Source organism: Anolis sagrei, chromosome 2 (assembly GCF_037176765.1).
Source record: "Anolis sagrei isolate rAnoSag1 chromosome 2, rAnoSag1.mat, whole genome shotgun sequence".
Lineage (NCBI taxonomy): Eukaryota > Metazoa > Chordata > Lepidosauria > Squamata > Dactyloidae > Anolis > Anolis sagrei.
This window is the reverse complement of record NC_090022.1, coordinates 127,307,785-127,451,963: the sequence shown is the minus strand read 5'-3', so window position 1 is coordinate 127,451,963 and position 144,179 is coordinate 127,307,785. Positions and strand designations below refer to the sequence as shown.

Genomic DNA, 144,179 nt, shown 5'->3' with positions numbered 1-144,179 from the left:
TTATTATATACAATGCTGTAGTGAAATGGCAACCATTATATAAAATGGTGAACAACTCAAAACAAGTGCTGGAGAGGATTTGTGCAACAGTGGGAAGCTACAGAAGGGTATGTCTACACATAAGCATAGTGCTCAGCACAGACATGATCCAAATGGTTTGTCTGCATTATATCATGCAAAATAGTCTGTTTAGCCACACTGGCTCTTTTACAAAGTCAGTGGGTCTTAATTGCACACTCCAGACCAAAAATAGAGCAAAACTGGGAAGCATCTACCAAAGAATCAAATAAAAGTGGTAAGAAAGATCTGAGAAATCAGGTTTGCCATTTTTAATTACTTTAGTTTTTTCCCCTCGGTCATTAGTTATCTGTCTTGGTAACATTTAAGAAACCATAGCGAACGAATGTATCACAAATAAATGTACATAAGCATTACAGCAATGGTGTAAAACCTTACAACTGTATATATGGTGGCTCAGGGGCAAAATTATAAGATAGAACACCCACATACATAGGGAAGATAGCTAAATCTAAATGTTGTTGTGGTGCGCCCTCAAGACATATCTGACTTACAGTGACCCCATCACATACATGTGTGGAATCCAGTTTTAGGTCAGCTGAAACCCATTGGGCAATGTAAGTAAATATATAATTGGCCATTCAGGAACAAGCCACCTCAAACATTTAGCATAATGATTATCACTTATAAGAATATTTAGTTGCTGGGAAATTCATTCCTCGCATCCACCCACAACTACTGTAAGTATTGTAGTTAAGCTAACAGGAAACAGAGTAAAGATTGAGGGTGGCTCTTATTATTCAAAAGTCTTCACCAGGTAGTTTCTTCTCCACTGCACTACTGATGTAGCCAGGTTCAAATGTTCACACAAACAAACAAATCGTATTTTGGAGCTTGCTACTCATCCGCCATGTATTGCCCAGCTAAAACCCATGATGTTGGAAAGATAGATGCATATGCATTGTGCTTATATACTATTTCCCTTTAATAAACTTCAATGGAAAATGTGTAGGAGAGACGGAGGAAACAGCTTTGCTACATTTTGCATGAATTATAGTAAAAGGTGAGTAGGCAACACAAGCAGAAAAGGGCCCCAGCTGTCAAGGAAGAGTATTGGGCAACAGCCAGATGGAAGAAGCGTGTCCTGTTGAATTGCTGGAGGAACTGTTCCTCTTTAATGTCAAACCTCTCCCACAAACCAGGAAGTGGTTCACATACAGAGAGAGATCACTGAATGCATTTCAGAGGGAACCCTCTCCTTGCGAAAGAGATCACTCTCTTGTACACGCACATACACATGGATTAGTCTGAAAAGTCATCGGCTGCAAGCTACAAATGTATACACGCTCACACAACAAGTGACTATTAAATAGGCATGCATTGTGCTGCAAGTGAAAACTCTGTGCATATTGACATCAGGTGCTTTTACACTTTAGAATTAATGCAGTTTAATTGCCATAGCCAATGCTATAGGATCATGGGAATTGTGATATAGCATCATGGGAGTTGCTGTAGCTCAATGCTATAGGATCATGGGAGTTGTAATACAGCTCAACTATGCTACATTGAAAATTTGCAATAAAATCACCTAAAGTACATTAATACGACTGGTCTTATTAGAAACAAAGGTCTTTAGCATTTTCAGCCAACGAGGGCTGGTGCCCCACCAAACTACAATTCCAAGATTCCTTAGCATTGAGCCATGGCAGTTAAAGTGGTATCATTAATTCTACAATGTAGATGCATCCAAAGAATGAGAACTTTTGTTTTCTCTGGTCAGGTAGTCTGTTTAATTCAAGTGCAGGCATTTTAACTTACATTTCAATACAATACGATCATATCTTATCAAACTTCACATGAATATGTGAAACCACAAATAATAACGAACCCTACCAAAATTAAGGACTTCTTACCAAATAATACTATGGAGTTGTACTGGAGGGTCTAGAAAATTATCATACAGATATAGACACTGTACTGTACAATGTTTAACAGCTTCATTTATATGGATTTCAGATTTTCTAACCCAACTTTTGCTTTGTTGATATTTTGTGACCCAACATACATCAGTCCAGGAATCTGTCATTTTCTAGTGATACTGACATTTTCCTAACCTTCAGAACATACCCATGTCACAAGAAGGCTTGGAAACATCTGGTGTAAGGCATGTACCTTTAACACTGATTTTAAATTGTTACAGAAGAACGTCTCAACATCAGGAAAGTAGCTGTTAGCTCAAGAAGATATGGATCAGGAATCGGGAAAGTGTACTTCACCAGATGTCAGGTTGCAATTTTCATCATCCTGCAACAGTGAATATTTTAAAGAGGTTAGGATGCTTCTGGCCCCTTAATATATTGCTGGACTGCAGCTCCCATCATAATTTAACCATTGGGTATGCTGGCAAGGACATATTCTCCATCCTTGGTGTCTAGTGCTGCAGTTGTCATGCAGGCTCTTTCCTGATTACCTTGTAGGCAAGGCTCACAATGTTTGATCCCCCTGTTTTTGCTCTCCTCCAGCAACTTAACACAACAGAAATTGCCTTTCATTACCACTAGACTGGGAATCATAGAATTGTTTGATCTACAAGCAGCAATAATCCCAAGGTCCAATTCACGTGTAGTACTTTAAACAAAAGATTTGACACCCTGCCTCCAACACATCTGGACTAGATTTTCCATCATTCAGCCTGACCTGATACAACCTGTACAGTAAAGGATGTCGTGGGTTAATTGCTGATACTGGAAATAATAGTGGCAACCCTCTGTATTGTGCAAGACTGTTTTGTTTTTTTGTGGTTGCTTCACAAGCCTTCTTCCCTGCATGCCCAGATGTAAGCCTACGAACCACCCTTTTTGCTTTTATCTTCTTGCCCCAGGCCCAGGGCAAGAATGAACATTGTCAGTTAAACAAGTTGTTGTTTTGATTTACATTTGGGAACATCTCAGAATTGCTTTTTACTGAGGGTAGTCCATATGGCCCAATATTGTTGACATTGACTAGCAGCAGCTCTCAAGCAAGGCTCTTTTCCAAGACTTACCTGGAGATGCCAGCCAGGGAGCAAATCATATGCTCTTCCACTGTCCTCAGGCATGGAGTCCTAAATACAATATATGAAAAGTAGGAATTACTGCCATAACCTTCTAAGTTCCCTTAAGGAATGCTAAAGTTGTTTCTTCCTTAGGAGAGAAGGGGGCAGGGGAGAAAAAATTATACAAAAAGGTTCCTTGTCCTTGAAAAGTTACTTCCAGATAATGTAAAATGTCTCTTAAAATGCATCTGCCTTACAAAGTGATAGCAGACTCATGCCATTTCAATTGCTCTGGCTCCTGGGATTTATGTTTTCATTCGAGACCCCAGTAGTGCAGTGGGTTAAACCACTGAGCTGCTGAACTTGCTCACCAAAAGGTTGGCAGTTCAGATCTGGGGAGCGGATGAGCTCCCGCTGTTAGGCCTGGCTTCTGCCAACCTAGCAGTTCGAAAACATGCAAATATGAGTAGATCAATAGGTACCGCTTCAGCGGGAAGGTAACCGTGCTCCATGCAGTCATGCTGGTCACATGACCTCCGAGGTGTCTACAAACAACGCCAGCTCTTTGGCTTAGAAATGGAGATGAGCACCACCACCCAGAGTCGGGCACGACTAGACTTAATGTCAGGGGAAACCTTTACTTTTGAGACTGCAGTTTTGTGCTGTATTTCTGGGGAATTCACTAGAGCGCTCCAGAATGGAAAATCTAAGGGTTTTATCACATCATGCTGTTATACCATCATAGTGATGCGTTAGTTCTGTGTTTGCCTCAGCCATATCGCATGAACTTGTTGGTTTCCAGGCATTATTGCATTGCAGGGATGTTAAAAATGAGGGTTCTTCACCCTGGAAAGAATTGATTAATGCCTTCCCCCTTTCTTACAGCAATTCATGAACCAGTCAGGATGCTTCACAGAGTTTTCTTCCATAAGTTAGCTACATGTGTATATGTGTGTGGCCAGGTAATCCCGCACTCAAGGATTTCCAAGGAAATCTCTGGCAGAGAATCCAAGATCCCTTCTGATTCTCAGGCAGGGAAGGTGACTTTTCTTAGTATGTTTAAACCCCTTTAATCTCTTCCTTTGATTTCTGTTTTGTTTTCTTCTGGGGGTGCTATGTCATCATATGGTCTTACCATTGTACTGGTTTGCCACTGCAGCATTATTACAGTTATTTTTTAAAAAAGTAAGCTGAATCAATCATAAAGCAAAGGTTTAGGATATGGAAGTTGGTAATGATGCTGTTACTGTGGTAAAAAAGTGGAAATGATGCTGTTAGAGGTAGGCTGTGATAGAGAGCATCAACATTTAGCTAACCTCACAAAACTGACTGGAGTAGATTTCAAATAAAATAACATGGTTTAAATGAATGGAATAGTAAGGCAAGAAGTCCCTCACCAAACCATAAATCCTAGGATTTCATAGGATGGAGCCACGACAGTTGTTAAATTACTGCAACGATAATTTTCAGTAAAGCCAATTTAGACATTTATTGCACCTTCCTATTGGATTTTTGTTATAACATTGCACTCTACAAACTTGAAAAGAGCAAGGTGGCCCCTAGCCATATACTTATATTCTACTAGAAGTATTTGCCTTGGCATTGTGCTAAAACAATTGAACAAACACGGATTACATCTACCAGAACAATTCAAAAGGAACGTGGAGAAGAGATGTGAGAAGAAAATAGACATTAGATACCATCACATGCAATAATTAGGGGGCGGGGGGGGGGGGGGGACAAACAAATTGACTCATAATAACATGAAGCGTCTATTATGCACCCATTTAATGCTCTGGGTTCCACATATCCCTTAAACAGGCATAAGCGAATGCCTTCTTGTTTTCTCCTGTTAGCATATTGATCCCAATAAGTTTATATAGTCATCTGATTTTATTCCCTGTGTTTTATAGAGCCATTGGGCACCAAGAACCTTGTTTCCTAAACCAATGGCCATAAATGGCAAGGACGGCAAGAAAGCAAATGAAGACTACATCCATAGCTTAATTGCCAAAATAAAGGATCACATTCAGATGGACTAACTCGAAATATAGACTGTGTGATGTACACATTGCACAAAAATAACTTTTAATCACCATGGAAAGACAAAGGGAAAACAGCAGGCTTTTCCCCAAATTTGGAGGCTGTGTTTGTGATGGTCTGACTTAAAATACAGACAATGTAGTATCTGCAAAATTAAGTTTGGTGGGAGGAAACTAATTTTAATTGACTTTTAGTAAGTATAAAGGTAAGTTTCAGATGGTCTAGTTTGAAGCTATGGAGCCAGTGTGATGCAGAGGTTTGGGTACTGGATTATAATTTTAGAAACTTGAAGAATTTGAATCCCTGCTGGTCCTGGAAATCCACTGGGTGACCTTGGGCAAGTCACACTATCTCAGCCTCAGCCTTTAGAAAGTAAACCCTATGATAGGTTAACTTGAGGGTTGTCATAAGTTGGAAATGACCTGAAGTCACACTACGAACATGATATACATGAAATTCAATTTGGGTGTCCATGGCTGGCACCCCATTGGCATGTTTTCCATGCACAGAAAATATTGTGACAAATCTCTTGATACATTTCAGCAAAGCATGTTAAAATGTATTTTTGTTGCTGCATCAGACATACACAGCTAGATGGTTTTTAACCAGTTTTGGGAAATAAAGTTTTGGGATGCTCAGCCAGTCCATGTATCTTACATGGAATTAACTTGGAGGGGCCCTGAGAGGCAACCCAATTGTAAATAATACGGTGTATTTTGTGGCCAATCAGGAGAAGCCGGCTCTCCCAAGGGCAACTGAGCCTGATATGCTCCCTGAAGAGCACTTTTGAGTACCAAAACAGAAAGGCAGTTTTCCTCCTCCAGAGGAGCTGAAACTAAACAATAATTAACAATGGTTAATGATTCTCCCAAGCAACACTGGCACTAGAACCTGTTCAGAAATAAAAGGAAAGCTTAATAATCTGACCAAGCTTTGTTCATTAAATCCAGATGTGTTAACAAATAATTGTAGTTGCTGCATCCTATCCCTCCTGTGTAAATAGTTGAGCAGGTAACTTTATGAACATTAAAGATACTAATTATAATACTTGCATTCTTAGTGGGGAAAATCTTCCTCTTATTATAAATCCTAACACTGTCATGCTGTGATTATAAAGCAAGAAGGGAAAATTGTCTTTCCAGCTCTTTTGAATTACAACTACTTTGGTCTGTTCCCACAGGTAATGTTGATGGGGTTGCTGGAAGCTGAAGTCCAAAACAGCTGGAAGATTAAAGGTCCAGCAACAGAAGAAAATGGATTAAGTAACTTTGATTTTTTTTAATGGTTCAGTTTGGTTTGCTATCTTCATATAGCTCAGCTTACAAACTAGATGGTGTGGAGATACACATCACAGGACTTTCAAAAGTTCCTTTTTACTGTAACTCCTGTAATCCTCCATCCAGTACAGCCAGACTTCCTAGCTAGACAATTCTGTAAGATGTAGTTAATATTTTTTTTGTCCAGACCATGATGTTTCTGGGCATAAGGGATGTGGCTTGAACCAGGCTCCTTGCCAGGAAATTAGTCTGGAATTCACTGGAATGACCTAAGTAAGACCTTGACTTATATGTAGTTTGTTTCCAAATGTCCACATTCAGAGCCAAGGTATTCAAACGCTGTATTTATGATTTCTACATATCAAAAATAGGTTTGCACAGTCATTTTATGGTCATAAGTGTTTATTTTGATTGCAACACTTAGGATGCTACAGAACGTAGATGTTATTTTCAAGGTCTTGTGGAGGGAGTTTGGGCACATGGCAGAGGAAAAAGTCCATATAGGGCATTGCTTAAAGCTGCAACGATTTTGGAAATGCCCAAAGTCTCTTGTTTCAGAGTTTTCTTACAGGGATTTCTTCTCTTTCACATCCTCCACCTCCTCATCTGCTACCACTACCACACCTTAGAATGTCTCATGGCTTTTAATCACTATTATGAAGGCCAAAAACTTTTGTTTTAGTTGAAAGTTGATTTGCTGAAATCCCACTCCTGCATCTGAGCCAGTTTCTAAATTCTAAATTTGCACAGGACACACATAAAGCTCAGAAGAGCAAATGTGCACAGCCTGGTGAGAAAATATCCTTTTTGGAGTCCAATGTCCACAATCCTTAAACAACATGGCCACTACCACTGCCCTTGTTGGCTGTGGACTCTGAAGCTGTAGTCCAAGCTACGAGTCAAAAGTATTTACCAGCCATAGGGACACCTTTCTCTGATTAGGAATATCTCTAGATAGAGCTTTCCAGGCTTTCAAGACAAGAGTGGATTAGGACATTTTTCTGCTTGAAGTGGCACAAAAATGGTGACACCTACTGATCCTGTGCCAAAGTCAACGTCTGGTCAAGTTGTTTTGTTTCCTGAAGACAGAAACTTCCACCAGTAGATAGCTCCTCCTTACCATTAAAGTCAGAACTGAAAAGAGAAGTAAGTAACAACATACTCTTCCTAACAACAGGACTGGTTCTGTCTCAGTGGTTCCATTTGCAGTACATGATAGAATTAATGTAGTTTAAGATCACTTTATCACTTTCACCATGGCAGTTGTAATTTGAGAAGCACCAGCACTCACTGGCAGGGAGCCATTTTTCTCAATATTGGAACCATTTTTGAAAGGGTTAACCTGGCCTCTTCCTCCTCAAGGAAAGCATCACCGACTTCTGGGATGATCTGTGAAGACTAGCTGAAATTAGAAGGACTGAGATATTATGCCTGCAATATCTGTATTACACAAATGTTTTTAAATATGTTTATTTATTTCTTATTGTTAATTTGTTTTTATAGGTTATTGTTTTATGTATGTATGTTTTGTATTGTCTTTTATATAATGTTGTAAGCCTCTTTGGGTCCCATTTAGGGAGAAAAGTGGGATATAAATACAGATTATTATTATTATTATTATTATTATTATTTTACTGACACAAAAGCACAGTATGTCACAGCAAACAAGATCTATATGCTGGATTTCATATCAAAAAATCAATCAATCAATCCAGAAACAAAGAATTCCTAGTCGAACACTTCCCAAGCGTCTAGGACTGTGTGACTTATTATTATTATTATTATTATTATTATTATTATTATTATTGGCCTCCAATAATAATAATACAACTCCAATAATTCTATAACACTGAGCCATGGCAGTTAAAGTGAACTTAAACTACATGAATTCTCTATTACAGATAGATCTTCCTTAAATCTCCCATCTTCCCAGCTCTCCTGAACCAACTAGTCATTGAACCACAGTCATCATAAAAAATAGTAAGAATAGTCTACTAGTAGATAACAACAATTATGTAGTGGAAGTGATAGTGAACAGGGTAACCAGGGAGCAATAATAAAATCTGATGGAGTCCTCTAGCCAGCAGTTTCATCCAAAATTATCCCTGAACTTAGAGCATCAGAATAAAGTTCTGGGAGTTCTGGAGAAATGCCACCAACTTGCACCATTGCCTTGTACAACCCAGTTCCTCCGAAACCAGTCTACGGCTGCCCTCAGCCCTGGGAGGCTTCCAGCCTCAAACTGTTTGTTTGTTTGTTTGTCATTGTATTGCAGTGGTTCTCAACCTGTGGGTCCCTAGGTGTTTTGGCCTACAACTCCCAGAAATTCTAGCCAGTTTACCAGCTCTTAGGATTTCTGGGAGTTTTAGGCTAAAACATCTGGGGACCCACAATTTGAGAACCATTGTTGTATTGAATCTAGTTTGGAAAAAGGCTCAGATGGCAAGAGGGAGACCTGCAATCATCTTCTGCCAGCAGTGGTGTAGCGTGATTTGCCAGGGGCCAGGCAAGGTAGAACAGCCTGCATAAGGAAAGTAGTAAAGTTTTGGAGGCTCCAGTCGAGCTTTCCTCATGCCTGGTATTATGTCTAACACCCTCTCCCCACATGCTAGTCTCTGGCGCAGCAGGGCTTTGGCTGGAGCTACTGCAGCTGTTTCCCATTTAGACATGGATGAAAAAAAGACTAGCTTTCAACTTTTAATGCACTCCCCTCCCTACCAGACCTGGCTTCTGGCCCATCCAAAGCCAGAAACCTTCCCTCTCTTCCCCTCCTGGCTTCCAACCTGTGTACTTGTGAGGTCATTCTCTCCAAATTAATGGCAGTTTAGAGGTGCGAGAACTCACCAAAGATTTGCCAGAGGTTATGGGGACAGACCCCTCTATACTCACAATCAGTCAAACAGAGCAGGAGTTGTCTTAAATTTCTGTTCCTGAAATTCACTATTCAATCAATTCGCTATTAAACTGCTTTTATATTTTGGAGTCAGAATGGAATCCAGCTCTCCTTACAAATGTATGGAGATACAACTCCAACCATTAACAACAATGCATGCTCTATTGCTATGCCAGCTGGGGTTGATGAGAGTTTGCTGTCCAACACATTTGGAAAAGGACAGAGGGTGGAGTGAGATATCTTGTAAAACAGGAGCTCCCAAGCATGTGTTTGCCAAAAAGATGAGGTGAGAGAATTGAAGAGGAAAGGAAACTGTCCTTTCCAGAAACAAAGAGTTCCTAATGATTCTGCAATCTTGTGGGTTTGGGTCACATAGTACTAATTTTTAGTTGTGAGTTGGCTTACTAAGATAGATAGGCAGTGCAAGACTGCTGTCTTTATTTTTTAAAGGGAGAGGAGGAGCTATCACTTTGTTTATCCTTTCCTTTGGGCCATTGTCTTTGCGTTGAGGAATGCCACTTGGCTGGAGTTCCTTCCAGTTGCTAGAAGTTGCATTGAAACAAAAAACAACCATGCAGGCTACTTTTCTTTATCATATCAGAGAACCTTCCTCTTTCCCATTTTCTTACTATTTTGTCCAGCACCAAACATCACAGAATCACAACTCTCTTTTGAGGGATACGTAAAACTGTATATGAGAAATTACTCAATCATGAATTTCAGACTCTCAGATAGAGCTTTTTATTTCCAAGATGTGTAGTTTTAAGGATCTACAATAACTGTTGAGAGAGAGGTGGCCTCTGCACACAGGACATATTAGTTCCATTTTGCCATGGCTTGAATGGGGCCTGCCATGCGCCACCACACAACGCATGGGAGGCCCCACCCACATTCCTCTCAAAGTGGAGGGGAAACGCCGAAAGGCACTTCCTCTACCACTAAGGAGAGAAAAGTATATTTTCCTCCGCCTTTTCTCCGTATGATGGGGAAAGGACGGTGGTGCAACACATGTTGCCGCCCTTTCTCCCATCTGATGGGGACAGGTTGCCAATGCACCCTGTCTCGTCCCCACCATATGATGGGGGAAGGAGGGAGGGTGCACAGGGTGCCACGAGTTGCTGCATGGGCCTTCCCTTTTGCTGACAACTGCTGGCGAAACTGCACTGCCCAAAAGGGCCATATGAAGAGGGCCAGGGTGTTGGGTTAATAGAGTGTCATACAGGGACTTGAAGGTTACAAGATTAAGAAGCATTTTTCACTAGGGATCTCTTCACACTTACTTATTTTTCAGCAATGGCAGTGTGTGCTCTGTAGTTCAGCCATGGAGCCAAAGGCTCCCATCACACTGGCTCCCACAATTTCAGGGACGGAAAAATTTGCTGGCAGCGGACAATGGGGGGCTCCCAGTCTTTCTATTAGGAAAAATGGGTCGAGCTGGATTTAGGAGGCTTCCCCTGAATGATGAGATGGGGAGAAGCTAGGGTGGGGCAGGGCGCAGGGCAACAGGTCTTTTTGCCACCTGGATGGGTGCCAGCAACATCCCCGCAATTTGTGATGATACCCGATGATTCTGGCAGTGTGTATGACAAGGATCTCAGTGAATTTGGAAGAGTTTTTCAGCCCAATCTACCTTTCAGGGTTACTGTGATGATAAAGTGAAGAAGAGGAGAACCATGTATACCAGGTCTGCATAACTAGTACCCCTCCAGGTGTTTTGGACTTCAGCCCCCAGAATTCCTGACCACTAGTCAAGCTGGCTCGGGCTTCTGAGAGTTGGAGGCTCAAACACCTGGAGGGCCACAGGTTATGCAGGACTGATGTGCACCATCCTAGGCTCACTATAGGAAAGGAATACAGTGAATTCAGCAAATCAACAATAAATAAAACAAATATTCTGTTGTCAGATAGAGGATCTTTTGTAATACTTTGTAGGAAATGCTATCCACTACTTCTAAGGTACTGACCCCTCTTCTGGTTCATTTCTGAACCTCATGACACGGAAGGTGCCCTCCATTTCCACACACTTCAAATCCCAAATCCCATGGATCCCATCAAATGACGCACAACTCGTTTGGTGGGCTGCCCACTGGACTCTGTCCCCACAGTGTATAGAAATGGGTGGATTTCAAGGACAGCAGTAATTAACTCCACTTGTCTCCCTGCACTTATAAACACGTAGAAATTGCTATTTTTCCATGGGATGGGCAATGATGTGTTTCCCATTTTAGTTCATTTTGTAAGTTTCAGTGTGGGTGAGTATGTGGGCGGTCTTTTCATTAACCTCGATGCTCCTTCCACCATTACTCTTCAGACACAAGGAGGACTGGTAAATAAGTATTTTAATTTTTTTTGCAATTCTGAATTTTTGAAATTGCACAATTAAAAAAAAACCTATGATGTGGTCACTCTGCAGATGATGAAATGGGAGGAAATAACAGTTGCATGTGTGCTGAAGAATGACGCTCATGGTTTAACTAGAAACAGGCTGAGGATATCTCAAATTATCCTGTTGTCTTTGTGTTTCCCACTTGCATGCCTAGTAGAATCCAGTTGTCAGACCTCATGAGGAAGTCTGGTTTTGCCTTCTAGGGAAGAAATGTTTATAGGCAGCCTGTACTTCTGCTAGGTGAGCACAGTGTACCTAACTGAGATGTAAGTTCTTACACTCAAAAGCAGAAAAAGAGAGGAGAAAAGATCAGCATCACTGTTGGCACAGCTGTAAAATGTTGTGTCTTTGGCTTTTCCATAGATTATGCATTATCAGTGCGGGAGAACCAAGGAACAGCTTGGATCCACTATTCCTTATACCTCCTCTATTTTAGGTCTCCCTTATGTGTGAGAATGGCCCCCTGGTGGTGCAGCAGTTTAAACTGCTGAGCTGCTGAACTTGCTGACCAAAAGGTTGGTGGTTCAAATCCAGGGAGTGGGGTGAGCTCCTGCTATTAGGCCCAACTTCTGCCAGCCTAGCAGTTCGACACCATGTAAATGTGAGTAGATCAATAAGTACTGCTTCTGCAGGAAGGTAATGGCACTCCATGCAGTCATGCTGGCCGCATGACCTTGGAGGTGTCCACAGACAATGCTGGCTCTTCAGCTTAGAAATGGAGATGAGCACACACACACCCCAGAGTTGGACATGACTAGACTTAATGTCAGGGGAAACCTTTACCTTTACTATGTGTGAGAGAAGACTGCATCTACTAATATAGATACATAACAAAGCCAGGATTATTATTTGAAAAAAAATGAACTAATATGAACTCAGGATTTTGCCAAGCTTAACAGAAGCAGAGAAGGACTTTTTTATTACTCAAATAATCCTCATGCCCTTTCTAGACAGCATTTACATTTGTGCCTTGGTATTTGTGATACCCACAACCCACCATTGCACTAGTACATAAGTGCTTCTCCTACCCACTCTTCTTGGTATCAAATTCCCATGCCCTTTGAGGGCCTCTGCTATAAGCACCCCAACTCCCACAGGCAGAACAGAATAGAAGCACCAAGCCCTGTACCATGACATTGACTTTTCTACATAAAAGGTCTTACTAGGAGACAACATACAGCCGCTGGCTATCTGAGGCGGTGGAACCAGGGCATGTAAAAAAGAGTGGGAAAGCGAATAATTCTGCTGCTTTTACAATATTTTTGAAAGATACTGGTGAGGCAAGACTGTGAGTGTTGGTGGCATGAGAGCAAGAGAGAGAACAAGAACTGCAAATCGCAGGGAAAGGACACAATGGAAATCAGTTTCCAAGAAATCTTAACATTGAGCCATTTTGTCCAATTTGTGGACAACGGCCGAAGGAACCTGCAGGCAATGCCTACTCTTGGAGCAGTATTAAAGCACTTCTCAGTTGCCAAAGGAAGAGGTGGTTTAAGGGCAGAAAAGAACAATAATTAAGTAAGCCTCAAGCTGGTACCCCAAAATCCATATTCATGAGAGGTAAAACACAACCATTTCAGTTTTTTAAAACACAAAACCTTATTTGGGAGTATTCATATTAATGTGTTTAGTTACACATGGAAAACTATTTAGAGCTGAATGACCACACAGCCTGGAGAAAAGATCCTGAGAGAGCTGCCTCACTTGTAACTTTATTGAAGTGCATTAGAAACTTGGGTCCTTGTTCCTTCTTTCTGGTACCAACTTGTAATTACTCACCTCTTCCTTTTCTGTGGAGGTGAAAGAGAAGGCCATCTGACAGGCGAGAAGGGCGGTTTGAGACAAAAATTTGCCTATGCCTTGGAGGCAGTAAAAACATGGCACCCGCCTCTACTTTTCTGAGGCAATATTGCCCTTAGATTGTTGACCAGAGATGCCCCCCTCATTCTCCTATTAGATCAGACTTCTGAGCAAGAGAAACCGTATATCTTGAGCAGTCCTGTTGTCCGCATATCTAGATGCACAAAACAGAAGGAAACTGACTAGCGCAGGCATAGGTACTACCTACCAGCTTTGTGTGTGTGTGTGTAAGGAGCAACTTGAGAAACTGCAAGTTGTTTCTGGTGTTAGAGAATTGGCCATCTGCAAGGACGTTGCCCAGGGGATGCCTGGGTGTTTTGCCATCCTTGTGTGAGACTTCTCTCATGTCCCCTCATGAGGAGCTGGAGCTGACAGAGGGAGCTCATCCACGATCTCCCCAGATTCAAAACTCCGACCTGTCAGTCTTCAGTCCTGCCGGCACAAGGGTTTAACCCACTGTGCCACCATGGGCTCCTACCAACTGAGGAAATGTGAATAATGTCTCTAGTGGGAATATATGTTAATGAGGATATGACTTCAGATATTGTTGGTTCATGCATAAAACCACCAGCACACAATTCTTTAAATTAAAAACATTCCATTGCTTTGTTTTTAACTCTAAGAGCTCCAATGTCCTGAAACAGGAAATACCATTTCTGCTTTATGTATTATGTAAAACTGTATTATAAAACTGTAGCGCATGTGCCTCTGTTTGAACCATAGCTCCAAGACCATGGGGTCAAGACATGGGAAATTTATATGCATGTTAGTGGGATTCAAACAGCATGCACCAGACATTATTCTTTGTGCATGAATTAGTTTTAAATCATGTAAATATATATCTGTTTTAATCCTGCAATAACACCTTCAGTCTCTAGGTGGCAGACTCTGAGAACAAGCATATAATTTTGCAAGTATTATTATTTATTTACGTAGTTATTTATTTACTATTCACAGTATTTATATACTTTTCCACTTTTCTCACTCCTGGGGGGACTCAGTGGTTTACACAGAAATAATGGCAAAATTCAGTGCCAATATCAGCTGAAGCCAGAGGAGCAGCCTGATAAGCCTGAGAGTGGTCTTCTTTTTTCTTTTGAAGGGCAATCCACTTATAAGCATATGTAGAGATGTCCTACAGGCCCTAAGGAGAATGTCATGGCAAAGGGAATTACGGTATCTGTGGTTTTACTCATACAGCTCAGGCACAATGTCCCCCCCTCCCCCCCCCCCCATGACAATTACATAATTTCATGAACTATGTAGTTTTGGTTTATAAACTAAGGCATACTGCAGTGCATGCAAAGCTGAGCACAAGTAAAAAATACACTGACCATGGGCTCCATTGATCTGCTTACTCTCTTAGGTTCTGCGGATGCTATTTCAAACATCTGCTGGATGTTTTGCTGTATCATCATTTTTAGCACTCAAACATAGCATTTATATAGTACTATTTATAGGTTGGGGTGGACAAAGTATGGCTTTAGAAATATTGCTGGACTGCAATTCCAGCACCTCTCGCCATGGCCTATGATGATCAAGCTGATTTGAAGTTTTTCTGATTTCTGAAGAGCCATAATTCTCCGTCTTTGTTCTAGATCAGTGATAGTGAAACTTTTACGCTTGGGGGGGAGGAGAGTGGGGGGGGGCAAGCAAGTGATTGGGGGCGGGGGCAGGCAAGCAGGTGAGTGAGCGGGCAGGTGAGCAAGCAGACAAACTGGGGGGGGGGGGCATGGCATGCGTGCCAGAAGAGAGACACCACTGTCCTATGTACTTTAGAAGAGTCCAAATGTTATTTATTTATTTATATTTTACTATGTTTTTTTATTGCCGACACAAGCAATATCACAATCCATCCCCATTTGAGAATACATATCAAATATTATTTTCTTTGTTCTTATCCTTGCCTATTCAACCTTTATCCTCCACTTGTATCGATGTTACACCCCTCCACCCACCCTCTGGGAACAGTACTTGCCTTCATTCAAATATTATTTTAATTGAAGAGTCCAAATGTTAGGAAAAAGTAATCATACATCTCAGCTCTACTTCTTTTTCTTTCATTCATTTTCCTGACCTGTATACTTTGTGGCAGGAAAGCAGTAATTCCCAATACACTTGTGTTGCAGTTCAAGAAGAAGCACCCAGCACCTTATATATGATTTCTTCCACTCTAAGATGCCATTGATTGTAAGATGCACACTAATTTCAGTGCCACTAACAGAAAAAAAGCTTTTTATCTAGACGAAAGAGCAGGCAGGATTCGAAGATGCACCCTTTTCAAGAGATGTTTATTTGGGGGAAATGTGTGTTAGAATGGAAGAAATGCAGTATACCATAAATATATTAATGGATTGGCAAAATTCACAAGATGCTCAAAATTAGACCAAATGGGCTGACCATTCTGAAAAACATTTCCCATCCTGAGAGCAGTGGGATCTTGTGGCTGAAGTCCATCTCCTTAGATTAAACACTAGAGGCCATGATTAAGCTGCAGCTATTTAGCCTTGCTTTTTAAAAAGCTTTCATCTATATCAAACTTTAAAGATATGTTTTTTAAATATCTGAACAGGAAACCTGATGTAACTTGCCTGCCTAAAAATCCCATTCCCGTAGCTCTGAATGTGTGGCCGTTTCCCATAGCTTGGGAAATCACAGTGGCCAATGAGGGATTGTGAGAGTTGTAATTAAAAGATTTTTTCCAAGCTCTGTTCTTCCCAAGCTCACCCTCATGCAAAAGGTATTTAGCACTGTTAAGGCGGTGCTCTCTAGTAACCAGCAGGGAGTAAGTCAAGCACTATGTTGAGTATATGCAGCACTTAATAAAACACAGCATTAGACAATGACTCTGATCAACAGGGTTTCAATCCCTGTTTGGCCGTGGAAGCCCACTATGTGACCTTGGGCAAGTCACATTTTCTCAGCTTCAGAGGAAGGCAAATACAAGCCCTTCTTCACAAATCTTGCACACAAAAAAAAGCATTATAATAGGCTTGCCTTGGGAGTCACCATGAGTAGGAAACAAAAGCTCACAACAACAATATTCCCCATTGCTATTTCTCAATATCTGTTTCTAAGGTAAAAGCAAAAGTGGGCAATATGATACTATAGGACAAAAGAAATGTAACCATTCACTCTTTATCTTAATTTGTTATCATGTTGTCGTTGCCCCAGAAGCAGCATAGAGCCCAAATGTATCATGTGCAAGTCAGGTAAATGGCTTGCAAATTCTAGTGCAGTGATAGTTCTCACCCTGTGGGTCCCTAGGTGTTTTGGTCTCCAACTCTCAGAAATCCCAGCCAGTTTACCAGCTGCTAGGATTTCTGGGAATTGAAGGCCAAAACACCTGGGGACCCACAGATTAAGAACCACTGTCCTAGTGAGAATGGCAAAATTGTTATAGCGAGTGGATGCCTGCCCAGTGACCACCACCACAAAATGTTGCGATTTCTAATCTGTAGTCCTGGATAAATATGCTCCTTGGTTAGCCAACTTCTGTCCCAATTTATATCTGTTTAAATAAATGACCCTCATGCCAATTTCCACAATCTGCAGACTCAGCAACAGTTTTCATCTGATTTTCAGCAGGTGTTATTTTTTTACCTGGTTGTGTGACCAACAACACCTATTGAAATGTGCTTTTCCGCATCACCATCTCCAGCTTGAACTTTAGCAACCATAGACCTGTATTTCAATCCTTGCCTACCTTGGCTCTGTAACATCACAAAACTTGCCCATGTGACATCACTAAGAGCCATCTTTTGGTCTTGGTTTTTTGCACTGTTGTGATGATAATGTTAAAACCCAATAAGGTCATAGTGAATGGCTTTCATTTTATTCTGAAAGCAATGTGATTTTCAAACTACTGTGTGTATATGTGTGGGATTTTTTTTATTGGCCGTTTCCCAGTTCTACCTGAAGATGCCAGGGACACAACCTACTTCCTCTGACATATAAATCATGGGCTTCACTGCTGTGCTACAAACCAAACGCATGCTATGATAAGGGCCATAAGAAATACGGAATTTCCTCAATTCTAAGACTCACTTTTTCCTATATAAGCATCTCTAAAAATGGGGTGCATCTTGGGATCGCAGGTGCCTCTTGTATGTTTTTGTTGGTGGTGGTGTTACTGAAATTGGAGTGTGTCTTACAATCAGTGGCATCTTGCATTTGAGGAAATACAATTGGAAACATCATAATAGATAAGTTAAATAAATGTTGAACAACTGAATGGGGATTTGAACTCAGGTGTTCTCAGTTCAGCTCCACAGCAATACAATTCCAGCTCTCAGTTTTCTAGGGGTTCACAGTCTCAACTGGCTCCAGCACCAATGCCTTAGTGGAGGAGGAAGAAACTGCTGCAAAAGATTAGACAAGTTGTCATAGGACAAGGATCAATCAACTCATAGCTTGGAAAAGTTCCTTTTTTCATACTACAGTTCCGAAAAGGAGCCACTAACCATGTTTGGAGTTCTCCAGAGGTAAAGTTCCCAAGCTCTGAATCTTACAGCAACAAAATTCAGGCCTGGGATTGTACAACTGGATGGGAGTAAGCAGAAAGAGTGGCTTGGCAAGTATGCTAAATGCTTCTCTGTTGCTCAGATGCTGCTGTCCATCATTTCCACACTGAATTTTCAGTGATCTGTCCCTATATCTTTGTGATGCCCTCCAGGTTTAGAAGGACAATACTGGGGAACACCTTGGCTATCTCTTGTCCTTACACCCCCCCCCCCCCCAAAATCTGTATAGAAATGGTTGCTGCTTCCCTCAAAGAGATCTGGAGAAAAAGAGAGAGCTGTTCAGCCCCTGTTGTAGGCCCCCCAGCATCAAGCCAAGGACCACTCCACACTCCCTTCTGGGCAACCAGCTGTTCCCATCAAACTGCCAGCTGTGTCAAAATACTCAGAACAGCAGTCCATTGTAATGTGGGACTGGAGCATTGCCAGTACATGGACGAGGGGCAGCTTGTGTGAGAGAAAAAGAGAGGGAGCGCCATTATTTCTTCTAAGCCCCCTGGTTTCTGTACCTCAGACCCCCACATTCACCCTTGGCCTGCAGCACAGCTTTCTCCCTCTGAGACACAGCTTACTTGTGCTCATAGTAAATGTCTCTGGATGACAAGTCAAGAACCCCGCTAACTCTTGAGTAATGGATCAGACTTTTTGGATTTTGGAGGACCTGTATTTGAATATACAGTCGTTCCCTCCACATCTGTGTTTTTCACTTTTGCAGATTTGATTATTCATGTATTTTGTTTAAAATATTCTCTCTAGGTCTTCCGATGTGACTTTATAGTCAACTTTCAGGAGAAGTTGATCAGAAGTCATACTAGTGGTTCTCAACCTGTGGGTCCCCAGATGTTTTGGCCTTCAATTCCCAGAAATCCTAACAGCTGGTAAACTGGTTAGGATTTCTGGGAGTTGTAGGCCAAAACACCTGGGGACCCAAAGGTTGAGAACTACTGGCTTAACGGATTGGCTGCTTCAACTTGCAAAGAGTCACTAGAGTATCTATGTGTTTACTAGTCTTCGTTGTGACACTAGGGCTCCCCCTCCACTCTATACCCGCCTTCTCACTAGAAACAATTAGCTAGATTAGATGTTCAACATCCTTTCTTCCCTACTAAATAAGAAGGAATCATCTTCTCATTGCACCTTGATCTGGGAACTGCCCCCTTAAATAAGATTGCTCCTTAATTTCCAAACAGGAAATGTATGTGTTTGAATAACAAGTTGTGGTCAATATTTAATGCATAACGCTTAATGACAGCACCTGGGACTGTCCTTAGGCTTTGACCTGGACACCTCTGGGCCTGGGATGATCCTGAGCTGTATCATTAAACAAGACAACTAACCTTTAGCTAACCATCTTATACTGCTATGCTTAAGAAGATTCCTTGTTAGTGCATGACAAAGTGGAGAGGTTTGATAGCTGCAGTGAGAGAGTAACAATCCCCCTGAGTTTTCCATACAGTAAGGAACGCCACTTCCCTCTCAATAACTTGAGCTTATATCTGTGGTTTCACTTTCCCATGCCTGGAGGAAAAATGTTCTGTCTAGGAATTTGGTATTCTATGTTATAGAATTTGGTATTCTATGGGGCCCCCACTGACCAAAAGGTCGCATGTTCGAATGTGGGGAGCAGTGGGAGCTCCCGCTGTTAGCCCCAGCTTCTGCCAATCTAGCATTTCAAAAACATGCAAATGTGAGTAGATCAATAGGTACCGCTCCAGCAGAAAGATCACGGCGCTCTATGCAGTCATGCCAGCCACATGACTTTGGAGGTGTCTACGGGCAATGCTGGCTCTTCAGCTTAAAAATGGAGGTGAGCACCAACCCCCAGCGTCAGACACGACTGGACTTAATATCAGGGGAAAACCTTTACCTATGCTATAGTACCCCAGACGTTATCCTAGTGTATCTACATTGTAGAATGAACACAGTATGACAGGACTTTAACTATTCTAGTTCAATGCTGTTTGAATCATGGACGTGGTAGTTTTACATGGTATTTAGCCTTCTGTGTCAAAGACAACTGATGCATCACCAAATCCCAGGATTCCATAACACTGAGCTCTGGTAGATAAAGTGGTGCTCTGGTAAATAAGTGTAGGTGTACTCATAGAGTTGTATTGAGAGACCTAGCAAATTCTTAGAGATGATATTGTTTTAGGAATCTCTGAGTCCCCCAAGACAACTGTATGGTAGGCTGGGACAGGAAGTGAGCACATTCAATGGGTCTTGGCCATATCAACAATGGTTTGGACAGAAATGTATCCCCCATGGCTACAGAAGTCTTGTTGTATTTTACTTTAGGCTATGTGGGTGGAAGAGAGCAGGCTGGAGGGATGCTTTTCCAGCGGTGCCTCAGAGCTGCAAAAAATGATGAATCTTTTAAAGCAGCATAAATAAATCCACAAGGAATATTTCAGAACTGGGAGAGTGGGAAAGAGGGACTTGAAGAAATGAGGCAAGAATCATAGAACGATTTGGAATCAGCTGTTGAATATTTCACACTGCAAAATCCATTTTAAGCGCATTTCTTGTGCATAGAATTCTCTCCTCCTAACAGTAAAAAAGCCGTGTGGTTGCAGCATCATGAGAGTGTGCATATTTGGCTTGAAAAGGTCCCAGGTTCAATCCCTGTTATCTCTAGTTAAAAAGGATTGGATGGGAGGTGATGGGAAAGACCTCTGCTTGAGATCTGGGAGAACTGCTGTCAGTCATGCCCGATGGACAAATAGTCTGACCTAGCATGAGGCAACTTCCTGCTAAAAGAAAATTAGATGGGGCCTAGAAAAACAGATTGGGCAATTGCTCTAAACAGCACCCGCATCAAGAGAGCCGGTTGTTTGCACCTTCTGTCCCAATGGACACTCTTTCCATCCAGTATGTGTGTGTGTGTGTGGGCGAGGGGAACGGGAACAAATCCCGTGTTCCTGGTTCCCACTCCCCCTCCCCCTCCCATCCTCATGGGAGCCACCCAGTTCAAGGAAAAGAGGAGGTTAAAAATAAAGGAGAATGGAAGAAAAGGTCAAAAGAGAGCAATGCCCCAAGTCGTGGGACACAAATAGCTGAGAGGACCAGTAAGGGAACAACACAGCCTGGTATAAATAGCCCTGGAGAGCAGACTGTTCCCAGCATTTCGGCCCTTTCCTGTACCCAGCTACTGGAGCCTCCTGTTAAGCGCACTCCAGTGAGTGCACCTCGCAAGGCCAAGTTCATGGCACAGCCCCAGTAACAGCATTCCTTGTGCTAATGGCAAGAGAGCCTGGCCCAGCGTAGAGAAGGTCTCTCTGGCAGGTCATGTGCTGAGACAAACAAACATATATGTAGCAACGTCTTGTGGTGCTCTGCCACAAATTTTGCATGGGAACCTTTGCATTGGAGATTTTATTCAGCCAGGGTTGATTCCAGTGCATTTTAAAAAATCTACATTGTTTACATTCTCTTAGAAGTAGTGGATGTCCACAAAACTCAAGAAAAGCACATACGCTATTTTCCTACTCTTCATTCATTCATTCAATGGGGACAAATGCAAGATACTCCACTTAGGCAGAAAAAATGAAATGCAAAGATACAGAATGGGGGTCTCCTGGCTTGACAGCAGTACATGTGAAAACGATCTTAGAGTCCTCATGGACAACAAGTTAAACAAGAGCCAACAATGTGATGCCTCAGATAAAAAAGCCGATGGGATTTTGGGCTTCATCAAAAGTAGTACAGTGCCTAGATCCAGGGAAGTCATGCTACATCTCTATTCTGCCTTGGTCAGACCACACCTGGAATACTGTGTCCAATTTTGGGCACCACAATTGAAGGGAGATGTTGACAAGCTGGAATGTGTCCTGAGGAGGGCAACGTAAATGATCAAGAGTCTGGAGAACAAGCCCTATGAGGAGTGGCTTAAAGAGCTGGGCATGTTTAGCCTGCAGAAGAGAAGACTGAGAGGAGACATGATAGCCATGTATAAATATGTGAGGGGAAGTCATAGGGAGCAAGCTTCTTTTCTGCTGCCCTGGAAACTACGTCACAAAGCAATAGTTTCAAACTACAGGAAAGGAGATTCCACCTGAACATTAGGAAGAACTTCCCAACTGTGAGAGCTGTTCAGCAGTGGAACTCTCTACCCCAAAGTGTGGTGGAGGCTCCTTCTATGGAGGCTTTTAAACAGAGGCTGGATGGCCATCTGTTGGGGGTGCTTTGAACATAATTGTCCTGCTTCCTGGCGGGAGGTTGAACTGGATGGCCCACGAGGTCTCTTCCAACTCTATGATTCGATGATTTTTAAAACAAATTATTTAAAATTTCTTACAGTATATGTGAGGACTTCTGTGGAGAACCAAGTACTAGTTGCAGTATCCTAATATATTTTCCCTCAAATTATTTTACAAAGTATGATATTAAACAAAATTAGGCATGATGCTGAGTTACACCATGTCTCATGTGAGATGCAGTGCGGATGTACTCTCTTTCTGTGACACTCACAACCTACTGGTATTAACTTATTTTTTCAATGGTATATCCTAAAAATTCAAGTACATATACAAGTTGGAAAAAGAAAAGAAAGATGAAGGAAACAGGATTTCAAAAAGGAAACGTGGAGTGGGGAAGACAGTGATGTCACCAAGGCCTAGGCGTCAACTTTTATATAAGCTGACCATATGTTCAAAAAGATATCTAATCAACCCGCCAGCTGTAATATAATCTTTCATAAGTAGATAAATCTGTTCTTCAAACTGTTGAACAATGGATGCTGAGTATTTGTCTTTCCAAACTTAAAACACAATTATCTTGCTCACAAGCACATGCATTATCCAGACACACTACTAGCTAGCAATGAAACTCCCAGATCACAGGGACTCAGCAATACGTAAGCCTTCACAAAGATTTTTCCAACACAAAACTAATGTGTTACAAAATATCCACACCCTTCTTACATATCCTCCTCAGCCCCTCTCATGGGGAGGAACACAGCTCCAAGCAAAACTCAAAGCAGAGTTCCCTATTATTGTTTGTGGTGGAGGCTCCCCCTACTGGAACCCCAATGCCATTGTCCAGCAAGGCACTGTTATCAGGAAATATGTAGTCCAAAATATAAAATAAATAGTGGGAAGACTGCCATTAAACTGCAGAAAATGATGCTATTGAAGAATGAGCATTCCTCTTACCTACTTCACCAAGATCACTGCCCCAAATCAAATGCAATACAGTAGTTTTCCAGCCAAGTTGACTAATATGATGTTTTTTACTTGATCTTGACTTCCCGGGAGTTCTCCTGGATTCATCGCTGAGCCTGGAACCCCAGGTCTCAGCGGTGGTCAGGGGAGCATTCGCACAATTAAAACTTGTGCGCCAGCTACGTCCGTACCTTGGGAGGGCTGACTTGTCCACGGTAGTACACGCTTTGGTTACATCCCGCTTAGACTACTGCAACGCTCTCTACGTGGGGTTACCTTTGAAGACTGCCCGGAAGCTGCAGCAAGTCCAACGCGTGGCAGCCAGATTACTAATGGGGGCTGGGTACAGGGAACACACCACTCCGCTGTTACGCCAGCTCCACTGGCTGCCAATTAGCTTCCGAGTACAATTCAAAGTGCTGGTGTTGATCTATAAAGCCCTAAACGACTCCGGCCCTGTTTACCTCTCCGAACGTATTCTCCCCTACGAACCATCAAGATTATTAAGATCATCTGGAGAGGCCCTGCTCTCGGTCCCACCGGCCTCGCAAGCGCGCCTGGTGGGGACGAGGGACAGGGCCTTCTCGGTGGTGGCCCCGCGACTCTGGAACTCTCTCCCTCTGGAGGCCAGAACCGCCCCATCCATCCTAACATTTAGGAAACGGGTGAAGATGTGGCTGTGGAGTCAGGCCTTCGATGAATGAGACAACACCATAGGACCCTGGATGGAAGTTGAGGTAGATCCATCTTAATAGGATGACTGACCACTGTAGTTTTATATATAGTGTATTTAAAGTTGTTTTTGTAATTGTGATATATGATATTTTAATGAGTGTATATGTTTTTTACGGCTGGAAACCGGGGAGTCCCTCAATGAGGTTGAGAAGCTCGGTATAGAAAACTGTGAAATAAATAATGAATAAATAATTCCCCAATTTTACATTGGGCAGAATTTGTCCTAGTTCTCTGGTGGCTCGATTAATCCTGTTTTTTTCCCTTTCACTGCTAATTTTAAGGACAAATTTCAGCAAATAGTCTGTGTGTTTCGAAAGTGAAGGGATGAAGTCAATGTTTTTAGCCTGTGCTGTTGGAACGGACCAAGATATGTCTTGGCCGTGGGAAGGACAGAAACTGAATCAGTTTAAGAAGATAGTTTAATCATGGAAATGCATCCCTGTGTGATCCCCTAAAGTTGCTATTTCAGCCTTTGAATCTTCGGAGTGCTCCCTTTTTCCCTTTCCTTTTCGGCAAAAGAGAGAGGGTATATCATTAATGCACATTTCAAATAGATTGCCAACTCCTTATGCTATTTTGACATTTAAAAAATATATTTTCCCCCCAAAATATAATTGAACTTCAGGCCACATTTCTTGGACTTCCTACTCTAGCCCAAACTTGCAGCGGGCAAAAAGGGGTAGCATGACCACCCTAAATGGGAACAGGTTGGATTAGAAAATGTATGAATAAAAGCATTAGTACTTGGAAAATGTACTAATGAGCTTACAAAATGAATATTAGGGAGCATGAGTGGGGAATCTTTGGTCATTCAGATGTTTCGACCAAGAATTCCTATGAACCATATCTTCATGGTTGCTGTAAAAGGACTTGGATGACTTACCCAAACCCATCTGGAGATGGTAGTGATGGTGGCAGCTGAGTTAGTCCATAGCGGAAAAGCCAACAACGTGTCTCAAAGCATCTTGAAGACTAACATGTTTTATTTGGCAGAACCTTCCATTGGATTCCAGCCTGCTTTGCCAGGTGCTTGAGCTGGAAGATTTCCATTTACAACAAGAATTCAAAGTGCTGTTTACAATGTTTAAAGACCTATCTGGCTTGGATCCAGACTATCTGAAAGATTGTATCTTCCAATATCACCCTACCCTAGTTTTAATATCTTCAGGGGAGGACTTTTTCCAGTTCCACCACCATCAAAGATATCCTGCATAGGCAGGACATCAGCTGCATAAGCAGGACAGAGGTATCTTTGGTTGCTTTGGTGGATGACCTACACAGAGAACTAGACAGGGGGAATGTGTCCCTGTTGGTTCTCCTGGACCCTTCAACAGCTTTCGATACCATAGACTTCTGAGTCACCTTTCTGGGACGGGGCTTGGAGGTACTATTCCTGGAGGGACAGTCTCAGAAGGTGATGCTGGGGGATTTCTGTTTGACTCCTTGGCCACTGGCCTGTGGGGTCCCTCAGAGCTCTGAGTTGTCCCCCATGCTGTTCAACATATACATCAAACTGCTGGGAGAGGTAATCCAGACTTTTGGAGTGCGGTGCCATCTATACACAGATGGCACCAAATTTTATCTCTCCTTTCCACCTAATTCTAAGGAAGTGGTTCCTGTGCTAAACCAGTACTTGGCAGCTGTAATGGACTGGATAAGGGCAAACAAATTGAAGCTTAACTCAGACAAGATAGAGGTGTTCCTGATCAGTCGTAATACATCTGGGAATAGGGAGTCAGCCTGTGTTAGATGGGGGGTCACCCTCCCCCCCTGAAAATGCAGGCTCACAGTTTGGGAATACTCCCGGACTCAGGTCTGAACCTGGGGGCCAAAATATCAGCAGTGACCAGGAGTGCTTTTGAATGGTTAAATCTTGTGGGCCAACTGAGACTATTGCTGGAGAAGTCAGACCTGGCCAAAGTAGGCCTTGGTTACAGGGCACATTACAGTTGGACTACTGTAATGTGCTCTACGTAGGGCTGCCTTTGAAAAGTACTCAGAAACTTTAGTTGGTCCAAAGAGCAGCAGTCAGACTGCTAACTGGGGCTGGCTATAGGAAGAGGACAACCCCCTGTTGCAACAGCTCCACTGCTTAACAACATGTTTCTGGTCACAATTCAAAATGCTCGTTTTGACCTACATGGTTCAGATCCAGGTCATCTGAAGGATCGCATCTCTTTCTATGAACCTGGTAGACATCCACAATCTACTGGAGAGAGCCTTCTCTCAGCCCCCCCCCCCCCCAAAGCATGGTTGGTGGGACCATGGAAGAGGGCCTTTTCAGTGGCCGCTCTCAAACTGTAGAACTCCCTCTCAAGAGAGACCAGGTTGGCCCCATCCCTGTTGGTCTTCCACAGGCAGGTCAAGACCTTCTTCTGCCAGCAGATATTTGGGGAAGGATAAGGGGCAGGCTGCTGGGAGATTGTGTGTGGAATTGGGGGTGGGTGGGCTGTTAGTTTTCAAAGCTATTTTAAGTGTATTTATTATATTTAAACTGTCGTATTGCACTTTTTAAACTATGACCAAAGCATGGGATTGTTAGCCACCTTGAGTCCCCACAGGGAGAAAGGCGGGGTATAAATAAAGTAAATAATAATAATAATAATAATAATAATAATAATAATAATATCCTTGCTGGACACAAGAGGGGACCTCTTCAGTCGTTGCTCCCAGGCTGTGAAACTCTCTACCGTATGAGACCTGAATGACTTACTTTCTGCTCTCTTTCATTGGCACCTTCTACTGCGTGCCCCCCCCCCCCCACACATATATGTTGTTGTCCCCTTGCACCACCTATGAGAGATGAGGACATGTTTTTTTACCTTTCTAGGCCCCTCGAGGGCTTTTTGGAAGATTTTAAATCAGGTAAGGACAAAGTGCAAACCTATGGAGCTCATACAACTCCTCAGGGCTGTTTTTGTGGTCCCCAGTCCCAAAATAGTATCTAAGATGTGCAAGGGATATTTCAACATTTTGGGGTTCCCTTAAACCCTCCACCCAGGAGGTCAAAATAAAACTTTAGAAACACGTTTCTAAAGACCAATGGAAAAAATGAAACGTGTTTCTAAAGTTTTGTTTTGACCTCCTGGGTGGAGAGTTTAAGGGAACCCCAAAATGTTGAAATATCCCTTGCACATCTTAGATACTATTTTGGGACTGGGGGACCACAAAAACAGCCCTGAGGAGTTGTATGAGCTCCATAGGTTTGCACTTTGTCCTTACCTGATTTAAAACCACAGCAGCTGTACAGGCAGATGGAACTTTAAAGTAAACCATCCTGCATGGTCTGTTATGGGTTGATTTTCCTTATCCAAAATGCTTGGGACCAGAAATGCTTTAGATTTCAGCTTTTATTTTATTTGGATTTTGGAACAGTGGTATTTGCATATGCATGATGTGTATTTGCATAATGTGGTATAGTGCATATGCGTAATGCATATATGTGTAAGGCATATGCAGGAAAGTAATGATGGCGCTCCATGCAGTCATGCTGGACACATGACTTTGGAGGTGTCTACAGACAACGCCGGCTTTTTGGCTTAGAAATGGAGATGAGCACCAACCCCCAGAGTCAGACCCAACTAGACTTAATGTCAGGGGAAACCTTTACCTTTACCTTACATGATAAATACCCTGGAGAAGGAATCCGTGTCTTAACACAAAACTTATTTATATTTCATATACATCTTAAACAGTAATTTTAATACATAAAGTTCTTAATAATTTTGTGCATGAAACATAAAAATCCAGATTATCTGCTTTGAACTGGATTATATAGCAATGTAGATTAATATAATCCAATTCAAAGCAGATAATCTAGATTATCTGCTGTAATAATCCGGATTATATGGCAACCACTATCTCAGCCACCCATATGGAGAATGTTGAATTGTGGAGTATTTTGTATTTTGAACTTCTAGATAAAGGATGATCAACTTGTATAAGGCTAGGGAAAGGTCATTCTTGGAGAACTCTAAACTGTAATAATCCTAATTTTTGTTGGCATAATCCCTTAATCTCCTCGAAGCAGTTCTAAATGTCCTGTCGTGCAATCCAAACTATCCCTGAAGGTTTTGGGACTAAGCCTGGGTGCTCTTTCTCTCTACACCCCCGCCCCAACTCTCAGTTTAAACCTGTGAACCTCCCACCTTTGCTTTCCAAAATACATTTCTAGGGAGTGAGGCTATGGGGGAGTTTTCCAAGTTCTTTCTCCTCCTCCTCTAGTGGACATGGGAGGATGCCTCCCCCACCTTTTGACGCTGAAAAATGGAAAGGGAGAGGGGAAGGGCTGCATCCAAATTGGGGCCAGGTTCCCCCTCTTGTCACTAGTGCTCCCCCTCCCACACACACCTCTGGCTGGGCTGACAACATCCTTTTCCCTCCTCCACACATACCACATGTATGTAGCTCTGGCAACATAGGTGCAGTGCTCCCCACTCTTTTCTTAACCATATTTCCTTTTTCCTGACCACAAATGACGCTGATGAACGTAGGGGGGAATCCCATTTCATTCAAACTTCAAACTCAAGTTTAGTGATTTTATTTTATTTGTCTACTAAAGAACCACATTACTCACAGAAAGAGTTTGCTGTTTCTTGGATAAGAGTTTGAAATGAGTTTCTACTTTTTCTGCCGCTGATTCTTTATCAGCCATTCAAAGGCAGTGTAAATATTTGGGATCTGAGCATGTCTGCTCTGTCTGCCTCCCATACCCCCATCCTTCCCTTACTCAGAATATACTTTCCCAAGCCAGGCTTCGACAGATTGTGCTCTGTCAACTCAAAGCTTCGTTCTGGTACAAAGTGCTCCCAAGTGAGCTGACCCCAGGGTCTCATCCCTTTGCAGTCACATTCCAGAGGTCAGCCAGTTTGGGAGCATTTTGTGCAACTAGGAAACCTCAAGCAGTTCTGTTACTGCAGGACCTTGGATCCTCTTAGTGGCATACACAGGCATAAGTTGCACTATGCATGCAGAGTCCCTTTTGCGAATAACGTGCAAAGGCAGTCTCCCTCTGATGACAACAGAAGTGTCAGGACAACTGCATGTCTGGTTGCACATCAGCATTCAGACAGCAGTGTGCAGACATGCAAACATTCCTATGTACATTCATGGTGCTGCATTGCTGTCCGGTATAAAGGTTATGTAGCGGAGGCAGACAATGCAGCCTCCATTCCTGAGTTCAAAGGGTACATTTTCTAATGCAGGCATAATACCCTCTCAATACGCTGTCTGAGATTTGGGGAAAATAATTCTTGCCTGTTGGTCTCCTTCATCCCCTACAGCCCCCCAGATCTCAGATGCTCTCAACTGTATATTTTATTAGTTGACTCCTAGGATTGGTTCCAAAATAAGTTGTTAATGAGAAGTGCTTGGAAAGAATGATTCCCATAAAAGTGGAGATTCTTGCGCAAAGTAGGATGAGGCACAAGGAGCTCCTGGGAATGGGGCTGAGTAGCATCTTGTGCTCGGTTTCATTTTGATCAGGAAGCACTCTAACCCTCCAGGCACCTCCAAGATGGATGACCAAATGGCCTCCTGGTAGTCCCACTCCTTGCTCAGTGGACAGCAGGCCCGTAGCCAGGATTTTGATTCGGGGGGGGGGGGGCTGAGTTTGATTCGGGGGGGGGGGATGAGTCTGAGTGAAACAGGGTCTACCCTTGCAAACCTTTTGTATCATTACCCCAATACCCCCATGCATATGGGATATATTGAGCATGGTGATCAGATCATGATATGAATAAACATAACAGTTTAAATCATGTACCAGTAAGGCCTTCTCGCAGACCACCATGAGAATTTCAGGGGGGGGGGGGGGTGAAGCCCCTCAAGCCCCCCCCCCCCCCCCGCCCCGGCTACATTGCCTGATGGACAGTATTCTGCATAGGACTCTGCCAGGCAGTTGGGTTAAAAACACAACATTTTGCTTTGTTTTACGCTACATATTTTCCTAAAGTTAATCTACTGAAGCCAAACTCCAAACAAACAAATAACAACTAAACCCAAAAAGCAGAAACCTGATTTCTCTTGGTAACATACACTGGCATAATCTCCCACCATACTATGCATTTGCAAGGAAATATTCAGTACTGCTTTTCACAACGCTAATGTACAGCCCCAGCTGATTTTTGGCAGGATCTACCCATGCAGCAAATCCATGTGCAGTTTTGCATCTGAGAAAAAAGGGGGATCCGGGAGAGATAGTTTTTTCCAAGTTGGAAAATTGCAGCCAGATGTGCCCAAGAACTCCTTGCCTCCAATGTAGGGAGGCATTCCCATCAGGGTTGCACATGGAAGCAGAAAGAGAAGCCTTGTGGAAGACTGCTAGTGATGTATGCTCTGTCACTAACATACAGGATAATGGAGACTCTGTGGCATCTTGAAGCCAACACTATTATTATATGTGTTTTTTAAGGCTTTCACGGCTGGAATCACTGGGTTGCTATGAGTTTTCCAGGCTGTATGACCATGTTTAAGAAGCATTCTCTCCTGATGTTTCGCCCATATCTATGGCAGGTATCTTCAGAAATTGTGAGGCCTGTTGGAAACTAGACAAATGAGGTTTGTTTATTTGTGGAATGTCCAGGGTGGGAGAAAGAGCTTTTGTCTGCTTGACCCAGGTGTGAATATGGCAATTGGCCACTTTAATTAGCATTGAATGGCCTTGTAGCTTCAAAGCCTGATTGGTTGCTGCCTAGGAGAATCCTTTATTGGGAGGTGTTAGCTGGCCCTGATTGATTCTTGTCTGGAATTCCCTTGCTTTTTTAGTGTTCCTCTTTATTTACTGTCCTGATTTTAGAGTCTTTTAAAATCATGATTGTGATAATGATGGAAATTGCTATATGATTATGATAATAATGTTTTAACTGTTTTTAATTTATTGTTTTATTTATTGTTTATATTATTGTTATAGTTGTCTTATTTGTTGCGGCATCAAATTGTTGTCAGTGTATAAGTTGTTAAAGAGAAGTGCATGGAAAGAATTATTCTCATAAAATTGGAGATGATGAGTGATGAGACCTGATGGATTTGCTATACTGATGTAATTTTGCATTGATGTTACATTTATTGATTTGTGATGCTATTGTTTTAAAGTTCTATTGTCTGTACTATGTATACTGCTGAATTGTTGTTAACCGCTCCAAGTCGTCTAAGGGCTGAGAGGAGCGGTATACAAATGAAGTAAATAAAATAATAAATAAATAAATAAGCCGCTCTGAGTCCCCCCTCCGGGGGTTGAGAACAGGGGGATACAAATGTTGAAAATAAATAAATAAATTTGAATATGGTCGCCAGATTTTGTTCATTTTCATGGTTTCCTCTTTCCTTTCTGTTGAAATTGCCCACATTCCTGTGAATTCCAATGGCTTCTCTGTGTAGTCTGGCATAGTAATTGTTGGAGTGGTCTAGCATTTCTGTCTTCTCAAATAATATTCTGTGTCCAGGTTGGTTCATCAAGTGCTCTGCTATGGTTGACTTCTCAGGTTGAATGAGTCTGCAGTGCCTTTCATGTTCCTTGATTCGAGTCTGGGCCTTGCCACGTTTGGTGGTCCCTATGTAGAGTTGTCCACAGCTGCATGGTATATGGTAGACTCCTGCAGAGATGAGAGGATATTATAACGTGAGCATTGGTAGCCCACTGCTACTTCATTAAATGCATATGCTTCTGCCTACCTTGGAAGTCCCCAAATATACTGAACCTTTTTGGCTATACCTGTCTCATTTCCTGATAGATCAGTGTTAAAAACCTCTTGGCGAAAATGATGATTTAGCTAATATATGTGTGTGCATGTGCCTTCAAGTTCCCTGTTGAATATGGTGATCTTGTCTACGCGGTCAATTTTCAGTCATGAGTTTTGATTCTCTTACTACTTTGTTTCAATTGTGTATCTGAGTTTGGTGCAAGTTTTTAATATGTTTGTGTTTTTATCTATGTAATTTATTGTATATCTTTTATGCTCATATGTTTTTGACTCCTGATGACACCTTGAGCCATCAGAAGAGGCAGGTAATAGTAAAATTTATCATCATCATCACAGGGTTTTCTTAGGCAAGGACTATTCAGAAGTGGTTTCATCAGTTCCTCCCTCTGGAATATAGCCTACAGCACACAATAATCATTAGCGGTCTCCCACCCAAATACTAACCAGGGCTCAGCTTCCAAGATCAGATGTGATCTACGGCCTTTAGGGTATTCAGTAAATGGCATTCCTGGAAACAGAATAGCACTTTGCATTAGAACAGTGTTTTGGGCCAGATAGGGCACCGTCTGCTAGAATTAGAGATTGGGGATAGCCTGGGGCTTATCACAGCCTTTTGGGAATTTTAAAGATTCAGGCTCACATCTAATTCCTTCGTGCATCAATACTTTCCTGTGTACTCCTGTATTTTTCCTCTACCCTGTCCCTCACCCTTCCCTCACATCCACTTTGCTCCTTTCTGTCCTTCCTCCCAGTCTCATTCTCTGAGGACAGGAATTAAGGTTGTAGTACAAAACAAGACCTAAAACATGAGAATTAGTTTGAAACAAGCTGCTTTGGAGTCCAGACTGGTGCCTGGTTTCTAATGCCAGAGCTGGACCCCAGATGTCGTATATATGTTGCTAATAAAAAATGTGAATGCCTCTGATTACGGGCAGAGTGATTAAATATCCAGGATTTTTACCATGTGTTTGGGTATTAGGGAATAAGATTTTCATGTCAGGGGATGTGATTTATGGTGGAAATGAAAGAAACGATGACCTTATAATATACTCACAGGGCACCAAATGGGCCAATGAACATATGGAAAATCCAAGAAGAGTATCAGAAATTTGGAATTTCCCACAGGCTCTTCTATGTCCATGGGAATCCAGTGATAGCTGAGATATCTGTGATGAATATGCAAGCTATCAGTTTGAAGCAGGGGCAAGCAGTTGCAGTCCTTCCCTTGTTGGGGTGCAACTCCCATCATCCCCAGCTGTAAGCCAATAACAACTGACTGGCCCACCCCAACCTAAAGGATTCATGCCTGACGTAGCTTTGAGACACAACCATTTCAGTATCTGGGTTGCTGGGAGTTTTCCAGGCTGTGTGGCCATGTTCCAGAAGCATTCTCTCCTGACGTTTTGCCCACTTCTATGGCAGGCATCCTCAGAAGTTGAGCAGTCTGTTGGAAACTAGGCAAATGAGGTTTATATATCTGTGGAATGTCCAGGGTGGGAGAAAGAACTCTTGTCTGCTTGAGGCAGGTGTGAGCGTTGCAATTGCCACCTTGATTAGCATTTAATGGCCTTGCAGTTTCAAAGCCTGGCTGATGCCTGGGGGAATGCATGCCACATATGTAGGTGAAACATCAGGAGAGAATGCTTCTGGAACATGGCCATATAGCCTGGAAAACTCACAGCAACCCAAGAGATGCTGGCCAGGAAGGCCTTCAACAACACATTTCAGTATCTGTCAGGCAAGGCTGGTCTGGATGGAGGATGCTCACCCATATTTAATCTGTGGTAGTATCTTGCAACCGAAGAGGACAGTGGTGCCCTTTTGTGGAGGCAGGGTTTTGTTTTTGTTATTTTGGTCATGTCAGGAGCAACTTGAGAAACTGCATGTCGCTTCTGGTGTGAGAGAATTGGCCGTCTGCAAGGACGTTGCTCAGGGGACGCCAGGATGATTTTGATCATCCTTGTGGGAGGCTTCTCTCGTGTCCCCGTATGAGGAGCTGGAGATGATAGAGGGAGCTCATCCGCCTCTCCTTGGATTCAAACCTGCAACCTGTCGGTCTTCAGTCCTGCCGGCACAGGGGTTTAACCCACTGCGCCACCGGAGGAGCAGCTGCCAGCATCGTATTGCATAGAGGCATTTTACCCTGACGCAGCTCATCTGAATGCAAAGGGCCCCTTGGTGCTGACTTCAAGGGCACACTCTCTCCTTTGAGCAGCTCATGCCATGGCCAAGTAGCTACCTGCACCTCCCCTAAACAACTGGGCAGCTTGCACCCAGGCCCCAGTGATGCAGTGAGGAGGCCTGGTTTATGGCAAAGGAGGCCTCGCTCCCACACTGCATCTGGGAGGCAATGTGACGTGAGTAGCATGCGGGGCCTAAGCTGCACATTCCCAAGGCTGGGGCCTCCCTCCCACCATGTGCAAACTATTAGGCGGAGCAAAGCATTTCTTATGCTTGAGTAAGAATGTTCCCACAGCAGACTGGGATGGAGGGGGAGGGAGCGTGCTGGCCGGGAGCCAGACGTGTGGAGATAAGTCTACGGCTGGCTCCGCTCCAGGCCTCACAGAGCCCCATTCATAGCAACCTCTGGCCTGGCTCCCTACCCTCCCTGGCCACAGGGCACCATTTTCCTCAGGGCCCCAATTTTTAATTTAGGCAAAGGGGTCACAGTTGCTCCGCTCTGTTCAGGAACAGCACTCCAGCTCAGCTGCATGGAGCACAAACATGCCTTCGACAATGGAACGAGGCACAAAATTGTCTTATGGTGATTAACACATGCATCAATAGGAAGCCCAAGTCCCACAAGATGGTTTAGTCTTCTCGCTCTTTACAAGGGACATAATATTTCTGCAGCAAGCATGCAGTCAGGAAGAAGTATATGAGAATGCTTCTTGACAAATGTAAACATTATTGGAAAAAATTATTCAAGATCCATCATCTTCTTTTCACTGCTCACCCCATGTTCCAAAATTACTGTGTTATGGGTGGTGATGGTACTTGTAGCATTTTTTGAAGCCAGAATTGTTATACATGGAATTTTCTTACACCTTCCAACAATTTCAGTCTGCCAGTCCTGATTCTGTCTTTTTCAGCTGCTTTTGAAAATGTCCCAGTTTCTCACTCTTCCTCTTTCGCTTTCATCTCAGTTTGATTGCAGCAAATGGAGTTTAAAGTGCAGGTGCAGTTTGCAGTAATTTAACCCACTGAGCGAAGAGGACAAGGCAGAATCTCACCTTTCCTTGGACACTTAGGCAAAAGTAAACTGCTGCAGCTGCTGTAAGGTTTTCCGGGCTGTATGGCTATGTTCCAGAAGCATTATCTACTGACATTTCGTCCACATCTATGGCAGGCATCCTCAGAGATTGAGAGGTCTGTTGGGGTTTATACATACACACACACACACACACACACACATATATATATTTACTTTATTTGTATACCGCTGTTCTCAGCCCTTAGGCGACTCACAGCGGTTAACAAGAACAGCAAAAATTCAATGCTACAATTCAATTCATTATCTGTGGAATAATGTCCAGGTTGGGAGAAAGAACTCTTGTCTGTGTGAGGCAAGTGTGAATGTTGCAATTGGCCATCTTGATTAGCATTTAATGCCTTTGTAGCTTCAAAGACTGGCTGACTGCTCCCTGGGGGATCCTTTGTTGGGAGGTGTTAGCTGGCCCTGATAGATTCTTGTCTGGAATTCCCCTGTTTTCTGAGTGTTGTTCTTTCTTTACTGACCTGTTTTTAGAGGGTTTTTTTTAAAATACTGGTAGCCAGATTTTGTTCATTTTCATGATTTCCTCTTTTCTGTTGAAATTGTCCGCATGCTTGTGGATTTCAACGGCTTCTCTGTGTAGCCTGGCATGTTAGTTGTGAGAGTGGTCCAGCATTTCTGTGTTCTCGGATAATGTGCTGTGTCCAGGTTGGTTCATCAGGTGCTCTGCTATGGCTGACTTCTCTCGTTTAGTTAGTCCGCAGTGCCTTTCACGTTCCTTGATTCATGTCTGGGCCTTGCCATGTTTGGTGGTCCTTATGTCGACTTGTCCACAGCTGCATGGGATACAGTAGACTCCTGCAGAGGAGAGATGATCCCTCTTGTCCTTCGCTGAATGTAGCAGTTTCTACTCCTGCAGAAATCTGGGTTTTGCCATTTAGGGAGGAGCCTTTAACAGCCTCACTAAACTACAAACCCCAGAATTCTGCAGGAGGCAGAAACCAGATTTTAAGGTATTTTTTCTCTCTAGTGCAATGAAGTGGTAGGTTTTGTGTTCTTTATCATAAGTAACTTCTGCCATCTTGACCACACACTGATGTTGCTTGGCAATATGTGCTCCAGTTTTCAGGTGTGAAAAGCAGGAGGGTCTCTAATCCAGGCATTGATTTGTTCTGCTCTGCCAAGCCCCCCTTTCTTCCCTGAAGATATAAAGCAAAAAGGTATTCCTAGCACAACAAAAAATTTGCCAAGCTGCTTGAGAGATGCAGCTTTTACTCTCTTTGTTTGCAAGACTTTGAACACCGCAATGAGTTGCCCCCGGGCTGAGAATTGCGGTATATAAGAGCAGTAAATAAATAAAAAATAAATAAATAAATAAACTAGTTTCTTTTCCAGGAAGTAAATATGACCATTGACTGCCGATGCTACAGGAGCCATTGTTACACTGTGTGCCACTTCTCCAAGGGCAGGAACGGATTCTCTTCCAGCAATACGAGGGATGCTTGCTTCAGGACTAGTCTTTTATCTGTCCAGTGGATACAGTTCCAGTGATAGCTAAGAACTATTTTTTGGTTGTATGGACTGTGAAACATGCCAGAGAAAGGGGAAAAAAGAGAATAGAAAACCTACAGGGAAAAAAATCCAAAGTTTGTGGAGAAGATACGTAGTTGTACAGCCAGCACTTTCAAATCCCTGTGTGGCTAAATGCTTCCCATGTAAGCAGCAATTTGTTAATCATGGTCTTTATGTGGCTTCTAGGAATGCATCATGTAAATTCAGACAAAAACAATGTTTTCTATATCCCATACTTCTAGGAAGGCATCTTTATGGAGATAATAGAATTATAGGGATCCCTGTAGATTATCTTTTCTGATCCTACATTTGCTTCTGAAAATCTACAAGTAGAAGTGGTGGAGAGAACAAAGGAAAGACAGAGGTAAAAAGACAAGAGTAAACAAAAACACTTAATGTCCCTTTGTGCAGATATAAATGTTCTCCTCTACACCATTTTCCCAAACCACTGTGAATCATTCCGCAATTACAACATTTAAATTATGGTGCAGGAGCCCTTAGTGGCGCAGTTGGCTAAACCCTTGTGCCAGCAGGACTGATGACTGACGGGTCAGCTGTTCAAATCCGGGGAAAGTGGGTTGAGCTCCCTTTGTCAGCTCCAGCTCCCCATGTGGGGACATGAGAGAAGCCTCCCACAAGGATGGTAAAACATCAAACATCTGGGCATCCCCTTGGCAACATCCTTGCAGATGGCCAATTCTCTCACGCCAGAATTGACTTGCAGTTTCTCAAGTCGCTCCCGACAGGAAAAAAATATGGTACTTTACAGACAAATGCTTAGTTTCTTTTCTTACCAATATGTTGCCATTTTTTGGGAAAGACTGATGTGCAAAGGGTTCCTGAAAGTGTGTTCTCAGCCTTTTGGCTAAGATCAAGTGTGTAGAAAGTGTGAGAGTGGTTTGGTGTAGTAGTTGCAGTGGTGGACTGGCACGCAGGAAAGCCAAGTCTGACTGGATGCCCCCTAACTTGAAGCCATTGATAGAAAGACAAGATCATACGCATTGACCAGCAAGTTAAGTAAGAGCCAGGATGAAAGAGGTAGCAAAAGTCAGCCCTGAATCAGATTCCCTCCTGCCATGATTGTTGCAGGTACAGTTCCCTGGATCATATCCAGCCATTGGGGCTGTCATGTGAGCAGAGACTGTCAAACAGAAACAGGAATGGGCCAACAACCTGTGTGACAATAAATCTGGACTCCTTCATCAACCGTGGTATCATTATGGAACGCTTTGGGAATCAGGAGCATCATGCTCTCAAGATGCTGATGACATTCAAATATATTTCTCCGTGTCTTCCTAAACAGCTTCAGCTAGGGACAGTTTGTTTCCTCTAAATGACTGTCTGGAGGAAATAATGGACTGGATGAGGGAAAACAACCTGAAACTGAATCTAGAGTAGGCAGGTACTTAAAGTATGCACTAGGAATAGTGGAGGGCTCTAGCAGTGCTGTGCCACAAATGATAAAGAGGCTGCCCTGGTTTGTCTTATTGCAAGTTGAGTGTTCTTTTGTACAGCCAGGCATCGTCCCGTAATTTTCTGACGTGCACTGAAGTCATTTCTGTAAGGCAATGCTATCACTGGGTTTTCTCAGCAACATTTCTTCAGAGGCTTCCACTGGGGCTAGGAAAGTGTGCATTGGGAAGGTCACACAGTGGGTTTCTATGACTAAATGGGATTTGAACTTTCGTCTCCCAGTGTCATGTCACTATTGTAAGTGGTATACTGAAATCCAATTTTGTGTTTCAGATGTAACATGTGGCTTTACATAGGCTACGCTGGATTTTAAATAAAAGGTAAAATGATTTTGGCATGGCAACTTGTCATTCCCCCCCCCCCCCCCTCGTTTTTGGTTTGCTTTAGCTCAGGCACGGACAAACTTGGGCCCTCCGGGTGTTTTGGGCTTCAACTCCCTATCGGCTGTTAGGAATTGTGGGAGTTGAAGTCCAAAACACCTGGAGGGCCCAGGTTTGCCCTTGCCAGTGCTTTAGCATCTAGCACTAAATAGCCCAGAACAATCTACCATACATACAATGATCTAAAGAACACCCACTACAACACTGCCCCCTGGTGGCCTTTCAAGAGCAGAACAATCTCATTGAAAAGAGAATGAGAAAGCATAGCATTCATTCCTATGAAAAAGGACCCCGCCGCAATATCTATCGGAAATATTTTCAAAGGCCCACGAACCACTCCAATAGATTCTTGAAACTGTGGAGAATAATATGCTTTATATTTCCACTACATTTATTGCAAAAGCATACCATAGAATAGCACTGGAGGACCTAGAAAGGCCTACAGCCACTTTGTTTTGGTGGGGGTGGGGTGTGTGGAAGTTTGGTAATTGAAATGATGGGTATTGGTAAGTGGGCCATACAGTATTGTTAAGGAACTTGAGTGCTTTGTTTTTCTTCATCAGGACTACACTTCTCTTCTAGTTGCGTGCTCTTATGTCATTTCCAACTTATGGCAACCCCAAAGCACCCTTATTGTAGGGGTTTCTTTGGCAGGGTTTCTTCTGAGGAGGTTTCCCGTTACCTTCCTTTGAGGTTGAGAAAGTGTGAGGAGGAGACCCAGATGATTTCCATAAGGGAGCATGGATTTGAATCTTGGTTTCCCAGAGTCTAAGTCCAGCACCCAAAACACTAAGCCAGGCTGGCTCATCATCTGGTATAGCTTTGAGTGCTGGACTAGGACTCTGGAAACCAAGATATGCATGTATGTGGTCATATCACAGAGGGATCAGACAAAATCTAACATAACTGCTCTTTTGACATGTTGCCAACATCAAACTCTGACCAAAACATATCAGTGGGAATTTACTTGCCAGATGGGTCCCTATTTCAATGCTCTCTGCTGTGGTAATATTATGTTATTCTTGGCCATGCTTATAATAATAATAATAATAATAATAATAATAATAATAATAATTTATTTATACCCCGCTACCATCTCCCCAAGGGACTCGGTGCGGTTTACATGAGGCCGAGCCCAAATACAAATATACAAGCAATAATAGCAACAATACAAGCAATTAAAATAAAAAACATGGACAATAAAATAATTATATACAGGGATAACTCAGTTAACAAACCAACTGTGTTCCTGGGCATTACTTCTAACAGAAAAATTGGCACCCAAGACAGAAATAACATGGAAACAATAGGGAAAGGATCCTACACCACAGAAAAGAAGGGCAGTTTAGCATGTTTCAGCAAACCTTTGATTCAAAACTTAATATGCATTTGTAAAATCTACTAGGTTAGGAACACTGTGCATATTTAAAACAAAAAACATGAATTTTCTAGAGACTACTTAAAGCTTTCTTTCACTCGCCTCTACTTTTCTTATTATTTCCATTTTGGTGGCCAAACTTACATGTAAATTCTTTCAAAAATGTGTTTGGGGAAAACTGATGAGAAAGGCTCCTTTGCTTTCCCCCTTTCTCCGTTCTCCTGCCCCTGCATGTTATGCTCAGGAAGAGACTCTGGAGGGCAGCTGCCGTCTACCTTCCCTCTTGTAGGCAGGCACACCTGATTAAAGCAAACCCAGCAGAACTCCATTCTCTGTAAACTCAAGCTTTTTTGTATTTAGTACAGAAAGCCTCCTGCAACTTGACACTAAAACTTGTGTTTCTCCATCCCTTTTTCACCATCCTCCCAATACTGATGTATCAGAACAACCATTCCAGTTATAAACGAGGAAAAGTGGAGCTGAACAGGTACAAAAATATTTGTTTTAAAAATGAGTTCGTCAGAAGCTTTATTAAGTGATGCATGCCAGCACATTATCCCTAAACATTTCCTTTACAGTGGTGGCAGGAATGGTAGAATAGATCAAGCCGAATCTTTCCCAGCACTCTTGAAAATGTTGAATTTTTTTGGACAGTAATTCCCATACTCTACCGTCATTTTGTGAGAGGAAGTCAGGGCACTGTTACCTAAAGAGTGGCATTTCCAATCTCTGCAGGTGTTAAACTCGATGATTAAACTACCAGGAAGATGTTTTCATCTGATTAGATGTTCATTGAGGGCCAATCTATATATGAAAGTATTTCTGTGTGAAAAGAAGTGTGCTTAACTTGGCTGCCATGACTGTGAAAGAAAACAGTTACAGGGCTCTTTTCAGGAAAATGTTCTAAATTAGGGTACACACCATTTCTCTGTTAATGATTGTGCCTCCTTGGTTACATTTGGCTTTGAAGTTGCTATTTTCAGCCAAGCACTAAATTGTGTCCCCGCAGTCGACAGATCCATTCTTTACCATTTCGCAGCACTAGTCTGACTCATTTCTGAGGTGCCCTCGTTCTATCCCTTATATTATTTCTGGAGAATATTTTCACTCCATTCTCTTTTGGCTTCAGATCTTAGGCACTAGAAAGATCAGATCTGACACACATGTTCCAATCAAAATTAAAATTCCCTTTCCGGATCACCCAAACCAGCAGGTTCTTCCCACAGGGACCTATGGAGCAGTTTGCAAAGGCAGTGGCTTGTCTCTGAAAAGGAATGTCAGGAATCCTGTTTGTTCAGGATTTGGCTGTCAAGGAACCAAGAAAGAATCACTCCCTCTTGCAAGAGCGTTCATACCTCCCACCAAAGCGGAGGTGAGTCAGGAGGCCTCTGGTAAAATACAACTCCCTGTGGTCCGAAGTTGTGACACCTGCCTCCCAAAAAGCTGGGTGCAGGTTAGGTAGTCTTTATTGAGGTGCAAGAGAATGTGAGCATGAAGCAAAGTCAATTATTAATATGGGAGTGAGGTCCAAGAAAGAGCAGCAACACTCCGCAGAAAAAGGGTCAGGCTGAGTTGCTGTTATTGTGAGTTTCTGCATACCAAATAGGAGGAAGCCTCCAGTTGGTGGAGGAGCTACTCCTTTCCTTCATCGGCTCCTTTCTCCAGAAGGAAAGACCCTATCAGGCGATTGATTTCTTCAGGTTGATCCTCAGCTATCCAGTGACTGCATTTAGGGATCATGTGCACCTGGACGCCACTCCGCATGTGCTGCTTCATCAGTTCAGCCAATCCTGGTTCCAGGAATCCATCATTCTTTCCCCAGAGCAGCAACACAGGCATCAAGATATCCTTGCTCTTTGGAAGGCGCCAGCTGTATGGATAGACACACATTTGCATAGCTCTTACTACTTGCAAGAGGTCTCAGGCACAGCAGATGGAAGTGGGTGGGTTGAATTTGAAGGGAGCTGGAAAGGAAGTATTTCCATCCCACCACTTATATTCCACAACCCAATTATTTCTCTAAATGGCTTTAGGTGGGATCTCAGAATTTCTACCATTCCCTTTCCCTGCAAACATACTAAAAGAGGATGGGTATTATTTTCTAATGGAAAGAGTGAGTCAGTCAACCAGCCATCCGTACTAATTCCCTCCCGACAATCTATACCTCTCCAGCCTTCCTGAAAAAACAGTCTGAAGGTACTAATGCCTCCAGGTGTACAACCCCAAGAAAGAAAGGCAATCGGTAGCCTGCATAAGCAGAGAAAATGGAAAAGGCTGGGCTTTACCTGATTATGTTCCTGTAGTAATTCAGAGGTGGTGTTAATCGGCCAGGCTGAGATAGACTATATAGATAAACATCCAGTTTTTCTTCTGTCAGATAATGATCTGGATTCTGGATTCCCTTCTTCTTGCTGGTGAAAAGCTGCTTTATGTACTGTAGAAACAAGTCAGAACATCCTGTGGATCTTCAATATAAACACACCTCATCCAACAAATAGGCCGGGAACATGTTTTTATTCGATTTTTTAAAAATATACTTCATGTTTATATGTCCTATTATCTTATGGTGAATGTGTCCTAATGTATTTTATGCTTAGTCATATGCTGTTTGATTTATGATTTTGTGTATGTATGTAAGGCATTGAATTTTGCCATTATTTTTTGTAAACCGCTTAGCATCCCCCTAGGGGTGAGAAAAGTGGCATATAAATACTGTAAATAAATACATAAATAAATAAAGTGATCCTCACACACACACACACACACACACACACAAATACTCACACATCGGATGTTGGCCTACAACACCCACATCCCTCAATATTGCCATTTCAGGGTAAGACAGAGGAAAGACACAGCCTAATAAAACATATGGGGGACTTTATGTTCTCCAGGTCTGCTGTATATTTTAACTACTGTGAGCTGGAGAGATCTCATTCCACAGTGTTTGTTTTATATGTATTTGCTCATTATGAAGCTACCATAAAGTACCCAAATTGGGCAATAGTGTATCACCTCCATTTAAAAAAATATTATTTTCCTGTGTTTTTACCTGGTAAGCCTATGTATGGGCTGTAACCATGCATTCAACCATTCAGTAATTGAAAGTTTTATTTTCGAAAAACAAACCTTGTTTTGTCATTTTCTAAGTAAATGTAAATGTTTCCCCTTGACATTAAGCCAAGTTCGACTCTGGAGGTACTGCTCATCTCCATTTCTAAGCAAAAGAGCCAGCGTTGTCCGTAGACACCTCCAAGGTCATGTGGCCGGCATGACTGTGTGGAGCGCCGTTACTTTCCCACAGAAGCGGTACCTATTAATCTACTCACATTTGCATGTTTTCAAACTGCTAGGTTGGTAGAAGCTGGGGTTAACAGTGGGAGCTCACTCTGCTCCCTGGATTTGAACCACCAACTTTTCGGTCAGGAAGTTCAGCAGCTCAGTGGTTTGATATATATGTATTTTTACTATGTCATTGTGTATAATGGAACTTGAACATCCATGAATTTTGGTATCCATGGGGAGTAATGGAGCTAAACCCCAGAGGAAAGCAAGAGCCCACTTTATCACTACATCAAGCTTAACTTCCCAAAGGGGCAGACCATGGACTGACATCCCCACTCCAAATCTTATCCTCACTCACAAGAAAGTCATCCAAAGACAGCAGGAACTCTGGCAGTTTGGGAAGCTGGAACAGGAACATGTATTCACTTTTCAGCAGCTGGCTGGGATGCCGGGGCATGTATTCTGCCACATCAAGAGAAAACATACGTTGTGACAAGCTGGCATTATTATGTTACATGTTATACAGCCCCAAATCCAGAAGACTCAGTTTTGGCGGACTGTAACTGAGGCACCAAGGATAACATTTCTATTTTTCCAGGCTTTCCAGATATGGGTGGAATCGAACTCCCATCAGTTCTAGGCAGCAAAGCCAATTATAATGTGAATGATGGGAGCTGCAGTTCAATTTTTGTAAGGCCACATATTGGTAACCTTTGCCCTACTCAAATGGATAGTTGCATTCTTAGGATGTATCTATTCTGTATAATTAATGTGGTTTGACAGCATATTTGACATTACTTTTAACTGCCATGGCTCAATGCTAAGAAACCATAGCAATTGTAATTATAGTATAAGGTCTTCAGCTGTTTCTGTCAATGAGTGCTCATGAAACGACAAATCCCAGGATTTCACAGCACTAAGTCACAGCAATGAAAGTGCTGTCAAACTGCATTAATTCTACAATGCAGGTGTACCCTTAGCTTGCTTTGTTCATTTGAAGGTATCATTAGTAATGTTTTTAGTCTGTTTTGATTTCATTAATTATAATTGTTATCATTTTTATGTACTGTGATGAAAGTGGACCATTGCTTCTTGAGCAGAATGCCCCTACCAGAGTTAGGCCTCTCAATCTTTTGCCCAATTCAGGATCTGGTGTTAAAATATGTCAAAACCTGGGCATGACCATTGTGAGCAGAGAAATGCAGGACAAAAGTAGTCTTACCTGCTAGAACATGTGATTGAACACCGTTCAAGACAACTAGTTTCTCCACCATGTTTGGGTAAGTGGCAGCAAATTCAAAGGCAAGGCATCCACCCCAGTCGTGCCCTAACAGGATGCACTTAGCAGATGCTAAAGGATAAAAACAAAAAAGACCAACACACAGCTACTGATGTGCACAATGCTACAAGCCAGATAGAACTTTCCCAAACTTACAGACTCACTTATACTCTGCAAGGCCCATAACTATCCATCCAACCCAACCAAGAAATGTATTCATTGATGACCAACAAGTCCCTGTAGTGCTGGTATATTAGCACCCTTCCCTCTATTGTGATTATAACCGTTTCCCTTCTCACCATCCTTCTCGCTGGATCCCAGGGCTTCAACAACACTTCGTATGTCTTCCATCAAGACATCCCTCTTATAGTGTTCAAGACCAGGAGGTGCATCGGAAAAACCAAAGCCCTTGAGATCAATGGCGACCACCTTAAATGCTTGCTTAAATTCCTTCAGTTGATGATGCCACATAAACCTGTTTTGATAAATCCAAACCATTTTATTTATTTCGTGTCAAAAGCATTGCATAAATAAACAAGTATCAAACTGATAAAATAGAGGGAACACAAGCAGCTAAATATTTTTAGACCAACAACAGGCAACCATGACTGCATTGTCTGTAGCTTTAAACAACTCTTCCTCTGTGCATGAGGCAGGGCATTGTGGGCAAGCCTACAGGTGCTGAGTTGTTTGTTCTGCTCCACAGTCGTACCAGGGGGAGGATTCTTCTAGGTCGCGCCATTTAGCCAGGTTGTCTTTTGATCTGCCAACTCCATGTTCAGGGACTTCCAAGTTGCTCATTCTTGGTTTGCCCCAAACGATAAAGAGGATAAGTACAGAGAGAGCTTCCCAAGCTACAAATATCCAAGTCATCATCACTTTCTCTGTTCTTTTCCCTTCTCCATAGACCAGTATCATGAACTATTCTACAAACTTCTTTAGGATGTCTTCCTCTGATTTTAATAGATATCCATTTAATCTTCATCTAAATTTTCTCTCCCATTGTTTAATTTTGATTTCCAAACAAAATCTGGCTACCAGCATTTTAAAAACTATAAAATTAGGTCAGTAAGAAAGAGGAACACTCAGAACACAGGGGAATTGCTAACATGAATCAATCAGGACCAGCTAGCACCTCCCAACAAAGGATTCCCCCCAGGGAGGAAGCAGCCAGGCTTTGAAGCTGCAAGGCCATTCAATGCTAATTAAGGTGGCCCACTGCAGCATTCACACTTGCCTCAAGCAGACAAGGGTTCTTTCTCCCACCCTGGACATTATTCCACAGATATAGAAACCTCACTTGCCTAGTTTCCAACAGACCTCGCAACCTCTGAGGATGCCTGCCATAAATATGGGTAAAACATCAGGAGATAATACTTTTCGAACATGGCCATACAGCCTGGAAAACAGCAACCCAATTGAATATATTTATTTTCTATTCCAATATGTATAATTCATTTGTTTTCACTGAAGCGTTTTTAAACTTACAGTGGAATTTTGGGAGAAAGGCAGAAGACAGATCAAACAAACAAAAATAACCAGTCATTTGTTTTTCCTATCCTAAATTTGTTGACTGTCAACTGTTTTGCTTTTGCATGTCATTCAGCACATGACTGAAACCAAATGAAATGTTGCATAATTATAGTCAAAGGATGTGCTAATAACTTAGCGTGGGTCATATAAACTAGATACCATGTGACTGACTCACATGGACACATCACCTGTCGCTTACAAGAACAACATCGGAGAGAACAGGTATCAACCTTCTTTCCCACCCCCCACCCCCCCACAATTTCCATATACTTCTTCCACACTTACCAGTTCTCGGGAAAGCCATGCAAGAAAAGCATGAGCCGTGCACCTTCTTGGCCTGCGATGACATAGTGGAGGCGCAGCCCTGAGTGCTTGAATCCCCAAAACAGAGAAATCGAAGAGTTACACATAGGCTTTGCCCAGGGCACCTTCTCCTTGACAAGAGACTGCCACCCAGTGATAAAATATGTGTTTTGTATAATATAGGCCCCAAATGCAATCCCCATTATCTCCAGTTACAAGTGGGTTCTTTGGGAAAGATCTCTGTTGCTGTTCGAAAGCCATGAGTCTTTATATTTGGTCCTTTGGCTACCAGTATTTTTAAATCTGGCTACCAGTATTTTTAAAACTCTAAAATCAGGACAGTAAATAAAGATCAACACTTAGAAAACAGGGGAATTCTTGACAGGAAACAATCAGGGCCAGCTAACACCTCCCAACAAAGGATTCCCCCAGGCAGGAAGCAGCCAGGCTTTGAAGCTGCAAGGTCATTCAATGGTAATCAAGGTGGCCAATTACAACATTCACACTTGCCTCAAACAGACAAGAGTTCTTTCTCCCACCCTGGACATTATTGCACAGATATATAAGCCCCACTTGCCCAGTTTCCAACAGACCTCACTCACACCTCTGATGATGGCTGCCATAGATGGGGGTGAAATGTCAGGAGAGAATGCTTCTGGAACATGGCCATACAGCCAGAAAACTGGCAGCAACCTGGTTAATATTTCATCCTAGGCTGAAGAATTAATGCAGTTTCACACCACTTTAACTACCATGGTTCAGTGCTGTGGAATCATGTGAGTTATAATTTTCTAATGCTTTTCACTTCCTCTGCCGAAGAGTGTTGCTGCATCCCAAAATACAAATCCCAGGACTCCGTAGCACTGAGCCAATGGTAGTGAAAGTGGGCTCAAACTGGATCCCCTCTTCAACAGACATGCACTCTAACATGAGTGGCTTGTTTCTTAGGTATTCCCCAAACTTTCAAATGCACCAGCCAACATTCAAGATCTTGCCTTCCCTTTGAATAGCACCCCCCGTAAGGGCAATTGGTTCTTTTCTTCGTCTGTTCACCTTGAGGGTCAGGTAGCGGTGTTCCCCATAAGTGGTGTCTGTGAGGCAGCTGGGGGGCGCCTCCCGCGTCCTCTTGTGAAACACCCGCTGGGGGCCCCTGGTCAGCAGCAGCCAGAGTGCCCAGGAGAGGTTGAAGGCAGCCGAAAGGCAAGCCAGGCTGTACATCCCCAGCCCGATCATGGCCTTCGAGGCCTTCAGCACCAGGCGAGTTGGGATCAATAAGGAGCTGTAGAGAGACATCGTGCTCCCCTTCGATCCCAGGGCTGCAAAGGAAGGATTCAGCTTTAAAGCACGCAAGGATGCAGTCTGACACCACTTGAAATGCCATGGCTCAATGCTGTGGAATTATGCGGGGTTGTAGTTTTACAAGGCCTTTAGTCTTCTCTGGCAAACAACAATTCTTATAAGCCATGACAGTGGGAAGTGGGGTCAAACTGCATTGATTTTGCAGTGTAGATCATGTATGGGCAAACTTGAGCCCTCCAGATGTTTTGGACTTCTACTTCCACAATTCCTACCGGAGCTTCTGGTGGGGTTAAACCCTTGTGCTGGCAGGACTGAAGACCAACATGTCGGAGGTTCTAATCTGGGGACAGCATGGATGAGCTCCCTCTGTCAGCTCCAACTCCCCATACGGGGTCATAAGAGAAGCCTCCCACAAGGATGGTAATACATCAAAACATCCAGGCGTCCCCTGGGCAACGTCCTTGCAGACGGCCAATTCTCTCACCCTAGAAGCAACTTGCAGTTTCTCAAGTTGGCCCTGACACACACAAAAAACCCCAAACCCAGCTGTTAGGAATTGTGGGACCTGAAGTCCAAAACACCTGGAGGGCTGAAATTTCCACATGCCCAGTGTAAATGCACCCTTCATAATAAGCTCTTCAACAAATGGCAAGCTCCCCAATAAAGCCAGGTGCCCATTTCCTTGTGGATATTTGGCATTGGTTGCAGAGGTAGAGCTGGACACAACAAATTCAATGGTGCTTCTATCTCTGCACACCGAGAGGGCAGCAAGCTTTCTTGGGTGGATACAGCCCCTTCTTTGGCTTATAAAGGTAAGAGAAGGCAGAGCTGTGCACAAGTCTACAAGTGTCAGCAGGGAATGCTTTGATGTAGGGTTTCTAATTCTGTGAGTCTAATTATGGCATTGAAGGTTTGTCTTTTTATATGTATGCAAACCACCCTGAGTCCCTTCGGGGAGAGAGGGCGGTCTAGAAATAAGGTATTATAATATTATTATTATGAATACTCAAAAGGCACCAGATCCCATCTGATCTTAGGGGAAGAAGGACAAACTCTGCAGCCAATATATAGAGCCCTGCACAGTCCTAAAATGGGCCTCCTAGTGGTGCAGCGGGTTAAAGTGTTGAGTTGCTGAACTTGCTGACCAAAAGGCCGGTGGTTCGAATCCAGGGAGCAGGGTGAGCTCCCATTGTTAGGCCCAGCTTCTAACATGTTCGAAAACATGCAAATGTGAGATCAATAGGTACTGCTTCTGTGGGAAGGTAACAGCACTCCATGCAGTCATGCTGGCCACATGACCTTGAAGGTGTCTATGGACAACACCGGCTCTTTGGCTTAGAAATGGAGATGAGCAGCAATCCCCAGAGTCTGCCAGAAGTGCACTTAATGTCAGGGGAAACCTTTACCTTTACCTTAGGCCTAAAATACCTCAAAGACATCAGAGGCTTTCTGATCTTGGAAGCTAAGTAGGGTCTGCAGTAGTTATTCCTTGGGTGAGAGACCACCGAGGAAAGCTTCCTTTCATAGGAAGGAACTGGCAAAACCATGCCCGAGTATTCCCTGCTTATGGAATTGATGAGGTCGGTATAAAGTGACTTGAAGACACATTTCCTCATACTCAGGCGTGGTTTTGCTAGTCCCTTCCTATGAAAGCTTGCTGACTTTGCTGAACTGTTTGCTGACTTTGTTGTTCACCGCCCTGAGTTCCTTTGGGGAGATAAGACAGTATATAAAAGAAGTTATTATTATTATTATTATTATTATTGTTGTTGTTGCTTGGCACAAAAGAAGGGCAAATGGGAATGAGGCCAAATCTTCTTCTGAAGCTCCAGGGGCCTCTCCAAATTCAGGGCGTTCGGAGCCGGCTTCATGCCAAGTGGGAGTTTTGCCAGAAGGGCAAAGATCACAAGGTGCCTCTCTATACACTCTGCAGTCAAACCTCCAGCCTTCTCTGCCAGCCAAGGAGTGCAGACTACAAACCCCAGTGGCATGGAGCCAGAGCAGTTGCCTGGAGTCAAGATGCACCCTCCATCCATCACTGGTTCTCAGCCTGTGGGTCCCCAGGTGGTTTGGCCTACAACTCCCAGAAATCCCAGATAGTTTACCAACTGTTGGGATTTCTGGGAGTTGAAGGCCAAAACATCTGGGGACCCACAGGCTGAGAACCACTGGATCACTGCAAATTGGCCCCAAACTTCGGGCAACCCCAGCCCACCACTCAAGTGCTGGAGGCAGTGTAGTCAAGTCAAAGTGATTTGAGTTGTGAAAAGATTATTTTCTCAAACAGAATCCTAAAATTGGAAGAGCCATCCAGTCCAACTCCATTCTGCCACTATTTATGAAAAGCATTTTTTTCATAGACTCCTAGAATTTGAAGAAACCCCCCTCCCCTCCATTCCACTCCACTCCCCTCGGCCAGGCCATCCGGTCCAACCCCATTCTGATGTGCAAGCAGAGCCCTCCCGACAGATGACCATCCTGGGCTCCTTGATTCCCAGACTGGCCCAAAAGCCAGCCAATGCGGTCGGAAAGGTTACCCGGATCTTGCGCCCTGACCTCCAGCGCCCGGCGGTTCAGCGGGAAGGCTTCAGCGGCGTCCACACCTCCGTCCCTCCGCTTCTGTCGTGCTTTAAGGGCAGCGGAGGCGCCTCCCCCGCCCAGCTGCAAGGCGCGGGGGACGCAAAGCAGCGGAGACAACACTGCGCATGCGCCCCGAGCAGACCTGCCTCTCTCCGGCACCTTTAAGAGAAAGAAAGCTCTACCTGGGAGGGCGGAAGGGCAGGAAGTGCCCCAGACACAGCTCTGTAAGCATATGCAAATTGGGGAGGAACCTTATATAATCTGGTAAAGAGACATCCTGGATAGATAGATAAGATGTGTAATGTACAATTTATTGATCTGTACTGATCGGCTGTTAGGAATGGTGGGAGTTGAAGTCCAAAACACCTGGAGGGCCCAAGTTTGCCCATGCCTGATCTATATGCAACTACATCTGGAGACAAACTTAGCTTCAACTTACATTTTTGCTTTAAAAATATTTTAATTGTTACGTAAACTTTATTATGTTTTGATTATTTTGCCCGTTGCTTGAGAGTTCCTGTTGTTTTAATTCCAGTTAACTGGGAGTCTGTCGTATAGTGTATGGACGAGATATATATATATATATATATATATATATATATATATATATATATGCTGTATTTCTTCAGTTCTGAGACACAGTTTTTTCCCTATATAAATGTCTAAAAATGGACTGCATCTTAGAATTGCAAGTGTATCTTTGTGCATTTTTTGTTGGTGGTGGTACTGAAATTAGAGTGCATCTTATTGATCATGCCTTATAATTTTAGAAATATGGCATGTGCATATGTATATGTATGTGTATATATGAATGTATATATGTGTGTATGTGTATAGAGAGAGAGTGTGTATGAGCCCTATGTATATGACATTGGGTATGTTTTTCTAGAAGCATGTTCCAGAAGCATTCTCTCCTGACATTTTGCCTGCATCTGCAGCAGGCATCCTCAGAGGTTGTGAGGTCTGTTGGAAACTAGGAAAATTGGGTTTATATATCTATGGAAAGTCCAGGGTGGGAGAAAGAACTCTTGTCTGTTGGAGGGAGGTGTGAATGTTTCAACTGGCCACCTTGATTAGCATTTGATGATCTGACAGTTTTTAGGTGTGGCTTGTGACTGCCTAGGAGAATCCTTTGTTGAGAGGTGACTAGGTGTTCCTGATTGTTTTTTGTCTGGAGTCCCCCGCGTTTGAGTTTTGTTCTTTATTTACTGTTATAATTTTAGAGTTTTTAAATACTGGTATATGGCATTTTCATCAAAAACATTTGTTGTGTGCTTTCAAGTCCTTTACTGTTTATGGTAGACATATCGCAAGGTTTTCTGAGCAATATTTCTTCAGCAAGGCTTTATTGTTGCTCTCCTCTGAGGCTGAGAGAGTGTGACTTCTGCAAGGTCACCCAGTGCATTGTCATGATTGAGAGGAAATTCAAATCCTGGCCTATAGACTTATAGTTCAATGCTCAAACCACTCTACCATGTTGGATAAACATCTCTAAAAGAGATAGACAGACAGATAGATCTGTTGTTTTGGCTAAGATTTCTAGACTAATATGCGAGTATATACATGGACTCTGTCCAATGTCATAACTGGTTGGTACTTTACGTGGTGGGAAACTTTGATAAACTGTCATTGGATCATTTTGAAGATACATGTCTATTTATTGATCCATCTGGGAAAGGTGTGTGATCGGAAAGCAACGCAGTGGGACGGGCAATGATGAGCTGAAATGAGTTTTGATATCGCAGCTCCAGTTAATACAGCGAGTGCTAGTCCAGGGAATGGATGCTCAATGCATGCCCCGGGAGGGGTCTGGTATGGTGATGGGGATCACGAAATATTCCCAGGAATAAGTTGGACCATATCAGAAAAATCAGGAAAAGACGCAGAGGCTGTTGTGTAAATCCATTATGTCTTCCCAGGGCATTTTGAGGTAATAATACTCAGGTGTCACTGTCCGCTGAAGTCTGAAGTGTGTAGGGTATGTGTTCACCATTCCAGGGGGCTTAATGAAAATAATTCAGAAACTAGGAATGAAGTTCACATGCGCTCCCGAATTCATCCCTATGGAGTCATTGGCCTGTGTGGTTCATCATTTTGGGGTCCGGTTTTTGACAACATGACCAAGTGATTTGTGACAGGGTGACGCTGCAGGGAGCCTGTCACAGGATTTTATTGGCAAGGTGTGTTAAGATAACAGTTTGCTTTCCTCTAAGGTTGAAAGAGTGTGACTTGCCCAATGGGTTTCCATGACTTAAGTGGGGAATTTAACCTTGGTCTCCAGAATCAGTTTAGTGGTCAAATTGCCTCAGCACACTGGTTCTCTGGAGACAGAGACTGAGAAAGAGATCATGCACCTGGTATGAAGTGTAGCACATTTCAGGAGTCTGGCCCAAGGGCCATTGCCAATCTAAGTAAATAAATGTTTATGATGGCAGTGGAACTAATTGTGTGGACTCACATTTTGTGTTAATGAGGTCAACAGTTGGAGGCTTGAGGAATCCAAGGTATGGAAGTGAGCACCCTATTTGCAACAGCTTTTCAATCCTTACGCTCAGTTTATTTTGAAACATTACTTTGAATGCCTTTTCTAATCAACCTCTTGCCCCACTGGATTAACAACACTGCCGCAAAGAGGTTGCTGGTTATTTATAATTGGTTGCTCAACTGCAGCTTTATCATGAGGGCTTTTGTTGTTTACGGCAGGGATGGGTCCTTGTTGTGCTCCAAATGCTTTGGCCTACATCTGTCATCCTCCCTAGCCAACATAAATTAAAAGGGCTTTTTTGGTTTGCAGTCCAATGGTATCTTTTCAAAAGGAACAGCCAAAATCCTGTATATGTAAGCAATGGAGTTAACAGTGCTCAACTATGAAGCATCTGAGGATTGGGGGAAAATTCAAAGAAAAGTAAAAAGCATCCATTGGCCTGCAGCACTGGCAAAAAATGCTGGAAGTTGGAGGAGTGCAACCTGTTCTGGTAATTAGGCAACAAAAGAAAAGCAAGTTAGGGAAATGGGTAGCAAAGGAAAGGTAGTAATGCATATCCTTGGATGTATAGATTCAACCATCCATGACTTGATGGTATTTTTAAAAAATAATCATCCAAAAATCCTGATTTTTTCTATTTTAAAGGACATCATTTTACTATGTCATTGTATGGGACCTCAGCGTCCATAGATTTTGGTATCCATGAGGAATCCTGCAACCAAACCCCAGTGGATAGAGTGGGCCAACCGTAGTTGGAGAAACAAGATCATGAGTGACTTGAAAACACAGAGACAAAGAACTTGGACAAGAAAATGTTAAGGAGATAGGTACTTTAGAAACTCCACAGCGTTTATCATGAGGAAGGCATATACAGAGTACCACTGCAAAGTGAGATAAGAAGGCTAGGAATTCAAGGCTGGAATACTAAACGACCACTGAGGAAACGTGTATCTCCAGAATAGGGGTAGGCAGCTATCTCAAAAGGTGGGAGTCAATGAAGGAATTGATGTTGGGAACAATAAAAGAGCAAGGTTAAAGCTGGGCCATGGCACAAGCTCACAAGGGCCTCGAAACAGGAGGAGCTGAGTGCTCTTGGCAGAAAGGAAGCACCAATAGGCAGGGACGCCAAAGGATATACATGGTGCCAAACCTTTGACAAGATCACTGAACCTTTTAGAATTGAATGGGAGACGAATTCTGCCAGCTGTAGCATCTCTTACCACTATTCCATTGTGACATGGTAGCCATTCGCTGGAAGCAAGAAAGGCAAAATAAAAAATATGGAGGTCTGGACATGGCTTTAATCATTATCTTAAACTTGCCATTTCTTTTGTTGGAGTTTTCTTGGTTGAATCTCCTTTTATGGGGTCAAAATTCACTCTTGTTTATGACACCCATAGGAGCAGAATTGTGTTATAATGTGTTAGTAACAGCAAAGTAATCACTCCATTCTGATGAGGGTAACAGCAAAATACACCCCTTGGGCAATGTCTTTTTCTGAAGATGGCAGGGGAAAAACAAAAAGAATATATTTGAGTGCTAGCGAGCAGCTTACTTGCATATCCTATTGAAAATCTTTAGCACAAGTGTCTTACACTTGTTTAACATATCAGCTTGAATGATTAATAAACATTTCACTAGGCTAGTATTTATAATACCAGTCCTTAATGTATGCTAGCTAGCTATCTATCTATCTATCTATCTATCTATCTATCTATCTATCTATCTATCTATCTATCTATATACACACACAACACTATATACATTTTTTGCCTGTGGAAATATTTTCAGAAACTTGACACATCCTAGGCAGGAAGTAACACCATCACTCATATGCTTCTGGTGTCTTTTGCAGGTTGCATGTGGGTCTACAATTGCTGTGTCTGGTAATATCAGGTAATATTATCTAAGAGATCATTAATCTTTAACTTTAAATTGGGGGGGGGGGGTTGATTCAGGACTCTCCCAATTTCACATCATCCCAAGAGAGGTTTTGAAAGCATGTTACTTTTCTATCCTGCCCCCAAATAGCATGGGACATATTTTTCACTTTGGCTTCCAAAGCAGTTTCTATGAGAAGTATCAGCCTCAGAATGGCAAGAAAATATTTTTAAAAGGCAGGTAAGAAGATGCATTGCCTTACTTTTTCTCTCAGTCTCATCTTGGTCATCATGGATTGTGGAGAAATATCCCACATCCATAGCTGCCATCACTTTTGTCTGATGTTGGCCATATTAATTTTAAAAAACCTTCCCTATGGTAGGATCAAACCAATTTATTGTAAAGATGTGCAAGAGGGACTAAGAACAGAATATCTCCAAGCTTCCAAATTTCCTTTGAAGGGAAGGCAATTTGCTGAAAACCTACAAACAAGAGTGATCAGAGTTCAGAATAAAAATCTGACCATTTAACATTTCTTGTTTACACAGTTGTCTTGGTATGGAAGGTACATTTCTTAATGAGCAAGGTTGATTGCAAACCATGCATTACTGCATGCTTGATGTGATCACATTGGCCTTTGTACGGAGAGCTTTCTATTTCACAATGGCAAGGAAATGTATGTATGATATGCCAGGAGACAGTAGGCACCAATAATTATTGTGCTCAAGTCGCCGTATGGTTGAGAAAGGCGGGCTATAAATGTCGTAAATAATAAATAAATATTGTCGATGCAAGTTTTATGCTCTTAGTTTCATAATTACTCAGTTTAAACTGGCTGAGAACCAGGAATTATAAGTGCAGGAGTTATTTATTCCTGGTTTTAGTATTGTACCGAGGCTATGGATTGTGTTGGTAGTGTCTCTGAATATGAAAAGGCTGAGGATATTTAATAATTTGGAAAACTGAAGTGTTTGACAATCTTTTAAACATAAGGATTTGTTAAAAGAAGAATATACATTTTGAGGGGACTAAGCTGATTTTTAAGATAGATGTGTCTCTTGAGACATGCTGTATTATCACAGGATGTCTGTGCCCTACACTACTGGAGAAATTGCTCTGTTAAGCTGGTACTGCACCACCTGACATCTGCCAGGAAGTAGCAGCCAATAATGAAAGGACCAAGGCAGTGACATCTCCGGCCCATCCTCTGTCTGGATATTAGCCAGCATGCCGACACCTTAAATCAAGACAGTTTTCTAAGATCTACTGAGATACTCACAGGAAGACCTCAGCAAGTGAGAGTCCAAAAGTGGCAGGCTAAAACCCAGAACCCCAATCAATGGCTGACACCAAATGAGAGACTCCCTCCTGGGTGACTTGAAAGGCGCTGAACAGACTGCGGCCTGACATCATGAGATGCAGAGCCAACCTTAAGAAATGGGGCCACAAAGTGGAGTCCACGACATGTGAGTGTGGAGAAGAGCAAACTACAGACCACCTATTACAATGCAGTCTGAGCCCCACCACATACACAATAGAGGACCTTCTTATTGCAACACCAGAGGTACTCTCAAGTGGCCAGCTACTGGTCAAATGACATTTAGTGCATTGCCAAGTTTTTAAACTTTGTGTTTAAATATATTACAACTGTACCCTTGGTTCGCTCCTGATACGATAAATAAATAGCTTATTTCTAGAACTTGACAGATGTCTTTTTAATATGAAGGCCCAACCACCAATACACCCAAGGCCCAGAGGGAAAGATAAAAGAAAAAAGTTAACTTCATATATTCAGTACAAATGTTTATTTTTGCAATGAGAACCGCACAAAAAACCTTTAGTATATAAGTGAAAACTCTATGAATTCCCTTCTACAAATGTCTAAAGTGTTTAATACAAGTTTCAAATTCACTGACATAATTATTTGCCAAGCGTTCCGTGCATTAAGTACAAGGGATTGTACGTTTCTCTTAATTCATTTGTACAGGACCAAAGAAGGGAGGAAAAAATAACCAAGATACATCATTTAGGCTAGACTCCTACAGCTAATATCTGTAATTGTTAAAATCATACAATGGGGATGAGGGAAGAGGGGGAAATTAAATATGTCTCAGTCTGAATGACAACCAAATTATAAACACAAAACATCTCATAAAAACAGAAAAATAAAACACAAGAATTGCAAAAAAATACCTTTGGCAGAAAAAAAAGAATCATTCTCCAACTAATGATACCATTCTATGTTCATCATTCAGAAATGTGTGAAAATAAAAAGCCCAAGTACAGATTTAAAAAAAATTAAAGTAGATAGGTGCAAGCTTGTAAACATTTCAAGAAATTTGCAAAAGAGAAAGAGAGTAGAAGAAAGGAGTAAGAGGAACGAGACAGCTGAGTAAGCCACCAATCTAAAAAAGGCTACCACTACTTGGAACTCTCAACTACTGACAAGAAAGGTTTGGCAAGTGTCCAATGCAAAAAGAGGGTTAAACATTAAAAAAAGGACTACTACTGACTGAACACAGAGGGTGTTGTTCTTTGCATACATATAAATTATATACTTTCAAAATTTTACAACTGAGGGTGCTCTCTTGGTAGAAGTTCCAGCATCTCCATTTTCTTATGCCTTTCATTTTTGTCAGTATGGTGCAATTCCATTATGTACAATTTGCGATGAGCTCACATGTGATTCACTCTTACAGCGGATGTGCACGTAAAGTACCCCAAAAACCCTGAGCTTAAAATTAAAGGAGGGAGATGATCATCCAAAGTGCTTCGTAAAAAAGGTGGCAGGGTGGGGAGGAGAGATGTGGGGGCAAGGAATACTGTGAGAAAGGGCTAACAATGAAAACGTGGGGGTCAGAACACGTTCAGAGGGGAAGCAGAAGTCCCACCTCCACATTATGAATTTGCCGAAGAGCCAAGAAGAGAAGATTAAGGCCAGTTGTATGAACCTGTGGTAGAGAGGATGTGCCTGGGGACACAGGGAAGAAAGGGGGATGCAAGGGGCTCTTGCTATCTAAGCATGTTTGCAGCTATAGTTATACGAGCCCCCTTTTCCTGACAGTTCCTGGGATACAGATTAAAATCAAGAGCTAATCCACCAACTAAAGCTTTTGTAAAGAACTGATGTGATCTGGACATTTAATCTGCTCCAAAGAGATGATGCCCAGCAATTCAAGGATGGAAGCTATTCTTTCACACAATTCAGCATGCCGAGACTGCCTTTATGTTGGTCTAGAAAAGGAACCACAACATGCTTCCAAGCAAGTGGCAACTCCAGGACTGGATGCTGCTGTCAGGAACCCAGCATCTTGCTGATCACGCCACTCTATTTTCAAATCTAAGGTTGCGAGTCTAGTTTGCTTCTGATATGAACTAGCTGTGCTTGGAGACAAAAGGGCAGACGTCTGCTGGCTTTCTCAAGAATGATACCTACCAGGAAGAAGGACTGCACAGTAAAGATGTTACTTGCTTAAACAAAGCACTCTAGTAGAAAGCTGTAATAATCACCTACTCAGATGCTTTTAGCAAGATACGGCCAAATAGCCTTTGGAAAAGCTGTCTGGGGAATTCTGCTCCATCCGCCATCTTTCTTAAAGTACCCAACCATCTAGGACTTTACACAGAAAAGCGCAGGGATCTTCTAATGATGTAGAATTGAAAGGCACCTTGAGGTAAAAGTTCAGCATGGTGATTGACTGCTCACAAGAATGCCAAAGAAACACTGGCCCTTAAATTCAATTTGCCCTCTCAGTAGATGGCGGCTATACTGAATTATCAATACTGATATGCAATCATGCATCTCTGCTGTTTAAGGGCAAAAGATTCAGCTGCAAGTTGAAAGACCAAGTCGGACTGAGAACAGAGAACACGCGATCTACCACATACCATGTGGCAGTGACGGCCTACAGTCTTGATGCTGTGCAGAAGTTGACATGTCCCTTCTGTTGTCAAGAGATCTGAGAACAAGGCTGGAAAGGACTGTAAGTTTCAATAATAATGTTCACTATAGGCAAATTTGACTTCTTTAGGCATCCCATTTCACTTCTTCCAATATAAGGATAGCAGGATGGACTTGTGGATAGTCTGAAATATAGGTACTTAACTTTATGTTATATTCAATTCTGTCCTCTTCGTCATGTATGGATTATGTAACACAAGGTTGATTTGATCTCTGAATTAGGCCTACTAGTCACCGACTAGGCAGAGTCTTTACTGGCTACACTATTGTAATCTCATGGGAGTAAAGAGGAGAGATGATGGTGGGCTTAAATTTTTGGCTGAAGGTTCTGAAGTGATGTTGGCTGAGATTTTAGACAAGAGTGACAATTTTCTCTACAACACTTGCTCAGCAATGGGCTTAGCAAGAATAAGCACACCGTGTTAACAGTGTTTCATTGACAGCCCAATGCCACAGACCCAGGCTAAAGACAATTTAAAGCCAGAACACTCATTTTTGTCAAGAGAAGTAGCAAGACCAACGCTATTTGTAAGCTCTGAACTGTCGAATCCTTTGGCCAGCAGTTCTCATCAGAACACATGTGTGGATCATAAGAATTGGAAATTGAAATGCTGACTCCCCCCCCTCCACCCTTCTCTGTATTCAGTTGTTTCTCATGGGTCAGCATCAACTAATCCATATGCCCTTAATCTTATATAGCTCAGCGAAGCTTGAAAGGAAAGCTTGCTGATAACGTGGGCCTTGTCCAAGGTTTGGAGGAATATCATTCAGAAGAATTAAGACAAGTGTTCACATAGAAGTGGGGAATTTTTGCTGCCAGAAGCTACATCATGCTCTCTTTGAGATTTACCACAGCAGGAAGAAGAGTCACTGAGACCAGTATCTATGTGTTCTCCTATATTTGGCTTAGTGCTACGGTGTGAAACCAAGTCTATGTTGAGAAGGCACTAAACTGCTTGTCTTTTTTCCATTTCTATGGAATTTTCTTGTTTTAGTACTACTATTCTCAGGGCTAAACCTTTGCTATGTTGATTACAAGATAGAAACTCTGCTTATTGTGACTGGAGAACACCTTTCCCCGCTAAAGCAAGACAGCTGGAAGGAACATGCTATGCTCTGTAGCCTTACTTCTTAGATCATTTCAGCACAAGCAGGATTTGAAAGAAAAATGTCAGTACGACACCAACTTTAAAAAAGAAGAGATGAGTTTATTCCATGATCAGTACAGACCAAATGCATATTCACCGTATTAAAGTAAAACCAATTAATTACTCCAGAGATTGGCCAATACTGACACACCAGTATTGTACTGTATAGTGGGTATTTATGGCACATAAACGTGGAACAAGTCAAAGAGCAAAATTAAAATAACACGCGAACGGTGCTGGGAAAATGATAACTGACAGTGAAAGACGACTCAACCGAAGACAAAAGGAGCAGGTCTTCTTTCCTGCTGATTCAAATCTGCTCCCAGCTTTCAGAGCTGCTCCTTTGCTGTATAAAAACTAATTTTTAACAGACTCCATGACATTAAAAAACCCAAAATGTACTTTTTTTTTGTATTACAGTTAAAAATATAGACTAAAAGTCTGGAACTGAGCAAAATATAAGCAGTGTCTTTACAGAGTTTGGTGAGTTCACCAATAAAACTCAAACAAATATATGCCAACTATATTCACTATACAATACAGCCACAGTCAAACACTATTGACAGGGTGGTCGCTTCCCCTGGTGCTAATGCTTTCCCCACTCCACTCCACTCTGTGATGAAGAGACAAGAATATCCACTCAGGAGTCGAGCGGTGGCAATTTGTCTGGAGGAAAATAAACAGACGGAAAGAAACTGACTTTGGTTGGTAGTCTAGCTCAGATTCCTGGACCTCCGCACAATGCTAAACAAGAAACCTCACTCAAAAGGCCAGTTACACTTGACACCTCCACTAAATTATTCCCTTTTTCACAAGCGAACACTTACAGAGAATGGCTCCCAGCTAGAGGCTTGCGGGAAGTTTAGTTAAAGGCAAAGCCAGTGATGAAAGGGCCCCAAACGGCTTGTGTGTCTTCCCTGCTGGACCCCAGGCAGATTCTTCCTGTACACTGCCTCTCCATGCAGAGTGTCTTGTGCTGCCGGCACATAGCACTGGAGAGTCAAAGACATTCTGTGACCCAGAACGCTTCTGAATAGAAAAAGGGTGAACAGCATAAAGTCCTGGATATACTGCAAGTAAGTTTGGCATAGAGAATATCAAGTGATCAGGGCACCCTTCCCAGCGACTTCATGTCCACAGACTCAAACCTAGCACAGGGTTGGCTTGTCTTGGTCTCTCTTTCTTCAGTGATGTGTGTGTGAGGGTGGGGTGGGGTGGCCGGTGGGGGAGAAAGTCAAATCGTAAGGCAGACTCTGCTGATCCATCCATCCATCCGAGGCCGCGACTGTCACACATGCAGAAAGGCTGCAGGAATGCTTTCCTCCCAGCCGCCAACAACACTGTGGAGAGTCAAGGGTTTGCCAGGAAATTAAGGAGTCAGGCGAAGAAAACTAGGTGCCATTAGAAAAGATTCTCTTCAAATATTGCCAACAAATCACTCTGGAAATTCATGTCAATAGTAGCTGCCATCTGCACAGGGGAAAGAAAAAAAAAGAGAGACATTGTCAACTTTTTAAAAATGCTTGTAGGTATATATGAAGAGGTACATAAATTATGTTATCACATTTTCCAATCTGGCATTTTTTTTTTATCTTACTGAAGTACTAGCAAAATGACACCAGTAACAAAATCTATCAATTTTACAGGGAAACAAGTTTACCAGTCCCTGAATATTTTATACACACACACACAAACACACTGCTTACGTGAAATTTCTGGTCCACAGATTAGAAAGTAATAGTTAATAAATGAATAATAGCTTTTTACTATTCAACTAAGGCATATGCCTCCATAGGACCATAAGGAGATACAAACTCTCCCATTTCTGATGAAATTAGAAAAGAAGAACAGGTTGCTTATCTTTAACCATGTTTCTGAAGTGGACATCTGTGAAATTGCACATATGGGTCTTTCGCGTATGCGGAGATAGTTTCAGAAATCTCCAGAAGTTCTGAAGTGCAACATTTGGTGGTAGCCCCACCCATTTGTGAATATCCAGCGGCTCCTCTGTGATGACAACTATCTTGGATAGCAGTGGCTCTCAAAGTGACTTGTTCAAGGTGGAATCAGGTATCAAACAGGGATGTGTTATTGCTATCGGACTGATGGCAAGCTATTTAACCTCAGCAGACTGAAATACAAAACCAAGGTGACAACAACATAGAACTCCAATATGCTGATGACAATGTGGTCTGTTCTCATTCAGAAGATCTACAAGCCACTCTAAACACCTTTGTAGAAGCCTTTGAGAAGCTTGGCCTCTCATTGAACATCGAGAAAACCAAAGTGCTATTTCAACAGGCACCAATCTATCCCTCTGCAGAGCCAGAAATCCAGCTTAATGGTGTAATGTTAGAAAATGTTGGCTATTTCCGTCACCTTGGCAGCCACCTCTCCACAAAAGTCAATACTGACACTGAAATACAACACTGTCTGCTCTCTGTGAGTGCAGCATTTTCCGAATGAAGCAGGGAGTGTTTGAGGATTGGGGCATTCATAGGAAGACCAAGATGCTTGTTTGTAAAACTATTGTCCTCCCAACCCTGTTATATTCCTATGAAACATGGACTGCCTACAGACATCACACTCAACTTCTGAAATGATTCCATCAGTGTTGCCTCCGAAAAATCCTGCAAATCTCTTGAGAAGACAGACAGACAAATGTCAGCATGCTGGGAGAAGCAAAGATCACCAGCATTGAAGCAATGATCCTCCATAAACTTCGCTGGACTGGCTACGTTGTCTGAATGCCCAGTTATTGTCTCCAAAGCAGTTACTATACTCTCAACTCAAGAACGGAAAACGGAATGTTGGTGGACAGGAAAAGAAATTTAAAGATAGGCTTAAAGCCAACCTTAAAAACTCTGGCATAGACATCAAGAATTGGGAAGCCCTGGCCCTTGAGCATTCTAACTGGAGGTCAGCTGTTACCAACAATGCTGTGGAATTCGAAGAGGCACAAATGGAGGGCGAAAAGGGAGAAACATGTCAAGAGGAAGGCGTATCAAGCCAACCGGGACCGGGACCACCTTCCACCTGGAAATGATATCCTCACTGTGGCAGAACATGCTGATCAAGAATAGGTCTCTACAGTCACCTACAGACCCACCGCCAAGACCCTACACTTGGAAGGCAGTCAGATTCAGACATGGGTGATTACTGATGACTGTCAAAATGTTGCACTTAAAAGCTTCTAGAGTTCTGAAACCATCTGTGTATGTACCAAAGACACATATGTGTGATTTTACAGAGACCACAGGGAATTTTATTTTTGCAGGTTCTTTCTATTATCTTATATACTAGATGCTAACAATTCCATAAAAACCATGTAATCTGTCCAAAACACATCTTAAAATGTGATGTTCATTATGAAACAGGAAGAGAAAAAGGAGGAAGACATACACATGCAGAGGTGGTGAGGAAAACCAGAAAACAGTAACATTGTTTCAATTAACATGTCATTTGACATCTAGTTCTAGAAGAGACCCCCCTCGATGCTATCTGTCTTGTTTCACAAATGCTTTTCTTCCTTTGGCTAAAGAAAAATCAAATGGACTATCTTCTCTCTTCTCCTGTATTTTAAAAGGATCTGGATTTTAATTTATCTAATTTATATTGAGAAAGGTACACATTATTTATTACCAATTTAATGCAGAAACCTGGGCAAGCTTAGGAGTCCACTGAATTCAATGGCACTTATCCAAAGATAACTTTATATACTTAAGCCTACTCTTAGACAGCTTGGGAATCTCTTGTCACAAGAGTAAGCAAATGCCCTGTTGCGGCAAAAACAGTAATTTCTCATTTAGCCTCCCCATGCACACCCCAACTCTCCCTCACTTACTGCCTCTCTGCGCCTTCGTTCCTGCTCTCGTTTTCTGAGCATCTCCCTCTGTTGGTCCAGCATGGACTGAGAAGCGTGGGGCTGAGAGCTCTGCGCTTGAGGAGCGGAGGCTGCGGCTGACACCTGCGGCGGGGGCTGGGGCTGCTGTGGTGGGGGTGGCGGGGGTGGCTGATGCTGGGGCTGTTGCTGCTGCTGTTGCTGCTGCTGCTGCTCCTGGCGCCGCCGGACTTCTTCATGAACTCTGCGAGCTTGCTCCAGTGCATCCTCCTCTTCACGGCTCCTGTTCAAAATCAGAAGCACCACTGAATCCACCAAGTGATCCCTGAATCCATGTCAGAGCATCAAGGAAATCACTGACACCACTGAGCAAATGAAGACTTCTGGACACTTGGTTAATAGTGAACATGCTTAACAAGTAAGTTTAAAAACACAGACAGGATTTCTTTTGCGTCTATACCTGTTGAAACTATGCTTGCAAAATTGTCTTGTTATGGACTTTGTTGAGCCATTACTGCTGGTCCAACAAGTCATGCAATATTTTGGGGGGACTTGAGAGGCAAGTGTTCTAGAAATAGAAAGCTTCACATTCTTAAGCTGAACTAGATTGCTAGTTAAAATGTCCAATGGCCCACTGTCCTTCTTGAACAATCCTGGAAATGAAAAGAGCTCTCACATTAATGACTGGAAAACCTTCATAATGAAAGCATTATTTCAGTTGCAGTGAGTATGTCCCCCTGTCATCAGGAAGATAGGTTCTTTATCAGCAGCATGGCCAAACATTAACAGCTATCTAGTAGCAAAACAAAGATTATTTTGGGTGAAGTAAGCCCTACTAGATAGTTTATACTTCAGTGTGGGAAATCAAGGGTTACAGAGAAAGCTGGGAAGGGACTGAGGGAGTAAACCACTCTTTTAGCAACTTGCTTCTCCTGTTCTCATACCTGTTAGAGCAGGAGATAGGACTTGTCTCTACAGTTCCATTTCCTTTGTTTTTATCCCACATTAATCCTGGGATCCATCTCTGAGTTGCCTTGTCTGAGGGATTCACTCCATTATCCTGCTATAGTGTTTGGAGCGTTGGCCCTGGGATAGCCCATGCATAAGGTATTGCTTAGGAAACCAAGTCAGCCACTTACTTTGAAAGGACACTGGAACTCATCATTTAAAAACAGTGCCTATAATGGAAAGTTGAGAAAAGTGCCCACCCGCAGGACACAGGTTCCTCACCTCATTCGCTCCTGCTCCCGCCGCTGCCGCTCCTTCTCCTTCTCCGCTTGCTCCGCCTGAGCTTTCAAAGCCTTCTCTCTCTCTTCCTTTTCCCGTGCTGCCCTCCTGAAGTGCTCAAAGCTGTCACTGCTTGATTTCGCCGTAGAGGATGGTGCAGCGGGATGCTTTTGCACTAAACTTGCCCAGGAGCCCATATTCTTTATCTTCAGGTCCTGTGGAGAAAAAAGGGCAGACTGAGCGCTGAAGTGGTGGTATGGTTGGCAAATGAAACAGAAGGGCAAACGAACCACTCCTTTTGAGTTTCCTACTGCATACAGGTAACAAAATTTAAACTGGGTGATCTGATAAAAAAAAGTCCTTCTGTCTTACTGAGGTCAGAAGGAGTTTGCAATTATTATTATTGAAAGCCTGGTTCAAAACAGAAATAAGAGGGGTAAATTGTGCTCAAGTGGTGTAAGAGAGGAAACTTAGAGTTTCCCTACCAGAAAATTCTTAAGTTGATTTTTTAGGGTGAAGATTAGGGACAATGTCATTTTGATCATGGAAACTAAAAGATTTCCAAAAGCATCATAAGGAAAAGTTTGTAGAGGCATTACTCCTCCACAAGTTTACTGGAGGCAAATGCCAATTTAAAGAGATCCATGTATAGACTGATTTGCAATGGACAGATTCTCAAAGGCAAATTGGAGTAGTAAAAACAACATGAGAAGTCAGTCAACTGACTGTATGACGCAGAAAAGTTCTGGCTAAGAAGAGCTCAACCTGTTCTCATTTTCACAGCATTTTCATCCCAATTCCCATCATCTAACTTACAGCACAATTGCCAGCACATGACAGCTATTTTTCCTAAGTCTTTGCTAAGACACAGGAATATTGTTTTGATTTGGTCGCAAGAGAGCTGGTATTAATTTACTGGATTTTTAAAGCCACTGTATAGCCTAATATTGCTGCATTCTGCAGCTGCACAGGGGGGAGGAAATCTGATAAGAAACACCCGTTTTGCTCATCTCATACCGGGGAGGTGCTTTCAATGAGAATATGCGGTCTTTAGGTAAGCAAAACAAAAGATGCTGAACTAAAAAGTTCTCTTTCTGACAGGAAACAATATTTAGGAGGAATAATACCAATGTAATACACATTACAAAATGACATTTCCCAGGGTTAGGTGCATGTTACTTTTCCAGATGTGCTTGGTTATAATATCACCTTTTTAGGGGCAACGGGTGTTTTTGGTTCCTGCTTCTGTCTCTCTTTTTCTTGGACTCCTGGTGGAGCATTTTGCTCTGAGGGTCTTATAACAGGTCGTCCACCATCCACTGGCTTCATTTCTGTTCCTATAACAACAAATATGTAAGTCAACAAAAACAGAAAAGTAGTCTTAGGGAATGGGCTAATCCACCATTCTCAAGATTGTTTGAAAAGAAAGAGATGAGAGATATTTATTTATTTATTTATTTTCTTCATTTTTATACCGCATTTTTCAGCCCTTAGCAGGCTGAATATAAGCAATAAGATATAAGCAATTTCTCAGCTGTTACTCACGCTGCTGGATATGCGCAGGTGGCTTGATGCTCTCTGGGTGCTTTGGAGGATCTTGCCGCAAGGCTGGACTGAAAGTCTCATTTCGAATGACTGGCGACTGCATCTTTTCCTCTTTTACCATAGGCTGCGACTGAACTACAGAAGCTGCCCTCAGTTCCTGCCAAGGTCAGATAGCAAAGCCAAGTCAATGATCATTTCCTCAAATAGTATTCCTTGCATTTAGCCCATTCTTCTCCCCAATGTCCCAGTTCCACATCTTGTGTCTAACAAAAGACCTGTGTTCTCAATACCCAAGAATACTGAAAAACATTTTTATGCCCATATGCAACCTGGGAACTTGAGAGAAAAAGTCCCCTGACATCCATAATGTCCTTTTACCTGTTTTTTTGGCTGGACATTTGGTTGAGGCGGAGACTGGTGTGACAGCCCCTGGAACTGTGGCATCTGTGGGGAATGCATCATGAGAGGGGAAGGCGCTTCTCTCAAGTGACCTGGAACAATTCAGCACCAGTCAGTCACTTTTGCAGGACAGTTAATTGAAAACAGCCAATCACAGATTTACAAGGTGTGTGGGGGGAGGGGGATGATCCTGTGACCTCCAGCTGATGTCCCACCCAAAACATATGGCAGTGGCAAGAAGGTGGGCTTCTTTATGTTATCAGTTTCCCATCAGAAAAATACCTTTGCTTTCTACTATGACCAAAAGGCTCAGTATGAAATGATGTTCTTTTTTCTTAAACTCCACTTTATAGCTCAGTTTATGTTGTTGGATTACACAAGGCATAACTCCTGGAAATACTGGTTCCATTTGGAAAAACTGAAGTTCTTTTTAAAAGATTTCTTTTGGGAGGGGAAACTGAGTAAGATAAAACTTATAAACTTATTGTACTGCCTTGACAAATTTATTAGTACACACAATTGTATTATTTTGTACATTTTTTACCTTTATACTTCATTCTTACACAGATTTACCCAAGATGTTTCTGCGTGAATCTAAATTTCATCTCCTTCCTCATTGGCAGAGGTCAGTTATCATGTAGAATTTGTAATATTCTTTTTTTGTAGGTTCTTGTAGGTTTTTTTCGGGCTATAGGGCCATGTTCTAGAGGCATTTCTCCTGACGTTTCACCTGCATCTATGGCAAGCATCCTCAGAGGTAGTGAGGTCTGTTGGAAATAGGAAAATGGGTTTATATATCTGTGAAATGACTGGGGTGGGGCAAAGAGCTCTCTGCTGAAGCTAGAGAGCTCTTTGCCGCACCCCAGTCATTCCACAGATATATAAACCCATTTTCCTATTTCCAACAGACCTCACTACCTCTGAGGATGCTTGTCATAGATGCAGGCGAAACGTCAGGAGAAATGCCTCTAGAACATGGCCCTATAGCCCAAAAAAACCTACAAGAACCTAGTGATTCCAGCCATGAAAGCCTTCGACAATACACTTCTTTTTTTGTACTTACAAGTTTTTTTTAAAGTTCCTGCCTCTGACAATGAGAAACAAACTAGGTAACAGAGGGTCTGTATCAGTTATTTGAGGGTAAGAGTTACAGATACAAGATACTAGTTTTAAGCTTCCCTCATCCTAAATGCTTGGGACCAGAAGTGTTTCATATTTTGGATTGTTTTGGAATACAGGTAACTTAGTTTATGGATATAGTCAGATAAAGACGTTCGAGAATGAGAATGGCTACAATAAGATAAAGATGTTAGAGCCCCACATTGTCCCACCCATGGGAGAAAAGCGGGAGAAAAATAAACAAATGGTAATAAATAATAATAATAATATTGTTGTGTGTCTTCAAATAATTTATGGCCTATGATGACAATTCTTGGTAAAATTTGCCACTGCCTTCTTCTAAGGCTGAGACAGCCCAAGTTCACTGAGTGGGATTCCATAATTGAGCAGGGATTCAAATCCTGTGTCTCCAGAGGTGTAGTCCTACGCTCAAATTGCTGTTCAATATAATCAAGCGATGTTTCTACTTCTGTGTGATTGCTTACCAGTTGAGTAGAGGTCTGGCTTGTGATGTCTCGGTGATTGATGATGCTGGATGACCTGTTGGGGCTTTGGCGGCTGTTGAGGTGGCGGCTGCGGCTGCTGTGGGGGGAGATGCTGCTGTGGAGGGGGCTGAGGCTGAGGCATGTGGGGCGCAAACTGCATGGGCTGCATATGTACTGGCCTCGGCTGCGGTTGGTGCTGTAACTGCTGCACTGGAGGATGAGGGGAAGGCTGCAAGGACGGCTGAGGCTGTGACTGGACCTTCACTGAAGGGAGGAGAGAAGTCTGTGGCTGCGCTTTCTGCAGCTGCTGCAGGTACAGCTGCATCTGGCTGTTACTGAGTGGCAGGGTGTGATGAGGCGCAGGAGGTTCTTCATCCTCGAGCAGCACTTGGGGGGGCTGGGGGAGTGGGGGCTGAGGGAGCATGGGCTGCTGGTTAAGGGCTGGCGAAACTGCAGGGGGTCGAGAAGGTTTAAGGGGGAGCGCTGCAGCTCGATTGCTGGGTCTTGAGGGCTGCTGAGGCAGAGCATTGTGCAAAGCTGGAAAAGAGAAAGAAGCAATATATGGTATCAAAGGCTGTGCCACAGAAACAATATTATTATTAGATATTAAGGCCAATCTATTGAAGTAGCTGAGAAAAAGATGTCCAAGTTTGTGGTAAAATGAAATGAACTACTGCTTCATATTTCAGGTGGTTGATAACAATTTAAAATCTCCTCCAGTTAAAATGCTTAAGAGGATTTTAAAAATATTGTTTTAAAGCACTCTGAGAGAAAAAAATCCAGCCTAGCCTGCTCCTTCTTGTGGTAGTTCTACTTACAAGGGAAAACAATACTATTCACTTGTAAAAGGTAAAACCATTCTACCACCTTAGAACTCCATCCCACTCTTCTGCATGTGTGGACCAAGCCCAAGGGATATAAAACTGGGAAAGTGGTATCTTTCAAGGTACCAACATTTCTGGGATATATCAGGAATCATTTTAATAAGGGAGCTCTTTGTAATTTTCATTTTTGGAATTCCTATGTGAGCAAAGCTCTGATCAACAGAAGATACTTTCTTTGCTCTTCTGTAGCAAATCTAGGAGAAATGAAATCATGCAGAGCACAGCTCTCTACACATTAAAATATGCTTCTGACCGTTTCCTGTATCAATCCTTCTCCTCTCCAAAAGAATGAATCCCATGGTGTCACTGAAATAAAAGATTATTCAGACACTAATCCTTCAAAACTCTAATGGACCATTTCAGACTTTTGGTGTTGGTCACTGACCATAGTATATGTGTGTGTGTATGCATATGCATTTCAGACTTAAACACAGTTTAGAACTCACTGTCTCTCTCTTAAAGTGAATACCTACTTAGATTGAATTAGTTCACAATTACATACAAAATAGGGAATTGTGGTTTAATGTCATTTTGTTTGTTTATTTATTTGCCCCATTTAGACTCTGCCTTTTTCTACCCTGAAGGGGACTCAAGGCGGCTTACATATAGGCAATTATTCAATGCCTTAGAACACATACAATTCAAATAAACATCAAAATTAATACACATTAAACATTTAAAAACATTACATTCGATATTAAAACCACACCATCCACAATCGTTTTCCAAGGCCATTCCAGGGTCATTTCACATATTCAATATCTATTATTAGACTGCACTATTCTTCATGAGCTTGATCCCAAAGCCACGTTTTCACTTTCCTTCTGAAGGCCAGGAGGGAGAGGGCTGATCTAATGTCACTGGGGAGGGAGTTCCACAGCCGAGGGGCCACACTGAGAAGGCCCAGTTTTTAACCAGTATTTCAATCAATAGTCAATCAGTGGATTAAGATCCTATTCAATAAACAAATATTAAACTACAGTTGCTTATTTTGGATGCAATTGGGAACTGCAACATAATCAGGGTTAAAGCTAGCTATGATTTAGCAAGCTGGAAATGCTGCGCCCACATGCCTCTCTGTTTTTAATACTTGAAATCAAACTAATACTTGATTAGTAGTACTTTGAGCTACCCTGGTGCTCAAAAAAACATTCTGAATGGCTGATCTGATGGTTCAAGTATTAAGACTGATATATTCAAGTTACTCAACAACTACTCACCTGGAGGAGACACAACCGTATGTTGATTCAAATGAGGAGGAGTGCTGTGCTCAGGCTGCTGAGGAATATGGGGCGGCATCTCTGGTGGAGGAAGCTGCATAATAGGTTGAGTGAAATGAGAGATACTGTCGAACATGTTCCCTGGGAGCGGATGCTCCATAACTGGGATCTGCGCTGGAACAAAAGCTGGAGGAGAGGACTTGATTGAAGCAACTGTTTGTGGAGGGACAGCTGTGGATGGCGGTGGTAGCTGTTGCGGTTGTAACTGCTGTTGCGGTGGAGGCTGCGGCTGCGGCTGCTGCGCTTGTTGATGGTGATGGTGGTGATGCTAAAGTAACAAAAAGATTTCTTAAATAACAAAGGAAACTGAGGCTCTTCTGCATAGCAATGAAAAGCCTCTTCTCTCCCCCCCCCCCCCCCCAAATTTCCTGTCAATTGTTCTCTTTCCTCACTTCTTCGTGCAAGTCTAACACTCAACTAAATCATTGTAACAGAGTAAAGGGGGCAAAGTGTGGCTCATAGGTCACATACAGCCTCCCAGGATCATTTTTTGTCTGGGGTGGGGGATGGGGGCGTTCCAACACCTTTTCATCTTCATAGTCAACTTTAAACAGGAAGTGAAATGCAAGTCATCACCCCCTCTTTTCTTGTTATTATAAAAGCTCTCTCCTGAGACTAAAACCATGGTAAAATGATCCCACATTCCCAGAGGGCAATTGAATGTAAAAAAAAATGTTTTCGCTTCTGTTTTGGTGACCCTCCAAAGTTTCTGTGGGATGGGGGACTTATCTCATTCACTAGCCTTCAATTGGTGTCCACACTTAAGACAGGGAAAAGTGGGTGAGGGGCAAGGAATGTGGTAGAATGATGCACTCCCAGGCAACTTTCTACATACACAAAAAAATCCTTTTTTTGATATTGATCCTGTTTGTAAAAACAGGCCACTGATATTCCATTACAGAATGACCCCTGTATCCATGGGACTGGTATCCAGTTTCATTTATGCACATATGTCAAAATATGTCTTCTCTTGGCAATCTCTAGAATCTCCAGCATGGCAGCATCTCATTCTTGAACCAGAAGCCCTTCATTTCAGTAGGTTTCATTATTTATCCATGGTTGCACATATCAGCACAAAGTCCAGGAGCATATCCCTTGTGAATACTGGAGCAGGACTATCCATATTTTTATACATTATCCTCCTTAGTAGATGTGTCACAGAACAAAATACAGGCGGGGCGGGATGTTACAAGTTAATTTTTTTGCACATAACCATTTACCCGTAGCTAAACTAACTTGGGGGGGAAATTCAAGTCCTGAAGCATGGGGGAGGCCTTGACCTTTTGGCCTCTGCTCAGTCACACCAAACTGTTTGGGCCATCAAGTAGACTCGAACCAGCACCTCTTTCTGTGAAGAACTGACTTAAGCCTACTTCCTCTCTTTTCAAAAAGCAAAAACTGCAAAAATATACAAATTACTCACTTTTTTCTGTTCTCGTCCAGTATGTCCTTTTTTCTTAAGTTTAGGTGGAATTTCTGTAGGAAAAAGCAACACCAAATTACTGATTTCGCACTATATTTGAGCAGACATTGCACAGGGATTACCTGGTATTCTGATTCAAGGACACAACACTAATAGTTCTGGCATCTGTAGAAAACTCTGCCTGGTGGTCTAGCCCACCTCTTTTACTTTGGAACTCAAGGATTTCCTCACATTACGCTTAGAAATTAAATGCTCAAATGATCTGTTTTATTAAGAAGCTGTTCCAATGTACGCAAATTGTTGAAGCAAAGCCTCAAAGAAAGCAGGCAACACCTAGACTTAGCTGGTCTCTTCCATCATCCCCCCCGACTACTTAGTTCCTCCAAATAATTTTCAACTACCACTCATACAATTTTCTACTATTGGCTATTTAATCTAAGGCTGCTGGGAGTTGTAGTTCAACAAATGCTGAATGCTTGAGGGACAAATTACTCCCACCTCTCACTGAGTTGCCAGCACACATTTTATCTCACCTTTCCTTCAAATCTGCTTCCAAATATTAAGCAGAACAAAAACAGGAAATTGTGCTGAATTAATAGCATCTTGGCTCACTAGTTCAGGTGATGAAGAATACTCCAAGTTTTCTCTAGGGATTTAGCTATACCATTTGCTTTAGCTTTATACTGTAGAGTAAAAAGCTCTAGGAATACCATCACATAAATTTCATACCCTGATTTCTTGGTTAAAACTAGATCTTGGTATGAATTCTTTAAAAAAGTAAAGTAAGTAATTAAAAGCTTTTCCATTTTCTACAAAACCGACATTCATGGGATTTTCACAAGCCAAAATACAATTGGATAGGAGGGCACTGCCTTGGTAGATTGACTGACAAATAAATATCTTCTAAAGACTGCACTATGCCTTTCTGGCCGTTGCATTTCAATCATTTCTCAGGTAACCAATTGAAGCTTATCCACAATTCTGCCTTGCTTGATTTAAAAAAAATGCAAAGTACTTAATTGTAAGAACCTCAATATATATAGATTGGGAGACTTTCATATTGAATTTGGTAAGGTAATTTAGATCTACTTCTCTACAACTTCAGAAAGGTTTGGCACAAATCTTTCAAATGACATTGCCAGTACAATGAGATAAAACAACGTATAGAATCTCCTTTACACTAAACATACATTTGAAAAAATACAATATTTTTTTTCCTCAAGCAACAGCAAACGTACTGCATCTTTGTTAATATTCTATCAATCCTGGCTTCACTTGTTTAGTTGCTACATGCTATTATTTTCTTGGAAAAATGTAACCAGCATATCTCTTTCAGTTTGCCTAGTCAGTTGCAAGAATCCTAACGTTTGTGAAGTGTCATGTAAAGTCTGTAAAGTGTCATGTAATTTGCTACTAGAAAACTGCACTTTGTGATTTAAAATTATGGCATTTCCATATTTTTAACTGTGATGTGGAAAGCAGACTTTATTTTTTTATTTGCCCAATTGTATTTGAGAATGTTAACGTGAAAGTTGGCTGCTTTCTTCATTAGAATGAAAAGTGGCACAATCTACAGAATCATGGCCCTGCTTATAAGTTATCTTTCTTAAAGATGCAGGAGCCGGAACATTTTGAGTGCCCATTTTTCAGTTAGAAAACAACACTTCAGTTCTCCAGGTCAATCTGCTTGTATTAAAAAGCACACACTACACAATTCTATGAAGCAGACAAAACAGACATGCACATGTCAACTGTTGGAAAATACAGACCTTAAGTCTCTTTCGGCAATATTATATACTTTTTGTCTTCCTGGGATACATACATATATGTATGTATGTATGTATGTATGTAGAGCTCTGTCATATCCAGAGCTCTAAGACAACTAGAGGCAATAGCTATGGCTTCAAAAGAAGTCTTCTGAAATTCTATTTGAAAGCAACCACTTCTGATTGGCTTATAAGAATGAGTGAAATAGCTTAACCTACCCTTTGTGTGTCAGCTATAAAGGAAGTTACTGCTGGGAACCACAGTGGAGAAGGGTTAGGTGCATGGGCTATGCTTGTAGATATAGCCCACATCCAACTCAGCACACCCCAGTCTATAATTTGAAGGACTGGGTTTCAGAAGCAAGGTGAATAATTGGTCACCTCTGATGTTTTTGTCAGTTCTGAAAGAAGCTATTACATTTTCCAACTTTTTCTGTACTACAGAAAGGTAGAAATCCCCTTCCCTTTTTGCACTAGTAAGTATTAAAGCATCACATATGCAATCTAAGAACAAATCCAGACCTGGCATCCTTCTCAGAAGCACCAGGCACACAATGTGGCCTGCAAAGTTTTTTCAATATAAACGTTTCCTTAAAAATTCTCCACCTTTAAAAATTCTCCACTTATATCATATACTGATATACATATAAGTATATGATCTTCTCAGATCATTTGTACACAAAATGTAGGTGTGATCATCTGCCTGGTACTCCCAATATTAATAAAAAATGTAACTGACCACAATCTTCTATCACGAACATCACTAACATCAGAGTAAGCTGACCTACCTTTCGATACAGTTTTAAAATACAAATATGCTATCAAACTTTAGAATCTTTATGTTGTAAGAAATAAGGCTATTAGAAACAATGGATGTCCTTATGGGATCTGGACAAAGAAAAGGAAACCAGGAAAAAACAGTACGCATGTCTCAGAGCTTGGATAAATGGTTTATTTAGAATACAACTGGTCAGTATTCTTAAATTTGAGCCTTCATATGTGAAAAAAGAAAGCACAATTCTAGGATGTATCCACAGCTCAACTGCAATGTTATTTCATCCATATGGTTGTTATTGAAGATCATGTTGCCATAGTTGTTCCTTCATGGATTTGTATTTTTCTTTATTGTGGTAACATCTTACATCAGTTCTGATGCGGGTAATTGCCAAGTGGAAATTCATTCCAGATGACAAATTTGTAGCAAAAAAACAACCTGATTGAATATTTAAACTCTTTGTCGTAATATTATTTGTAGGCAGGTGGCATAATTACTGAATGGAAAATGAAATAATATATTATATTTAGAAGATTCAAAAATTTAGTTAAATGTATACATTGTTGATATGAATATTACTTGTGGTTGTGTATGAATGTTAAATATGATGTTCATGCTGAGCAGAAGTTGAATCAAACAAAACAAGAAGTATGTGTAATACTTTGATAGTTGTTTTTGTTTTATGAGGGGAAAAGATCATTGTGTTTTTAATGGTCTTTGGGATTTTGGGTTGATTTTTGGGGGAGTATTTTTGTTCCATATAGGTAGGATCAAGGGGGAGGGAGGATTGTAGGGTGAGTTATGATGGGACTTTTTGATTTGGAGTTTGTGTGGTGTTTGTTGTTGTCTTTTTAGTGTATAATAAAATGAAGTTTAAAAAATTGCTGATTGAAGGAGTGTTTAAATTGGGTCTCAGAATGGTATTCAGACTTTTCAGGCAAAATTAAAGATTTTTTTTTCATTTAAAAGGATTGAAGCTCAGCCAATATAATGTTTGTAAGTGTGAGAAAATATTTTAATTTAACAACACAGGATCAAATAGCACTTAAAACATGCATGCCAGCATGGTATAGTGCAGTGGTTCTCAACCTTTGGGTCTCCAAGTGTTTTGGCCTATAACTCCCAGAAATCCCAGCCAGTTTACCAGCTGTTAGGATTTCTGGAAGTTGAAGGCCAAAACATCTGGGGGCCCACAGGTTGAGAACCACTGATATAGCAGATTAAGTGCTGGATGAGGACACAAAGGGACCAGGCTTTAAATCCCATGGAAGCCTACTGGGCAACTTTGGGTAAGTGAAGTTACACTTTCTCAGTCTCAGAGGAAGACAAGGGCAAACCTTCTCTGAACAACTTCTGTCAAGAAAACCCCATTATACGGTCATCGTAAGTCAGAAAGGACTTGAGGGCATACAACCACCAGAACAACACAAAATAACCAGCTGTATATTCCTCATACTGTGATCTCTCAGCTCCATGCTTTATTAAGTGCCACACATTCTTTTAGTGTGCAAATAATAACATCATGTTATAAGGCAATGTTGAAAGGGACAAACATTCTTCTAAAGTAGGATTTCTCAACCAGGTATCCTGGGAACCTTAGGGCTCTGAAGCACATTTTTGGGGTTCTGCAAGAGACTGTGATTGAAAAAAAAAGTGGGGTTTGAAGTTGTAACTGGCTCTTTGAACAAGCCTTTGGAAATGCAGCGTAACTGTTAAACATGGAACTATGAAAGAACGAAACATGGAACGGTCTAGACGATGCTATTTGTAATGGTTTTGTATGGATTTTATAATGGTATACTAATTGTTTTTCATTGTATACTATGGACTGTTATGGCACCAAATTGCTGCCAATTTGTAAGCCTCCTTAAGTAACCTTCGGGCTGAGAAAGGCGGGATAGAAATATTGTAAATAAATAAATAAAAGCTATAATCATTTTTTGTGCAAGGGTTCCCCGAGACCTAAAAAATTTAAAAGGTTCCTCCAAACTTGAAAGTTTGAGAAAGGCTGTTCTAGGGTAATGGAAGGAATGTCATCACTGGGAGGGGAGGGGGGGGGGATATTTAAATAATTACTGACATCCCTTTGACCCCGAGTCACATTTTGCCCATGCACTGGTATTGGTGCTTCCACATTTCTTAAGTACACTACGTCTCCCCTAATTAAGTTTAGGAAAATTACAAAGAGCAGTGTTTCATATATTGAATTACATTTTTATATATGCTTACTTCTAATTATATTATTTTTATAATTACTGAAAACTTAATTTGCTCGAGATCCATGGTATGCTCCTCATAGGGAAGAAGAGTCTGGATGCTCAAGCAACACCATGTGCACTTGGGTAATCATAACAAAGGACAAGCCAAGGCAGAATAGGGTATTTTCTTTTTTTATATATGCAAAAATTATACAAATATTTTCACAATGGTACAATAATCTAGGCAAGACAATGCCGAATCCAACATAGAAGTTTTGGATAGTTAATTCTGAATCTGAATGTACTTTCCAATGATATAAATCCATTATTCAGCTGGCCACTAAGTAATTCAAAAGCTCCGCTGCCCACATGGATAGAAATTTGGACTCACTTGCTTTCTAAAGACCTTGACTTGGGTCTAGTGTAGTGTGAGGATGCTTCCACTCATGAAAAGGATCTTAACTGCTCCACCTTCCAGGGTGGAGAACTCTCTGGAAAGGCTTTTCAGGGGGTACAAGTGGCTGCATAAATCCTCCCCACCATGTGTTCCTGAAAGTACCTTCTACACATGTACAAAAGCATTTCAATCCAAGCCTTTTTCCCCTCTCTGCTCATTTAGTCCTGCAGAATGAAAATACATATGAGTTCACTGAGAAAATCATAGCTTTGTCATCACAACCTAGTCCTCCTGTTTTCAGTAACAGAAACTTGGTGTGTTGTTTATTTGCTGGCAGAGCTAATGAGGCTAGCAATGTGAGGAAGGCACAATATAATGCCACAGTGCATTTTGAAAATATTTAGGGTCAAACCAGTCATTTCTTTGAAATGTAAAAAGCAAACACTGATTTTCTTAACAGTAGCAACTGCAAACAATGGCCATATAAAACGTGAGGGATCTTGTTTTTTCAATGTCAGTTTAAAAATTGTTTTAGTTATTATACAACCGGTACATTTTTGTAGCACACCAAATTCTTTATTTTTTATTTTAAAACAAAAATAGAGAAACTATACAATTTTTTTTAAAAGTACTGTGATTACACCACTGTTAAATCATGAGCATGCAGATAAAATATAAAAACAGATTATATAAATTATTGGTAGATTATCGCAAAAGCAAAATAACTAAACAGCTGAATAAAAATGAAGCAGACAGTCAATTCATTACTAAATGCATTTTTGAAGAAGAGCTCACACTTATAGGTAAGAGAAGGTAGTATTACAGTTTTGGTAAAAACATGCAATTTATACATTTTAGCCTAGAAAAAAGGTTCCTTCACAAAAGTTAAAACATGTAACAGGAACAAATGCAAAATGAAAAAAAAAATTAACAACACTAACAAACCAATATGTTTTTAAGAGTCCTGAATGTGGTATTTTTATTTATTCACTTAGTAACGGAGTCTCCATATATACTCCTCATTTACTTAAAATAGTCACATGTGAGGGTACTGTGTTATTAGGAGATGCTGGAATGGAAGATACATTTGGTCTAATTACTTCTGGTCTCATGTGTGATCATAATTTCTTCAGCTATAAAGCCTGCTCAACCCTAATGTGTGCCAGAGCAGATGATTTCACAAAACTCCTCTTGCCCTTAAAAGTCATGAATGAATTTGCTGTAAGACCACATAAAGCTGAAAATTCACATCTTAGATTTGTCAATAAATATTATTTCATTGATTTTATCAAAGAAAGCAGTACCATATTTAAAACAGACTTCCAAGAAGATTGCTATTTTTAAAAGAAGAAATTTAAGTTGCTGGTTCATAGAAGAAAAGAGTAAAATAAAATGCTTAGTAAACATGCTTGGCCCATGCTCCATTATAGATGATCCATTAACTGCTTACCAATCATTATTCTCATATAGGCAGGCTCTCTCATTACCAGACACATCATTTTATAGTTTTCTCATAGTGTGCTCATAACTTTATGCTGAATTAAATTCCACCTTGTGAAAGTCCTGCATAAGCCATGAATGCTCAGAACTTTACACTGACCTGCTTATGGAGCAAAACTATAACAAATCTCTATTTTTAACAGGAATAGAAGTTCTTCCTATACTCCTCCAAATGAGGAAGCTGTCAGCCCTGTCCAAAAGGTAAGAGGAAACAGAATTTCCATCGTCCTGGAACTAGAAGGAATAGATGATCCATGTACATTTGCTATCTTCCCGTAATTCCAATTTTTCAAAAGCGTTCAGACCAGACCGCTAAAATACTTTATTAAAATGCAGAAGAGCAATTTGTCTGTTCACTAGAAGGAATTGTTGAAACAATAAAACCCTGCTGCGCACATATCTTATTTTATAATGACATCATTTAAGATTCTTTTACTCACAGAAAGAGGCAACCCGAGTAATCCCTGCCAGTACATGTAACTTGACCTTCAAAAACTGAAGAATACAAAAAGGCCATCAACAAGGGGCGGGGGGGGGGGGGGGAGACCACTAAAAACAGTAGGGAAAATGATCATTGAGAGAGTTTACGCAAAGAAATATGACACTGCTGTTTTCTAACTAATGTAACATGTTTGGAAAATATATTTGTAATGTAATTTTGAATATATTTTAAACTTGACGAAATATTAAATGTGAGATAAGTCACACGAAAAATATTATGAGATACTGATTTACAAAGAGTGCTCTTATTTTCTTAAAAATAAAAAATAAATGGTATTTATTTAAGAATAGTAAAGTTAATTAAGAACCTGATCTAATTAGAATGGTAAATAGTAGGATGTAATCTGCCTTTTGCTTTGTGAGAGCTAGGCTTATGACAAATATGATACAATCCGTATCATGCGAATCATAGAAACTGAATTTTTATTAATTTGAATATATGTGAGGGAAACCATAAGTGTGTCTAAGGGGAAAATCAAGTTTGTTTTGTCTTTTTTTACACCAAGCAACCAACAAAGAATTAAATTGTCTGATTTTCTCTATTCAAAAGTTCTTCTGGACAGAATAATTTATTCCATAGGAGAAGCCTGGAGCTCATGAAACTGGTGGAAAGATAACTGACTTGCATTTTTAATGTATGTGCTCGTGTCATGTACAATTACCGATCTGATGTAAACATTGTAACTTTGCATTGCACCTAATTTAAATTATACATTTTTTTGCACAAACTTTTTAAAATTCCCAAAGAGATTTAAATGGCAGTTAATTGGCACAAAACAAAACAGATGCCAAATCTTAGAAAAATTTCAATGACAACCTTTCTTTTATACAGTACAAACCTTCTTCAATAGCATAGTAAATACATGACTACCATCCCCATCAAAAGTTGCAAGATTATAAACTCGGTTTACAATCATTTAACTGCAGGAGTTTATGTTTACAGTTGTTAATAACCAACATGACCTCCTAATCCTACTTTTTCAGCTCACCAGTGTTTCAACCAAAGGATTTCTAAGGTGTTGTAGACTGGGGCCCTGTGAAATGATGTCTTCAGTGCTTTCTTGGTTTCGGGGTGCCCTGAGAGAAGGTTGCAGCAGGCCTTGAGGAAGTTCTCTTTAGTAACCTGTTCTCAAGGGATTACAGATCTTATTCTATATAGCTATTGCATCAGTTCTTGGAGTTTAGAGTACAAGAGCAATGCACACAGGGTGAGATGAACAATGGTGTTTGTGTGGGTGTTTGACAGGGAGGCCCAGATTTCTGTGCCATTCTCTACTTAATTTTCTACTTAACGCTGCTATAAATAGATGATGAGGGAGTTCATGCAGTCACTTGCAACAGCTGTGGAACACTTGTGCTTTTGCCAGAGAATACAAAAGATAGCATATCTGCAGCAAGCATAAGGCAGTAGCCCTCTTTGAAGAACTGGATTCACAGATGGTGTTGCCAGGAATGATTTGTCTTCCTGAATCACTCTGAAATTTAATCAAGTTGGATTTCTGGCAAGGGATGGCTTGCACCTTACAGAAGTTGGCAGGAACATTTTTGCTAAGAGCCTCACAAACCTGATCAGAAGGCCTTTAAATTGAGTTTTCTGGGGGAAAGAGGCATCATTCAGGTAGTCAGGGGTTTATCAGAAAATACCCCAGCTGTTACATACAGAACTGGGCAAGAAGTTCAAGAACTCAACAAAGAGAAAGAAAAAAAACTTAAATAAGCAGATAAGGGGATGGCCTACGGTCTTCAGCGTCTCTACACTAATGCACAAAGTATGGGAAAGAAACAAGATGGACCTGAACTCTTAATACAACAAAGCAAATTTGATATAATTGGCATCACTGAAAGCTGGTGGGACAAGTCTCATGATTGGAATGTAGTAATAGAGGGGTATAACCTATTTTGAAATAAAAGACTAAACAGGAAAGGAGGAGGAACATTGTATATCAATGCTGTTTACACCTGTGAGGAGACCCATGACGTAAATCCTAGAAACCAGATTGAGAGTATCTGGGTAAAAATTATGGGGGGGGGGGGGGATGTCATTGTAGGGGTCTACCACAGACCTTCAAGGTAGATAGGGGACCTCTAGATGATATCTTCTTAGAACAAATGACTGCACATTCAGAAAGGCGAGATGTGGCAATAATTGGAAATTTTAACTATCCTGATATTTATTTGATGACAAATTCTGCCAAGTCCAACAAAATCCTCACTTGTCTTGCAGACAATGTCATGGTCCAGAACATGGAAGAGGCAACAAAGGGATCAGCTAGTTTATTAGATCTATTTTAAATAACCGTGGTGGCTGGTAAATGTGGTGTTTGAGGTGGGAGTGACCATCTTCTTCTACAGTTTGTTACACAATGGAAAAAAGCAGTCAAGCATAGTCAGAGACACATACTAGACTTTAAAAGAGGAGTTCATGATGAAACAGAAATTTCTGAAAAGTGAGACACTGGAGGCATCATTTCAGAAGGTTTCAATGAGGAGAAAAAGCAAGAGGTGTCTAAAGAAAACAGAATAGATGTCTAAGAAACTTTCAATTGAGCTAAGATTTTAAAAGCACATGTACAAGAAAAGGGAGAAATATCCAAAGAGGAATTCAAAGAAATAGCCTGCATGTGTTCGGATAAAGTTAGAAATTTAAAGCGCAAAGCCGGCTTAGACTTGCTAGAAAGATTGAAAAGGCAGAACTACCATATTTCACTGCATAATAGTCACATTTCTCCCCCCTTTTCCATCAAAAAGGGGGGGGGGGGTGAAACTATGATGCAAGGAAAAAATATGCCTCTGATGCTCTGATTTCTGTTGTTTTTGAAAAATAAAATAAAATGTCTTACATCCAAAAGGTGGTGGTTGGGATAATGCAGCCACAGACACACAGCTCCTTTTCTGTTTATCTGGTTATTTTTTAATTGCAGAGCTATTTGGGGCTCATTTTCCCTTCCTTCCTTCTCTAAAGGCAGGGCAGTTTAAAAACTATAAAACGGAGGTCTCTGAAACTCTGGTCTTTCCTCTTTTCTCCTAAGAACAACATTCCAGGTTTTGTAAACTGCCCTGCCTCAGAAGGAAGGAGGAGAGAAGAATGGAGCTTCAGAAACCTCCATTTTATAGTTTTTAAACTTGCCTTCGGAAAAAGAAGGAATGAAGGGAAAATCAGTCACAAATGGGGGTGTGACTATTATGTGAGGAAAACAAAAATACAATTTTGGCACCCAAAAAATGAAGGTGCAAGTTTTATGCACTGGAGACTATTATGCAATTAAATGCGGTAATTATAAGAGTCTTTGCCTTAGGCTGCTTCCAAAAAGTTAACAGTGCTAACTTTGGGAATAATGGAGTAGAAGATATGGTAGGGGAAATGCAGCACAGAATAGGTAAAGAGGCACTATAGGGATATCTGTATAATGTAAATTAATTCAAGTCTCCAGGGTTAAACGAACTACATCCAATGGTATTAAAAGACCTGAGGGAAATAATTTCACAACCACTGCTGGATCATGTTTTCTGATGATGAGATGATAGTGAATGGTTATTGTAGTAATTGTTTATTAATTGTGTAATGTGTTAGGTAGTTAACTGTTTTTACATTGTAGCATTGAATTTTTGCTGTTCTTATTTGTTGTAAACCGCTGTGAGTCGCCTTCAGGCTGAGAACAGCGGTATATAAGCAGAGAGTAAATAAATAAATAAACTTCCCCTATTCCTGGAGAACAAGGGAAATTTCAGCAACCGAAGGAGGGCAAATGTTGTCAAGAAGGAAAAAGAGAGAACCCAATTACAAAAAAATCTGTAAGCACTTATAAAGGAATGCCATACTCACAAAAGGAAAACATGAATTGATTAAAAACAAGTCATCCAAACAAAACGTATCTCATTTTTGGATAGAGTTACAAGTTTGGTAGATGATGGGAATGCTGTGGATGTAGCATATCTAAATTTCATGAGGCCTTTCACAAGGTTCCCCACAACATTATCGCAATATTATCACATTATAATGCCTCAATTTAAAAAGAAATGTTGGGATTTTGTATATAAAAATTTAAAGACAAAACTTGGGAAGCCTTTCTGATGTGCATCAAAAATGGATAACTCTCACCAAATCACCAAGTTCCTTATTAAAAAGCAGCAAATTTTAGGCAGAATTTCTGAGCATTTTTGAACAAGAAAGAGGAGAATTTTTAAAAAATCAACAATTAATATACCACTCTGGGTTGTATCCTTTATAGACATTAAGCTCACTGCTGAGTTGGTATAAATAGATAAATTAATCAATTCCTATTTACAAATAATGCCAGCAAAGCTTATTACTTAATACTAAAGTAAAACATCAAGCTTTCTCAATTTTAAAAAAGAGAACTCAAAACTAAAATGAACGTTATTAAGAAACTGAGCTTATATGTAGTAAAAATTGTGATAATTCCAGTATTAAATTCAACTGAACAAGAAAAAGCTTGTACAGACAAAACCCGCAAAACATAAATATGAGCACTCACCCTGTAAGCAATCAGAGACTAAATATCACTTTCTAGTATCAGTGTCCTGTTAATATGAGCAATGGCATTTAAAAATATTGATATACAGGCAGTATACCCAATATACAAACAACTCATAGTTAAGAACAGGTGGTGAGACAACAGGAAGTGAGAGAAATCTACCCCTCAAAAGGGAAATTCACTCCTGAAAAAAATTGTCATGGGAGAAAGGTGTCTCCACTGAAGCTTTCCACAACAAGTCATTTTTTTTCAAAATCCAATTGTCATAGGGACACAATGTGCGGTGAAATCTTCTGATCAGGGGCACAGACAGAAAAACAAACCCCCACAGAGATGTTAATCCTTCCCTGGAGTATTGAAAGTTTGCTTGCGTGCACACGCACACATACACATATATATATCTGCAGTTACACTTTAAAAAGAGCATACAAATTCAACTTAAGGACAAATCTACAGAACTTATCTTGTTCCTAACTTGAGGCCTGCTTGTATGTTACAAAACTAATAGAAATATATTTACCAAAGCCATGCTGTTAATTAAAATGCTTGGATCACACACAGGCAGTATGTATCTTTACACTTGTGTTACAGAAACCTAAATTTACAGTTGAAATTTTAAAAGAAACTGTTACTGAAATTCATGGTAGTCTGAGAAATGAAGGAGGGAGGAAGGAATCCGAAAAATTAGAAAATAAATTGAAAATGTCAAGTATCACAGCCAGGTATTTTATCCTAGTAAATCCCAGGATTCAAAAATTCCAAGAAGACAGACCTGGGAAAGCTATCTCTCCACTACCCTGAGAAATCTCTGGAACTTTTCCTCATGTAACGAGGATATCAGAAATAAGATCCTTACACTATGGATCCTATTTCTGCGATGTGGGATAGTGGACACTTCCCTGGTACAATATCGTCCCAGGGATGAGTTCCCTTTTGCAAAACATTTGGGTATGATGTAATCTGTGTAAGAGGAGTCTGCAACTCCCTGCCATATTTGTAATACCTACTTATTAATTTTACAATATTTGTCCCTGTCACTAAGTACATCAAAAAGAAATAAGTAAATACTATTGCTGGATCAAAAAGAACCAGAAGAAAGGTCACTTTCAACTTGAAAAAATATCACATACATATGTAAACTGCAGTGATAGTTTATCAAAGAATACTGCACCTAGCCTTCTGAATTATATGAAGCCTCTGTAAAAGCTCTCAAAATAGACAGGAAAAAAATCAATCTCTCCCAATGTTAATTTAAAATGACTGAAAACATTTCTGTTTGTTTTTCAAGAATACTATTATTTCAATGTCTCTTTTTCCTAATACTAATATTTTTACTTAATGGCAAATCAGCTATATTTGTGGATTAAAAAGTTATTATTTCCTATCAGTGAAATAAGATGTTGCTTCCTCTCCATTAAGTGAATCTAAACCACAAGACTGATAAAGTATCACAGCACAAATTAAAGTGGTCAAACCATGCTAAATACAGTTCAATGCATCTGAATAATCAGATGTAAAGCTTCCATTATATTGTTTTGTCCCAAATGGGTAAGCTTGACATACAGAAGCCATATACACTACTTTTAATACTAATACAAAAAATGGAAAAGAAAAAATAAGAAGACGAAGCCAGTACTAAAAACATATTTATTCATACAGGAAACAGGTATAGGACTGAGTCTTTAAATAATCTGCATCTAACCTGTTTCTGAATCTTCACTGTCGGAGGAGCTGGACTCACTGGTGCTCTCAGACTCTGAGGAGGAGAACCCCTTCATTTTAGAGGAACCAGCAATTACATCCACTTTCTCTGCTGCAACAAGATAATAGCACAATATTGTCATTGGACAACAATATAACGCAGAATCCATTCTTGTGCTATGCACTACTCCCACTAAACACTATGGTCAGCTACTTCCCCTCAAATTGATGCATACTGATGCATTTGAACTTTCAGAAGGCAGAGAAACCATGCTGCCCTGCTCTTATTCCCTGTCCCGCTCCAAACTTCAATAAAGCCAGGTAAAGGAGAGCTGCTCTTATTAATGCAAAATGAAAGGGAATGTATTACTAATAACCATCTAAACTCATACTTATGTATTTCTCAAATGGTTTGGCAATTATGTACCAGCTTTCTGATGCCAACCAACATAAAATCTTTCTTTTTTTCCATGCATCTTTTAGAAAATTTTATTCATGTTTATAAAGAAGTAGTAAATTATTACTACATAAACTTTTTAACATTTCAAATAATATAAAGTAATATTGTTAATTGCTTTACAAATTACCATCATATACAGTTTTGGAATTCTTTTTACATCTGAAGAAGTTTGTGTGTCTACTCAGGATGAGGTTTATGAATGAAAGCGATGTGCATCGATTTAACAAAGCAGTTAAAACAGATTATAACAAGGTATAAGATTCAAGTAAAACAGCAGCATGGCATACTTTTATAGTTGTTTGAAGTAGTGTTGTCTTAAGCAGAGGAAGGCTATGACCCAATGGCCAATACCATGGACCATTAAGATGAAGTCCAGTGAATACATCTAACACACCTGATCCTTTGTTATTAATCTAATTCATCATTTGCTGGAAGTCCAGATCAAGGACTCTTTCTCCTTGCATGAGTTTATGGTGCCTGAATACTAACACATTTCCCCATCCCTATACAGAGGTAAGTAATTTAGTAAACATCGCTGGAATGCCCTGAGCTTGAAAGGTACCTTGGGGTTTCCTCTTTTTCCGTAAACAAGATGTTACATATCTCTCCAGCTCCCGCAACGTGGATGCCTTTAATGTCTCAAAGTCAATTTCAATCTCATCAGGATTGGAGTTTTTGAGAGAGGGTTCTCTTGACTGGATGATATGGACAACCCGGCCTAGTTTTTCACCAGGGAGCTTGTTAATGTCCAGGCTCAATTGTCTTTTTTCCTCGTAAGACATTGGCTTACATTTCTCCTCCTCCTCAGATTCATAAACAGGAGGTGGCTTGGCATTCTTCACAGTCACGGGCTCCTTCTTACTACTTTAAAGAACAATTACAATGTGTTATTGTTAAGAAACATAATACAGCTAAGATTCCTAATAGGAAAAATACTTTTCATGAACGACTTTTAATAGTTCTTAGTACTGTATACTGCATTCTGCAATATAACATAAACTTGTGTATCATAATCTGAGTGTTCAGGAAATCTATAAATCCTATCTTAGCTTAATCTTAGATTTACTAGATGGCCTTGGAAGAGTCATCATTTCATACCATAATTAAACTGTGATTTGCAGAAAATATTTTTCAAATGTTTAGTGCATTTGGTATACATAATCTTGGTAATTCTTACCACAGAATTACCAAGATAATGTGTGTGAAATGCAGTGAACATATTTACTGTTTGAACAAATTCATAGCACAGCCAAACTGACCAAAGGAAAGAATGAATCTGGTATCAAGAAGACTGGATCTACACTGCCAAATAATGCAGTTTGTACTGTATTATATTTTCAGTGTAAACTCATACAATGCAGTTCAAGAATTTACACATCATTTCACACCATTTTGACCCCATAGTAATTCGTGTTTGAAAACAGTCTATCAGATTTATTAACAATTCTTGGATTTTTATTTATTAGGACTTGACTTAGCATTTAAAACAAGGCTAATATAGTCATAATCAGAGTGCATGTACTCCTCTAAAATCTTGGCTCTCAATTTACAACCTATTTCTAAGCTTGATATATTATAAAAAAGGTAAAGGTAGTCCCCTGACATTAAGTCCAGTCATGTCTGACTCTGGGGTGTGGTGCTCATCTCCATTTTTAAGCCGAAGAGCCAGTGTTGTCCGTAGACACCTCCAAGGTCATGTGGCCGGCATGACTGCATGGAGCGCCGTTACCTTCCCGCCGGAGCGGTACCTATTGATCTACTCACATTTGCATGTTTTCGAACTGCTAGGTTGGCAGAAGCTAGGGCTGACAGCGGAAGCTCACGCCGCTCCCCGGAATCGAACCTGCGACCTTTCGATCAACAAGCTCAGCAGCTCAGTGCTTTAACCCACTGCGCCACCGGGGGCTCCCTTGATATATTATAATTGTTTAGTAAACAGAGATTCTTAGCATCCTGTATCTTTTGCATACCTTATGACTTTTCTCTATGGGGTTAAAATTCAAGTTCAGTTCAGGCAATAAAATAAAAACACAGTAATTTACATATGGGCTCTATAGATAGAGTATCCCTTATTTGAAATATTTTGAATTTTGGAATACCTATATTTGCATAAATATACATATTGAGATATCTTGGAGATGAGGTCCTAGTCCAAACAAAAACATAACTTATGTTTCATATACATCTTATACATTTTTTTAGTATTTCATTTTCGGGATTTCTGGATAAGGAATGCTCAATCTATATATCATTTTGGGATATACAACAAACTATTGGCCTCAGAAGTTCATTTGAAGTTTTGTAAGAAAAAAATTATTTAAGTCAGCGTCTAGTTCAGAGAGGCTGAGCTGTTTAGAATGAGTATCAAACTAAATCTAACAAGTTAACAAGCTAAATAGGACAAGCTAACTATGGCAATTAGACATTACTAGTTTTAAGCAAACACAACCCTATGAGTAAGATGCAAACACAATCCTGTGAGTAAGATGCAAAGCAGGGAATATGTAGAAGTAGCAGTGTACTTCAAGTTTTAAAACAGCATTCTTATTTGTATTATGTCAAATTTACAATGCATTCAAATTTTGGAAAGTTTAAAACCCTTGAGAAATAGCTGTGATGTACACGAGAAAAGCAGCAATTTACCTATGGGACTCTGCATTACTGCCACCATGTCTACTCTGTTAAAAATGATATGAACAGTATAATGCGAGATTTACTTAAGCATCATTATGCTTTGCAGTGCCACTTTCATGTTGTCATCTGATGCATCATTTCTAATATATTAAACCAATATTTTCCGACTATAGTTTCTCCCTCAAATCAGAACATTATCTTGCTGAGAACAAAACCAAGTCATTTCTCTTAAGTAGCCTTTCCATACAGCTGCAGACATACAAAAAGCTAATATTATTATGTATTGGGAGATACAATGACGGCTGAATCACAAGATCAGATAAAGAAGAAAACAAGAATTCCTCTTCAAAATAGCTACTGATGGGCCTAGGTGATATAAAAATGCTTACACTTACAGAATGAAAAGAAGGAAACAAATGGAATGTCAGTAACAGAAATGTGTTTGCTTTTCTTCTGGCTGCTAGTGCTTCTAAATTCTATTTGATAAATTGGTATATACTGTATTTCATCACATAATAGTTGCATTTTATCTCCTTTGAGGGAAAGGGGGATACAACTATTTTACGATTTATTTTTTTGCAGCTACTTGGCTTCCCTTGGCTGTCAGCCAATGGAAACCCTATAGCTGCAAGGCATCCCATGTGCCTGCCAGTGAGATCCAGAAGGGTACCTTGGCCAAAGCAGCCCTCTGGAACTCAGAGGAGGCAAACCAGCTGCTGAACCTCTCCCCCCAGACTGCCTCTCCCCTCTGAACTTTGGCCAAGGCAACCCTCCAATGACGACTATTATGGGATAAAATATGGTAGTTTACTGCTGTGGGAGGACAGAGCAGAGGTTGCAAAGTACATTACATACAAGTGAACAATCAGATAGCTCCAGAATATGATCTACTGGTGGCAGTTTTCTTGCATATGTTCTGCTAAAAAAAATGGTCTGAGGTGATTAAACTGCGGCACGCTATCTTCCTAACTATGTGAGAGGATATCTTATTTCATCAATGGGATTACTCTTTTTGATTAAAAGTCTTTTCTAATGCTTTCCAAAAGGTAGCATTTAGTATTTATTGAGTCCTGAAGAGGGTTGTGAAGAGGCTGATAGAATCTCAAGATTAAGGAGTTACAGTGGAATACTATGCCCTTCCTGCTGAGGGCATTTGCCATTGAAGGAGCTACTCTGTGCACTGCCAGAGTCAAGATAATGGTAAGATAATGTAGTCTAGACACCAGTTTCACACTCCACTGGTCAGGTGATAGAGAGTTCTACTAATACATAGTTTGCATGTTGATGTAGTTCATTGCTACCCAGACAATCGTGCCCAAAAGAAATAATAGGGAAACATAGGTGCCTTAGAAGGTTTATGTTTGCTGTGTATTGACATGGAATGATGTTAAATGGAGCATGGTAAAACAATGTAAGGAGACTCATAATTGGAGGATTGTCAAGGAAGTAAGTGGGAAAATGGTATCTGGCAGGCTGTGAAGAGGTGAGGAAAAACCACAACTCAAGACGGCAAAATCAGAGCTGCACCACTGGAACTATGAAACCAGCAGCTTATAGAACAACTTTCTTTTCCTTATTCCTCTGTTGCTTCCCTATTTCTGTGCTGTGAGAGACAATAGTGCTGTATCAGTTGTTTCTTTGACAGTGGCAGAACCCACTTAATACACTGGGTCCATTTAGTCCTTGACTGAAGATATTCAAGAATCCTTTTCATCTGTGAAAAGTGAGCTTCCTCACTGAAAGCTCCTTGCTGACATTCAACATGGTCTCTCATCGGGAAGCACCTTCTTCAATTAAATTTGCTCCCTGAGAGGATTTCAACATTGAATGCACTGTACAGTAAGTACTACCTCTGAGCAATCATAGATATATTTATGCTGGAAACAGGTTAACTTTACATGTCATCTGAAGTAATCAAAAAGCCAACAGACCTTCATTCTGTGCATTTAGCAACTGCTGAATATATAATATTGTTCAGGCAACTATCTTTGGCTGTCACTGAAAGGGTGCAATCTGTTATTTCATTAATCTGTATTGTAATTTTAGAGTGGGTGGCGGCATTAAGCTATTTTCAAGTGCCTAAATGGCTTGAATAGCTTTGGGTACAAAGCACCAAAAGTTACAAGAGGCACACAGAAAGGGGACCATGCTGATGGCATGAGAAGTTCTCGAGTCATGTTCTCTGCATTTTGAGACAAGAGGATTTAAAGTTTATTTATTTATTTACGGCATTTATATGCCGCCCTTCTCACTCCAAAGGGGACTCAGAGCGGTTGATGGAATTTTTTAAAATGACCATAGAGCTGGGCAAACAACTGAAACAAATTTATGGGAAAAGATGTAAGTACAAATGCCCAATATAAGAACTCTGTTCAAGGCCAGACATAATGAAAAATAAAACAACTCATAAGTGACTGGAAGTCCATTTCGGGTTTGGAAACAGTGCAAAGAGGGCTACGTTTGATTCAGAAAGTGGTCTGCCTCTCCTAACTGCATATTTCTCTGAGAGGCAATCTAACTCCCTATTTTACTAGGAAAGGGAGGTCCAGAGGAATTGTATGAGCAAGTGACACAACTACAAAAAGGATGTATTGTACTGACTGCTGTTGTACATAGCTGAACTAAGGAAAGATGTGCCACGATGCTGGCACCACTCTTGTTCTGCAGACCACACAAATCAAACATATATGATAAACTGTCAAGTATGCATGCACGCGCACGCGCACAAGCAAATACATATATAGATGTGGAAGATGGCTAACCTTGAGTTGCTATTGTTGCCATTATTCTTCTTGGCCTTTTTAGGTAGTGGATCCTTGGTTTTATTTTTCTTGTTTTCTTCTACTTCGTCCTTCTTTTTGTGCTTTTCTTTTTTCTTTTCTTTCTTGTCTTTTTCTTTTTTCTTTGGTTTGTTCTGTTGTGGCTGGGACAGAGCAGCCAACTGCTCATGCACTGCTTTAAGCTAAGGAGCAAACATATAGATCAATATATTTTTGTTCTGATCTCCTTTGCTCAGTCTTGGTTTTACTCTCACTGCATCCCCTCTTTGTATGATGACCACTCTTGCTTTAGTGTACAATGCAATGGTTCTTAGCAAAGAATTGTGGTTGCATAACATGGCCACCAATACCTCATTAGCAATGCGTTCATAACAACAACAACAACAACAACAATAAGAAGAAGAACATCATCTGCTACTACTTTATTTCTAGATCTCCCTCTCCCCCCAGAGGTACTCAGGGCGGTTATAGACTTTCCACTCCTCAACATTAAAATAGTGACATCAAGGATAAGGACACACAATTTATAGAATTATAGAGTTGGAAGAGGCCTCCTGGGTGATCAGGTCAAACCTCCTGCTCAAAGCAGGATTATCAGCTATGCTGAAAAACATGCATGCTTTTTTTCTTTTGGACGCAACAAGAAAATGTTTGGCCTGTAATCATTTCTGTTTTTTGTGTTTTAAAAAAATATTTTAATTTACTTTTGAATGATGGGGTGTACAACATATTTAAAAACTGCAATGGTGTATATAGATGATTTTTTCTAATACATACATTTGGTCAAAAGAGCCAAACAGACACAAGGCTGAAAGCCAGAGTGAAGCAAATAACTAGACAAAAGATTATATATTTCAAAGCAGAAAGCCCAAACTTTTTACTTGTTCCTGAAGTTCTGCTAGTCGTTGAGCTCGCTCTTCTTCAGAATCATCTGATGAACTGTCACTATCAGAGGAACTGTCACTGCTGCTATCGCTGGATGAAGGTGGCGGCACTTTGGGTGGGGGCTGCACCGCTACTGGAGAGGAAGCTGGAATCACAGGTTCTTCGGGTTCATCTGGCATTTTAGCAAAACGCATTTCAAATACATCCTAGGGGGAAATGCAATATATCAATATGTTACATATATTCCACAGTATCACCCATAGAAACCTGCGTACAGTCCGCAGAGAGGCAAGATTTTCAAAAGTTTTTAAGGTCAGTTTCCTACAGATAGAACTAGAAATTTAGGGAGAAACAGAAAAAAATCAGTATTACCTTCCTTTTCTCCTTGAAAGTCACTTTGTTACTTTAGGAGCATAAAATGTATTCTGTATACAATACTTGTTTTGGCACAAAATTTCAAATGTTGGTATATTAAAAATAGTTTATTCAGAAAATAGTTACAAATTGAATCTTTTTTTAAAAAATGTTACTTTTTGTTTACAAATGGAGCTGTGAGGTCCGAAATTGTATATAATCTCTTTGGCTTTGCCAGTTTATTAAGAAATCCCCCCCAAAAGCAAACAAACAATAAAAACAAGTAATTAACATTTTAGTAATACAAAGAAAAATATTTCACTTTCTTTAGTCCCCCATAGTATCAAGGAGGCATAAAATACCCATTCTCATAAAAAGAACAGTGAAAAGAAAACCAAGACCAGGAACTACCATGATTGTACATACTTTTAACCATGACTTCCTACTACATACTTCTAAGGAACATTTTAGGGTATTAAATATGTGCATATAGTTCCTTAAGTACTTTATTTTTCATTCTAGAAGAACAGATTCCAGAATTCATTTTCTTTAATTTCTCCTTTTTTTGATACAAAAAAAGGAAGTATTTTAAGAAACCAGGAAAAAAATACTACCCCTTCTCCACTTAAGATATTCCTGGCTTTTCCTCCTGGGCCATCTCTGACTGTCAACAACACATAATTACTAGAAGAAAGCAGACTCATTCACTGTCTCTTCAAATGCAAACTCAAAAAAAAGTCTAGAAATATATTATGGTCAACCAATAAAGTTCTCAGGTGGAACAATAGTAATACATTTTCCATCCCTCCCTTTGTAAGTTGTGTCTGTCTAAAAGAGGCTTATATTTGAAAGATTAAATTCTTATTTTGACTAATGGAATTAGGCTCCCACCGTACAAAATGTTTTAAGTCAGTTTAAAATTCCAAATAACAATGTATATTCACATTTAAAATTTTGATAGTATAAATTTAAAACAGAAAATGATATATTTTGATTACCTGCAATTTTCGAGCCATTGCAACCACCTCATGGTCAGGAGGGTTATACTTGTAACAATTGGAAAACATTAATCGGACATCAGCTGCAAATTCCTGAGCATCTCTGTAATCCCGATTCTCTAGTTTAGACTGGAGACATTTAAAAAATGAAAGACCTCTGTCATTAACAGTGCAAGCACATTAAATAAAGAATTAAACTTGGGGTTCTACTGCATTTATCGATTTAATCTCGATTCTACTGCGTAAGCTTGATTCCTTCTGCGGCCTTACTTTAGACCTGTGTGCTGTACCTTAAATGAATTACTCTAAGGACAACATTTCTCAGTCTAGTGTCCTCTAGATCATTGTTTCTTAAACTATGGATCCTGATTCCAAATGGGGGCTCCTTAGCTCAATGTTGGAATAGTAAAAGGTTTCTGAATGACACCTGGTGACTGTTTTAGATATTTACATTAATCTATTAACAACCTCTAGCCTTTACAGTGGACTCTGTAGAAAAGAGGAAAGGGGCCTGTGGAAAGTGGATTATATCCCTGATGTCTTGCAGATAGGAAAGAAACCCTTCTTAGCTCTTTTGCTTGTCAAAAGAGAGTTCAGTGCCACATTATCTAAATGCAATGGCCAGGCTGATGTTTTCTTCCCTATTCTGATCTATGTTTACAACAACACAAAAGAAACAGAGAGTTTTTTTTTCACTTGTTGCCTGTGTAAATTTACAAACACATTATAGTCAATGAAATCCAATTGAGAATTACACTAGAAAAATGATTAGATGAGGAATAAGAGATGTTAATGTGGAGGAAATGGTTTGTCTGTGCCACCATGTGATCTGCGTCAGAAAGGGAGAATGCAGGTGGAAGGTCCAGCTGAATCAGGAGACAAATAGCTGTAAAATTTGAATAGCTACATATAAAAGTCTTGACACCCTGTGAATGGGTAAGGTAACTATTATTTCTATGTCTATGCAAAAAAAGAGTAAAAGTTGAAAGATAAACAACAACATGGTTGCAGAGTACTTAAATTACTTAGAAATCCACTTCTTAAAATAAGCATTGTGTAATTTATTTATTTATTTATTTACTTTACTTGTATACTGCTGTTCTCAGCCCAAAGGCGACTCACAGCGGTTCACAACCAACAAAACAGCAGAAATTCAATGTCAGATATAAAACAGTTAACAATCCCGCGCAGCACACAATTAATAAACACTTATTGCAATAACTAATCACTATCATCTCATCCACAAAAACATAATCCAAACTCGTCAACCATTTTCCGTTCCTATGTTCATTACCAATTATTGCACTAGTTATTCGAATGCCTGCTCAAACAACGAGGTCTTAACGTTTTTACGGAATACCATTAGAGATGGTGCTAGCCTAATGTCCGTGGGAAGGGCGTTCCACAGCCGAGGGGCCACCACCGAGAAGGCCCTATCTCTCGTCCCCGCCAGCCGTGCTTGAGAAGCAGGAGGGATCAAGAGCAGGGCCTCCCCGGAAAATCTCAAACCTCTGGTGGGTTCATAGGCAGAGATGCGGTCGGATAGGTAACTTGGGCCGGAACCGTTTAGGGCTTTAAAGGCCAACGCCAGCACTTTGAATTGAGCCCAGTAGCAAATCGGTAGCCAGTGGAGTTGGCGCATCAGGGGGGTTGTATGCTCCCTGCGCTCCGCTCCTGTTAAAATCATGGCTGCCGAGCGTTGGACAAGTTGGAGCTTCCGAGCTGTCTTCAAAGGCAACCCCACGTAGAGAGCGTTGCAGTAGTCTAAACGGGATGTAACCAGAGCGTGGACTACCGTGGCCAAGTCAAACTTCCCAAGATACGGGCGCAGCTGGCGCACAAGCTTTAACTGTGCAAATGCTCCCCTGGTCACCGCCGAAACCTGGGGTTCCAGGCTCAGCGATGAGTCCAGGGTCACACCCAAGCTGCGAACCTGCGTCTTCAGGGGAAGTGTGACCCCATCCAACACAGGCTGTAACCCTATGCCCTGTTCGGCCTTGCGACTGACCAGGAGTACCTCTGTCTTGTCTGGTTCAATTTCAATTTGTTCGCCCTCATCCAGACCGTCACAGCGGCCAAGCACCGGTTCAGGACCTGGACAGCCTCCTTAGTAGCAGGTGGAAAGGAGTGACAGAGTTGGACATCATCCGCGTACAGATGACACCGTACCCCGAAACTCCGGATGATCTCCCCCAGCGGCTTCATGTAGATGTTAAACAACATGGGAGACAATATTGAGCCCTGAGGAACCCCACAAGACAATGGTTGTGGCGTTGAACATGTGTCTCCCAGTAACACCTTCTGAGAACGACCCTCCAAGAATGACCGGAGCCACTGCAAAACAGTACCTCCAAGACCCATCCCTGCGAGGCGTCCCAGAAGGATACCGTGGTCGACGGTATCGAAGGCCGCTGAGAGGTCCAGCAGCACCAACAGGGACACACTCCCCCTGTCGAGCTCCCGGCGCAGATCATCCACTAAGGCGACCAAGGCTATCTCGGTACCATGTCCCGGCCTAAAGCCAGACTGTGCCGGATCTATATAATCCGTGTCTACCAAGAATACCTGGAGTTGTTAGGCCACCACACGTTCCAGGACTTTGCCCAAAAAGGGGAGTTTGGAAACTGGCCGATAGTTGTCGAATTTAGTGGAGTCCAGTGATGGTTTTTTCAACAGCGGTTTTATTATAGCTTGTTTTAAGCTTGCTGGAATCTTGCCTTCCCGAAGGGAGGCATTAACCTCCCCCTCTGGCCTCCTTTAGAAGCCAGGATGGGCAGGGGTCCAGGATGCATGTGGTTGGCCTCATTCCTCCAAGTATCTTGTCCACATCCTCGGGTTTCACCAATTGAAATGAATCCATCAAAACTGGACAAGCAGGTGCTCGTGTTACATCCTCAGAGACTGCCATTAACATGGTTTCCAGACCAGAACGGATCAAAGCGACTTTGTCTGCAAAGAACTGAGCAAAAGCTTCATTTATTTATTTATTTATTTATTTATTTATTTATTTACAGTTCTTATATTCCGCCCTTCTCACCCCGCAGGGGACTCAGGGCGGATTACAGTAAACACATATATGGCAAACATTCAATGCCAGTTTGACAAACAACATTTAACAGACAAAGGCTATTTAACTTTTTTTTTTCTGGCCGCCAGGGGAGCTGCTGCTTTTCATCGTCCATCAACGCCACCGATGAAGTTCTTCCGCATTCCACATTCCCCGGAGTCTTCTTTCTTTATGGCCTCATAAATTAGTTAAATTTAGCCTCCCACACAAGGTGGTCCCTTATTTTCCTACTTGACAGATGCAACTATCTTTCGGGTTGCAAAGGTCGACAATGGGCTACACAATGGCTGGACACCCACTCCAGCCCGGGCTGGCTTTGAACTCATGACCTTTTGGTCAGAGTGATCTTAATGCAGCTGACACTCAGCCAGCTGCGCCACAATCCCGGTGCTTCACAGCGAGAAGACGAATTGTCAGGGTTCCCACCTTGGGTGGTGGGATTTAAAAGGCCTCTGACAATTCGAAACAGCTCTGCCGGACGGTTCTTTGCAGACGCAATAGTGGCCGCAAAGACGACCTTCTTTGCGGCTTTTATTGCTGCGGCATATGCCCTTAGAAAGGACACAAACCGTGTTCGATTTGGCTCGCTCGGATCCGAACGCCACACACTCTCTAGTTCCCTCTTCCTTCGCTTCATCGCTGCCAGCTCCTTGGTAAACCAGGGAGTTGGTTTAGCTCGGCTACTTGAGAGGGGACGTTCCGGAGCGATCGTGTCAATTGCCCTAGTCACCTCCCCATTCCAGAGAGCGACCAGGGCCTCGACAGGATCACCTACCGAGGCGGCGGGAAACTCCCCAAGAGCCATCAGGAATCCGTTCGGATCCATAAGCCTCCTGGGGCGGACCAACTTAATGGGTCCTCCACCTCTGCAGAGGTTAGGGGGTGCAGTGAGCCTAAATCTGACCAGGAAGTGGTCGGTCCATGGCAACGGAGAGATGGTCAACTCCTCAACACCGCCACCTTCCTCCCATACCTGGCAGAAGACCAAATCCAATGTATGTCCTGCACTGTGAGTGAGGCCAGATACTTGTTGGGACAGCCCCATGGTTGCCATGGCAGACATGAAGTCCTGAGCCGCTCCTGAAAGGGCCGCCTCGGCATGGACATTGAAGTCCCCCAGCACAAGGAGCCGCTGGGTTTCCAATGCCAGGCTCGAGACCACCCCCGCTAGCTCAGGTAAGGAGACTGTAGTGCAGCGAGGTGGACGGTACACTAACAGAATTCCTATTCTTTCCCGGTCACCCAATCTCAAGTGGACGCATTCAAAATTTGTTGACTGCGGGATGGGGCTCCTGGTCAGAGGGATGGAATCCCTATAGAACACTGCAACCCCGCCTCCCTGCCCTCCGGATCTTGGCTGGTGCTGCACGGAAAAACCTGGCGGGCAATGCTGGGTCAAATTCACGCCTCCAGCTTCATCCAACCAGGTCTCCGTAATGCACGCCAGATCTGCCCGTTCATCCAGGATTAAATCCTAGATGAAAGTTGTTTTCCCATTGACAGATCTGGCATTCAGCAGCACCACCTTCAATTCAGAGGGATCGCCATCCTGGTTACACCAGTTTACCATGTCAGGAGGCCGGTTTGGAATTACTAATGTTGTTACACAGTCCCTAGGCCGAATTAATGGTCTCCTTTTCCCGCATCTCCCCTTCCCCACCACCACTTCTATGGGGGCCCTTCGGCTGGCGGAACACTTGCAATAATATTTTATTGCTAATTTTGATCTGGATTCCTCCATGTTTGTAAAGTTTTGTTTAATCTTGGAATGCATTTAGCAGAAAAAAAGATGATACGGCCTTTTTGTAGTTTTCAGCTTATGTTCCTTTGAACTACAACTGTTTCTGTTGATTTTCTGCTGCTCCACATGATGGTGCAGCATCTTCTATTCACCAGAGTTTTAAAATAATGTTTACGCTCACGCTCCTCTTGCTTCTCCAGCTGCAGGTCTTAGAAATGTCTAGGGCTACTGCACATTACTTAGTCCTTCTCCAAAGGCCAAACATTTGAGAAGTTGTCTTACAGTAAAGACAATATTGTTGTTATTTGTCATTAAATCGGCTTTCCCTTATGACAATCAGAGACCTCAAACACAGCCTACTATTAATAGCCCTTCTAAGATCATGCAAACTCAGAGGCATGAACCCATGAACTTTGGATGTGACCTTCCCCTTTTCCTACCACATCTCCCTTTACCATTCTTAACTGTTTCCAGTGAGTTATGTCATCTGTATGATACGTCCAAAGTTATGAGAGTCCCAGTTTGACTATTTTGACTTCCAATGAGAATTCAGGTTTGATTTGGTCTCAGGCCCATTGACAGATCTTTCTGGCAGACCACAATATCTGTAGAACCTTCCTCCAGTACCACTTTTGAAAATGAGTACTTCCATAACCATACATAGAAATTATAGCAGACATTGGTCACTTTTGTAAAGTACTAATTCATGTCATTTGTATAGCAAAAAAAAAAAAAAAGATACTTTGAAATTCCTACAGAACATCTTCTGAATACAGAATGTTCAGGCTTGTGCAACTTTTTTATTAAGTAACATCCATATTATCCCTTTGACCAATATGCACACGTTTTTACATCCAACTACCAATACAGTTTTTCCTCTGGTGAATATAACTACAAATAAAAACAACATGACATAACTTCTATAAACAGTGTGAGGCAGCATAACTTCCTTTTTTAAAATGCACGCCAGTCAGTCAGTTGAAGACGTAGCGGAACGCTAGTGGTCTCGTTTGAGAGGCGAGAGTATAAAGTTTTGTTCTGACACAGTTCAGTTGCTATAATGCGTTGGAACAGTGAGGAGCGTGCTTTTGCCATTGAGGCCTACTTTTCGAGCGGATTTGGAGTGGCCGGCCCGCTCTCCAGATTTGGCCCCTTGTGATTTTTTTCTATGGGGTTTTTTGAAATCCCGTGTTTATGTGAACCGTCCAAGGACCCTACATGATTTGAAGACCAACATCCAGGAAGAAATTGCCCACATAACGCCTGCTATGCTGGCAAGAATAATGACAAATGCCAGAAATCGGTTTACTCAGTGTATGGAGAATGGGAGACATCACCTACCTAATTTGATCTTCACAACTATGTAAAACAAAACTTTAGGTATGCGCCTACATTATATTAAAAAATTCTGATTCATACAATGGGTTTTATTAAGTTTTGAAAAAAGGAAGTTATGCCGCCTCACCCTGTAGTATCAGAAAATACACATTACACATCAAATATAACAGATATATGCGGCACCCCAATACCAAAGCAATATTATAAATGAAAGAAACGTCCTCATATTCAATAAATCACCATGCCAAACAACACTTACTTTAATTGTGCTCAGATCCATGGGATGTTTAATGATATCACGATAATCATGAAGTCCAAGTGCTTCTACATCCACAGGTTTGTAGAAGGGCCAAGCGTAGGCTGCGTGCTTCTTAGCAAACATCTCTTTTATGATACCGCTACAATACTTTAATTGCTCTGATACTTTGTTACTGCTACTTTTTTCTACCACGTGCTGCTGAGAGTCTGGAACATCCTTTTTTGGAGGTTTCACAGGTCGGCTTTCCCTTCGTGGACCTGCCTTGGCAGGCTTCGGTTCTGCAGGCAATGATGAGGGCTCGTGGACTGGATCTATTGTTGTTGGGGTAGTAGTGTCTGCTTTCCTCTTCACGCCTTTTTTTGTCTGCAAAAGCAAACAAACCATCTCTGTAAACTTTTGTTCATTTATGGGCAATACGTGTCCCACAGAATTCATAGCAGACATCGTATACAAGACAAAACTGAATAATAAAGATTACACATAAACTTCATTATGTGAATGCCAATAATACATTTTAAAGAAAGCTATCTAACCTATATACCAAACACCAATACAATAAGCATTATGAAAATTGGTGTAGAGTGTGCTAATGTCAGTCAGAAAATGGGACCTCACAGTGTTTGAAAAGAGGAGCCATACAAATTAACACCAAGGAGCAGGAAACAAAATACCTGAGGTAAAGTGATAACAAACAAAAAGAGTGAAAGAGAATGTTAAGTGCAATGCGGATGACAAAAGGAAAAGAAACACTAAGAAAAACAACTGAACAATGTCAATCTGTTGGTGGAGAGGGAGAAAAAGAGGCGACAGTAGCTTGGTGGGCCAAGACATGTATGGTATGTGGGAAGGGTGGGGTTTACTCAGATCTAGAAGATTTTGAATGATATCTCTGAGCAGGCATCAAACTCATTTGGAAGCGGCACAGATATCACCAAGAAGAATATTCTATTGTCCAAAACAGGGGTTCCCACACTTTTTAAACCGGGGGCCGGATTACTGTCCCCCAGACCATTGGAGGGCCGGACAATAGTTTTTTTACAAAAAAAAATGACCAAATTCTATGCACATTGCTGTAGAGAAATGTTTATTATAGAGTGTTTAATGTACTGTGTTTAAACTGTATTTAGGGTTTACATTAGTTGCTATGGCCTAACTGTAAGAGATAGGTTGCCATGGTAACAAGGCCTCAGAGGAGGTGGGCGGAGTTTAAGGAATAAAAGGTTTGAAAGCGACAGTTAATATTCAGTCCGGTGGATGAGACCCGGGGAAGAGGATCAGAGTCAGTTAGGGCTCTGGGTTGTGAAGCTGTGAGAATTCAGTTAGTTCTTAGGATTTGTGAATATTTCTTCAGCAAGAGAGCTGAAGGTGTTACCTTGTTAGATTGCTTAGGTTAAAAGAATCTAACAGAAGGGGTTTTAAGGATCGCCAGTAAGGAAAGACTGGTGATCAGTGGTTTGATCCGAGTATAGGACAAACAGTGTGGAATATTCACAATAGGGAACTCTGAAGTAATAAAAGCACTTCACTAAAGAAGGAGTTTATAGAATTGTAACATCAGAAGCTTGAATGTATCTCAAACCAACCATTTTGTAACATCAAGCCTTGTGCCAAGTTCAAATTCTCAAAACTGCAACAATTACGTTCTGTTAACAATAAAACTTGTTCTCTTTGTATTTCAAACCTGCCTCCTCCATTGCTTTTATGCTTGGTGCATTCCACACTACCAACGTCACCTCACAACACAACTAAGGATAAACAGAGACATAAACCAGCGTCTCTAAACATATTGGTGGCAGCTTAATTGATATCTAAAAGAAGGTTCCTTACAAATATTGTTGGCATCAAGGAAAATTAGTACTTCCTCACATTCAGTGGAAATAGTACTTCTTTACATAATTTGGTGCCAGCAGCTGGGAGGCTTCGTTACAATTGCACATGTCTTATTTTGCTACTGTTATTAATCGTAATGTAAATATCTGATATGCACGATGTATTTTATTGTTACAATCTGAACATAAAGCATAGTGATGAATCACAAAAACAATATGTAATATACATTGTGAAATATTTATTTCTAATTACAAATAAATGAAATTTTGATTTCAAGCATGTCACAGCATGGGTAACAGTCTTAATATAACAGCAGGGAATCCATGAATATGTTGACTGTTCAGCCCTCAGTGAGGACAAAACTACATAATTTGTTTATAACTTGGGGACTGCCTGTCCAGGTTGGGTCACAGGGGTCACAGAGATGACTGTACAGAAGAATAATATCTGGCAAAGTCAATGAAAGATTAAATGTCTCTGACCTGGAATGCTAAGCAGGGCCAGTTCTGGTTAGTATTTGGATGGGAAGCCACAAATGAATAGCAGGTGCTCTATTTCAGAGAAAGAAACTGACAAAACTATTTTTGAGCATTTCCTCTCAAAGAAAACCCTATTAAATTCATGGGGCCGCCATAAATAAAAGGAGAACACACACCCAACCATGGGCTTTGGAAAGCAATATAGGAGTACATAGAAAAAGATAGCTTTAGCAATTCTGAAAATAAAATAGTTCCAATGAAAATGAGGAAAGAAATAATATTTTATGTCGTTTTGAAAGTGGTTTTTTGGAATATGTAAGCATGAGTCCCCTTTCAGGGGGAGAAGGGCAGGGTATAAATATAGGAAATAAATCTATATAAATAAAAATGTAATGTTCATTGGTGGGATTAACAGAAATCAAAAACCACTGGACACTTAACAACCCAATGTATGTCCTTCATTCAAAAAAAATTATTTTGACATTTGGGAGTTGTAGCTCCTGGGATTTATAATCAAAGAACATTCTGAACCCCCCCCCCCCCCCGCTAATGATGGAATGGAGCCAAATACTGGAAGGGTTTGGTGGGCAGTGTCCTTTGGTTTTGGAGTTGTAGTTTACCTACATCCAGAGATCACTGTGGACTCAAACAAGGATGGATTTGGACCAAACTTGGCACAAATACTCAATATGCCCAAATGTGGACACTGGTGGAGTTTGGGGGAAATAGACCTTGACATTTGGGAATTGTAGTTACTGTGATTTATAGTTCACCTATAATCAAAGAGCATTCTGAACGATGGAATGGAACCAAACTTGGCACACAGTTCTCCCCTGACTAACAGAAAATACTGGAAGGGTTTGGTGGGCAGTGTCCTTTGGTTTTGGAGTTGTAGTTTACCTACATCCAGAGATCACTGTGGACTCAAACAATGTTGGATCTGGACCAAACTTGGCCAGACCAGGCTTCTCCCTTTTTCCTTCCTTCCCCTTGCCCCTTTCTCTTCCCTTCCCCTTCCTTCTTTCCCTTCCTTCTCCTTTCCTCTCCCTCCTTCACTCCCTTCCTTTCCTTCCTTCTTCCTTCTCTCCGTGGGGACACCGGGCCATGCGCCGCCTCCGCTTGTCTCCTGGCGCGGCTGGGAGGGAAGCAAGCGGCGTCTCGTGGCCACGGAGAACAAGGGAGCACAGCAGAAGAAGATCCGCGGCCCTCATGAGGTGCCTCCTGTTCCCCTCCCAGCCGCGGCAGGAGAACAAGCGGAGGTGGCGCCGGGTGGGCGTGGCCAGGCAGCGCTGGCTTCCCCGGGCCGGCATCCGGGGGGAGAGAAGGAAGGAAGGAAGAAGGAAAGGAAAGGAAGGAAGGAGGGAGGGGAAAGGAGAAGGAAGGGGAAGGGGAGAGAAAGGGGGAAGGGGAAGGAAGGAAAGAAAGAAAGAGGGAGAAGCCTGGTCCGGCGCGACCCCGCCTGAAGCCGCTCCGGAGGGAGAGAGAGAAACGGCAAGGGGCTTTGCGCCAGACCAGGCGGGCCGGATAAATGCCCTTGGCGGGCCGTATGCGGCCCGCGGGCCTGAGTTTGGGGACCCCTGATCTAAAACTATATAATATGACCTATATTTCTCTTTATGAAAATGATGTCTACTTTCAATTAAATATCATGTTTTTTCAACTGGGCTTATTCATGAGGAAGTAAACTTTGAACTGAAGCTTTAAAAAAAAAAAACACCCTATTACTTAAAAGTGACTGATTTAAAATCTGACTTATTGAAGAGCTCCATTAATGGAATAATGATTTTTCCAAAAATTGTTTCAACTTGACATAGTTGTTTGAGCAAGCGTTTACAAATGCAGAGTAACTGACATAGGAATTGGAATCACTTGACAATGGAACTGGACAATGTTCTTAACTAGGAGACGCTACTGATGTTGGTTTTATTGTTTCTGTTGTGGTTTTATATTGTTTTTAATGTTTAATTTGTATTTTGATATTATGTATACTGACTTGTTGTAAACTGCCTTGAGTTGCCGATAGGGTGAGAAAGGTGGTATACAAATATAGTAAATAAATAATAAATAAATAAACCTGACTATTGACAAGATCAACAATAAACCAGTACTATAGAGAATTCACACAACTCAACTGCTATAGTTATAACACAAATATCTAGAAATGTTTGTGGGTATAGCATAAATATGAGCTGCCAAAACTAAAACCTTTTCTTTTTGTTATTATATTCAGTAGAGGCTCACTTATCCAACATAAACGGGCCAGTAGAACGTTGGATAAGCAAAAATGTTGGATAATAAGGAGGGATTAAGGAAAAGCCTATTAAACGTTAAATTACATTGTAATTTTACAAATTAAGCACCAAAACAGCATGTTTTACAACAAATCGATACAAAAAGCAGTTCAATACATGGTAATATGTAGTAATTACTGTATTTACAAATTTAGCACCAAAACATCTTAATGTATTGAAACGGCTGTGGACCCGGGTAGGAGGCAAACTGCACTGCATAATACAGAACGTTGGATGAGCGAAGGTTGGATAAGTGAGACTCTACTGTACTGTATTTTGCTATATTGCAGCAGATTATTTTTGTTACACTTCGGAAATTGTAACAAATTGCCCAGAGAGACATAAATAAACACTGTTTTTTCCTCAAACTGCTCTCAACAATACATAAACCGGCATGGATTGGAAGCTTGTATTAAGTTTTAGCATCAAAAATGTTAAATTTAGCAATTAAATGTATCATAACAGTTATTGATCAATTATTTTATGCTTTGTATGGCATAAGCCTCAACTTATATACCTATGTAATACATATTCCCTCCTAGAGCACAGGAACTGTAATGCACAATTGCATATTTCCATGTTCTACTCACCTTCATGGGCTGTGCAGCTGTTGGGATTATTGGTGGGTGAGTCTGAATAGGCTGGGGGGCAGAAGCTGGAGGAGGGGGAGGGGGAGGAGGAGGGGGAGGAGGAGGTGGCGCAGGAGGCTGGGGAGGCACCACCGTCATTACTGGTGCCTGGACAATAAGGTCGGGGGTCATAGAAGGAAAGGAATGAGTTGTTTGAGCAGGCTGAGGATTCTGTTGCGGAGCTGGAGTCTGTGGTGGGGATGAAGCTTGAGTTGTGTTCTGTACCGCTGAAGCTCCTGCCTTGGCTGTAACTGAGACAACAGAGATAATGTCACATTCTGTACATGAATGTACAGAATATGTATAAAAACAAACTTTTCAGAGCAAGATTCTACAATATAAGCCACTCAAAGTGCTCTGATTAATAGTAAGGAAACACCAACATCATTTCCCATCAACATATTCTGTACTGACTGAATCAAGTGTTATTCCAGTAACTAATAACATTAATTGTGATTTTATTACTATTGCTTGTGTGGCATCTAATGATTGCTGATTGTAAGACATATCACCACAAGCTGAAAACACTACAAGCTGAAGTCTATTTTTACCTCTGTTCTGCTTGTTTTTGTAATTACAATTTTGTGTATTCAATGTGAAAATGAAGTCTTGGTTTACACACAACACATAATCTAGTTTCAGTTAACAAATATGTGCCAATTCTCTGTCCTCCAGATAAATCATATTCAAGAAGAACATAATTTATGGATTTTTCAAATGGAGGTTAAACAAGAAATATATTTTTATCCTACAATTCTTTGAAAAGGTTAATTTCAGGCAACCTTTATTATTCCGGAAAGGAGCAGGAGTGCAATTCTGTCATCTCAGTATCCGGCTTTTTAAAACCAGAAAACTGGTCCTCTTTATTCCATGGTTATCTCTTTTGACCATTGAAAGCTGCTGGGTGCTGAATCTGCCTACGTGATCCTAACATCTGTATTTGATCCCAAAATGTTTAGATTACAACAAGAATAAAGTTTTTAAGCATTGATTTTGTTTTCACATTCTTTTCTACTTTCCCTTGTTCTATTGTTGCATCCGTTAAAAAAAACAAACCACTGACTTCATAATGAACCCAAACTTTCTTTTTAAGTGAGTTTGTGACAATCCCAAAGGAATATTTTCTCCCCAAACTAGCCTAGTTTTGTCTAAAGAAAGGTAAAGAGAAAAGCAAGCTGCCCTTGTCTATGTCCCTAATGCATAATGATTGAAGTCTGAAGTCCGTCCATGGCTTATGGTGTTAGAAACCTATCAATCACACATATTGGATATACTCATATAGTACTCATATAGTACTCATATAGTACTCATAGTACTATATGAGTATTATATATAGTATATATATAGTACTATACTAGAGTACTCATAGTAAAAAAAATCGATCCATAAAACCTAATTTGACTTAATGTAAATATTGTACCTTAACTTTTATCTAAAATGAATAACCCCCTTCTCTGAGTAGACACAAAAGGTAAGAGCCTAATCTGTTTCAAGAGAACCTAAAAGAAGAACCAAGCCCTTGTACTCTCTCTGCTTTTAGGAAGCTTCTGGCCTTTTACAATACGCTTTGGGCCCTACCTATCTTCGAGACCACATCTCTTTCTATGAACCGGCGCAGGCTCTGAGATCGACAGGGGAAGCCCTCCTCTCAGTTCCACCACTGTCTCAAGCACTGTTGGTGGGGACGAGAGAGAGGGCCTTCTCTGTGGTGGCCCCGACTCTGGAATACCCTCCCAAAAGAGATTAGATTAGCCCCCACCCTTCAATCCTTCCATTCCAACCTGAAAACATGGATGTTCAGACAGGCCCTTGACCTTGGGTAGGATGAATGGGCCCATATGAAGCTGACACTTGGCACCTGTGAATTGACGGCAGTTTGTTTTATCTACTGTTGTTTCAAAAATTGCATTGCTTTGATTTTATGCTAACATGTGATGATGGGGAGTTGTTAAAATTTTATGTGACTTGTTTAATACTTTTGTACCATTATAACATACAAAAAGTTTAATACTTTTTGTATGTTATATGTGCACCCTGGAGTGCTTTGTAAACCACAAGTCCCTTCAGGGAGATGATAGTGATATATAAATAAAGTTTTATTACATTATTATAGAAATACAGCCATGGCATCAGCGAGGGGTAGATGACCTCCTAAGATGAACACTTTCCACTCTCTGTGGAACTACCCTCAACTTATCCATGGGTCATATTAAATCCAGAATTTTGGTTCCAAAACTCACCCTACATTTATATATGAATGAGATCAACTTGTACATGAGGTTGCATCCTAAGTATGCATAGCAGGGTCTACATAAGAAAATAGTAATATTGTTGAAGGCTTTCATGGCACCTGCATCTATGGCAGGCAGCCTCAGAGGTTGTGAGGTTTTCACAACCTCTGAGGATGCCTGCCATATATACAGACGAAACGTCAGGAAAGAATGCGTCTGGAACATGGCCATACAGCCCAGAAAAACGCACGGCAACCCAAAATAGTTATGGTAACTTCATAAGATTATTTTACAGGGTAATCATGACTGTAAGATATTTCTTCTGAACCAAATTATTATTTACAATATATTATGAGTTTTGCAGATAGATTACTGAGTCCATGATATAACTGACTTCACAGAAGGCATGAGGTATTTAGCCCTCATGGTGCTTCCTATATTTTTTTCTCTAGAAGTAAATAGCTGTCATTCAGTTCTACAGGAAAAAGAAAACAACTGTTTTCAGGAACATGACTAGGATGACAACTGCCCTCTTACCTTTGACACTTTGTAGTTTCTCTTCAAAAACAAGGAGATGTATGAATATATAATTACCTCAATGAAGTTATTTCAAATACAAGTTCACTATACATACCAACATGTAATGGCTATGAGGATATTTATGCTTCAAAATAAAGGTACAAAACCTAGAAACACAAACAGCAGACCTAGCATCAGTACCTGTTTCTTTCCTACCACGTCCTCTTCCTTTTGTCTGGACTATAACTATTTCAGTTTCTTCCTGGGTCATTTCAGAGATTTTTTGAAGGAAGAGTTTTTCTAGAGCTTCTGCCATGAGAACAATATCATCCCCTGGCTGAAACAAAAAATACAAAAAGTTACACATTTTTGAGATATTAGCACCAAGACAAGATATGCAGCTTTCCTGGAGATGCATGAAACTACAGAAATTCATTGTAACATGCAGCAGTTAATTTGGCAGATTGCTATTTAAGACAGTCTCGCTCTATTTTTTTTACAAATTTGTAAAATATACAATGACAGCATAACATGTATTGCTTATTTCAAATATCTCTGGATAAGGGCACTAAAATCATTCTGTGCTTTTGTTAAGAACTCCAAATTTGCCCTTCACTGCATTCTATCCTTCTTTCCCACACTGTTCTTACTTGTAGGAAATGCCAGTTAGAATTGTATAAAAGAGGAAAGCACTGCACAAGGAGGCATTGAGTATCTCCTTGTACAATATCCCAAAAGTTAGTTACACTGACATAGCGCCTGGCTATGTCAAGGAACGTCACCAAGAAGATTCTGACTTCTTATTTTTGTCTTTCGAAAAAATTCATTATTATTTCTTTTTGAGAATTATATGCATTTCCACCCTCTTTTTATTTGTAGAGCATTTTCCCCAAGATCAAATTTACTTTTAAGGCCACAATACATGAATTATTTTGTTGAAACACGACTTGATGACATGCTGAAGCCTCTATAACTCAAAAGTAGTAGAATGATGTTGTGGTGACTTTCCAGTCTCATTTTGTCTTGGATGGATTTTTATTTCTTAATAGGAAATGTCACACACAAAGCAGCTCTAAAAGACTTGATGAAATTCTATGTAATCTATAACTCACTATTTTTATTTTTAATAGCTGCTTTTTTAATAGCTGCTTGATGGATTAGTTTTGCCTCTACATTTGGTTTCCTCAGTTATTTTATTCTGGTTTCCATAATTAAGACCTTATAACATATCATTAATGAAAACTTAATTTATTTATTTATTTGCTTTACTTCTATACCGCATTTTTCAGCCCAAACAGGCGACTCAATGCGGTATAGAAGTAAAGCAAATAAAGTGCCCCGATGTTGCTGAACAGCCCTTCTATCCCATTAACCTCACTGTCTGGAAGCAATGGGACTTAAAATCCAGTGAGATGTGCAGTAGATAAATCCTCCCAAGTTTACAACCTCCTAATGCAACATTATCTCAAACTGAACTTTGAACACTGACACAATACAAAATCAAGACCATTCCACAAACACTGCAACACTTAAGCACTCTTCACTCAGTTGTTTGACCTTGAAAACATACATTACTCTGCCTTTCATTTATCAACAAACCAAGTGAACAATATAAAATTAAAATTTTCACTTATGGGATGCATTCATATTTCTAAATTCAAAGATTAGGAAATTTACTCAGCTTTGTCTAGATTAATGTTGATGATTTCACCTCATCACTCTTTATGATGGAATATAAACATTATGTTTGAAAAATATGACTGGTAGTATCTATAATCCAAAACATGTCAGTCTTATGCAAAGTGGACCCCAAAAGATATAGAAAAATATCAAAATCCAGTATTTATTCAGAATATTTGAGTTACTTGGCTGAAAACTTAAACTGCACTCATTATTTTGATCTCAGCAGCACATGTGGTGAATCTGTGATCTAGCATATCTAGCTTAACATATATGTTAATTTAACTTGTCATTTTAGTTATGTATTCAGTAAGTGTAGAAGATAGTAAACAGCGAAAATCCCAAATTAGTGTTGAAAAGTGAATAATTGTTTAATCTTGCCTAAAGAAAATCTATGTTTCAAAATAAAGACTTTACGTTGGTAAAGCATTTAACAATGAAACCTGAAAACATGTTCACATATAGTAAATCGGATCTTAGGAACTACTGACATGCATTTACAATCTCTATGAAATACCTTATTATAGATGTAACAATTTGTAAACATTGTGTTGAAGTCCTGGATACATTCTTGAGCATTCCAGTAGTAGTTATTCTCTAAGCGTTTCTTTATTGTTCCCATATCCATAGGAGTTTTAATAATTTTATAATAATCCTGCGGGGAAGCAAATAATTAAGTAGGACAAGAAAAAATCCATCAAATCTTCTACATAAAACCTTTTAAGGTAACATAGCACATCTCTCAAACTTTATTAATTCCCTCAAAACTATCTAACCTGATCCTCATGTTTATCAAATTCTGCTGCAGTCACCTGGGCACCTTTGATGCAAATGCGAAATCTGTTCTCCATTATACTTCATAATAGTCCAACATTCAAGTATTTCTACCCTCCTCTTTACTCTCTCACACATACTCCTTTCTAGCATTGTCTTGCTCCTTGTGCCCTCCCATCTTCTACCATTGTTCCTAAGCCTTAGACTCTGATATGATCCAAGATCCACTGCACTGTTGCCCCGTTCCCTTTTATACTTACAGGGAGTTGTAGTTTGACAGCATCCACGGGCTGCTGGAAAGGCCATGAAAACTGGTGTTTCCATAGTGTCTTAAGCACCACTTTGAGCAGATACTGCAGCTGGTTGGTCATGCGCTTGGGTTTGTTAGGGTTTGAGGTCTCTGGAGGTGATGGATTAGTGGATAGAGTATTGCCTTGTTGGGGTTGGGCTTGCGCCTGTGTTGTAGACATTTGTGTAGCTTCTAGTCCATCCCCCATTACTGGTAAATTTCTCAGTCTTGTCCCAGGGCTGCTCTCGGTAGACATGCTATTGATCCCATTGCATTCTTCACCAGGCACTCTAAAAAAGGAATGGAAATATATTAACATTGATTTATATTTGGTTATTTATTTGCATACTGCTCAAAAAGATTATTTCCACAAGTGTAAGACGTATCTACACTCACTTTTTAATAATATATTAACCAAAAGGGTGACACATCATGATACAAATCAAATGTGGAATGCCTTAGTCAAATTCAGTCAGTAAAGTTTGCAAAACATTTTTCTTCCTTCTTTCAAAATGCATTTATTTACAGCATTTCATCCTGCTCTTCATCCAGAGCTCCTCCAAGATAAAATTAAGACCAAAAAAAATTAGAACATTCTCTAGTCACAACATTAAATGCTACATATGGGCAGTATCCTAGTACAAACATCCGACTTACAGACAACTCCTAGCTACAAACAGGGTAAGATAACAGGAAATGAGAGCAAATCTACCCCTAGGAAGGAAAATTCACTTCTGTAAGAATTATCATGGGGAAAAGGTGTCTCCACTGAAGCTTTAATATTAATTCTTGTTTCCATGACAATCCAAAATTTTCAAAATCCAATTGTCGTACGGAGAAAAAATATAGTGAAATAATAATAATAGTTATATTTCTTGCCTGCCTCTCCTCACAGCTTGAGGTGGGTTACACCATTATCAAAACATAAACTCATAATAATTTAAAAACACTCCACAAAATACACATATTAAAACATACTTCCATAAAATACATATCAAAATATACAAAACAAAAACAAGGCATACAGTGAAATTTAAAATTCACAATTAAAACTGTCTGGTAGGCCTGCTGGAAGAGATAGGTCTTCACTTGTATGTTAAATTCCGACAGCTGATCCAGCTGTCAGAGCTTTATCGGCAGGTCGTTCCACAGTTGTGGCACGGCTCCTCTGGGAGATAGTTGCCAGTCAGGTTTTGGCTAGTTAGAGTTACTGCCCCCAGAGGACCTAAGTGTGTGTGACAGATTATAAAGGAGAAGTTGATTCTGTAGTTTACCTGGGCTTTAAAGGTCAAAACCAAAACCTTGTACTTTGCACAGAAACTAATTGGAAGCCAGTGGAGTGACTTTAGAACTGGTGTAATACGCTCACTCCTAAATGTTCCTGTTACCAATCTGGTTGCTGGATTTTCCGAACTTGGTACAAAGTAGCCCAATGAGAGCACACTGTAGAAGTCCAATCTTTAGATTACCACTGCATGCATTACCACATTCAGGTTCTCCAAATCTATGAAGGGGTGCAGCTGGTAGATCAGCCAAAGCTGATAGTAAGCACTCCTGACTGTCGCATCTACATTTGGAGAGATGGACCCAGGAGCACTTCCAAGCTGCGAACATAGTCTTTCAAGTGAAGTGTCACCCCAATCCAGGACTGGTTGACAGATCTCCACCCCCAGATTAGGACCCTTGATGGCAAGCACCTCAATGGCTAGGGGTTTGAACAGGAGTCCCCCAGCACCAACTTCTGGATACGGCCCTCCAGGAAGGACTGAAGCTACTGTAAAACAGTGCCTCTCAGTCCCATCCCAGTGAGATGATCCAGAAGGATACCATGGTCAATGGTATCGAAAGTTGCTTGAAGATCCTGGAGAACCAACAGAGACACACTCCCCCTTATCTAGCTCTCTGCAGAGGTCATCCACTAAGGCAATCAAAACTGCATTGCTCCATGCTTTAAGTGCATCCACTTCTCTTAGTATTAGGGACATTAACTGAGGACAATCAAGTATGCAAATAATCTATATATATAAAAATGCTCTGTGCATAATGAGTACCTTAAAAAACAAAGAACCAAAAGAACGAAATCACACCAAATTTGGCAACAAAACGTCTCACAACACAAAGAGTGACCATCACTCAAAAAATTATTATTTTGTCATTTGGGAGTTGTAGTTGCTGGGATTTATAGTTCACCTACAATCAAAGTGCATTCGGAACTCCATCAAAGATGGAATTGAACCAAACTTGGCACACAGGACTCCCATGAACAACAGAAAATACTGGAAGGGTTTGGTGAGCATTGACCTTGAGTTTGGGAGTTGTAGTTCACCTACATCCAGAGACTACCATGGGCTCCAACAATGATGGATCTGGACCAAACTTGGCAGAATCGGGGCAAACTTCCCACACAGAACCCCCATAACCATCAGAAAATACTTAAGGCCATCCAATCCAACTCCCCTCATCAGGGCAAGAAAATGTAATAAAAATCCTCCTGACAAAGATCCATCCAGCCATAGAGATATATAGATATATAGATAGATAGATATGATTCACACACACACAGATATAGTATCATAGATTTGAAAGGGACCCTTAAAGAACGACAATGATATCTTGCATGTTCCAGTGTGGGCAAACCAGACACTCTCCACATCAACACTGACAAAGAAACAGCAAGAAATACTGTTTACCCATTGCATATATTAGAAACAAACACTTTCTCATTACTTTATTTTCCAGATCAACAGACTGGGCCACAGCAACGCGTGGCAGGAAACAGCTAGTCAATTTATATATAGATTTCTGTTATCCATAAATAAATACGACATTTTAACTATTAAAAGATAATTACAGGAAAGATCATTTGTCTCCAGCACTGATCCAATGGATAGAAGACATTACTACTAATGTGGTTATTTTTCCTTCCCTTTCCTTTTTCTTTCCTTTTCTTTGCTATAATGGAATATTACTGCATGGAACTAAAATCTCTTTTGAATGCAAATAAAACAGCAATCTATCACCTAATTATTAATTTGAAAATTATATATTACAGAACAGACCAGACTGAGTTCTAGGCAATTATGTTTTATCAGGAATTCTGGTAGAAAAGGTGTATTGAAAGTTAAAGCTGGTGCAGAAAAACATGCTCTTTATGAATAATGTGTTTTAAAGATCTAGTAAGAAAACTTATTACTAATTGTGATGGTGCTAAGATTTGGTAAAATTGTGTCATTACCAGCACATTTTTATTGTTAAATATTAACTGAATTCCTGAAAACAATTGTTTCAAAGCACTGTAATCTTAATAACATTATTCTTCTTTTTTCAACCAACATTCCCTATCACTAACCTTTTCTCTAATTTTATATTTGAACTGTTGCTGAAATTTATGTAACATTTACGTAACTAGCTCAAATGGCTATAGAGAAAAATCTACTCTTTTGTCTGAAAATAGTGTGCATTTTTCCATTAGAATGTAAATAAGTTACACACACACACACACATATACATATACATACACACACACACACACACACACACACATATCACATCACTCCTGGAACTATTCCATCAGCACTGCCTCTGAGAAATCCTGCAAATCTCTTGGGAAAACAGGCAGAAAAATGTCAATGTGCTGGAAGAAGCAAAGACTACCAGCATCGAAGCGATGCTCCTCCGTCATCAACTCCACTGGACTAGCCAGGCTGTTTGAATGCTGAATCACCTTTTCCCAAAGCAGTGACTCTACTCCAAACTTAAGAACGGGAAAGGGAATGTTGGTGGAGAGGAAAAGAGATTTAAAGATGGGCTTAAAGCCAACTTTAAAAACTGTGGCATAGACATAAAGAATGGGAAGCCCTGGCCCTTGAGCGCTCTAACTGGAGGTCAGCTGTGACCAGCAGTGCTGCGGAATTCAAAGAGGCACGAACGGAGGGCAAAAGAGAGAAACGTGCCAAGAGGAAGGCGTGTCAAGCCAACCCTGACCAGGACCACCTTCCACCTGGAAACCGATGTCCTCACTGCTGACTCACCGCCAAGACACCACATTTGGAAGACAATCATCCTCGAGCTATGAGGGATTGCCTAAGTAATGTGTGTGTGTGTGTGTATTGACCTGTTAGCAAAAATAGCCAAAACACAGTTACTTAGTCCAAATTGAATACAACTGAAAGTCACAGCTTTACAGTTCAAAAGCTGCAGTGTCTTTCTGAAAAGGAAAGTAGGTATTCATCCCTAACTACATTTATGCTAATTTTCTTTTCAAACTAAAAGCATGGTTGAAGTTATAAACAGGTAGAAACATGAAAAGACAGGCAACAATGCACTCTTGGAGCTATAGGAAAAGCAGCTATGAATATGTAACTGTAAAGCAAGAGCTCTTCAGTGCAAACACTATTCAGGCCACGATACTTTAATGAAGACACTATAGTCTTAAAAACATAATTCACCTTTTGAAGGTTGACAATTTTTATATTACTCTTTATCCTCATTCCACAAGTTGCTCAGTGAGCTACTTTCTCAAAAATAAGTGTAAGGATTTGGTTGCAGAATTACTGAAAAGAAGCATGCAATCTTCATATGCAAGGCATTTACCTGATTTCTCTTTCCATAAAGAATTCTTTTTTACTAGTTAATCCATTAAAACACAATAATTACACTTAGTTTTAGAAAAAAAGGCTAATACTGGAGATGCCATAGAGGTATATAAAATAATTCCTGGTTTTTCTCCATCCCTTTTATTTGGAGGCATCAATTGAAGTGAATAATAGGGATTCATCACAGATATGTAGTTGTTTGTATAGCATATACATATAGTGTATGCTGAATACATTGAAAGTTATGGTAGTCAACATATGTAGTTCTACAGGTGCAATTACAATGGTTAAAGACAGACTCAGATTAAAATACATTGTGATACAATTTCAACCCATTTCGAAAATTTAAAAATCCCCAGAATTTGGATGAAGAAGCAATGAAATTAATCTTTACATCCTGCTTCAAAGATCCCTTCACTTCAAACAAATGTCTAAGAATCATAGAGTTGGAAGAGACCTCATGGGCCATCCAGTCCAACCCCCTTCCAAGAAGCAGAAAAATCACATTTAAAAACACCCCCTGACAGATGGCCATCCAGCCTCTGTTTAAAAGCTCCAAAGAAGGAGACTCCACTACACTCCGGGGCAGAGAGTTCCACTGCTGAACAGCTCTCACACTTAGGAAGTTCTTCCTCATGTTCAGATGGAATCTCCTTTCCTGTAGTTTGAAGCCACTGTTCTGCATCCTAGTCTCCAGGGCAGCAGAAAACAAGCTTGCTCCCCCTCCCTATGACTTCCCCTCACATCTTTATACACGGCCCTTATCATGTCTCCTCTCAAGCCTTCTATTCTGAAAGCTAAACATGCCCAACTCTTTAAGCCGCTTCTCATAGAGCTTGTTGTCCAGGCCCTTGATCACTTCAGTCGCCCTCCTCTGGACACATTCCAGCTTGTAAACATCTCCCTTCAATTGTGGTCCCCAGAATTGGAGACAGTATTCCAGGTGTGGTCTGACCAAGCTAGAATAGAGGGGTAGCATGACTTCCCTGGATCTAGACACTATACTCCTATTTATGCAGGCCAAAATCCCAATTTTTTTTGTGTCGCTGCTTGACATTGTTGGCTCATATTTAGCTTGTTCTCCATAAGGACACTAAAAGGGAGGAATTTATAAAATGTTTCTGTAACATAAAGAGGGTCTAGAAGAGGCTTGGGAGAAAAGTTGCCCATAGCAATGATAAATTCTGTACCCAGTCACCCAACTCCTAAAATCGGGAAACATCATGTTAGAAATAACAGACCAAATACATTCCACGTGGTGAAAAATCCACATCACCGGAAAGCAAGATCATTCAGTTGCAAGACAGGCTGGACAAGGCCAAAAATCATAGCTGAAGGCGTAATATCTGCTTAAGTAGAATCTTTGATCATGAAGAAAATGGTGACCTAGTTTTATACTTGATGTCCTAGTTTACTGAAATATACTCAGATCTGAATATCACTGTGAATGGTTCTGAAAGAATCCGCAGAAGCACTGCAACATTCTTCCTATGGAATTTGTGGGTATTCTCAAAATATTATAGGATTTGGATGATATGCTTGAAAATCCCAGGCATACCAAAGGATTGCCAGGCACAAATTATGGTCTCAAGATGTTTTTTCTGGCTTAGTGTTTTAATGAAGAGATTTAAAGCAGTGTTTCAACAGGAAAGAATACGACATTGATGCTGATTTCCTTCAGTGTAAAAAAAATGCTGTTTATTCACTTTACTGGAGTGAATAAACAACAATTAAAACTTTTGGAGGATATACATGATCTTTTCCTCGAAATCAGTAAATCAAACAAGAACCCAGAAGAAGAAAAATGTTCACAGGAACAAGCGGGAAAACTGAGCCAAAACCCAGAAAAGCAGTAAGACATAAGAAAAACCTGCTTGGAAAAGAAAATTCAGTAAATATTCTGATTTTGTGATACTGTATCACAAATGTCATCATATGTGTAAACATATTTTGCTCATCAAAATTTTGCTCATCATATGTATATTTTAACAATTTCTAAAATGCACTTCAGATGTATTATTATTCAAAATATAATCCAGTTTGTAAAAGGTTTTATGTTACATTTAATGATCACATGCTTCTGCTATTAAGATAGAAAATTCTTGCGATTTAGATATTTTAGAAGGATATATAGTTATACATAACTTTTTTGAATTGTTAAAAAAAAGAGATGCATATATGACAATGTAATATAGTGAATGTACATCTATATAATACAAATTTACTAACAAAGGTAATTGATTTCCACGGATTTATAGGGCAACAATTAAAACTAGAACAATATATCCAAACCAATATTGAAATGAGTACTGGATATGAGAAGATATGATAACAAATTTTTGACATCAGATGACAAAAAATGTATCTGCTTTCCTACAGAGAAGATTTAGAACTTTAAAAAATTTAGATGATATGTATTATAATACTTGTGTGGAAGATATGGATGTAATAACTATAACACACACAGAAACACATATACTAGTCATCCCTGGCCACATATCTTTTACATCTTTTCCTGTCCCGTGTCGCCCCATAGGCCTTCATTTACCTCACTTCAAGAATAGCACAGGACCATTCCTCATTCTCATAATTCTCCCCTCCATCCCTCCCTCTCTCTCTATATATATATTCCTTCCCTCCCCCTTTCCTTTGTTCCATCTTTTTTGTGCATCTCTCTTTCTTTCCTTCCTTCCTTCCCTCCCTTTTTCCTTCTTTCCCCCCTTTTTCTTTCCCTTTGGCTTTCTCTCCTTTCTTCCTTCTCTACATCTTTCCTTCTTTCCTTTGCTCTTTGCTTCCATCATTTTTTCTCTTTCCTTCCTTCCTTCCCTCCCTCTTTCTCTCCTTCTTTCCTTCCTTCATTTCCTTTCTCCTTCTTTCCATTCTTCTTTTCTTTCCTTCTCTCCTTCCTTTCTTCTCTGTTTCCTGCTTTCCCCCTTCTTTCCTTCCTTCTTTCTCTCCTTCCTTCCTTCCCTCTTTCCCTCATTTTCTCCTTCCTTTCTGTCTTTTCTCTCTCAATACCTTGGGGGTCCCTCCCAGCTCCTTCCTCTTTCCCAGGATGCAACGCTTCACCTCCCTCCTTCCTTTCCTGCCTGCCTTTGCCTCCATCTTCCCTTCACCCCTTGCATCAAGAGTCTCGGGCAGGCCATGGCTGCTGGGCCTCCTGCTGGCGGATGCCTTGGCCACCCCTTCGGAAGAACCTTTTGTCCGGCAGTTGGGGGACCTCTTGGCCTGCTGGGATGGAGGAGCTCTCTTGAGCATGCGTACCCCCCTGCGTGCATACGCTGTATCATCTTCTACTTTTTTGGATTTGTAAGTTCTTTTTGCCTTTTTTTGTTGGTCACACCTTGGGTCGTTATGTGTTTTGGGACCAAATTTGGTATCATTTTGTCCAGTAGTTTTTTTGTTTATTGTATCCCACAAATGAACATTACACACACAGACACAGACACACACACAATCTCCCCCAAATCCCTTCCTCTTCTTTGGTGATACTGTAGATATTTATATAACTCTTAATCTACTACTAACTAGAGCTCCATAACCCTCGCCCCACTTTTTATTTTTATTTTTTTTGTGTATGTGTTTCTATTTTTTAAGGTACAGGGTGAGGCAGCATAACTTCCTTTTTTCAAAACTTAATAAAACCCATAGTATGAATCAGATTTTTTTTTTTTATAATGTAGGAGCATACCTAAAGTTTTGTTTTACGTAGTTTTGAAGATCAAATTAGAGAGGTGACGTCCCCCATTCTCCATACACTGAGTAAACCGATTTCTGGCGTTTGTCATGACTCTTGCCAGCATAGCAGGCATTATGTTGGCAATTTCAGCCTGGATGTTGGTCTTCAAATCTTGTAGGGTTCTTGGACGGTTCACATAAATACAGGATTTCAAAAAAACCCATAGAAAAAAATCAGAAGGGGCCAAATCTGGAGAGTGGGCCGGCCACTCCAAATCCGCTCGAAAAGTAGGCCTCAATGGCAAAAGCACGCTCCTCACTGTTCCAACACATGATGGCGACTGAACTGTGTCAGGACAAAACTTTATACTCCCGCCTCTCAAACGAGAGCACTAGGGCTCCGCTACGTCTTCAACCGACTGAAAGGCACGCATTTTAAAAAAGGAAGTTATGCTGCCTCACCCTGTATAATAATAAGAACTATTATCAGAAAAAAGATAGAAAATTCTATCTCCAAGCTGTCATGTCTCAGCTTGAGGACACTTATTTAGAGACCCAGAATGCCCAGTAACTAACCATTTCTATGAACCACCAGAGCCTGGATCCACCTGGAGCCTCAAAAGAGATAGTTGATGGTCCAACCTCCCAAAAAGAATATAGTCAAACATTAGAGGCACAGGGAGAATTTTCCCTTATGTTTTGTGATTAAAAGGGCAGACCACAACTTCCATGCTCAAATGAAGTGCTTAGCTGTAACAAAGAACTCCTCATAGGTAGAGGTCTCATGATTAAGAGGATTTTTTCTAGAACTTTATAATGCACAACAGGTGAAGGTGTAACCTCTTGCAATTTCTAGGCGGGCTAGAAAACCATTCTAATTACAGGCCAGGACCATACAATACTTTATCACAAACAATGAAAAAATCTACCTCCACAGTGTTTGTTCAATATAAAGAAAGGTTCAAATATGTGATCCTATTACTAGAACATATTTGGAATGCACTGAAAGGACCTCTTTCAGAACAGTGTCATACACAGGTTTGGTCAGCAGAGGGTGCTAAAAGACGGAAACAGACAACAAAGAATATACTAGAAGTATGAACTACTGGAATGCACAAGCAATAAAAGTTACAGATGGAAAACAATGAGTATCTGAGTTCTTCCTGGACTGTCAGGAAAACAGTTGTCTTACCAAAGAAATCATCGTCAACTAACATATCAAAACAGAGGCCTAAATGGATGAATATTGGTAAATGTGAAGACAAGATAGCAACATAGTTAATGCACACTGTTGTTATTGTGTACCCTCACATAGTGGAATCATAGAATCATAGAATCAAAGAGTTGGAAGATACCTCATGGGCCATCCAGTCCAACCCCCTGCCAAGAAGCAGGAATATTGCATTCAAATCACCCCTGACAAATGGCCTTCCAGCCTCTGCTTAAAAGCTTCCAAAGAAAGAGCCTCCACCACACTCCGGGGCAGAGAGTTCCACTGCTGAACGGCTCTCACAGTCAGGAAGTTCTTCCTCATGTTCAGATGGAATCTCCTCTCTTGTAGTTTGAAGCCATTGTTCCGCGTCCTAGTCTCCAAGGAAGCAGAAAACAAGCTTGCTCCCTCCTCCCTGTGGCTTCCTCTCACATATTTATACATGGCTATCATATCTCCTCTCAGCCTTCTCTTCTTCAGGCTAAACATGCCCAGTTCCCTAAGCCGCTCCTCGTAGGGCTTGTTCTCCAGACCCTTGATCATTTTAGTCGCCCTCCTCTGGACACATTCCAGCTTGTCAATATCTCTCTTGAATTGTGGTGCCCAGAATTGGACACAGTATTCCAGATGTGGTCTAACCAAAGCAGAATAGAGGGGTAGCATTACTTCCTTAGATCTAGACACTATGCTCCTATTGATGCAGGCCAAAATCCCATTGGCTTTTTTTGCTGCCACATCACATTGTTGGCTCATGTTTAACTTGTTGTCCACGAGGACTCCAAGATCTTTTTCACACGTACTGCTCTCGAGCCAGGCGTCCCCCATTCTGTATCTTTGCATTTCATTTTTTCTGCCAAAGTGGAGTATCTTGCATTTGTCACTGTTGAACTTCATTTTGTTAGTTTTGGCCCATCTCTCTAATCTGTCAAGATCGTTTTGAATTCTGCTCCTGTCCTCTGGACTATTGGCTATCCCTCCCAATTTGGTGTCACCTGCAAACTTGATGATCATGCCTTCTAGCCCTTCATCTAAGTCATTAATAAAGATGTTGAACAGGACCAGGCCCAGGACGGAACCCTGCGGCACTCCACTTGTCACTTCTTTCCAAGATGAAGAGGAAGCATTAGTGAGCACTCTCTGTGTTCGTCCACTTAACCAATTACAGATCCACCTCACCGTAGTTTTGCCTAGCCCACATTGGACTAGTTTCCTTGCCAGAAGGTCATGGGGGACCTTGTCGAAGGCCTTACTGAAATCCAGGTACGCTACATCCACGGCATTCCCCGCATCTACCCAGCTTGTAGCTCTATTGAAGAAAGAGATCAGATTAGTCTGGCATGACTTGTTTTTGATAAATCCATGTTGACTATTAGCGATGACTGCATTTGTTTCTAAGTGTTTGCAGACCGCTTCCTTAACAATCTTTTCCAGAATCTTGCCCGGTATCGACGTGAGGCTGACCGGACGGTAGTTGTTTGGGTCGTCCTTTTTTCCCTTCTTGAAGACTGGGACCACATTGGCCCTCCTCCAATCTGCTGGAACTTCTCCCGTTCTCCAAGAACTCTCAAAGATGGTTGCCAATGGTTCCAAAATGACTTCCGCTAGTTCCTTCAGTACTCTTGGGTGTAGTTGATCTGGCCCTGGGGACTTGAACTCATTAAGAGCGGCCAGGTATTCCTGGACGACTTCTTTCCCAATTTGGGGTTGGATGTCCTCCAATCCCTCATCCACTCCATCTTGCTGAGGTTGAAGACTCTCTTTTTGTGAGAAGACCGAGGCAAAGAAGGCATTAAGTAGTTCTGCCTTTTCCCTGTCCCCTGTCAGCATTGCCCCATCTTCTCCTCGAAGAGGTCCTATCGCCTCCTTGTTTTTCCTTTTTCTACTGACATAAGAATAGAAGCCCTTTTTATTGTTTTTAATGTCCCTGGCAAGTCTGAGCTCGTTTTTTGCTTTAGCTTTGCGGACCTTTTCCCTACAGGTATTGGCTATTTGTTTGAATTCTTCTTTGGTGATTTCTCCCTTTTTCCACTTCTTGTGCATGTCTCTTTTGTGTCTTAGCACAGTTAGAAGTTCTTTGGACATCCATTCTGGCTTCTTTGCACTTGTCCTATTTTTTCTCTTTGTTGGCACGGTTTGCAATTGCGCCTTGAGTATTTCACTCTTGAGAAATTCCCATCCATCCGTAGCTCCCTTGTCTTTTAGTATCTGTGTCCACGGAATGCTGCTCAGCGTTTCCTTCATTTTTTGGAAATCAGCTCTCCTAAAGTCCAAAATGCGGGTTTGACTTATCTTAGTTTCGGCCTTCCTTTGTACCTCAAATTGCAGGAGCACATGGTCACTTGCCCCTAAGGATCCTACCACTTCGACCACATCGATCAGGTCCTCTGCATTTGTTAGGATGAGATCAAGAGTAGCCAATCCCCTTGTTGCCTCTTCTACCTTCTGGACCATGAAATTGTCTGCAAGGCAAGCGAGGAATTTGTTGGACCTTGTACTCTTGGCCGAGTTTGTTTTCCAGCAAATATCGGGATAGTTGAAATCGCCCATGACTACTACATCTCTTTTCTGTGCCTGTTTGGTCAACTGTTGGCAGAAGACTTCATCAAGATCTTCCTCCTGGCTCGGGGGTCTGTAGTAGACGCCTACAACGACATCTTTTTGAGTCCCAGTTCCCTTGATTCTTATCCAGATGATTTCAAGCTGGTTTCCCAGATTGCTGTCTTGAATTTCTTCTGCAGCATAAGAGTTTTTGACATATAAGGCTACTCCGCCTCCTCTCCCCTTTGTTCGGTTTCTGTGAAAGAGGTTATACCCCTCGATATCTACATTCCAGCGATAGGAGTCATCCCACCAGGTTTCAGTGATGGCTATGATATCATATTTGTGGTGTAGTGCTAGAAGTTGGAGTTCGTCTTGTTTATTTCCCATGCTCTGTGCATTAGTGTAAAGACATGTGAGCCCCTGGGATCTTCCCTTGAGCTGTTTAATTGGGATTATTGTGCTTTTGGTACGTGGTCCTTGTTGTGTTTGTGCAGCCCTCCGTTTAGCCTTCTGGCGATTCCCAGACATTATGGGTAAAGTAGTGTTCACAAGGCTGTTGTCCCCCTCCCCCAGTGGACCTAGTTTAAAGTGCGTCTAATGAGGTTTGCGAGTCTGTGAGCAAAAAGGTGTTTTCCTACTTGTGTGAGATGCACCCCATCCCTTGCCAGTAGGCCATCCTCCTGGAATAGCAGGCCATGGTCGAGGAAGCCAAAGCGTTCCTCCTGACACCATTTTCTAAGCCAGTCATTGACCTGTACTATTTTTCTGGCTCTTGTGGGTCCGTGTCTTACAACAGGGAGGAGGGATGAAAAGACCACCTGTACATTACATTCTTTTAGCATTGCTCCTAGAGCTCGAAAATCATTTGTGATCTTTTGAAACGTATGCCTTGCAGTATCATTGGTTCCTACATGAATCCATTAATAATTTTAATCTGAGAAGGTATCCTCTTCTTGTCCCAGAAACAAAATCCTTTTACTTGGCTTAAAATAGCTCAGGAAGACCTAAAACATGGGGGAAATACTACATGACCCCTAAAGTACTTGTGGGCATTTCAATGCAAAAAAAAAAGATTTTTAGTCGGGAGCAGATGCAACTACCCAAGTTCTACTTTTAGCCAACCACATTTGCCTACCGTTGTTCTAGGTCAAGAGGTGGCAAGATGTGATCTGTGCAATTGACATCCCTTTGTTTACTGTTGTGCTCACCCAAAGTATAACATAGAAATAAAACATGTTTTGCTTTGCAAACATTCTATAGAGACTTTGGGGAAATTATTGCTATGTTTTAGGGCTCCTTAAGCCATTTTAGGCTCAGAGTAAGCTTTAAAAATAGGGAGTGAACTTTCTGTTAAAAAAAGACCCCCCAGGGCCCAAAATATGGTGGAAATCCCATGTGCCTTGTAGAGGGGCCCTTTTTTGCACACTATGGACATGTTTGTGGGTAACGTCACTCTCCAAGGCCTCCTGGGTGACAATGTGGCTCTCTCTCCTCAGTAATTGTCCATTCCAGTTTAGGTGTTTTGGACTATATTTCACCTAACTCCCTAGTCAGACTGATATGAGATGAAGGCTAAAGTTTTCCCAATGAATTTAAAGAGTATTTACTGGACAAAAGATGTAAACGTAAATAAATGTTTGTACCCAGCCTGCTTTACCACTGGCCTGCAAAGGCTACATTTGTGGTTCCTAAAATTAGGCTAGTGTGATACCAAGTCAGGAGTTAAGTGACATGTGTATAAACTTCTGAGAGATGGCTTTGCTCAGTACTCTGCAAATGTTGTTAAATAGGTTTAGCCTCCAGCACACAAAGCAAACTCTATTTTGTTAAACAAGCCTTCAAATTAATCCAGGAGTTGTTTTCAATCACTATTTGCAAATCTCTAAATGGACAAACCAGCAATTGAAAATGCAGATATTAAACCAAGGAGGGAGAAATATCTGATACATATTTTACTCAGAATGGAAGACCATACATGCTACATAATGCTCCAGCTTTGTTTGTAAACACAGTTACCATAATAGACCCTTGTAACCTTAATTACATCCTGTGGAGTAGCACAGTATCCATGGTTGTATTCAAAACAATCTTTCAATTATTCAGTTTTTAACAGAATGCCAAAACCCAAATTATTTTTTCATGCTAAAAACTGACAGAAGTCTAGAAAAATTAAATGAAAGTGGGTTCATAACACAGAAGTGACATGACAAATAAATAAAATGCATTGCAATACATGGTAACACCTAATTTACATACCACTAAAATGATTATACAAATCATAGAGAGTAAGCTTCTATTGGCTATGACTTAAGAGTGGCAACAATAAAGGCAATGAGAAAACTACTAATTCAAGACATTAACGTCTAAGTACAAAACCATCACAGCCATTGCCTCCTCTGTGAACCATATAGAAGTATCTGGCTGACCACTGTTACATGAGGGAATGCGCCAAAGGGCTGCCTGCCACCATCATTTGCTAGCCCAGGCACTAAAAAGGCCAAAATGTATAATGCAGCAGAGTGGGCTGGTGCTTCTAATCTCTCCCCAAATTGATGAAGCTCTCACCTATTGCTATTCTACTCAGAAAAAGGATGGTTCGTTTTTTCATGAAAATAACAGGACAATTGTCCCTGCTTTACTTACCATCACCTCTATTACTGCTTTACACACAACCTAAAATATGATTTCTTTCTAGGCATTTGTAGGTTGCCCAGCACAATGGAGGACCTACAAAGACCTAGAAAATTAATATTTGAGGTAGGAATAAACAGGGCTTGCAATTTTTATGTAGAATCACAGTTTTTATATTTGTGCAAGGACTCTGCGTCCCTAAGGAAATACTTTTTGGGTAATTTTTACTAACATTTCTAGACTTCAAGAGGGTTTGAAATATTCTTCAGAATTTTACAGAATGATAGGGATCCCTTTCCATTATTCTCTACAGTTCCTTCTGGAAAAGAAATCCATGTATGGAAAACTCTAGATCCAACCTACACTATTTGACATACAAATTAATAAAATGCATGTCCATTCAGTTATTAAAGTAGCTGAATGGATATGCATCCAACATTAAAATTGTAACCGTGCACACTTTTTATCTTTTAAAAACCACAATAAACCAAAACTCTGCACATGAAACAACCAAGATGGACAGAGAAAACTTTAAAGCCAAATCTTCATGTACCAGAACACACATATAAATAAGTGGGCTGGGGTGGGTGGGGGGTTACCTTGATACAGAGTTTATTCTTGTCTAGTTCCCTCCAGCTATTACTCTCCAATCTCCATTTTTGTCAAGCAACAGAAATGCAGTTCTGTAAGAAAATAATAAATATAAAACTACAGATATCCAAATGTGTATACATCCGTTTCTAAAATTATGCACCCTTTTAGGCTTTAGCTCTATTTTATATCTACTTATCTAATATCTGCAAATGCTATGTTGGTGCAGAAATTATACTATTTTAAACAATGACAAGCCAAGTAATGGTGAGCAGCTCATAATCAGACAAAACACACTCTCTATGTCTATGTCCTGATATTGCCTGTAACATTTTGACTCATCGCACAATATAAAACTGTTTCAGTTTTTAAGCACCTGATTTAGTCAGAGGTAGAAAAAATAGAACAGAATCACAGAGGAATTCGTGAAGGTCTACACACATTTCCACACAAAACTCTTTTCCATTGAACTTCAGAAGACACAGAGGAAAGAAAGGAAGAAAGTTTTGTGCTAATATGATTATTTGAAACTAAAACAGCCTAGATGGGAAAAGATTTCATGAAATAAATAAAGGCCCCATCTGCAAGATTTTCATTTCAAGCATGAACGATATTTCAGCCTTCAACATATTTTGTGCAGTTTCACTAATGCTTGGATCATAGTTATGTTATTAGAATAAACTAACCCTCATCAATTGTTCGACACAACTGAGAACCAACAGCAATAAATATTATCTATGTACATAGAGGATATCGCGTAGAGCAAAAAGCATCCAACTTATATTGTATAATATTGTATTTTTCCATTACACTACAGACGTTAAAACTGCAAAGACCCATTCAAACATAAATATGGACAGAAATTTACGTTTTAACATTTCCTCAACACAAGTGTTCATTTTAAAATCCCACTGAACACTGATCTCTAGGCAAGCAACACCAACACAAACTGTAATTATGACTGAACTAAGCAAAATGAATCTGTGTTGAATAATAAAGGGTGCTTTGATTGGCAAAGGGTTGGACTGGATAGCCCTTGTGGTTTCTTCTATGACTGTAAGCAAAGTGGAATGAAGGAAAGTGAGGAGCAACCTTGAACCCTAAGGCAGAATTAAGAGACAAGCAAGTAGGTTTGAGATTGTTAGAATTGGCTCTGGGTTAAGGAAACTTGATAGTAAATTATGTCAGTCTCCACTCGAAATCTCACTTACATCCCTTAAACAAAATTGAAATACACTGAAGTTTCTCTTACTATCCCTTTGACTACAGAAAATAATAGCTGTAGAAACTTGTTTTAGGAAAATTAATTTGGAAAGCATAAATTAGAACTTTTGATTAAAATCAGTAGCACTGTGAAAAGATGAAACTAGGTAAATCTTATGCATGAAGAATTCTGAATTCCACACACAGAAGCTATGTTCACATTTCTAAAAGATATCTGCCACAAACAGCTGCTTTGCGCTTGTGGAAATCATTGTGGATTTACTTTCGGGAATTCAGGTTAAAGTGAGGGAAACAAAAAACTATACATGGCAAATGCATACACACACACATACACACACAAACTGTTATTCACTTGTCAGATTATAATCCTTGCATTAGCTCCATTGCTTGGCTATGGAAAACACGAATTCACTCAATTTTATTTTTATTTTTTCCCTTGCTCCATAGTTCCAAATCATCGAATCTTGGTCATCTCACTGATGGTTAGCACTTATCACTCTTCTAACAAACAAAGTTAACAAGCACGGGGGAAATATTACCACCCTACACATATGGCATTGTCCACAACTGTAACTAATATGATTATCAAACTTCTGGTGTCAAAAGTCAACTAACAAGCATGTTTTCAAGTGAACTTCAGTTGATTCTGCCAACAGAAGACTAGTTGAAAGACCGGGCAAGGAAATTAGCATCAACAACATTCAGAAAATATAATAATCTTGAATGTAACTGTTGCACATATAGTATGCACAGGATATGAATTCTGACTGTTTTACACAAAAATCCACATACTACACGTTTTTAGTGAATAAAGCTTTTTCTCATGATACATTACTAAAAAAGACCTTGAAGGGAAAATAGGGGAGAAGTACAAATATTCAAAAGTACATAAATAATCATATCAATGTGAGGTTTAAATACTCAAAATGATTGAAAAAGACTGGAAAAGCATTTCCTCAGGGATTGCATTTAAAACTGCAGGAGGATATATACAAGACAATTTACAGATTGCATCTAACATCTATAAAATTATCTTAAATTCCTCTTCCCTGTTAGTGAAGATTTAACCAAAAGGCATACTATTAAATTTATGGCTTAGTATAACAGACCTTGGGCACCAAATACTTAATCACATGTCAAATTACTAAGCAGAAAATAATATACGAAAGCATAATGTTTGTTGTAAAAAGTATTTATTTATTTATTTACTGCATTTCTATACAGCTTTTCTCGCCCCTAGGGAGTGTTGTAGTTCAGCGTGATGGTAACGTTCCTACTACTGGTAGGAGGGAGAAGAGGTCTGCGCAGGAGTCAGAGGGGGAACAACAGTGGAAACGCATTAGGGAAATAATCATGGCCCCAAGTGATTCTGAGACGTTTGAAGGCTTTTCCGATTGCGAAATGGGAGATGGGAAGGAGAGCAGGGGAGTAAAGAGGGCTACTTGCGATCCAGAGTCCGATGAGGAGCTTCAGAGGAAGTGCATCCGGGAAATACTTAGTGCTCCTACGGAGGATGAGGATTTCATGGGGTTTGAAAGGAGTGATGGGTCTGGGAGTGATATGGGAGAGGAGGAGGAGGAGCTGGATTGGACCCGTGTTCAACAGATTAGGGACATTTGTAACCAACCCACCTCCAGTGATGAATTTGAGGGGTTCACAGGGGATTGGCAATCGGGGAGAACTTGGCAAGATCTAAGTCTTGGCAGATGCTGGCAGAGATGGAGGGATGCGTGCTCGGGTTCAGCTGCAGGGTTGGATGCAGCTGAGAGCGATGAGGAAAGGGTGGGGAGCTCATCATCCCCTAATGAGGAAATCTAGGATAAAAGTGGGTTCTGATTGAATGATACTTTGCAGAAGGCAAAGTGTCGTTATGGGACATAAATCTTTGTTACTGCCAACTCTCGAGCTTGGGTCCTTGGGCTACAGCTTCCTGTGTTCCTGCATTCCTGTGACTCCTGTGTTCCAGTGTTTACATTACTCAACGGCTTGACCACGGACTGGTTTGACTATCGCTTTTGGCTTTTTGGACTTTAAACTCTGCTAACTTTGTGCTTGAACATCACATCGTTTTTGGGACTTCGTCTTCCATTTTCTGTGACTGTGTTTTTGTACTGTGTTAATTTTCAAGCAGATTGCTGAACTTTGAGTTTAACCCAGATTAAACAGCGTTATAATCCGGGTTATATTTTTGTTACTGGTATCGTTGCGTTTTTGATGCCAAATTGCTACTCTGACTCTCTGCACTGAAGTTAAGTGCTTTGAAAGACTATTTTTGTACAATGAAGTTGTGTTTGAACTCTTTATCTTGTGTTTGGCTCTACTTAAGGCTTCTGGGCCTTGACAGGGGGACTCAAAACGGTGTATAGCATAATAACTGGCAAAAATTCAATGCCTCACATACAAATAAAAACAATACAATCTTAAACATTCAGACGTCATTTCTCTGTAGTTATCACTAGAAAACTATGGCAATTAAACACTGGAAGTCTGAAGAAATAACACACAAGCTGATGTGATGAAAGAAAACAAAGGATTAGGCTTTGAATGAAAAGCTAACGGAAAGTAACAAGGCATTACTGAAAATGAATGCCACGGGATCTGGACCTAGAAGTGTAGGCCCTGGAGAGGATTAGTGGACATAGATTTAATTTTGAGGGAAGGGCAGCAGATACCGTATTTTGAATTCTTAAGTACTGGAGAAATAGAAACAAAAACGTAACTACTGTTGATCAACATAACAAGATGTATGTATCATATTGATAGAATTATTTATGTACTTTTGAATATTTGCACTCCTCCCCTATTTTTCCTTCAAGGTCTTTTTTTTAGTAATGTATCTTGAGAAAAAGCTTTATTCACTAAAACATGTAGTATAAGGATTTTTGTGTAAAATGGTCAGAATTAGTATCCTGTGCATACTATACGTACAACAGTTACATTCAAGATTATTTTTTCTGAACGCTATTGATGCTTCCTTCTATACAAAAGGAACCATATAGTGTTTCCTTCACCAATTGTCATCCTAATATACAACTGAAGAGTTCAAAATGCCAAATGCTACAGCTTCATACATTATAAATAAAATATTTCCTGTTGCTGGAGCAGATCAGGCATTCAACGAAGTTCTGCTTATATTCCAGTTTTAACCAAGTTGCCAGGAAACAGGAAAATGTGTTTCAGAATTTTTTATATGACTGATACATATGTCTTCATAATTTCAATGCATCTTTTCTAATTATGACTATGTTTGGATCTAACTCAACTTCTGAGGTTGCATATTATCTTTCCTATTTCCTCTCTTATTGCTTCACAGTTTGTTATGTCATGAATTCAAACATATAAAAGATGGATTAGGCCTGCCTTCCATGCCATATTTATAAATAAAGCTTTTATCTTGATTTTATGCAAACACACATGGCAGTTTTCTGGTTCATTTATCATGGCAAAGCAAATTTTGGCAAACCAGGAAGTCACTCATTCATTGGGTAGAGTATACAAGGAAGTAGGACTCATCTATGTAAATGCCACTCATGACTTGCCATTACATATCAACTGGTTCTATATTTCTGATCTTCTACTTCATGTGTTTCAATCACTTTAGCATTTTAAGTCTCCCAAAGTTTCAGTATACAACTGTACCCTTATAAACATTCCATTCTCTAAAAACGATAGGGAATGCTTTCTCTCCTTCTCCTCACTTTTCTACTTCCAACCTTTTTCCCTTCAAAATTCCAAATGGCTTCCCTTACCAACTATCTCTCACTTCTGCCTCCTTGCTCTCAACTGTATAGGAGCACTAAGAGAGCTATGCATTATGAGTGAGAATTTCATTTACTTCTGGAGAAATGTTTCAAATTTGAAATGCTGTAATAGATGCAATAATAATTGAGACTTGCCTACAGCTTAAAGAATTCAGAAGGCCGAAAACAAGGACCTGCTTTGCACCACCCTGGAAGAGGAACTCTCAAAAATATAGAAAAGAATAGCAATGGCTCTAGTAGAATTTCTTCTACTAGGAAGTTTCCCCAGTATGAAAGACATTATGGCCCTGATTACCCATTTTGCTAAGATCTGCAGAAACAAAGTTAGACCCACAAAGTTTCTGAGTCAGAAAGAACCAATGTTAAGCATATTATAAACAATGCCTCAAGGGATGGATGGAAAGATGTTGGACAGGTAATCGTTTAGCTGTCACTATGCTGGCCATGGAGAGAAGAGGCAGGCACTACTTCATCATCCTAAGTGTTATTGCCCTGGTCTTGAAGGGAGAAAAGATGCATTGTGCATTTGGCTTAATCCCCTCCTCCACTGCTGTCCTATTTTCTTCTGTGTCTTGTCTTTAGATAGTAAGTGAGAGGAGGGAACTGAAGAGGGTTTAGATAATGAAATATTCAGTCAAAATACTGTGCTTTTCTTATGCTTCCTTATATAAGGATGGTCCACTTTCAGTTTCAAGTCTGATGAGCAGTAGAAACCAGAAGAAAAAAAGATAAACACTGCAAAGATCCAGTGAACAGATATAGTGACTAAGGGTGAAAATAATGGCTTAGCCAATCGAAACAGCACAACTGGCTGATAGAAGACCCAGAATATCTAGACTCCACAGAACATTTTCATTTCTGACAAGGAAGGCAAAGGCAACCCCTCCCCCCCCCCCCCAAAAAAAATAATTTCACTTTTGGGTTATCAGGAGTCAGAAACAATGATGAAGTCACACCATAAAGGATTTTTGCAACCACTCTAGTTAAGGTTTTACAATACAGCACTGGGAACGTTGTAGTTTATAAGAAATTTCCTGGCATTCATTGTCTGCAGTTTTTCAACAGCTTTTCATTGATTAAATACCTGAAAAGTTATTATAACATGTTTTATAATAATATAGTAGGCATGGATATTTGGCTTCTTGCAGATGTTTGTATTACTTATCCCACAAGCTTACTAACTAGCAAATCAAATACTGCTATACATTCTTATTCTATTGGTACTCTTGCTGTAGATTTCATCACCTCCTCGGTATCGGTCCTTCAGTACAATGCTTAAAAGTAAAGGGATAACTGATAATCCCAAAGGTTCTTTGTTCCAAAGAGCATAGTTGGCTATTTCATTAGCAGAAAAATATATGAACAAATGCATTGCCTATGGTATAATTTTGATATCCTCATTTCTTCTCTCGGTTCACCTGTATTCCAACATACACAGAGTGTGCTTGTTGTTACTGTAGGGCCTACTAAATCATTTCTGACTTACAGTCATCCTAAGGTGAGTCTATTAAAGGATGTTCTTGCTAAAACTTGTTCAGAGTGGGTTTGATGGTATCCTCCTCCTGAGATCAGGAGTGGAACTTGCTCAAGATCACCCAGTGGGTTTCCATGGCTGAATTGGGATTAAAACTCTGGTCTCCTTTTGTCTCAGTGCAACACTCGAGCCACTACACGATGCTGCTCTCATGCTGTGTTACAGATCATGAAAGTCCTGTAGGTGATCTCATCTACCTCTACATCCTAAGATATAAGGCATACTTGGTTGCCAAGCTGGAGTGACACTTGTTTCATGGAGATTCATCAAAAGGCCAGGGCAATAGCTGTAAGAGACCAAAACGGCCATAGGACACACCATTAATTTTGGCTCTGCATTAATACAAATAACGTTTGAGATAATGGGCATGAAAGTCAGAATGACACTCTGAGGATCTTTGCAAAACAACAAGTAACTATAAGAGAAACATCTGATTATTGAATCACTTCATTACTAAAATGGTTCTCTGATTACATTGAAAATCAGAGTGGATGGTTTGAAGAATTTTCTAAGTCCATGTATATTTGTACAATTAGAATAATGATTCAATAATCAAATGTTTCTCTTCTAGTTACTTGTTTTGCAAAGGAAGCAGAGAAGTGTCAGGAGCAGCCAGAAGTTACTGCCAGTGCTACTCAGGCTACCAAGGTATGCTAGTTTGGTGGATATGTGCACTCTTGTATAGAACGAGGCCAGAAACACAGAGGTATTATTACTGAGTTTCTAAATCTCTTGGCAGTGCCATGTATTAAAACACTTGAAGCATTTGACATGGCTATAAAATTGTAAAGGGAGCACTCAGGCAAGTATACATCTTGCCTGAGTGATCCAGAGTCAAATCTCCATTCATCAATTCAGACACAATATAGTGTTGAGTAAATCTCATTCTTAGCCTGGTCTACCTCAGAGGAGTGGCATGTATAATGGGAGAGTATACTTGTCCTCCCAAGCAGTTAGGAAGAAAGGGGAAAATATAAAAACAACATAGAATTTCATAGATGAACACTGAAGTGAATAGATCTTACTAGTGATCCTGATACTTTTGGCTATTTTGACATATGATCCCCTTTTCCAACAGTGGACAGTTATATGTATCTTGCTTGGAAAATGAATCCCAGAAATTTACTTGCAATCATAACATACTCTGCTTGCAACTGGTGCATACATCTTGCCTCCATCTACCACTCTCGATCAACATGAAACACATGCAAGGCTTTGTATTATTCTGCAAAACTAGTCTCTTTTTTCAGCCCTGTTCTCATCCCTAAATACGTATTAGCATCCTCCAATGAACAGCATGTCTTTGAAGAGAAAGTTACCAAAGCAGATCTGAAGGAAAGAATGTGCAGAGAAGGAAGTGAAGATTTCCAATGACCAATCAATTATTATTATAGCTCTGGTACTAACATAGTATGTCATACACTTTCAAAGTCGTTTCCTGTATGATAGAAACATTGTGTAATTCAGCAATTTATAAAACAACCTAGACAATTCTTATACTCCCTATTTGTGGAACATTTTAACATGTTCACCTATATTGATATGAATAGGGGTAATGCCCAATAGTTATGTTTAAATTCTTCAAAAATACAAGGAATCTATATATAATAGAAAGAAAAAGCAAACTTGTGTATGTAAGTGATCCAAGACTATAGGTTTATTAGTAGGGGTGAGAGGTGGAAGAAACCTTGAAGAAAAAGCAGAAACACTGAAAAGAGCTGAATAAATTAAAAACAGAGGTTAAAGCAAAAGAGAAAAAAAAGGCAGAGAGAGCCTACAAAGAGGGCAAAGTAGAAAAATAGCTGGGGTGTAAGGCTTGATCAGTGAGACAATTTGATCACTCCAGCCTATGTGCATATATAATGTGTGTTCTGCTGAATTTCCAGCATTTATATTCAAGCCTTTTAAGTGTTTCATGGTTTTCGGTTTCTGGATAGCCAGGAAATCTCAAAGACATGAACACAGCTTAACAGGATACAACTTGTCAAATTCCTTCACCCAATTTATTTCACACATCTATTAGATTCACAGGCATGCAGCAGACATATATATTTATGTATTGTACCTTATTGTACCTTATTTATGTTTTGTACCTTAATTAGCACCTATCAATTCAACAATTGGAAGTAACTATTTATGGCAGGAGCCCACAAATTTTTTAAACAGAGGGCCAGGTCACAGTCCTTCAAATTGTTGGAGGGCCGGATTATAATTTGAAAAAATAATGAATGAATTCCTATGCACACTGCACATATCTTATTTGTAGTGCAAAAAAAAACTTAAAACAATACAATAACTATAATGAAGAACAATTTTAATAAATATAAAATTAGTATTTCAGAGATAGGATTATTGTTGTTGTTGTGAACTTTCAAGTCATTTCAGACTTAGGTTGACCCTGAGCGAGGGCCGGGTAAATGATCTTGGAGGGCCATATCTGGCCCCCAGGCCTTAGTTTGAGGACCCCTGATTTATGGCATGAATGAAACATAACCACACTCTAGAGGTAGTTACAGATAACCACACCATTATCTTGTTATACAGCCATTATCAAAGTATCTTCTTTTTCAACATTTTCCATACAAGGTAACGATGAAATATCTTGAAATATATTTATAAGGAAAATTAGAATGTTCAACTGTAGATGGGTTTATTTTCAACCAAATGTTTCAACAAATCCTTTGCACAAAGTGTGCCAAGAACATTATGAAAAAACACAATTTCTTATTAATGAACTGGCATAGTGAAGCAGCAGAAGGGATGGCACCACAAGGCATGCATACTTCAAACCCCTCCACTCCCTTTATCACTTCTGTGGGACAGAGAAAGTAGAACTAGGGGGAGGGGAAAATATTGTATCTGAGATTTAGTGCAACCAGGCCGAAAATTGTCCATTAAGAGATATAGCAATACAGCCTGGCTGTGAGGTGTGCCTTTTTTGTTTTTCCCTGCTTCTAAGGAGCACACCAGCTGCCTACTTCCACCTTATATGCTGGCATCCTGTTGCTGACTTAGCATGTGCACAAATCTTCTTTTGGACATGGAACACAGGTTATTCTTTTGCCCTTATTATCTGTCAAAATACTTTTTGGGAACAACAGTCTTTAACTTTGGTGTGTATGTAACAATGGTGAGGAGCTCTGACTGGCTTTGAGGTATGCATTCTTTATACTTTCCCATCCCCAGGAAGCCTACCACCTGCCTTTGGAAGGAAACAACACTTAACCTCTGCTGTTTTGCTCTAAAGGCAAAAGCAGGTAGCTAGCATACTCCTTGGAGACAGGGAAGTCCAAAAAATACGCACCTCACAGTGTGCCTGCCAGCCAAGCCACTAGTGACACTGCTTGCCAACCTCTCCTGACATTTTAGGCTGTTGTGGGCAGGAGATTTTTGGACAAAACACAAGGTAAAGAGGCTAGTCCTCTTTGGTGAGCTCCCCAAAAGTATGGGGAACATGAAGAACATGCACCTTGTGGCAACCAAGCCTAACTGCTGCTTCAATTGCTGCCCTGGTACTACTTCTAAGCCAGGCAGCACTAGATGTTAAGGTGTTTGGGGGTCTTTTTTTCTTTTCTTTTTTTTTTTTACAAAAAGGTATTTCTACATTGGGTAAAATCCACAGATCCAAAAAGACCACTGTAAAATCTCAGGAATGCCATGTTAAATTTATTCTCTTCATTTTCCTGTATTTCTAACAAAAGTATTTTTTTTCAGTGATTAAGTTGGCCATGTTATTGAAAATATGGAACACTAAAGGTACATTAACTACAAGAACTAGTTTCAAATGTGAATAGCACCTTTCCAAAAATAACATAAAAATGTATTAAAACAAAGTATCAAAACCTTATCAAATATGTCATTTTCTGAGAAAGAGAACAACGAACCGAAGTAAACAACTTTTAAGAATGAAATGGGAATGGGGATTTCCTCTTTATTCTCCCCTTCTCTTTCTACCTGACATACAGCCTTAAATCTATATTCGTAGCCTACACCAATGTTTTATGTTCTCCTACTGTGATTAATAGCTTTTTTTAATGCAGGGTAGAGAAATGTTGTGCAAAAGCTGAGAGAAACACAATGTAACAATTTCCTTCCACATTTGCAACTTTAACTTTTGCAGATTTGCATCATTGAATCATAGAGTTGGAAGAGACGTCATGGGCCATCCAGTCCAACCCCCTGCCAAGAAGCAGGAATATTGATTTGAGTAAAAATATGTAGGAATCTCTAGATGCTTTAGTGAGACTCTATAGCCAACTTCTTCCAGTCACTCTGGAGAACTAGAGATGTTCTTTCAGATAAGAAAATAGCAATTCTTCATTCTGTTTTTCACTTTCATGGGGGTCCTGTGCTCCTTGCCCCAGTGAATGTGAGGGAGTCACTGGAGAACCAGAGAAATTTCAATTCCCAATAACTTTCCTGATAATTGTCACAAGTATAAACCAATATCATAAGATTTCAATGTTTTTGATTCATTAACCCACGCCCTAATCTCAAAGCAGCATGTCCCCTACAGGGAACAGGAATTTTATTAGAACAACAATTGGTAAAACTTGCTTAGGCAAGCGTGACAGCTTTCAGTTTATATTTGCACTGCATCTCATGTAGAAAGGCACATAAATAGAAAACACCTATTCCTTAATCATGTATGACAAAGATGAGTGAAGAAATGTCAGACATGAATCAATGGAACCAACAGTGACTGAAGAGAAATGCATATGATAACATAAAACCATCAATGTTTAACTGGGTCTGAAGGTACTACAAGAGCAAAATGTTCAAATACTGGTTTACAGCGGGTCCTCCAAATTTCTGGATTTAATTAAAATGTTGTTGTTGTTTTGTTTTGTTTTTTTAAAAAAGTAGGTCCTTTAATGTGACAATATGGTCAACATCCACTGAAAGTCGACCAGAATCACACGGAAGGGTTTAGAAGAGATTCCTAGAAAGGTACAATATTTTATTCAGTTTTCATTTTCACAGGAATCCTGTGCTTATAACTTCAGTGAATGTGGACACCTGACAGTAATTCCAATATAGCTAACATGTTATGAAAGAATGTCAACACAAAAGTGTTTATTTGGAGTTGATAGTGGTCTTGTTACCATATTTACTTTTATCTAGTCTTTCTCCTGGTGTCTAAGCTCAAGGCAGAACTAAAAAACAGCCTATAGCACCTGGTATTTTTAGCACCCTCCCATCCAAGTACTAACCAGATCTGGTCCTGCTTAACTTCCAAGATAAGATGGAATTCCGTCTTTTAAGACAATATATACATGCTAAGCTAGTGTTTCTCAACCTGTGGGTCCCCAGGTGTTTTGGCCTACAACTCCCAGAAATTCCAGCCAATTTACTAGCTGTTAGGATTTCTGGGAGTTGAAGGACAAAATATCTGGGGACCCACATGTTAAGATTCTATGTTGACACCCATTTCTAATATGGGGTGCAACAACCTGTAACAGCTGGAAATCATGGATCTGGATCCCACGGTTTAGGATAGCCCAATGTATTTTCAAAGTTATTGGTCCCTAGAGCCTGTAGCACAGTTGTTTTCCTCTTAACTTCCAAAGGAATAGCAACAATACGATAAGCAAAGAAAAATGGAAATGCCTTGTGTTGATATGTTCCAACTAACTGCTCCTGGTGACAGAAGAGTTAGATAGACTGGAGACTCTAGAGCACTCCCCAATGTTGCTGCACTGTAACTCTCAGCATTCTTCAACATTGACTGATATAGTTATGTATTTCTAGGAACCACATCCAATAATATTTCATAGGCTACATGATAGCTAACCCTACTTTAAATTTTATTCATAAATTAAGTATGGAACAAGCCCAAATGCTTTTCTCATTCATTCAATCTAGCTATCCCAATATATAAAATACAGTAAACTGTAAAAATAATGCTCCTGTACAAAACTGTAAAAATAATGCTCCTGTACAAACCTGAAAAAAAGGGAAAAAAACTTGAAAGGGGTAGGGTGAGGGCAAGACAAAGAGAGAGAGAGAAAGAGTATCCAGCAAATGTATGCTCTGAACAGCACTCTGTGCTTCAGGATGCATATGATGAGCAAACCACAGCCACTCTCTATGTGACTTGCTGCAACTCCAAGGAGCCCTATGCATTTTTCTCCACAGCCCAACAGATTAACTATCAGAGAGTTAATAGAGAAAATACCATTGTTCAAGTGCCAGAAAAACTACATTGATTGGGATTGCTGAAGTAGAAGGAAGAGGACTTTAATCTCTACTCACTCTGTGATTATCTTGCAGTCAAAATCACAGCTTCCCTATTGCCAAGAACTGTAAGGACATAAAAATGTGGATCAAGATTGTTGGAATGGTGAATGCTAACCTCAACTTGTCTCTCAGCTTGCCCTAATTTCAACAGTAGAAATCAGAAAGTTTAATCATCCCTATATCTGTATGCTAAGGGGTAGATTTAGGGAAATATGAGTGAACGCACAAATACATGGTTTCCAACCCACCACGGCAGGCATGCCAGTAAGGCTAAGAAAGGCTGTTTGACCATATATTCTGAGAAAAAGATGAGATGGAAAAGCAATATAATGTGCATAAAAATCTAGTCAACTCCAACACATTAAGGGGAAAAAATCAAACTCTTGAAGCCATCTACACTGTGAATTTATCAGTTTAACATTATGTGAACAGTCATTGCTCAATCAAATGGAACCTAGGAGTCATTATTTTACAATGTCTTCAGCCTTTTCTGCTAAGCTATGCTGGCCTCACCAAACTACGACTCCAGGGATTCCATATCATTGGAGCCATGGCAATTAAAGTAATGTCAATCTGCATTCATTCTACAGTGTAAATACACCCAAAGTTATCAGGCAAAACTGTTCCTACCAAAAACAAAAAACAAAACAGGAGTGCTTAACACTTTCTCAAAGTAGGCTTGCTCTGTTTTGCTGACTCTGACTCCTAGGGATGCAGCAAAACATGCTTCTTATAACAGAAAAGTACTATTTGTTAGAAACCGCTTCCAATCAATGAAAGTTCTGTGTTTTATGCAAGCAATGTGCAACTTAGCACAAAGAGAAATACGGTTGAACACTATGAAAGCCATCCACTGCATAGATATCAGGCTCCTCCCAAAAGACTCAAATCAAGAGAAAGTTTCATGAGAACCAACACTCTTCTTAATGTTCCCCCCAGAAACAGCAAGAGTATCCCCCTGGGCAGCTAAACCAGGAAATCTCAACTGGATAGCCCCCTGCAAGGGTCTGCCTCCAGGGGCAAATCAAGAACGGGCAACTTAGAAGTCCCTGAACTGACTGAGAAGTAGTGTTGGGAGATCAAAAGACAAACTGGCTAAATGGCGCTACCTAGAAGAATCCTCCACCTTGTGTGACTGTGGAGCAGAACAAACAACTCAGCATAAGTATGATTGCCCACAATGTCCTGCCTCATGTATAGAGAAAGAACTGTTTAAAGTTACAGACAATGCAGTCGCTGTTGCCCGTTTTTGGTCTAAAATTATTTAGCTGCTTGTGTTTCCTCTATTTTATCGGTTTTATACTAATTTATTTATGCAATGCTTTTGACACAAAATAAATAAAGCAGACAACTCTGACTGCAGCATCAGATCACTTGCATACAAAATAATATTCTATACACTTATTTTTTTTCCTTCTAATATATATTTCTTCTAATTTCTTCTAATTCTGAGAAACAAAGAAGTGGTGATTTAACTGATACAGAATCTACACCAATCCAAACGATACCACTAGCACGCCCGTTGTACTTGAAAAAACAAATGAAGAATAATGTATATTATACAGTCAGTCAATTTTAAGTAGTAAAACTATTACCCTAATTTTCAGATAGAAACATAGTGTCTAAAAAGAAATGTTTGTAAATGTGAACCATATTATGCACCTAAAGAAAAGAATACACAGTGTGCTTCACATGTTATAGCTTGCCTACATGAAAATACTAATTAACCAGCTATATACTGCAGTGTGTGAAAGCTACATATGGTTTGTCATGTATTTGAAAACATGCAACATGTCCCAAATTCAAAACATGTACACAAAGCAAAATGCAGACGCAAAGTAGCATACATATTCCTCCCACACTTCTGTAGGAAAGATTACAGATCTGAACATTAGGGCAAGTACTATCTTAACCAAGTTTACAGCTAGATCAACACCACAGTGAAAATGGACATTTCAATTTATTAAAAAAAACAACTTTGCACAGTAACTTTAAGCATGGCTCTGTAGTATTGTTGTAATTTTACATTTTCCTGGTTGCACAAAATCCGGATGACAACTTGAATGTGTCACAAACACAAAGATGATGGGTCATGTTCTAAAACAAAGCATCTACACTGTAGAATTAATGCAGCTCACCATCACTTCAACTGCAGTGACTAAGTGCTTTGGAATCCTGGAAACTGTGGTTTACTGAGGCACCAGCACTCTTTGTCAGAGAAGGGTAAATAAATTTTTACAACTAGAACTCCCAAGTGATATCAAACTACATTAATTCACAGTGTAGATGCACCCAAAGTTTTTAATAGAAGTAGGCAATTCCCTTTTGCACCTTAAATTACATATGAGTAGCAGTTTCCCTTGCATCAGTGAATTAACCTGCAACTATTGCTCTTCCAATATAACTCACACAGGGTTTGTAGATGCCATTGACAGTAGCAAAATAATTTGATCATCCCATCAAAATTGATTCACCACTTTTGCTACTATAATTTATCATAGGAGGAAATAGAAAGCATTATATATCCGCTGGGTAGCCCTACTATCAGGATAGGTGCCTGTTTTGAAAATGTATCAGAATGCAACCTCCTACAAATTGTGTTTGTAGCAATTGTGGCACCAGAGAAAATTCATTAAGATTACTTTTTTCCCCATTTGCCACTTTCCTAAAGCAATGTCACATGCCCTCTAAATACAATATTATCTAAATGTGACAGTGCTAAAAAGTCAATTACTAGCTTACTAGATTTCCAGCTTGGCAAGAAAAAACTCTAGAAATTAGATTACTACAAGCCTATAACCACTGAAATCCATTTGCATAGCTCAATATTGTATGTTATACTCTGTATCTATATTTAGTTTTTAAATTGGTAGACAACACATTGTTTTCAAATCTAACCAATTTACTACTAAGGAAACTCTATTATTTTCAAGTTGAGGCATTGTTTTGACCCTAAAGAAGTCTGTAACCTTTGCACTAAGTGATCTACCTTTAATTATAAATACTTTGGATAAGTGAACTACTAAGTTGATTTGTTATCCTAAGTGACTATAAACTTTATTACAAATATGACAAGCCCTTGGGTTAAGCAAAATACTAAAAACTGACCATCAATTTTAACACAATAAATATTATGATATTATGTATGACCTGGTTTATTGGATGTTTAATATCCTTTTATACAACCGGGAGGTGCTTTTGTACTAAGTTTTGTGTCTCTTGTAGCAAATGAAAGAACACACTACCAATGCTTCGGCAACAGTACGTCAACTCTTCAGCTCGAGTTTGTTTTTGTGCCTTTAGGCTGCAAAAACAAGCAAACACCCCAAAACAAAATATACACCAAATGCTCAGTGTGTTAGGTTTACTCTAGTCTGTATTATGATTGCCAAGTAACTTTGTAGTCTGCAGAAGGAAAGGTGAGAAAGTGCAGCTACATGTGATGGACAGTCAAGAGATAGGATGCACCTCTACCCTGTAGAAATAATGCAGTTTGACATGGGAACTGTAGTGTTACAAGGTCTTTACCATTCTCTGTCAAACGACCCCTCCGTGCCATTGAGCCATGGCAGTTACAAATGGTGATGAAGTGCATTAATTTAACAGTGTAGACGCACCCACGGGCTAAAAAGAGATGAACTGTGGATGGCTGGGGCTTACAATGGACACTTCATCAAACGACCGGCTGCCTTTCTACAGTTGGTGGCTGACGCCTTCCCAGGCGGGATAAGAGTGACTTCCTTCAGTCTCCCTGACCGGCTTCACAAAACATGATCCACCCTGGAAGGTTTTTTTAAAAACGCAGTGGGATACCAGTTTGAGCACAAAAATCAGGCGCGACCTCCGCTCGCGAAGAGTCACTGAAGGCAAAGCTCAGGCCTGGCCCTGAGAAACCTGGCTGGGGATAGGGCCGGCGGCTGGGCCAGGCCTACGGGAACAGCAGCCTCTGGGCGGAGAGGCGGGTCCGCGCTCCTTCGAGCGAGGGAGACGGGGAGCGAGGGAGGGCCCGGCCGGCCAGTCCTCCCTGGGTCCCGCGGCCTTAGAAAGCAGCTCCACAGCCGCCCTCCGGCCCGGAGCCGCTGCCGCTATCTCCCTCCCCGGCGCTTCCCCCTCCTGCTGGATGACAAAATGGCGGCGGCAGGAAGTACCATCAGCGCGCGCCCCGCCCCGCCCAGGCCCGTTCACTGCGCCACCCGCTCGCTCCCTCGCCCCCCCCCCCCCCAGGACTCCTAGGAAAGCCTCGCGCTGCCCTCGCGCACGCTGGGCCGCACGCGCCCTCCTCCACAACTTGGCTCCGTAACGGCACGCGCCCCAGGACGGACAAGCCTGGCTTACGACGACCGCCTACCCTACGGAGAGCGAACGGCCGAGGCGCCCTTACGCCAACTCCGCAGCCACCCTCAGCCTTCCGCAAGCGGCGTAAGCGCGTCAGACGAGGAGCCGCCACCCCCTGCGCCGGAGGGAGGACTTAACCTCCGGTGCGTAAATAGCGAACGAGAAGGGCGCACGGCGGTAATTCCCAGCCGCGCACACTGGGAAGGTTCGCGTAAGAGCCTTTGCGCAATAGGCCTCGGCGCAAACTACGTAATCCGCCTGACGCAGCGGTCACATTACGCAATGCGGGTTACGCTGGCAAGGCAGCGTAACTTATCAAGGAGAATACCAACCCCCGCAGCCGCTCCCGGCCCGGCCCAACTCGGACTTACCTGAGGCCGCGCGAAGAGCCGGAACAGGCCGCGCCGCCGCCGCGAGCCTCCCCGCTGCAAGGCCCCCGGCGAGGAGGAGGAGGAGGAGGAGGCAGCAGCGCCGCGCGCCCTCGGAGGGAAGGGCCGAGGACCAGGGCGAGCCGACCGGGGCAGACACAGCGACGGGCAGCGGGACCAGCAACGGCGCCGCACTGACCTCACCGCGCAACGCGTGACGTCACCGCGCAGCACGGCCCCGCCTCGCGTCGCACGTAGGGCTCGGGAGGCGAGGCCCCGCCCCCTCAAGGGAAGGGCGGAGGAGGAGGAGGAGGAGGACTCTTCTTCTTCTTCTTCCAGTGGGAGAGGAAGCGCGCGTCTCCACCCTCGACTGAATGCGGCTTGAGGCCACTCTAGGCATACCTCGCCTCTCTTTCCCCCTCGGAAACCCATTTCCTCACCGAGGGGGCATTTCTTTCTCTCGTCTTCTGCAAAACGTCCAGTCTTGTTTTGAGAGGCAGAAGAAGCCCCGTGACCGAGGCGGGCAAGGCGAAGTCCGCCCGCACGCTCGTGGAGAGTTCTCCCACACATCTCCGTGCCGGTTCCCGAAAGGGAAAGAGCCGAGCCTGGCTGGGCAGAGAGAGGGCCGCGCGGGAACCCCATTGGCGCCTGGTGGGCGAGGAGGGGGCCTTAAAGGCGCCCTGCAGGAGGAGCTCTCCCACCTCCGCACCCAAGAGCCTGGCGCCCTGCATTGCAAGGCACTTCGCCCCGCAACGCTGTCACCCAAATGGGGCAAGCATGGGCAAACTTCAGCCCTTAATACAGTCCCTCATGTGGTGGTGACCCCCAACCAGGCATGTAGGAGGGGGGGGGGGGCTTGAGGGGTTTCAGCTAGAAGGCCTGACTGGTGCATTATTTAAACTGTTATGTTTATTCATATCATGATCTGATCACCATGCTCAATATATCCCATATGCATGGGGGTATTGCGGTAATGATACAAAAGGTTTGCTAGGCTAGACCCTCTTTCACTCAGACTCAGCCCCCCCCCCCCCCAATCAAATCCTGGCTTCGGGCCCCAACCATAACATTTCCGTTGCTACTTCATAACTATAATTTTGCTACGGTTATGAATCGTCGTCTAAATAAATATGCAGAGTGTATTTTCATTCACTGGACCAAATTTGGAACGAATACCCAATACGCCCAAAATTTGAATACTGGTGTGGTGGTGGTGGGGAGATTGATTTTGTCATTTGGGAGCTGAAGTTGCTGGGATTTATAGTTCACCTACGATCAAAGAACATTCTGAACTCCA

At 40.9% G+C, this 144,179-nt stretch overlaps 2 protein-coding genes across 8 annotated transcripts; both read right to left on the bottom strand.

The window, feature by feature from the left end:
* Positions 1-40,143: 40,143 nt before the first annotated feature.
* On the bottom strand, positions 40,144-50,051 carry EPHX3 (epoxide hydrolase 3). Of its 2 annotated transcripts, none has more exons than XM_060764428.2 (8): positions 49,901-50,051; positions 47,099-47,361; positions 46,028-46,113; positions 44,509-44,684; positions 44,153-44,281; positions 43,289-43,392; positions 41,931-42,079; positions 40,144-41,515 (listed from the first exon to the last, which is right to left on the bottom strand). In XM_060764428.2, the coding sequence occupies exons 2-8, from the start codon at positions 47,336-47,338 to the stop codon at positions 41,278-41,280; spliced, it is 1,122 nt and encodes a 373-aa protein (XP_060620411.2). In that variant the 5' UTR covers positions 47,339-47,361; positions 49,901-50,051; the 3' UTR covers positions 40,144-41,277. The 2 variants fall into 2 exon arrangements, with proteins under 2 accessions (XP_060620411.2, XP_060620409.2); XM_060764426.2 differs by having other exon boundaries at positions 49,882-50,050.
* Positions 50,052-56,080: 6,029 nt separating this feature from the next.
* BRD4 (bromodomain containing 4) lies at positions 56,081-143,105 on the bottom strand. 6 transcript variants are annotated; one of them, XM_060764421.2, is made up of 21 exons: positions 142,886-143,105; positions 125,429-125,512; positions 110,146-110,464; positions 109,629-109,766; positions 107,633-107,768; positions 104,643-104,932; positions 99,453-99,815; positions 93,048-93,176; positions 91,692-91,901; positions 90,793-90,992; positions 85,959-86,260; positions 84,938-85,048; positions 71,603-71,655; positions 70,120-70,447; positions 68,016-68,552; positions 66,391-66,503; positions 66,013-66,169; positions 65,677-65,804; positions 64,471-64,682; positions 63,244-63,523; positions 56,081-60,869 (listed from the first exon to the last, which is right to left on the bottom strand). In XM_060764421.2, exons 3-21 carry the CDS (start codon positions 110,428-110,430, stop codon positions 60,801-60,803), a joined length of 4,041 nt encoding a protein of 1,346 aa, XP_060620404.2. In that variant the 5' UTR covers positions 110,431-110,464; positions 125,429-125,512; positions 142,886-143,105; the 3' UTR covers positions 56,081-60,800. The 6 variants fall into 6 exon arrangements, with proteins under 6 accessions (XP_060620404.2, XP_060620406.2, XP_060620405.2 ...); XM_060764423.2 differs by lacking the exon at positions 142,886-143,105 and adding an exon at positions 141,708-141,772; XM_060764422.2 differs by lacking the exon at positions 125,429-125,512.
* Positions 143,106-144,179: the final 1,074 nt, after the last annotated feature.

Excerpts from the sequence above, each read along its gene's own strand:
- BRD4 (XM_067463831.1), bottom strand. Across the intron at positions 99,816-104,642 it reads CAGCTGCACAGCCCATGAAG|ACAAAAAAAGGCGTGAAGAG; the intron begins GTGAGTAGAACA and ends TTGCTTTTGCAG. Across the intron at positions 71,656-84,937 it reads CAGTGAAGATTCAGAAACAG|AAATTCCACCTAAACTTAAG; the intron begins GTTAGATGCAGA and ends TTTTTCCTACAG.
- EPHX3 (XM_060764428.2), bottom strand. The coding sequence starts at position 47,338 with ATGTCTCTCTACAGCTCCTTATTGATCCCAACTCGCCTGGTGCTGAAG. Across the intron at positions 44,282-44,508 it reads GGGATCCAGCGAGAAGGATG|CATCTGCTAAGTGCATCCTG; the intron begins GTGAGAAGGGAA and ends TTTATCCTTTAG. Across the intron at positions 41,516-41,930 it reads TACTACAGGAACATAATCAG|CTGGCGCCTTCCAAAGAGCA; the intron begins GTAAAGCCCAGC and ends CTATCCATACAG.